This window comes from Capra hircus, chromosome 6, assembly GCF_001704415.2.
Source record: "Capra hircus breed San Clemente chromosome 6, ASM170441v1, whole genome shotgun sequence".
In the NCBI taxonomy this organism is placed as follows: domain Eukaryota; kingdom Metazoa; phylum Chordata; class Mammalia; order Artiodactyla; family Bovidae; genus Capra; species Capra hircus.
This window is the reverse complement of record NC_030813.1, coordinates 36,744,591-36,888,769: the sequence shown is the minus strand read 5'-3', so window position 1 is coordinate 36,888,769 and position 144,179 is coordinate 36,744,591. Positions and strand designations below refer to the sequence as shown.

General features: G+C 40.3%; 4 protein-coding genes and 2 long non-coding RNA genes across 7 annotated transcripts; 2 read left to right on the top strand and 4 right to left on the bottom strand.

Annotated features, from left to right (window-relative positions):
- On the top strand, positions 16,291 to 69,495 carry HERC6 (HECT and RLD domain containing E3 ubiquitin protein ligase family member 6). 2 transcript variants are annotated; one of them, XM_018049316.1, is made up of 23 exons: positions 16,291 to 16,604; positions 19,027 to 19,186; positions 20,956 to 21,032; positions 22,316 to 22,543; positions 24,236 to 24,330; positions 25,422 to 25,549; positions 26,776 to 26,912; positions 27,529 to 27,596; positions 35,597 to 35,718; positions 36,435 to 36,494; positions 39,183 to 39,276; positions 43,683 to 43,872; positions 47,743 to 47,903; positions 50,823 to 50,936; positions 51,262 to 51,369; positions 52,456 to 52,614; positions 54,871 to 55,014; positions 62,449 to 62,615; positions 64,754 to 64,820; positions 65,686 to 65,756; positions 67,038 to 67,221; positions 67,305 to 67,407; positions 68,690 to 69,495. In XM_018049316.1, exons 1-23 carry the CDS (start codon positions 16,406 to 16,408, stop codon positions 68,911 to 68,913), a joined length of 3,060 nt encoding a protein of 1,019 aa, XP_017904805.1. In that variant the 5' UTR covers positions 16,291 to 16,405; the 3' UTR covers positions 68,914 to 69,495. The 2 variants fall into 2 exon arrangements, with proteins under 2 accessions (XP_017904805.1, XP_017904804.1); XM_018049315.1 differs by having other exon boundaries at positions 35,594 to 35,718.
- Positions 51,367 to 54,852, bottom strand: LOC108636216. The gene is made up of 3 exons (XR_001918177.1): positions 54,358 to 54,852; positions 52,991 to 53,048; positions 51,367 to 51,811 (listed from the first exon to the last, which is right to left on the bottom strand). It is a non-coding gene; the product is annotated as an uncharacterized LOC108636216 (long non-coding RNA).
- HERC5 (HECT and RLD domain containing E3 ubiquitin protein ligase 5) lies at positions 76,960 to 124,149 on the top strand. The gene is given in 24 exon segments (XM_018049314.1): positions 76,960 to 77,522; positions 79,425 to 79,545; positions 80,161 to 80,237; positions 82,623 to 82,844; positions 84,020 to 84,049; positions 84,052 to 84,110; positions 84,379 to 84,509; positions 85,939 to 86,084; positions 87,384 to 87,460; positions 89,314 to 89,417; positions 90,941 to 91,000; positions 92,521 to 92,614; positions 95,571 to 95,760; positions 97,044 to 97,198; positions 100,720 to 100,833; positions 101,746 to 101,856; positions 104,128 to 104,298; positions 106,066 to 106,209; positions 108,002 to 108,168; positions 116,310 to 116,376; positions 117,304 to 117,374; positions 119,572 to 119,755; positions 119,833 to 119,935; positions 122,917 to 124,149. Coding segments are annotated over 24 exon segments (3,099 nt in total). The 5' UTR covers positions 76,960 to 77,227; the 3' UTR covers positions 123,123 to 124,149.
- LOC106502196 lies at positions 94,744 to 111,604 on the bottom strand. Its single transcript, XR_001918178.1, has 2 exons — positions 111,555 to 111,604; positions 94,744 to 95,721 (listed from the first exon to the last, which is right to left on the bottom strand). It is a non-coding gene; the product is annotated as an uncharacterized LOC106502196 (long non-coding RNA).
- PYURF (PIGY upstream reading frame) lies at positions 126,793 to 129,664 on the bottom strand. Its single transcript, XM_005681668.3, has 2 exons — positions 129,359 to 129,664; positions 126,793 to 127,817 (listed from the first exon to the last, which is right to left on the bottom strand). The coding sequence occupies exons 1-2, from the start codon at positions 129,559 to 129,561 to the stop codon at positions 127,676 to 127,678; spliced, it is 345 nt and encodes a 114-aa protein (XP_005681725.2). The 5' UTR covers positions 129,562 to 129,664; the 3' UTR covers positions 126,793 to 127,675.
- PIGY (phosphatidylinositol glycan anchor biosynthesis class Y) lies at positions 126,803 to 129,648 on the bottom strand. The gene is made up of 2 exons (XM_018049317.1): positions 129,359 to 129,648; positions 126,803 to 127,817 (listed from the first exon to the last, which is right to left on the bottom strand). The coding sequence occupies exon 2, from the start codon at positions 127,585 to 127,587 to the stop codon at positions 127,372 to 127,374; it is 216 nt and encodes a 71-aa protein (XP_017904806.1). The 5' UTR covers positions 127,588 to 127,817; positions 129,359 to 129,648; the 3' UTR covers positions 126,803 to 127,371.

Sequence of the window (144,179 nt, the reverse complement as noted above, 5' to 3'; positions counted from 1 at the left end):
GCTGAGCGCTGAAGAATTGATGCTTTTGAACTGTGGTGTTGGAGAAGACTCTTGAGAGTCCCTTGGACTGCAAGGAGATCCAACCAATCCATTCTGAAGGAGATCAGCCCTGGGATTTCTTTGGAAGGAATGATGCTAAAGCTGAAACTCCAGTATTTGGCCACCTCATGCGAAGAGTTGACTCACTGGAAAAGACCCTGATAATGGGAGGAATTGGGGGCAGGAGGAGAAGGGGACTGACTTGATGAACACGAGTCTGAGTGAACTCCGGGAGTTGATGATGGACAGCGAGGCTTGGTGTGCTGCGATTCATGGGGTCGCAGAGAGTCGGACACAACTGAGCGACAGAAATGAACTGAACTGAACTGAACTGAGAAATGGAACAGATTTCTGTATATTAATTTTATATCCTTCAACTTTACAAGATTCATTGCTGAGCTCTAGTAGTTTTTTGGTGGTATCATTAGGATTTTCTATTTGTTGAATCATATCACCTGCAAGCAGTGATAGTTTTACTTCTTCCTTTTCATTTTGGATGCCTTTTTCTTCTCTGATTGCTGATCTTTAGAAAATACTTTCAGCTTTTCACTGTTGAATATGTTGTATTGTGTTCAGTCATGTGTGACTTTGCAACTGCATGGACTGTAGCCCACCAGGCTCCTCTGTCCATAGAGTTTTCCAGGTAAGTATACTACAGTGGGTTGCCATTTCCTACTCCAGGGGTCCAGGCTATCTGTGGGCTTATCATATATGGCTCTATTCCCACTTGGTTGAGAGTTTTTATCATAAATGAATGTTGCAACACTTCAAAAGTTTTTTCTCCATCTATGGAGATGATCATATGGTTTTTATTCTTCAGTTTGTTATCACGTTGAGTGATATGCAGATATTGAACCATCCCTGTCAGGTCAGTTCAGTTCGTTTCAGTTCAGTTCAGTTGCTCAGTCGTATCCAACTCTTTGCGACCCCATGAATCGCAGCATGCCAGGCCTCCCTGTCCATCATCAACTCCCGGAGTTCACTCAGACTCATCCATCGAGTCAGTGATGCCATCCAGCCATCTCATCCTCTGTCATCCCCTTCTCCTCCTGCCCCCAATCCCTCCCAGCATCAGAGTCTTTTCCAATGAGTCAGCTCTTCGCATGAGGTGGCCAAAGTACTGGAGTTTCAGCTTTAGCATCAGTCCTTCCACAGAAATCCCAGGGCTGATCTCCTTCAGAATGGACTGGTTGGATCTCCTTGCAGTCCAAGGGACTCTCAGGAGTCTTCTCCAACACCACAGTTCAAAAGCATCAATTCTTTGGCGCTCAGCCTTCTTCACAGTCCAACTCTCACATCTGTACATAACCACAGGAAAAACCATAGCCTTGACTAGATGGACCTTTGTTGGCAAAGTAATGTCTCTGCTTTTGAATATGCTGTCTAGGTTGGTCATAACTTTCCTTCCAAGGAGTAAGCGTCTTTTAATTTCATGGCTGCAATCACCATCTGCAGTGATTTTGGAGCCCCCCAAAATAAAGTCTGACACTGTTTCCACTGTTTCCCCATCTATTTCCCATGAAGTGACAGGACCGGATGCCATGATCTTCATTTTCTGAATGTTGAGCTTTAAGCCAACTTTTTCACTCTCCTCTTTCACTTTCATCAAGAGGCTTTTTAGTTCCTCTTCACTTTCTGCCATAAGGGTGTTGTCATCTGCATATCTGAGGTTATTGAGATTTCTCCCGGTAGCGTTGATTCCAGCTTGTGTTTCTTCCAGCCCAGCGTTTCTCATGATGTACTCTGCATAGAAGTTAAATAAGCAGGGTGACAATATACAGCCTTGACGTACTCCTTTTCCTATTTGGAACCAGTCTGTTGTTCCATGTGATCATGGTTTGTAATTCTTTTATTTTTATTTTATTTTTGGTCACATAAAGAATAATAGTAAACATTGTAACAGTCACATTTTGGTGATTAGTTTCCCTTTTTTTTGCTTGGATGTTTCTTTGGTGACAGTAAGGTGATCTTCCACAATCTTTTTCAATTGTTGCATTTTTTAAAATTTACTAATGTTATTCTAAGTAAATATATATGTGTGTGTGTGTATATATATAGTTGTTATTGTTGTTTAGTTGCTAAGTCATGTCTGACACTTTGCGACCCCCGTGGACTATAGCCTGCCAGGCTCCTCTGTCCATGGGATTCTCCAGGTAAGAATACTGCAGTGGGTCACCATTTCCTGCTCCATATATATAAATTATTACCATAAATTTTGCCATTTGCCTTTACATTGTGCATACCAGTTTTAAATGCAAACACAAGCATTTAATTTGTATGTGAAAATCATCAAAATTATCGACCCAATGGGATTTTGTGCTGATGGGGCATCTTGAACACTATATGTGAATAGGATGTCGAGAAATAGCATACATATTGCATGTGTCTCCCCTGCTCACATGCATACTCCAGTTTTAAATCTGACTTCACGTACAAAACACAAGTTCAAAGATAAAGTTAGTAAGAATTTCAAGACAGAACATTAAACTAAGTGCAGGGCCTTCTGAAAGCAGAACCTCATGCAACTGACTACACTGGTCACACACCCACGAAGCTGCTTTATCTGCTTTATGCGCTTGAACCAAACATCTTAAATTTCTTGCTGGTTGTGGAAAGACTGCTCATTGTGACCTAATAATCTTCTCCTTCCTCCTTGGTATCAGAATGCAAATTTTATTTGGAGATTTAAGATGCTCAGGGCTTTCCAGGTGGCTTAGTGTTAAGGAATCTGCCAGCTAATCCAGAAGATACAAGAGACACAGTCCCATCCCTGGGTAAACAGGATCCCCTGGAATTCAGTTCAGTTCAGTCACTTAGTCCTGTCTCTTTGAGACCCCATGGACTGCAGCATGCCAGGCCTCCCTGTCTATCACCAACTCCCAGAGTTTACTGAAACTCATGTCCATTGAGTCAGAGATGCCATCCAACCATCTCATCCTATGTCATCCCCTTCTCTTCCCACCTTCAATCTTTCCCAGCATCAAGGTCTTTTCCAATGGGTTAGCTCTTCGCACCAGGTGGCCAAAGTATTGGATTTTCAACTTCAACATCAGTCCTTCCAAAGAATATTCCGGACTAATTTCCTTTAGGATGGACTGGTTGGATCTCCTTGCTGTCCAAGGGACTGTCAAGAGTCTTCTCCAACATGACAGTTCAAAAGCATCAGTTCTTCGGCGCTCAGCTTTCTCTAGAGTCCAACTCTCATATCCATACATGACCACTGGAAAAACCATAGCCTTAACTAAATGGACCTTTGTTGGCAAAGTAATGTGTCTGTCTTTTAATATGCTGTCTAGGTTGATCATAACTTTTCTTCCAAGGAGTAAGCGTCTTTTAATTTCATAGCTGCAGTCAAGATCTACAGTGATTTTCGAGTCCTCAAAAATAAAGTCTGCCACTGTTTCCAATGTTTCCCCATCCATTTGCCATGAAGTGATGGGACCAGATGCCATGATCTTCGTTTTCTGAATGTTGAGCTTTAAGCCAACATTTTTACTTTCCTCTTTCAGTTTCATCAAGAGGCTCTTTAGTTCTTCTTCACTTTCTGCATATCAGGTTATTGATATTTCTCCTGGCAATCTTGATTCTAGCTTGTGCTTCCTCCAGTCCAGCGTTTCTCATGATGTACTCTGCATAGAAGTTAAATAAGCAGGGTGACAATATACAGCCTTGATGTACTCCTTTTCCTATTTGGAACCAGTCTGTTGTTCCATGTCCAGTTCTAACTGTTGCTTCCTGACCTGCATACAGATTTCTCAAGAGGCAGGTCAGGTGGTCTGGTACTCCCATCTCTTTCAGAATTTTCCACAGTTTATTGTGATCCACACAGTCAAAGGCTTTGGCATAGTCAAGAAAGCAGAAATAGATGTTTTTCTGGAACTCTCTTGCTTTTTCCATGATCCAGCAGATGTGGGCAATTTGATCTCTGGTTTCTCTGCCTTTTCTAAATCCAGCTTCAACATCTGGAAGTTCACGGTTCATGTACTATTGAAACCTGGCTTGAAGAATTTTGAGCATTACTTTACTAGTGTGTGAGATGAGTGCAATTATGCGGTAGTTTGAGCATTCTTTGGCATTGCCTTTCTTTGGGATTGGAATGCAAACTGACCTTTTCCAGTCCTGTGGCCACTACTGAGTTTTCCAAATTTGCTGACATATTGAGTGTAACACTTTCACAGCATCATCTTTTAGGATTTGAAATAGCTCAACTGGAATTCCATCACCTCCACTAGCTTTGTTCATAGTGATGCTTCCTAAGGCCCACTTGACTTCACATTCCAGGATGTCTGGTTCTAGGTGAGTGATCACACTATTGTGATTATCTGGGTCATGAAGATATTTTCTGTATAGTTCTTCTGTGTTTTCTTGCCACCTCTTCTTAATATCTTCTGCTTCTGTTAGGTCCCTACCATTTCTCTCCTTTATTGTGCCCATCTTTGCGTGAAATATTCCCTTGGTATCTCTAATTTTCTTGAAGAGATCTCTAGTCTTTCCCATTCTATTGCTTTCCTCTACTTATTTGCACTGATCACTGAGGAGGGCTTTCTTATCTCTTCTTGCTATTCTCTGGCACTCTGCATTCAAATGGGTATACTTTTTCTTTTCTCCTTTGCTTTTCCCCTGGAGTAGGAAATGCCAACCCTCTCCAGTATTCTTGCCTGGAAAATTCCAGGGACAGATGAGCCTGGCGGGTTATGGTCCATGGGGTCACCACGAGTCGGACATGACTGAGTGACCAAGCACATATACAAGACGTGCAGCTAAAAACGACATTTTCTAGCATCTTATGCAGCTACTTGTGAATAAGTTTTGGTTAGCCAAATGTATTCAGAAGTATTGCCTTGGACTTAGGGGACAGTAGCATCATACCTTCTTTCCAGCTGCTTGGAGGAGAATGAGAACTGTAAGTCCAGCACCTTGGAACATGAGGTAACCTTGAAGATGGAAGTTAGGTTCTCAAATGAAATACATAGAAGGTACCTTATTCCCTGTAAGACCATGGAGCTGCCGCATGAGCCCTTGGCTGCTCACCACAAGACTTTTAATGTGTAAGAGAAAACTTGTATCTTGTTAATCACTATTATTTGATGCTTTAATTATATGCAGATGATATTAAGCCTAACTTACAGGGACAGATTCACTAGTTCACATAGGTTAACAAACTAATTTAAGCAATGTTTTAAAGACAAACTTCAGGCAATCCTCAATTTGTTATTGGGTAACACATACCCTAGCTTGAGTGGCACCCATTTCTAGGCTCGAGAAAAACTTTTCCTCTTTCTTCCCAGTTCAGGACTCTGTTCTGGAGCTCTGAGATTGCAGGTAGACTCCAGATAAATGCAGTGTTATAAAAGTAATCCATTATGGCAGTGAAGTAGTAATAAAATAATAATGTAAGAGTAGAATTTTGTAATTTTTCTAAGTAATTTAAATATCAATTTTGGTATTTAATAATTTAGGGCTTTCCTGATAGCTCAGTTGGTAAAGAATCTGCCTGCAATGCAAGAGACCCTGGTTTGGTTCCTGGGTCAGGAAGATATGCTGGAGAAAGGATAGGAAACCCATTCCAGTATTCTTGGGCTTCCCTTGTGGCTCAGCTGGTAAAGAATCTGCCTGCAATGCAGGAGACTAGGGTTCGAGCCCTGGATTGGTAAGATCCCCTGGAGAAGGGAATTTAATAATTTGAATACCAATCTTACAATGAGCATATGAAAGTAAATCATAAACATCCTTGTTGACAATTATAAGATTACCTATAGAAAAATGATATCAACCATAAAAAAACAGATCAAGTTGTTGCATCTGTGTGTGCTCAGTCGCCTCCAACTCTGCAACCCCATGGACTGTAGCCCACCAGGCACACCAGGCTCCTCTGTCCATAGAATTTTCCAGGGAAGAATACTGGAGCAATATTTGCTATTTCTTATTCCAAGGGATCTTCCCAGCCCAAGGATTGAACCCACATCACTTGGGTCTCCTGCATGGGCAGGCAGATTCTTTACCACTGCGGCATCTGGGAAGCCCAAGCCCAATCTCAGAGCAAAGAAATCAGGTTGACTAATACTGCCACCTAGAGTTAAAATTCAAAACTACCACTTCTTATCTCTGCATGCTTGGACTGGGGCCTTCTAGGATCCTCTGTCCATGGGATTCTCCAGCCAAGAATACTGAAGTGGGTTGCCACGGCCTCCTCCAGGGGACCTTCCCCACCCAGGGGTCAAACCCGCAACTCTTATGTCTCCTTCACTGGCTTGGGGGTTCTTTACCACTAGCACCACCTGCTTATCTCTAAGGACCCTGAAATGTTGGGGTTTGAGCAGGTGGTTTCTTCTCCCACTGACTAGTTAGTACTAGCTATCCCAATTGTCTTGCCCATTTATGAAGAATCACTAGATGACATTTTCCAGGGAGCATCCTGGAGGTAGCTGGGGTAGCAGCTGGGCTGTGATCATAAATCAAGCTAAATGATACATGGAGTGCTGTACACTTCCCATTATTCCTGTCCAAGGGCTGTCCTGGCTGAGGAGCATGGAGGTGGGCTTTGAACTCAGAAGCATGAGGATTAAGCAGAAGTAGGTCTTGGAGGAGGATGGCAGGGGAAAGCAATGGAAGTGCAAAATCCCTCCCTCTTCTCACATGTCCTTCCAGCTGATCCTCAAGGACTAACCTCAGGCCCGTTTCGCCTCCTTCTGCCTGGTTTATTCTGCTTTCCTCAACCTCAGGTGCTCCATGATGACCTTTTGTAAGCTCTTCTCTCTTATCCCCTTTCTAACCTCCTTCTCATCTCACCTTGGTCAGCGCTGTTTGGTGGAAAGACAGTAGAGAAGAAGGCATGGTTTGAATCTGGTCCCCCATTTATCTTACTATTTATCTCAAGCAAGTCACTTATAATTTCCTGAGACTCCAGTTAATCATATCTGTATGGGGTACAGTGGGATTCACTGGTGGCTCAGATGGTAAAGAGTATGCCCGCAACGCAGGAAAGCCGAGTTCGATCCCTGAGTCCGGAAGATCCCCTGGGGAAAGAAATGGCAATCCACTTCACTATTCTTGCCTGGAAAATCCTATGGATGGAGGAGCCTGGCAGACTCAGCCCATAGGGTCACAGTGAGTTGGACAAGACTGAGCGATGTCACTCACTCACTTACTCACTCAGAGGGTACAGTACATGGACCTTACAGGATGGATACCAAACTAAAACGGGGAAATACATTGTGAGAGAAACTGACATGTGGTCAGTAGTTAAGAAATTTTATTTTCTTTCCCTTTTCTCATTCTCTTGTCCTCCATAAATCACTGTCAGGAAAAATTAGTAAAAAAGAAAAATTGGCTGTTGGTGTAAGGTATTAGGTATAAATTATCTTCAAAGTGTGATTTTAAAGATACAATGACAGTGTCTATTACTTTTCTGTTTTTTTAACCTGTTTGTTCTCTGATAAAGGGAAGTCCATCAGATATGGTCATAAAGTGGAAGGGAAAACCATGGGCTATTCCACTTGCTGATCTGTAATTTGTGACCAATCACTTTGACCTCTCTGAGCCTAAGTTCTTCACCTGTGAAGCAGGGACAATGTTCGCTATCATGCCTGCTTACTCAGTGCTTATGAGGACACAGCAGGGAAAATAGCTGGAGGGATTTTGTAAAGTCTAAAGTAAACACTAATGTAAATAGTAAATGATAATGTAAACAGTAATTATTATATTTTGTTTCCTCTTTGTTATACCCATAGTGGAAATTCAGTAACTATTAGAAAAATATTAACCATGAATTTTACCTAGTAGTCACTGAAAACTTATTAAGTGCCTTTCTTTGGGATTGGAATGAAAACTGACCTTTTCCAGCCCTATGGCCACTGCTGAGTTTTCCAAATTTGCTGGCATATTGAGTGCAGCACTTTCACAGCATCATCTTTTAGAATTTGAAATAGTTCAACTGGAATTCCATCACCTCCGCTAGCTTTGTTCGTAGTGATGCTTCCTAAGGCCCACTTGACTGCTCACCAAAGCCAAATGAAAAATATGGAGACAGAGTTTGGAGGAGATAGAAAGGTGGCTTTAATTCTCAGCTGATGGAGATGGGGACACAGTAGGCTCAGGCCTCAAGAACTCTTCCCCCCCCCCTTCTGCTCCTTGAGGTGTCTAGTGGCTTATGTAAGTTGAGGGCTCGCAGTCAGGAGTCAGTGATGAGGAACAAAAGTGTTAGAATCTTGATTTCTTCCTCTTCCTTTTCTTCAAAGACAGTCATTGGCTGACATCAGTAACCCAGTGATTGAGTCTGGCAGTTCTGTGGTTCTGTGGTCTTTCTCATATGAAACTACAAGGGGAAGGGTAGTGTAAGGGTAAACACCAAACAGGGAATATATTAGGCATAGAGTCAAAGGCGTCACAAAAGTGTGATGTGTAGCTCTTGCAGAGTTAGGGGGCAGGAAAGCAAACTTAGTTACAGATATGCAGAGTTAGGAGCAGTTAAAGTAAAAGAACTAGGGATGTTCAGGCCTGCTCACTGTTCTCTTTACCATTTTTGTTCATCTTTGTTCTCAGAAAAAAGAAAGGAAAAAAGTCATTCCTCTTTTTTTTCCCCTTTTCCCTGCGACAGTATCATGTTGGGGAGTGGGTGTGTACTGAGGTCATCGTCTGTGGTGGGAGCCTAGAAGGGAGTAACTGATGTTGTGGAATCCAAGAAGTACTTTACAGAGACGAGGCATTTAAGACGTACATATTTTCATAAACAGAAATGGAGAAAAGAAAACTCATCTCAGAATGAACAAAGACATGGATTTGGAAAAATCTGGGAGAAAGAGGCAAGTTGTTTGTTGAAACAGCAGACTGAGAAAGTGTGTATGTGTGTGTGTGTGCACACACAAGCGAGAGAGAGAATGAGATACCCCTTTAACTGTTGACAGAATGCAGCTGGAAATGTCTGTTACAAGCAGATCTTCAGTTCAGTTCAGTTCAATTGCTCAGTTGTGTCCGACTCTTTGCGACCCCATGAATCGCAGCACGCCAGGCCTCCCTGTCCATCACCAACTCCCAGGGTTTACTCAGACTCACGTCCATCGAGTCCGTGATGCCATCCAGCCATCTCATCCTCTGTTGTCTCCTTCTCCTCCTGCCCCCAATCCCTCCCAGCATCAGAGTCTTTTCCAATGAGTCAACTCTTCACATGAGGTGGCCAAAGTACTGGAGTTTCAGCTTCAGCATCATTCCCTCCAAAGAAATCCCAGGGCTGATCTCCTTCAAAATGAAGTGGTTGGATCTCCTTGCAGTCCAAGGGACTCTCAAGAGTCTTCTCCAACACCGCAGTTCAAAAGCATCAATTCTTCGGCACTCAGCCTTCTTCGCAGTCCAACTCTCACATCCATACATGACCACAGGAAAAACCATATCCTTGACTAGACGGACCTTTGTTGGCAAAGTAATGTCTCTGCTTTTGAATATGCTGTCTAGGTTGGTCACAACTTTTCTTACAAGGAGTAAGCATCTTTTAATTTCATGGCTGCAGTCACCATCTGCAGTGATTTTGGAGCCCCCCAAAATAAAGTCTGACACTGTTTCCACTGTTTCCTCATCTATTTCCCATGAAGTGATGGGACCAGATGCCATGATCTTCATTTTCTGAATGTTGAGCTTTAAGCCAATTTTTTTACTCTCCTCTTTCACTTTCATCAAGAGGCTTTTTAGTTCCTCTTCACTTTCTGCCATAAGGGTGGTGTCATCTGCATATCTGAGATTATTGAGATTTCTCCCGGCAATCTTGATTCCAGCTTGTGTTTCTTCCAGCCCAGGGTTTCTCATGATGTACTCTGCATAGACGTTAAATAAGCAGGGTGACAATATACAGCCTTGGCATACTCCTTTTCCTATTTGGAACCAGTCTGTTGTTCCATGTCCAGTTCTAACTGTTGCTTCCTGACCTGCATATAGGTTTCTCAAGAGGCAGGTCAGGTGGTCTGGTACTCCCATCTCTTTCAGAATTTTCCACAGTTTATTGTGATCCACACAGTCAAAGGCTTTGGCATAGTCAAGAAAGCAGAAATAGATGTTTTTCTGGAACTCTCTTGCTTTTTCCATGATCCAGCGGATGTTGGCAATTTGATCTCTGGTTCCTCTGCCTTTTCTAAATCCAGCTTCAACATCTGGAAGTTCACGGTTCATGTATTGCTGAAGCCTGGCTTGGAGAATTTTGAGCATTACTCAACTAGCGTGTGAGATGAGTGCAATTGTGCTGTAGTTTGAGCATTGTTTGGCATTACCTTTCTTTGGGATTGGAATGAAAACTGACCTTTTCCAGTCCTGTGGCCACTGCTGAGTTTTCCAAATTTGTTGGCATATTGAGTGCAGCACTTTCACAGCATCATCTTTCAGGATTTGAAATAGCTCAACTGGAATTCCATCACCTCCACTAGCTTTGTTCATAGTGATGCTTCCTAAGGCCCACTTGACTTCACATTCCAAGATGTCTGGCTCTAGGTGAGTGATCACACCATTGTGATTATCTGGGTCGTGAAGATCTTTTTTGTACAGTTCTTCTGTGTATTCTTGCCACCTCTTCTTAATATCTTCTGCTTCTGTTAGGTCCATACTGTTTCTGTCCTTTATCAAGCCCATCTTTGCATGAAATATTCCCTTGGTATCTCTAATTTTCTTGAAGAGATCTCTAGTCTTTCCCATTCTGTTGTTTTCCTCTATTTCTTTGGATTGATCACTTAGGAAGGCTTTCTTTTCTATTCTTGCTATTCTTTGGAACTCTGCATTCAAATAGGTATATCTTTCCTTTCCTCCTTTGCTTTTCACTTCTCTTCTTTTCACAGATATTTGCAAGGCCTCCTCAAACAGCCATTTTGCTTTTTTGCATTTTTTTTCCATGGGGATGGTCTTGATCCCTGTCTCCTGTACAATGTCATGAACCTCCTTGGAGGGCCTTAATTATACACAAAGAATTTTGTGTCACTGGTAGTTCAGATGGTAAAGAATCCACTTGCAGCGAGGGAGACCTGGGTTCAATCCTTGGGTCGGAAAGATCCCCTGGAGGAGGGCATGGCAACCCACTCCAATATTTTTACCTGGAGAATCCCCATGGACAGAGAAGCCTGGTGGGCTACAGTCCATGGGGTCGCAAAGAGTCTGATACGGCTGAGCAACTAAGCACATCTCTGGAGCAATAGGCCACTAACCATTAAAACAGTTAAATGACATGATCAGAACTGTATTTTTTGCATGTAACTCTTAGGAAAACATAATGTGAGATATTATCACAAAATATGCAAAATAACTGAAGTAGAGTAGGATGCTGGAGATACAAAGTGTATAGAAAATGAGATGTTGCTAATATGAGCCTACAACCTTCAGCAACTATTAATTAGGGGAGGAGTGTGCAATGAAGAAAGAATATGCTATGAATTGAAATTGCCTAGATGCAAGGATTGTGAGGATGTGCCATCAGCGCAAAGAGAGCCCAAAGATCAGGAACTCAAAAGTGTAAAAAGTAAATAGAAACCTCAATTAAATGACTTGGGACACCAGAAGGGGGAGCTCTCAGGCCCTGGACCATAGCAGAGCCCAGCAGGAAGAAAAAGGACTCAGCCAATGAAAGCCATGGGCTCTTAGCTTACTATAGTCCTCCCAACTTCCTTTTCTCCTCCATGGAACTGTTCTTCGCTGGCCATGGGGGCATTTGCACATGATGCCCCATGATTGCAGACTCTGAATTGCAATTCTTCACTGATTCCAAACAAACCCACCTTTGCTGGGGAAATATACGGCAGTTGATTTGTTAAAAGCCAACAAGTATGTTGTTATGGGCTTCCCTCGTAGCTAAGTTGGTAAGGAATCTGCCTGCAATGCAGGAGACCCAGGTGCGATCCCTGGGTCGGGAAGATCCCCTGGAGAAGGAAATAGCAACCCACTCTAGTATTCTTGCCTGGGGAATCCCATGGACAGAGGAGCCTGGCAGGCTACAGTCTATGGGGTTGCAAGAGTTGGACATGACTTAGCGTCTAAACCAGCAAACCAGCAAACCGGCAACAAGTATGTTATAGTAGAAATTAAATAGGCTTTCTAGTCAAATTGGCTAGTGTTAAAATCCTGCCATCTATATGCATGTTATCAACAAACAAGTTACCAAAACTCTCTGAGACTTGATTCCTTACCTAAAAAATGGGAATAATAATACTACTTAGTTTACATGATTGATGTAGAGAATCCCTGCATCCATCCTCCACTTCTTCCAGCAACACAGTCAACTTTCATTTTGGAATCCACCTACTCTTCACTCTCAGATTGTGAGCACGCATGAGCTTCCAACAGGCAGATCTCATTGGCTCAGGGATGGATCGCTGCTAAGTCACTTCAGTCGTGTCCGACTCTGTGCGACCCCAGAGACAGCAGCCTGCCAGGCTCCCCCGTCCCTGGGATTCTCCAGGCAAGAACACTGGAGTGGGTTGCCATTTCCTTCTCCAATGCATGAAAGTGAAAAGTGAAAGTGAAGTTGCTCAGTCGTGTCCAACTCTTAGCAACCCTATGGACTGCAGCCTCCCAGGCTCTTCCGTCCATGGGATTTTCCAGGCAATAGTACTGGAGTGGGTTGCCATTGCCTTCTCCACAGGGATGGACACGCGATCCAAATCTGTCCATTGAGAGTATTATGGCTAAACTCCGAGGCTTTTGTTTGTGAGCAGATTCTCCACAGGCTGTGAAGCTGAAAGCTGGATACAAAGTTTCAGTTCAGTTCAGCTCAGTTCAGTTCAGTTCAGTCACTCAGTCCTGTTCAACTCTTTGCGACCCCATAAATTGCAGCATGCCAGGCCTGCCTGTCCGTCACCAACTCCCGGAGTTCACTCAAACTCATGTCCATCGAATCGGTGATGCCAACCAGCCATCTCATCCTCTGTCGTCCCCTTCTCCTCCTACCCCCAATCCCTCCCAGCATCAGAGTCTTTTCCAATGAGTCAACTCTTCACGTGAAGTGGCCAAAGTACTGGAGTCTCAGCTTTAGCATCATTCCTTCCAAAGAACACCCAGGGCTGATCTCCTTTAGAATGGACTGGTTGGATCTCCTTACAGTCCAAGGGACTCTAGAGCTGCTATAACCCTCTTGCCACCTCAGAGGAGATTCTGGAACTGTGCACTACAGTGGTTGGGGCCCAAAGATGAAGCGTTCATAGCAAGAGATACAGAGAAATGTAATCACTTGAACATTGTATGAGCCCTTGTTGACAGTACTTCCCCAAACCAGCTAGGCTGATGGACTTTTCAATTATGTGAACTTCAGAAGAGGCTAAGTTATGTTCTCTGTGCAATAATAAACACCGCCCTCCCAAAAGAAAAAAAAAAATAAAAAGCTTAGGGGCTTACAACAACAAAGATTTGTTTCTCTCTTATGCTCCATAGAACGGCTGCAACTCTGCTAGATTATTTTTGATCTGGGACTCAGGATGATGGAGGAATTTCTATTTGGAAAATCACCAGTTGTTGTAATAGAGGGAAAAGAGAGTAGGGAAAATAAGTACTGACTTTTAAACCATCTGCCTGGCATATGCTTCCTGCTTACATGGCATTGGCCAGAACAAATTCACATACTCAAGCTTGATGCCATAGCGTGCAGAGGGACAGTAAATGTTTTTGAATAACAATACAATTTACCAGTAAATTTCCCTTTTGCTTAAGCACGCTTAAGTCATATTTTCTGTCACTTGCAGCCAGAAGAACCTTAACTAAGATAAGCTGGTGAAAGAGTTAGATATTTTATTTAAAGTAGCCAACACTTGGTAAACATTCAGCAAATAGGCGCTAAATACTATTTTCAAGTGCATGAACACAGACTAATTGAGAAATATATCTTTCTCAAATGTTCTCAATTTCTTTAATTTATTCACTATCTCACTAACATTTATTGAGCTCTTTTTAAGTGACACATACTGTGCTAGGTGGTAGGGACATAAAATGATACATTTACAGTTTAGTTCTCCAGTAGATATCTTTTTTAAAAAAAGAAACAATATGAGGACTTGGTGTCTTATGCCTGAGGAAAGTGACAAACATTTAGGAAATCACTATTCAGAGAAAGGTTATATATGGCATGCAATAAAATGGAACCAAAAGTATGAAACCACCACTCATTAATCCATTTGTCTAATACATACTCATTAGCCTCTAATATGAGCTAGACATCATTGAGGTAGGAAAAAAAATAACATTTATTGTCATCTTTAGAGAACTTAAAATGCAGTAGTAAAGAGAGGTGAGCTGAGAGTATAAAATGGATGTTGTCATAAAAATAAAAGAATGCAGATGATGGCTAATGCTGATGGTCACCAATGACTTCCATTTTGCCAAATCTAAAGATCAACACTTAACCTTGCTCAAAAAGCAACTGACAGAGTTAATCATTCCCTGATTCTTCACTTGCTTGTGCACACTCCCCTTCCTGGTTTTCCTCCCAGGATCAGTCCTCTGTTCCATGCTTTACACACTTTTCTCCGGGCGATCTCATTCAGTCTTCTGGCTTTAACTATCATTTGTACGCTGATGACTCCCAGTTTTGCGACCACCTCTACTTCTCTCCACAAGTGCCTTTCTCGATATCCCCACTGTAGTAAAGCGTACCACCTTTTACCTCAGTTGCTCAGGCCAACCTTCAGGTAATCCTAATCCCTTTACTTCTTTCCTCTCACTTCCAATTCATCAGCCACTCTGTAGACGCTGGCTTTTAAAACATTTTGAATATGATCATGTCTTCTTTTTTCCCCTCTTGGATGTCACCTTAGTCTTGGACTCAGCATCATCCTTCTATCATGCACCCTGACAGTAGCCTCCCCTAGCTGGCTTTTCTATTTCTGTTCTATTATTTTCTACATGGTAGCCAGAATAATTCTTTTGATACTAAAGTTAGGTCATATCCTTTCTCTGTTCAGAAGCCTCCATTCACCCTCCACCCTTAGACGTAAGCATGACTCATTCCCTCACTTCCCACATCCCCTTGACTCTGCTCAGATGTCACTTCATCAGAGAGGTCTTCCCTGATATCTTATTTTAAAAAAATGCTAGTGCCATCTGTCCTCACCTTCTACTCCTGTTTTATTTTTCATGTTGCCACTTGACATTACACAAAATATTTATCTGTTTATAAACAAAAGAATGTAAGCACCATGAGGACTTTGCATTTCCAGTGCCAAAAACAGTTTTGATGAGGACTGACACGAAGATACTTCTATAAGTACTCTAGACATTAACACGCTGTATTATCTGTTACGTTACCCTAACACATTAGATTTGCTGTATTGAGTTGGACTACAAAGAAAGCTGAGCACTGAAGAGTTGATGCTTTTGAACTGTGGTGTTGGAGAAGACTCTTGAGAGTCCCTTGGACTGCAAGGAGATCCAACCAGTCCATCCTAAAGGAGACCAGTCCTGAATGTTCATTGGCAGAACTGATGTTGAAGCTGAAATTCCAATACTTTGGCCACCTGATGCGAAGAGCTGACTCATTTGAAAAGACCGTGATGTTGGGAAAGATTGAGGGCAGGAGGAGAAGGGGACGACAGAGGATGAGACGGTTGGATTGCATCACCGACTCAATGGACATGGGTTTTGGTGGACTCTGGGAGTTGGTGATGGACAGGGAGGCCTGGCGGGCTGTGATTCATGGGGTCGCAAAGAGTAGGACATGACTGAGTGACTGAACTGAATTGAACTGAACTGTCTACATTTCATAGACATGATAGCTGAGACACAGATTAGTTAAGTAACTTGCCCAGAGTCACAGGGCGTTTAAGTGGTTTAAAGTGAAAGTAAAAGTGAAGTCGCTCAGTAGTGTCCGACTCTTTGCGACCCCATGGACCACCAGGGTCCTCCGTCCATGGGATTCTCCAGGTAAGAATACTGGAGTGAGTTGCCATTTCCTTCTCCAATGCATGAAAATGAGAAGTGAAAGTGAAGTCGCTCAGTCGTGTCCTACTCTTAGCGACCCCATGGACTGCAGCCTACCAGGCTCCTCCATCCATGGGATTTTCCAGGCAATAGTACTGGAGTGGGTTGCCATTGCCTTCTCTGAAGGGGTTTAGCTAGGATGAAAATTTAGGCTTCATTCATCTGCTCCTCTGAGCTTGGCGCTCAAGTTTAATTCTTGAAAGCTATTCAGGTCAGTACTGGCGGGAGGAAGGGAAGGCGGGAGGAGGGAGACGATTGGGGAACGGAGGAAGAGGGAGGGACCGCAGGAAGAGGGAGGGACCGCAGGGAGGTACCAGCTAAGGCGCGGCTCACTCAGCCTCCGGTTTTCTGAGTATCAGCGCGCACTCGTCACTAGCCTTTGGGTGCTGGGCTGGCAGAGCTCACAGATTCGGGCAGGCGGCAGGGGCGCGGGAACGCGATGTACTTTTGCTGGCGCGCTGGGCGCCGAAGGCCGCTGCGGGAGCGGCAGGTGGTTGCTGGCGGCAACACGTTACTGCAGGCGGCCAGTGGGGAGCATCACTCGCTACTGCTGCTGAGCGACGGCACGGTCCAGTCGTGCGGGGACAACAGCCGAGGCCAGCTGGGCCGGAAAGGCACGCCGCGCGGGGAGCAGCCAGGTGAGCTCCTGGACTCAGATGCGGGGCAAGGGGTCAGGCGGGTGGCGGTGCTGGAGCCGTGGGTCTGCTGGACCACAGGCGACAGGTGAACAGGGTTCCGCGCTGCCGGAGCGCAGGTCCATCAGTTTCGTTTCCTGCTCGCGCCTCAGGTTTGTTTCGGTTTCCAGTAGTTTTATCTTCAAAAGGAAACAGAGCAGAACTAAACTGGACCTCGTTCCTGTGAACAGAAATGCCTTTTGAGACCAGTCCTTACCTATGCGAACCTATCTGGAACAGAGTGACCTTCCAAACGTGGTTTGTGGTTTGAACACTGTAACTCCTTCCGAAATACCCTTAAAATAATGTATACTAGTACTTTGCTAGTATTGATTATTGTAGAAACACAAGAAAAGAAATCGCTTATTAGTCTAGCACCCAAAGACAACTTACATTTTGATGCATTTCTTTTTTGCCTTTTTTTCTATTACATATTTAATCTTTATAAAATTATGTATTTATAGGGTTTGTATATGCAGATTTGCTGGAGAAGGCAATGGCAACCCACTCCAGTACTATTGCCTGGAAAATCCCATGGATGGAGGAGCCTGGTGGGCTACAGTCCATGGGGTCACTAAGAGTCGGACACGACTGAGCAACTTCACTTTCACTTTTCACTTTCATGCATTGGAGAAGGAAAGGACAACCCACTCTAGTGTTCTTGCCTGGAGAATCCCAGGGACAGGGGAGCCTGGTGGGCTGCCGTCTATGGGGTCGCACAGAGTCGGACACGACTGCAGCGACTTAGCAGCAGCATGCAGATTTATATAACTTTGTAAGTTGTGTTCTTCATCAAGCATAATATCACAAACATTGCCCTTTTATTATATTATAATCTATACTATATTATAGTCTATTTAAAATAGATTTTGAATTGTTGCATAATGTTCTAGGCTTTGACAGTATAACTATTCTCCTTTTGGAGAAATTTGTTTTTTTCCCATCAGGGGCTTTTGTAAATAATACTATGATTGACATTATTGTAAGTAATGTCACATTTCTGGTTATTTACTTAAATGCCAAGAATTATGTCTGGGGGGGGGGAAACTTTTCCTCTACCCTTAGTTCTACCCTTAGTTCTGTCCTGAGGACCTGTGAACTAAATTGACAAAGGCAGGTTAAGGAGGGAAAAAACCTTATAGCTTTATTAATATGTGCACAGGAGTTCACAGAAAAGAAGGGGTTAGACTTAGGAGCTTATGTGCCATTTAACAAAGAGTAGGGGGTTTGGGTTTTGAGGAATGATCAATTGTGGAGAAATGATTTTGAAATATATAGGGGAAACTAATGAAATTTAAGGGTTATTTTACTTAAGGCTGTTTATGCAGTCTTATCTCAGTACCAACTCTGGTGATGAGTCACTTTTCTCTTCCTGTTATGAAAGGGGGAGGCGGGTGTACCTTCACAGGAGAAATTCATGCCACATTTATGTTTTAATATGTTTGATAGGGAAAGGCAGAGAACTCTTCCTGCATCTGTTGATTCTCAGTTGCCTTCAGCTCAAAATCATCCTTATGCCAAAGCGGCATGCTTTGGGGTGGTATATCCTGATCCCCTTAAAGTGGAAGGGACAATGTGATCCTTAAAGCCAAATTCTTCTCCAGCAATGAGGTACCAGGCTCTACTTCTATGACTGTATGCATCTTTGGAAATTTTTTTTCTTGCTGCACAGTTTGAAAAGTAAATCGCTGAAAAGAATAAGATCACAAGACTAAAAAAGAAAACTTAAGCATTAACAAAACTTGACTGGTAATGATGTGCTTAACTCCAAACCTCTAATAATTCAAAGATGAACACTTTAGGAAAACAGTTTAGATTGTCTTGTAGGGAAAAATGCTCAGAGTTTCAATAGTGGGCATATTTGACCCATCCAGAGGCATATTAAGTAACTTGCCCAGAGTTTAATTGTGAGGGCGTCTGGCATCTGCCTCTCATACTCAGGCAGGCTCCCTGCCCATCGCTTCCTGAGCAGAGGATTCACTGTTCTCACTGTTCAGGGCTGGAAAGTCAGAGGAGTGGAGTAGGGGTGAGCCCATCCTTTCTCACACTCCCTTTATCTGGCTGAGCTTTTTACTCCACCATCACAGAGAAGTGTTAGGCCAAGCATCAAGTCCTTACAGGTTCTGCTCCTTCACATGCCCATCCTTTTAAATAGTAGCAATATTCCATAAAGATGTGCCACACAATGAGCCTATTTTCTTCTCTCCTTTGAAGTGGACATTAGGCCTTGATTTAAAAGTCACTGGAAAAAAAATTAAAAAAAAAAAAAAGTCACTGGAAGAGATGAGACATCCCAGTGACTCTTCCTTTTGAAGAAAAGTACTTTCTTAAGCTTGGTATTAAATTAGCAGTCTTGGTGTGGGTTGTTTTGTTTTTGTTCCTAAAGAACGAATTCCGGCATTGGAAACTCTGCACGTGGCTTTGGTGAGCTGTGGAAAGGAGCACTCCCTGGCTGTCTGTCACAAAGGAAGGGTCTTCGCGTGGGGAGCTGCTTCTGAAGGACAGCTGGGAATTGGAGAATTTAAGGAAACAACTTTTATACCTAAGTACGTATTTTAGTTCATTAGTGCTTTGAGTTTCATGTGCCAGGCACCATGCAAGATTGCCAGTGTCCAAAGATAACTATAACAAACATACTACCTAACCTGAAGGGTTACAGTGTTGTGAGGGAAGGAGGCAGGGAAAATAACATAGAACACCAATTATTACTTAATTAGAATATGTGAAAGAGAAGGGCCGCATGATGTGAGAACCTGTGACGCTTTGATCTTAATCTTATGTACGGGAATAACACTTGGACCTCCAGAGTTAGCATAAAGAGTATTTTAAAGTGAAAATATTTGAGCTCCAGAAGATCCACAGAGATATCTCATCTGACTAAAACAGGGCCTCCTGAAAATGCAGCTGCCATTAATCCTCCTTTGAGGGAGTTTCCTATGAATTCAGCCCTCTTGAAAACAAAATGCACAATTAGCATCAAAAAACCCAATAGAACCTTCCATACTCTACCACTGAAGCCCTAAAAAGAAAACACCCTTCTGCTAAGTTAATATATATAAACCTCTACTCAGGTTATTGTACAAATTTTCCATTACTTGGGAGCTTCTATCTGCACATATGAACTTTTTTGTCTTTTTCCCTGTTAATCTATGACAGTTAATTTGCAGGTTCCCCAAGTGGAGAACACAAGTTGAAAGAGGAAAGGTGTCACTCCCAACATAATCTTTTGGCTTGTCATAAGCCCCTGGATCCTAATATTTTACTTAGTAAAATTGGGGGAAAAATCATATCCTCACACACAGCTTCCTAGGCCAAATAATATGATAAGCAGTCTGAACTGTGTGTTCATGAATTACATACACTGAAAATTTTCAAAAACATATGTTTTAATGCTAGGAAGTTACCTCTTGTTACCTTCTCTGGTCATTAAATTGTATAAGAGATGGCTGTGACTTGGGGGAATGAGCATTGAACTTGTAAAGAAAAGCCCAGGGTTTGAATCTGTTCTGTAGCTTGATACCAGTTGACCTCTTTGAGTTCTCCTAGGTTCAACCGTATAAAATTGATAATCAGTTCAGTTGCTCAGTCGTGTCCGACTCTTTGTGACCCCAGGAATCGCAGCACGCCAGGCCTCCCTGTCCATCACCAACTCCTGGATTTCACCCAAACTCATGTGCATCGAGTTGGTGATGCCATCCAGCCATCTCATCCTCTGTCGTCCCCTTCTCTTCCTGCCTCGAATCCCTCCCAGCATCATGGTCTTTTCCAATGAGTCAACTCTTCGCATGAGGTGGCCAAAGTACTAGAGTTTCAGCTTTAGCATCAGTCCTTTCAATGAACACCCAGGACTAGTCTCCTTTAGGACGGACTGGTTGGATCTCCTTGCAGTCCAAGGGACTCACAAGAGTATGTTCTAATCTACAAAAACAGCAATTTAATAAGAATCAACCTAATAGTATCTTTATCTCACAGGGCTTAAGGTAGGTGGTGTATGTGACAGTGCTCCATAAATTCTAAAACCCTACACAGTATGTACATGAAGAAATTTAGTTTTCTTTTAGCTTGGTAAGTATAGTATAAAGGTTAGAACTTTATAAAATGCATTAAAAGCCCAATAAAAATCACTTTTGCATTATATATTGTTTTGGATTCTGCCCTGTATTTTTATACATATTGATGTCATGTCGAAAACAGTTTGAGGGCTTTGGGATAAATGTATTACAGAAATAGAAGAAAGTAATTTAAAATATCTGTAGTCTACTTGGTGACCCAATCTGAAGAAGAATTAATAGATTTTGTATCATTATTATTATAGGAAGATAAAAACTCTGGCTGATATAAAAATTATACAAGTTGCCTGCGGACACTACCACTCCCTGGCATTATCAGAAGGTAAAAAAGTCTTCTTGGATCTTGTAAGTGTCATCAGGAAGTAATTTTTTGAATACAAATAATACCTGTTGAGTTTTAATGCATTGGGGTTCATTTTAATGCATTTAAAGTTAAAAAGAAAACTTAGATATAATAACTTGTAGAAATCTGAAATGTGTGAGCATTTCTCTGGGTACATAATTTAGCATTAGAAGAGCTTGATTTTTTACCTCTTGTAAATGATCTCTCTCTAGTCAAATGTTGTTTACTCCCACCAGTCACTCCACAAGTATTTATTGAGTGCCTACAGTATTTCCAGCAAAGAGGATATAGCAGTGAACAAACCTAAGACTGCTTTCATGAAGCTTGTATTCTGGGGAGATGAAGGGGAAGTGAGCCTTAAACACACAGACGAATAGTTGTGTGGTGTAATAGGGATAAGGATGTGAAGAGAAGTGAGACCGGGAAAGGGGACAGAGAGCGAAGGGGTAGGTGGAAGGAAAGGGTCTTTCTACTTTATGAAGGAGATCAGGGAAGTATCCTCATAAGGTGAGACGTGAACAAAGACCAAAAGGAGAGGAGAGAGACAGATGATGCTAAGGCCATGGACTGATCCAGATGCAAGACCATGCCCAGCAGGGTGCTCAGGAGCACCAGAGGCTCTGGAGAGGGAGAGAAGGGAGCCAGGGGAGATGCAGTCTGAGAAGTAATTGTGGGAATCCTGGTGATGTGGGGCTTATGAACCGTGGTAAGAATTGGCCTTTTATTGAGTGAGAAAGCAAGCTCTTGAAGGGTTTAATCAGACACGGTTTAAAAAATGCACTCTGGCTGCTGTTGAGAGAAGAAACTGCTGGGGGCAAGGATACAATGTGGGAGTGCAGTGAGATGCTGTTGCCATTTTCCAGGAGAGAAATGATGTTGACTTGGCAGGTAAGGGGGTAACAGTGAAGCGGTGAGAAGCAGTTGGATCCTCGATAGATTTTGAAGCAGAGACTTTAGTATTTGCTGGGTTGAGGGCTGTAAAAAAAAGAGAGAGGAGTCAAGGATGACTCCAAGATTTTTAACCGGAGCAGATGAAAGGTCATGGTTATTCTTAACTGGGAGGGATGAGAAGAGTGAATGTTGTTGGAAGAGATTTTTAAATGTGACCTTGGCCACTCACTTTGCCTTTAGTGTAGGTACTTTAACCTCCTTTCCTCCTGTTTTATTCTCTAAAGATTTTTAGAATTAAGGTGGTAGTTTCTCCTTGAATTTGGTATTACAGTATGTTTGCAGTTCTGAATTTCTCCTCTTTGCTTTTGCAGATGGCCAGGTGTTTTCATGGGGGAAGAACAGCCACGGACAGCTGGGCCTGGGGAAGGAGTTCCCCTCCCAAGCCAGCCCACAGAGGGTGAGGTCCCTGGAGGGGATCCCGCTGGCGCAGGTGGCTGCAGGAGGGGCCCACAGCTTTGCCCTGTCACTCTCTGGGACTTCATTTGGCTGGGGAAGCAACAATGCAGGGCAGCTGGCCCTCAGTGGGAATAATGCTCCAGGTAACGGGTTAGGCTTATAGTAAGTCCTTCTTTCTTTGTACTTGAAAGACCAGTTCTCAAAGGGCACTTTCAAAGGTTAAAACAGTGGTTCCCAAACTTTGGGACACATTGGAATCACTTAGGGAGCTCTATTAACTTTTTTTTTATTCCTGCTGTAACAAATCACCACAAATCTAGTGGCTTCAAACAACATAAATGTATTATCTCATGGTTCTGATGCAGGTCTCACTGGGCTAAAATGAAAGTGTCAGCAGGGGCTTCCTGGAGGAAGACAGACCATTTTCTTGCCTTTTCCAGATTCTACAGGCACCTACTCTTGACTTTCTTCTTCAAAGCCAGCAATGGCTGGTGAAGCCTTCTTCAAGTCACGTTACTCTGACATTGACTTTTCTGACCCCCTCCTCCTCAGTTAAAGGACCCTTGTAACTGCATTGGGCAGAGCTAGATAATCCCAGCTAACCTTCCTAAGGTCAACTGATTAGCAAAACCTTAAATTCATGTTCTTCCGTAACTCCTCTTTGCCATGTCCTCTAACATATTCACCTCTGTGTGCTCAGTCATGTCAACTCTTTTTGTGACCCCATGGACTATAGCCCACCAGGCTCCTCTGTTCATGGGATTATCCTAGCATGAATACTGGAGCTGACTGCCGTTTCCTCCTCCACAGGATCTTCCTGACACAGGGATCAAACCTGAGTCTCCTGTATTGCAGATGGATTCTTTACCCCTGAGCTCTGGGAAAAGAACTTGTACATCTTTGGAAGGCCATTATTCCGTTACTCTAAGAATGTTTAAAAATCCCAGTGCCCAGATCGGACCGCAGACCGTTAAATCAGAATGTCCGGGGTGGGGGTGGGGGGAGCCAGGCATCAGTTATTACCAAAGACTGCACAGGTAGTGCTCTTGTACGACAAAGTTTGGGAACCCTTTTTCAGACGATTGCTAGCAGTAGGGGAAACAACCAGTTCCTCTGACAACCTTTCAGCAAAACTCACTGTGATGCCTTCCTGATGAGCCCCTCTGTTCAGCTCTTTACATGCAGCTCATGTGTATTTAGCTCCTGTTGCATACCCATACCAGGGCTTCCCTGGTGGCTCAGCGGTGAAGAATCCATCTGCCGATGCTGGAGAAGCTGGTTCGATCCCTGGGTCAGGAAGATCTCCTAGAGAAGGAAATGGCAACCAGTATTCTTACCAGGGAAATCACATGAACAGAGGAGCCTGACAGGCTACAGTCCATGGGGCAGCAAAGACTTGGACTTGACTTAGCAGCTAGACAACCCCATACCTGTCCCATGCTGATCCCTTACATCTCATTTTATTTAACTTCATCAACGTGGAATGGGTCCTCTTATTTTCTCAATTATTATTGCATATTTGCAGAACATCTATAATGTGACAAAAATGAATGCAGCATAATGGAAATATTATTGGGAAGTGGGGTCTTAAAGCTTAGCTTTCTTGGCCAATAGCCTTAGTCATTCCAGAAAATTAAATATTTTCCAAAAATAAATGCTAAAGTACTGCTTTTCTTTTCTAGCACAGGGCTTTCTTTTTGTTTTATAATACTTCTGATTGTTCACATTTTAAATTATGTTGATGAATTATAATAAGATAAAAATATTAAAATATATAAAAACTCATGATATATGAGGATTTCTTATACTCAAGAGTTTCTGCTTTCTTTCCACAGTTCAGAGGTATAAGCCTGTATTAGTTGGTGCACTGAAGAGTCTCAATGTGGTTTTTATCAGCTGTGGTTACGAGCACACTGCAGTGCTTACCCAGGTAAACCAAAACATCTTGAGATGTAGATATATATATATATATGCCATACCTTGTGGCTTGTGGGATCTTAACTCCTCAATCAGAGATCAAACCTGGGCCCTTGGCAGTGAAAACAGAGTCCCAACCACTGGACCATCAGGGAATTGCCATTTTGCTATTTATTTTTAATCCCAGAGAAATGTTACCATAAGGTACATGTACTAATTATTGTGGAAAACAATATGTGTATTAATATCTGAGGATACCCATTCAGTGTACAGATCTCTAACGAGGAGAAGTGAGCCAAACCATCGGATTTTTAAGATCCTATAACAAAAGCTAATTTCAGCTTCAGGAAATATTTTTAGATATTTTAAGATCTCTTATAGATTGGGAGCCAATCCTTTCAGCAATTATTCTGTCATAATGTAGCTTTACATATGAAAAGTATTGTAGAAGCAACAATTTTTATAGGTTTCAGTGGCCTACATTACAGACTGGAACATTCTGTGTTCCATTTCTTACTTGGCACAATTATGAATCAGCTTCCTGAATGTCTCCCTCCTCTTCTTATACTGGCCATGCAATTCATTCCGACAAGATGGGTTCTCTCCATAGCTGTAATGAACAGACTTGAAGACTATTTGTGTGGTTGAAATGTTTATTTAAAGCAAAATATCTGAAATAATTTATATTTTGTTTGTTTTTAAAATATGCTTGGGTTATATTATCAGTTGGCAAGAGAGAGCTAGAATTGTTTTAATCCAGAATCATCTTTTGAAAAGAGATTTATTTTCAGAGAAGTGCTCAAATAAATAAAGCAACCTTATATTTAAGTGTTAGTGTTACTCTTGAACCAGTTAATTTCTCCATCAATTTTTTCTACAAACACATTGTAAGTACCTAGTTCTGAAGGAAATGCCAGTGATTTTTCAAGTTTAATATGTTAATTCTTTATTCACTAGTAGAAATAATACATATAAGACCCTTCTTCATATAAAGCTTATATTTACCATAATGCTCTCATAAAACTCTCTTATGGGACTTAATCTTTTAATTTTTAATTACACTTTTAGCCTGAAATTAGTCAGATCCTTCCTTTTTTTTAACAGGATGGGAAAGTATTCACATTTGGAGACAATAGCTATGGACAGCTGGGACACGATTCCACTGCTGAGAAGAGGGGTCCACAACTTGTGGAAAGAATTGAAGGCCTCGTTTCACAGATAGATTGTGGAAGGTAATAGGTTTTTTTAAAGTGAGAGTAGAAAGTGGTGTATTTTATTACTTAGAAATAACTTACATGAAATGTTTTGAAACCTTAAAACCCTAAAATATGTGATTACTCTTTTTATAGATCATTTTCCTTTCTGAAAATTTACTCCTTTCAAATATGGTTTAATTTTTCTGTTTTTCTTCTTTATTCTAGGCATTTCTTTTATTTCATAAGAATTTATTGGAAATGTACTGGGCATAGACCACCTTACTAGATTCTAGGGTGAAGGGGGTTAGTATATAACAAAAAATAGTGGTGCTTATCTTCTTGAATTCATTAGACAAAATTAACCTCTTGCAAGTAGAAGATGATGTATATTTGCATGTGCATTCTGAGTTGTGCATAACCTAAGTATGAGAACTTTTAAAAAAATTTTTATTGGAGTATAGTTGATTTAAAATGTGTTAGTTTTTGCTATACAGCAAAGTGAATCGGTTATACATATATCATTCTCTTTTAGATTCTTTTCCCATATAGGTTATTACAGAGTATTGAGTAGAATTTCCTGTGCTATATAGTAAGTCCTTAGCTATCTATTTTATAGTGTGTATGTATCAATCCAAATCTCCTAATTTATCCCTCCCTATGAGGATACTTTTGGAGAAGGCAATGACACCCCACTCCAGTACTCTTGCCTGGAAAATCCCATGAGCAGAGAAGCCTGGTAGGCTGCAGTGCATGGAGTTGCTAGGAGTCAGACACGACTGAGCGACTTCACTTTCACCTTTCACTTTCATGCATTGGAGAAGGAAATGGCAACCCACTCCAGTGTTCTTGCCTGGAGAATCCCAGGGACGGGGGAGCCTGGCAGGCTGCTGTCTCTGGGGTCGCACAGAGTCGGACACGACTGAAGCGACTTAGCAGCAGCAGCAGCATGAGGACACTTTGGCTATTATCCACCCAATTTGTAAAAAGAGCAAAAGACAAAAAGAACTTACATTTAAAATATAAATGATAGAAACCATAGCAAAGACCCATCATTAATATCCTGCCTTTAGGGTTGTTAATAAGTCACTATTTACCCACCATTTGTTTGGCCATATGACTTGGTACTGTCTAACTCTGACATTGTGATAGTGGGGTCTGGGTACTTAGTATAAGATAAGTCTGTTATTTTGTGTTGCGACATCATCTTTCTCAAAAAGCATGACTCATTATAATAAGTCTTCATAATGTTTTGTCTTCTGCAGTTATCACACCCTTGCATATGTCTATACCACTGGTCAGGTGGTGTCTTTTGGTCGTGGACCAGGTTGTACAAGAAGCTCACCACATCCGGAGGCTCTGGCAGAGAGCTCTGACGTTAGCTGCCTGATTTCTGCTAATGGTATGAGTGGTCCCAAGACTTGTGATTTTAATTGATGTCACTGGAGGAAAAATATTATTCAGTTTCCTTTCAAAGAGTGCGTAGAACTGTGGTTCTTTTGGTACTGTTATCTTTGATTTGTAGAATATGCATTTTTTTAATGCAATGCTTCCTGGAATATTAGGTAATTTTTTCTAAAGATTAAAGTAATACAAAATAATCAGTTATTTATGCTTTAGAATAGCACACTTTTATTTTTTATTTTATTTATTTTTTAATTGAAGGATAATTGCTTTACAGAATTTTGTTGTTTTTTGTCAAACCTCAACAGAATAGCACACTTTTTATATATTTAATCAAACCTCTACTAAAGTACACCAGCCTGGTTTCATTATGCAAATGCATGGAAAATTAAATTTTAAGATAAGGGAGTATACAATGTGTAATCTGATCAATATTAATCTTTTATGCTGTTTGTAGTCAAAATCTATTTAGAAGCCAATGAATAAGTAAATTTAGCTTGGTAATACATTAGTTTTTTAAAAAACTTTTTAAAAGCAGTTTTAGGTTTATAACAGAAGATATATACTTTTTACATCGAAAAAACAATAAGCATGGATTTATGACTTTCTTCTAGACCTTGAGGATGTTCAAGTCAAACATATTTTTGCTGGAACATATGCCAACTTTGTGACAACTTACCAGGTATCTATTACAATTTCTGTTTCTTTTAAAAATCATCTTTTCTTCTGGATTTCATGGCGGTATTTGAAACATTGTGTCATTTGTATATATTAAAATTTTTTACTAAACTAGTAAGTTCCACTGTTAGAATTCTTCTTTAAAAATATTATGTAATTCTCACTTCCTCATTTGGATTCCCAACAGGTACAATGACTAGCACTAATTATCACCCGTGAGTTAGCAACCAAAGTACTGTAAATAGATCAACACACTTAATCCTCAAATCAACTCTGGTTGTTATCATCACTCCCATTTTACAGATGAAAAAACTGAGTCTCAGAGACATGGACTTGCCCAAAATTATGCTGCTAAGAACTGACAGAGCTGGATTCAAACCCAAACAATCCAGCCCCACCATTACCCACCATTACCCACCATGCTCTAGCACTCTCCTAATTATTAACAGAGAGGTTTATATTATTATATTTCTGAACGAGTTCTGAAATGTTGTAGAGAGAAAAAGTATACAGAGTTATTCTAATAATTTGTACATTTTTTCTATTATTAGGGATGTTTTAAACAACACATATAGACTCTTACTGTATTCTCTGGGACAGACAACTGTAAGCAAGGCAAAAGTCTGTGCTGCTGGGGACAGTCAGGAGATTGTGCTTGGTTGCTTTGTTATAGCTGTTCGATCAGGCTTCTGTCTCAGGCTCTGCTCTGGATCCTTGGGGTACAGTGAATAATACACACAAGTATATCCTCATTCGTGGCATTTGGATTCTACCGGGAAGAACCGACAAGAAACATATAAATACAATTGTGTTAGAGAGCGACAATTGCTCTGAAAAAAAATAAAATGGGCCATTTGAGACTGATGAGATGAGATGGGCTTCTTTAGAAATGTCAGTCAGGAAAGGCCTCCCAGAGGCTGTAATATTTGAGCAGAGATCTTAGCCATGCTTAAATCCACAGGAGGAGCATTCCAGAGGGACCATTCTCTCTGGAATAGAGAGGCCCTGGGGCAAGAAGAAGTTTAGCATGTGTGATGGACAAAAAGGAAACCAGTCAGACAGACTATAGTAGGAAAGCGTGAAAGAGTTATATGAGCTGGAGTCATATGGAAATGGGCTCAGTTATGGGAGATGAGGTTCATTTGAAATGCCCTTGGAGAGGAGATCTAAAGTCTTAATTGCATGTTCAACTCTGGATCTCAAGGAGGATGCTAGCACTGGAAAATAAACATGATAGTTGTTAAACTACAGATTATTAAGCCAGAGGCTTGGATGAAAGGTCACCTGGAGTGAGAGTAGAAATCAGAAGAACAGGGGACAGAATCCAGCCTTGAGGGACTTCTCCATGAGGAGGTCAGGCCGTGAGGCAGGGCCAGAAGAACTAAGAAGAACCAGTTTTTGAGGTGGAGAGAACCAGAAAAGGGTGGCTCATCAAGACAAGAGAAGAACGTCTTTGCAGAAGGAGGAAGTGGCCAAACCTGACACATACTGCTGAGAGGTCAAGTAAGATGAGCACAGAGTTTGTTTTTGCTTTGTCAAGACTGAGTCATCTCAGGGGACAGAGGATGAAACCTGACTAAGCGGGATGGACAGAGAATAGAGGGGAATAAGTGGAGGGAATAAGTGACTGTGAAAGTTCTGAGAAGTTTTCTTGTGAAAGGGAGTAGAGGACCTTGGGAGGTTTTTATTGTTGTTAGGAGTGGTGATGTTAAGGTATGTCTGTGTGCTAATGAGAATAACCCAGTTCAGGAGGAAAAAGTGATAATTCCTGAGAAAGAGAATAATTGCAGCGCTAATGTCCTAGAATAGGTGTGAGGAAGTGGGGTCCAGGGTCCAATGTAGAATACAGGGCTTTGGGCAGAAATCTTTATTCTGTTCTGATGAGGAACAGTAGAGGTGAGGTAGGAAGGCAAGGTTAGTCTTGCCTGTTTCCGTTTTCTCAGTGATGTACAGTTCAGCTCAGTTCAGTTGCTCAGTCGTGTCCAACACTTTGTGACCCCATGGACTGCAGCACACCAGGCTTCCCTGTCCATCACCAACTCCCAGAGCTTGTTCAAACTCATGTCCATTGTGTCAGTGAAGCCATCCAACCATCTCGTCCTCTGTCATGCTCTTCTCCCACCTTCAATTTTTCCCAGCATAAAGGTCTTTTCAAATGAGTCAGTTCTTCGCATCAGGTGGCCAAAGTATTGGAGCTTCAGCTTCAACATCAGTCCTTCCAATGAATATTCAGGACTAATTTCCTTTAGGATGGACTGGTTGGATCTCCTTGCAGTCCAAGGGACTCTCAAGAGTCTTCTCCAACACCACAATTCAAAAGCATCAATTCTTCGGTGCTCAGCTTTCTTTATAGTCCAATTCTAACATCCATACATGACTACTGGAAAAACCATAGCTTTGACTACATGGACTTTTGTTGGCAAAGTAATATCTCTGCTTTTTAATATGCTGTCTAGGTTGCTCATAGCTTTTCTTCCAAGGAGCAAGGGTCTTTTAATTTTACGGCTGCAATCACCATCTGCAGTGATTTTGGAGCCCTAAAAAGTAGAGTCTGTCACTGTTTCCATTGTTTCCCCATTTGTTTGCCATGAAGTGATGGGACCAGATGCCATGATCTCAGTTTTCTGAATGTTGAGTTTTAAGCCAACTTTTTCACTCTCCTCTTTCACTTTCATCAAGAGACTCTTTAGTTCTTCTTTGCTGTCTGCCATAAGGGTGGTGTCATCTACATATCTGAGGGTATTGTTATTTCTTCTGGCAATCTTGAGTCCAGCTTGTGCTTCCTCCAGCCTGGCATTTCGCATGATGTACTCTGCATGTAAGTTAAATAAACAGAATGACAATACACAGCCTTAATGTACTCCTTTCCCAATTTGGAACCAATCTGTTGTTCCATGTCCAGTTCTAACTGTTACTTCTTGACCTGCATACAGATTTCTCAGGAGGCAGATAACGTGGTCTGGTATTCCCATCTCTTTAAGAATGTTCCACAGTTTGTTGTGATCCACACAGTCAAATGCTTGGGAGTAGTTAATAAAGCAGAAGTACATGTTTTTGTGGAACTCTCGTTGGATCTTGTTCAATGATCCAACGGATGTCGGCAATTTGATCTCCGGTTCTTCTGCCTTTTCTAAATCCAGCTTCAACATCTGGAAGTTCATGGCTTATGTACTGTTAAAGCCTGACTTGAAGACTTTTGAGCATTACTTTGCTAGCATGTGAGATGAGTGCAATTGTGCGGTAGTTTGAACATTCTTTGGCATTGCCTTTCTTTGGGATTGGAATGAAAACTGACCTTTTCCAGTCCTGTGGCCACTGCTGAGTTTTCCAAATTTGCTGGCATATTGAGTGCAGCACTTTCACAGCATCATCTTTTAGGATTTGAAGTAACTCAACTGGAATTCCATCACTTCCATTAGCTTTGTTTGTAGTGATGCTTCCTAAGGCCCACTTGACTTCACATTCCAGGATGTCTGGCTCTAGGTGAGTGATCACACCATCATGGTTATCTGGGTCATGAAGATCTTTTTTGTACAGTTCTTCTGGGTATTCTTGCCACCTCTTCTTAATATCTTCTACTTCTGTTAGGTCCATACCATTTCTGTCCTTTATTGAACCCATCTTTGCATGAAAAGTTCCCTTGGTATCTCTAATTTTCTTAAAGAGATCTCTAAGTCTTTCCCATTCTATTGTTTTCCTCGATTTCTTTGCATTGATCACTTAGGAAGGCTTTCTTATCTCTCCTTGCTATTCTTTGGAACTCTGTATTCAAATGGGTATATCTTTCCTTTTCTTTTTTGCCTTTAGCCTCTGTTCTTTTCTCAGCTATTTGTAAGGCCTCCTCAGACAACCATTTTGCCTTTTTGCATTTCTTTTTCTTGAGGATGGTCTTGATCACTACCTCCTATAAAATGTCATGAACCTCCATCCATAGTTCTTCAGGCACTCTGTCTATCAGATCAAATCCCTTGAATCTATTTGTCGCTTCCACTGTATAATCATAAGAGTTTGATTTAGGTCATAACTGAATGGTCTAGTGGTTTTCCGTACTTTCTTCAATTTCATCTGAATTTGGCAGTAAGAAGTTCATGATCCGAGCCACAGTCACTTCCCGGTCTTGTTTTTGCTGACTATATAGAGCTTCTTCATCGCTGGCTGCAAAGAATATAATCAATCTGATTTCTGTATTGACCATCTGGCGATGTCCATGTGTAACGTCTTCTCTTATGTTGTTGGAAGAGGGTGTTTGCTATGACCAGTGTGTTCTCTTGGCAAAACTCTGTTAGCCTTGACCTGCTTCATTTTTTACTCTAAGGCGAAATTTGCCTGTTATTCCAGGTATCTCTTGACTGCCTACTGTTGCATTCCAGTCCCCTGTAATGAAAAGGATATCTTTTTGGTTGTTAGTGATATACAATCCTTATCTAAAACTTGGAGAAGCAGAGAATGATCGCTACAGGTTTAGGAATAAAAGGAATGTGTGCAATCGTGTCTCAGAGTGAGAAAGTGAACATTGTGGGAGATTACTAGCCAGTATAGAGTGTCCATTTGAAATCTGTGGTTGTAGGCTTATGGTGAAGTCAGTCAGCACTGTTTATTTTTTTCCACTGATGTTAAGCTGCTTGGATTCCTTTGGAGTAATTCAGAGTTGAGATTAACTACAGGTGGACTTTTCCTAGGTGACTCAAGACAGAAGACTTAAAGGTATTTGTAAAGGACTGATTATAGTGCTGACCATAGCATCTAAGCTGGATAAGACATGAGGAGGGTGATGGATAATGAACAAACAATAGAGCTGGCAGATTGGAGTGCCCAATGGCCTCAAAAAATGTTGGAGTGGGTTCCACTGTTAAAATACGTGTCTTAGTCTGTTCTGGCTGCTATTAACAAAACACTGTAGATTGAGTGGCTTATAAGCAAAAATTTATTTCTCACAGTTTTAGAGGCTGGGAAGCCCCAAGATTAAGATAATGGTACTGTTGGGAATTCCCTAGCAGTGCAGTGGCTAGGACTTCATTCTTTTCTTGCTGTGGCTCAGTCTGATCCCCAGAGGGATCCCCAAGTTTGATCCCCAGTCAGGGAACTAAGATTCCATAAGCCATGCAGTATGACTTAAAAAAGATGACAGCATATTTGATGTCTGGCGAGAGCCTGCCTCCAGTTTATGCATGACTTTCTTCTCCGTGTATCCTCACATGGCAAAAGGGGCAAGGGCAAAATAGCTCTCTGGAGTCTTTATAAGGACACTAGTCCCATTCTTGAAGGCTTCCCCGTCATGACCCAATCACCTCCCAAATGCCCTACCTCCTAATACCATCACATTGGGGGTTAGGATTCCAATATATGAACTTAGGGGGGAAACGCTCAGTTTGTGACGTTCTGCCACTGCCCCCAGTCAATTCATGTCCTTTCTACATGCAGAATACGTTCATTTCAACCCAACAGCCCCAAAGTCTTAACTCATTTCCGTATGAAAGAATGTTAGACTGGAGTACCACTGTGAAGTCAGTGAAGTAGGATGGTGTATGATGGTCAGAGAGGAGTATGTTTCCCATAGATACTTAGAAGGTAGAACAATTATTGATATTATAAAGAACAGAATATCACCTGTATCTGGGGCAATCCACTAGGAGTGATTTTGCACCCCTGGAAACATTTGGAAATGTCTATCGTCAATTTAGGTTGTCTAACTGAGGGAGGGCCATGTGTGTTGGGGTGGCTGCTGCTAATGTCTAATGTGTAGAGGCCAGGGATGCTGCTAGACATCCTACAGTGCACAAGACAGCTGCCACAAAAAGGGTTATCTGATGCAAAATGTCGACTGTGTCAGTTTAGAAACCCTGATCCAGGGCCTGGGTAGCTAAGATGGAGCAGAGGAAAAGAGTGCAGATAAGATCAAGAGTTGAGAGGTCATGGAGGAAAATAAATTATGTTCATTAATTCTGAAGTGCCAAGAATGATGGAAAGAATGGTGACAGGCATGGTTGTGCGGAGGAAGATAGTCAACAAGATGCTAAAGTTTTCAGTTATTGAAGGGTAGTGCCTAGGACTTTGGCAGGTGATTATCATAGAAGAAAGAGAGGCAGGTGATATAGTCTAATGTCACGTACTTACGAAGAGCCGAGATTTTGAAGAAGAAAGCAGAAGAAATGGTCTGTGAGTGCCAATATGGAGCACCTCATTGTCCTGAGGTTCCTGGGATGTTGGAGGAAAAAAACTTCTTTATGACTGAATTCCAGGGGACACTCAGGACTCAGATCAAGAAAGTGAAGGGAATTATGGTTATACATCTTTCTCAAGAGGTCTTTAGTTCTTAGTTAGTTCAGTTGCTCAGTTGTGTCTGACTCTTCAAGAGGTCTTTAGTTAAGCATTAAACAGAAGTGATGCAAAATTCTGATTTATTATAAATTTAGCAAAAGCAGAGGTATAATATGGAGTCATAGCACTGATGTCTTCAAATAATATATTAAAGACAGATTTTTTTCCCCCAATTTCTCTGACACCTCTGACTGAACCATTTGTCTTCAGATATTGTAGAGAACCACGGTTCTCAAAGTGTAGCTCCCAAATTGGCAGCATCAGCATCAGCATCCCCTAGGAATTTGCCCTATATAAATTCTTGAGCTCCACTCCTGACCATTGAATCAGAAACTGTGGGGATGGGCCCTGCTTTAACAAGATCACCAGATGATTCTGTTATAAGTTCGAAAGCCCCTGATACAAAAGCAAAACTCTCTGGATGATTAAAGGGCTGAAAGAAGCTAGTCTTTATTCAGTACTTCCTATAATTGAAAGGCTTTGTATACCCAATGTATTTTAGTCTTAACGGGAGCCCAGAGAGGTGGTTATTGTTAACTCATTTTTTAACTGTGGTAAAACATACATAGCATAAAATCTGCTATTTTAACCATTTAAAAATGTAAAATTCAGTGGTATTAATTCTACTCACAATGTTACAGTCATCACCATTGTTTTGCTCAGTCGCTTAGTCATGTCTGTTTGTGACCCCATGGACTCTAACCCACCAGGTTCCCCTGTCCATGGAATTGTCTAGGCAAGAATACTGGAGCGGGTTTCCATTTCCTATTCCAGGGAATCTTCCTGACCCAGGGATTGAACCCGTGTCTCCTGTATCTCCTGCATTGGCAGGCAGATTCTTTACCACTGTGCCACCTGCGAAGCCCAACCATGGCCACTAACCATCTCTAAAACTCTTCATCACCCCAGGCAGAAATTCTTTATTCCCCCTCAAGCAGAAATTCTGAGTTCTCCCCTACCCCTGACCCCAAGTACAGTCTAATATCCTTTCTATCAATTAGCCTGTTTCGTGTAAGTGGAATCATGGTTTTGTATTGGGCTTATTTCATGCAGCATAATGTTTTCACAGTTCATCCATGTTGCAGTATGTGTCAGAACGCCCTTCCTTTTGTGGCTGAGTCATATTCCGTGTGGGCTTCCCAGGCGACACTAGTGGTAAAGAATCTGCTTGCCAGAGCAGGAGATGTAAGGGATACCAGTTCAGTCCTCGAGTTGGGAAGATTCCCTGGAGGAGAAAAATGGCAACCCACTCCAGTATTCTGGCCTGGAGAATTCCATGGACAGAGGAGCCCGGTGGGCTGTAGTCTACGGGCTCAAAAGAGTTGGACACGACTAACCAACTGAGCACACAATATTCCATATCCATCCATTGATGCTGCAGCTGGACATGGGTTGTTTCCATCTTTTTGGCTATTGTAAATAATGCTGCAATGAATATTGTCATACACATATCTGTTTGAGTCTCTGTTTTCAATTCTTTTGTGTTGTTTCATTTTTTAAATGATAAAGCAGGCTCAAACCAATCAAAGTGGCCCAGGCTGGGAAATGGAACAGCCAGCCAGTCTGATGCCAAGGCTCCTCCCACCAAATCCCACTGCCTGAGCAGGTTCGATGTGTCTCCCACCTGTGTCTTGCTACTTGGTGTGTGTGTATTTTCCTGATCGTTCTTTTTTTTCTTCCTAGAAGGATACTAGTTCCACCAGTGTTTCCAGGAAAACCCTGCCAGAAATAAGCCGAATTAACCAGTCTCTGACGGAAAAATGGATGGCAGTGGCAAGAGGAAGCATAGAAGATGAAGTGGCTAAGAGGTGGCTCTATCTGATAAAGTAGAAACCACTTTTACTTGGTTCTGAAGCCTTGGTTCATTTTATCCTAAACATAAGAGAGAGGGTTTGGCTTTGTCATTAAATTATTTGCATTTTAATCTTGATTTAAACCATCTGTAGTTTGAAGAAGTCATTGACTTATTCACTGATTCTTCATTTAACAGGGCTATATTGAAGATGTACACTATGCCAGGTACTTTGATAGGTGAGGGAAATTCAGGAGTGAATCAAAAATGCTTTCTGTCTGTCCCACAAAGCCATCCCCAAGACTGACTCTTTATAGCTTCATAGTTTATTCTCTGGAGAAGGCAATGGCACCCCACTCCAGTGTTCTTGCCTGGAGACCCAGGGACAGGGGAGCCTGGTGGGCTGCCGTCTATGGGGTCGCACAGAGTCAGACACGACTGAAGCGACTTAACAGCAGCAGCAGCAACAGTTTATTCTCTGCAGCTCCACAATTTCTGTTTTCAAAAGAGTAGATTTTATTTAAATCTAGATGACTTGATCAAATCAGCTATGAAGGATTTTTATGAGATCTAGCACACCATGCACAAAGTATAGCAAGAATTTGGAAAATTCTTAACAGAGCAGTTATTATTGTTATTAATGATTCCACATCACCAGTTATATACTGAGTAAGATAAAAGGAATGTGCTAGTAGTATGTTGTGACTTAACCTTATTTTATTATTTTTGCAGTGAAATTAGAGTGATATTTTCATCTCCTGCTTGTCTGACTGCAAGTTTTTTAAAGAAGAGGTAATATTTATATTACCTTTATTTAAAGAGACTTACCTTTATTTAAAACACTGGAGAATATTTTAAATGAAATATTTAGACTCAGTCATTTTAATTTGTGAATTTTGTTATCTATGAACCAAAAATCCAACATAGAAAACTCCGTGGATTGTTACAGAATTCTTCTGTTTTATAAAGGAATTTCCCACTGGACTACTACAAATTGTAATCTCTAATTTACATTGTTCCTCTGCCCTGCCCTCCTGTGTTATCTGATTGGCAAGAATGGTGTTTTCAGGAGTGATCGATTCATTCTAACTTCGCTTTTGCACTTAGAGGCCTGGGCTGTACTTTGAAGGTCTTATGAGCCCAGTAAGGAAAACAGATCCTATTTATTTTAACTATTAACAGTCTTACTACCACAGAGGAGAGTCCAAGTTCTCTGCTACTTGGTTTGACACTTGATCTGAGTAGTTTAAACATTTCCTCTGTTAAATGCTGAACACTTGGTCAACTGTTCCTTCCCCTCCCTGTTTGATCTCCAATAATATACCTGGGAATGACTGAAAGATAAAGTGAGGCAGATTAAAAATTGTAAGAGTTTATTAGAGTGAACATCGATTTGAATCACATGGCACCAGTTTGGAATTGCTTGAGAGCTCCAGCAGCAAGAGCTCAGGAAAAGACATAGAGAAGGCGCAGAAAGAAAGGAAGCATTTGATTAGCTATAGCTTAAAGCCTAGTTGGCTTTTTTTGTTTGTTTTTTGATTGGTTGTCCTTAGGCTTTGATTTCATAACTTTGAGGAATTTATAGGCTTAGATTTTGGTTTGCTTTTATAGGCCACCATGGCCTGAGATCCACTGCAGTGTGATGGTCTCCTTGTATAATTAATTTAGCAATAACAAGGGAGTGGGGTGGGTAGTAGCATAAAGGCACCCCTAGGCTGCCTTCAGGCTTACCTGGTGGCTCAGACAGTAAAAAGTCTGCCTGTAATGTGGGAGACCCGGGTTCGATCCCTGGATTGGGAAGATCCCCTAGAGAAGGAAATGGCAACCCACTCCAGTATTCTTACCTGGAAAATTCCATGGATGGAGGAGCCTGGAGGGCTGTAGTCCATGGGGTCGCAGAGTCGGACATGACTGAGCAACTAACATTAGGCTGCCCTCTGTCTTCTCTGGAGGCTGATGCCTACAGGTCAGCTTGCAGCTGGTGGAAACTCCTGCCAGTCCTCCTTTGCTAGGTCATGTCCTGTCCCTCCCTTGTTGACTTGGCCTCAGGTTGGCTCACAGGTTCAGAAGATACCTGTACACAACCGCCACTAGGCGGTACTCTGTATTCACTTACTCCCTATTGCAGGTATTTCTCAGCTTTGGTTCTTAACCCAGTTGCATTCTCAGCCACTCCTCAGTGAGACTGGAGGAACTGCTGGATCCAGAGGCTTCACCTGGGAACCAGAGAAGCCCAGGGAAGCTGAATGTCATGGCTTCCTTCACCCCCTCTTCTAACCACCACAGGTCATGAGGCAGTTACCATTTGAGAGTCCCACAAGGCATCCCTGTTTGTCTCCACTCATTTAGCCAAAGGCAGGAGATGAGAAATTAAGACGTTGCTTCTCTCTGCTCCCTTTCTCTCGCATTTGCCTTCCTCTTCTTTCCATCCTTCCAGGCAGCAAAGGAGGGGATTCTACCATGCAACTCATTCTCTTTCTTCCCCACTGTAGCCTTAAGCTAGTTCTCACTACGTAGAGGATAATCTTTTCTACACTAAGAATATTAGCTTCCTAAAATTTCCATGCTCCCTTCCCGAAGTGAGAAATCTCAAAGTTTGATCTTAAGATGCCAAAGGTTGCAAAGGAAGATGTATTTTAAAGGGAAATTTACAGTACTTTGTTTCAGTACTTGCATGAATGCTAAAGCCCTAGTATTACAATTGATTGGTTAATCCAATAAACAGGAAATATTTTTAAATAATACATTATAAAGACAAATTGTTATATAGAATGCAGGCTCCTCAAATATTATCAACACAACCCAGGGAAATGCCACACTTAGACAAAGCCTTGGTAGTATTTCTGAGGGGCATGGCCAGGTTTGGATTTTTAAAAATCCAATTTTTAGCAATTTGGAATAAGGCAGGTCTTTTCAATGTGTGAGGGGAGACTTGGGGATTTGATTAGGATTGAGGAAAGGTACCATAATCCAGGACAGATGGAAACATCAAGGCAAGGATTTTGAGACAAGAGGTGCAAAGAATTTTAGAGCATAAACTGTTGATTGTGTTCCATAGAGGAGTTAATGGGTCTTTTCAGGAAGTTCCTCAAGTGAACAGTCAAGCCATTGGCTTGGGCAGGAGTGTCTTGGAATAGTAAAGTCATGCTAATGAAACAGTGGAATCCCAAAGTAATGTAAATATAGATGATAAAATAGGTGGGATTAGGGAGTTTCAATTCCCAGTGTGCAGGCTGAGTGTAAGGGTAAATGATTTCAGTTCTCAGACACAGCATGTAAACTTTTGCTATTAACTGTCCAAACTTGAGATAATAAATTGTTACCTGTTTTCTTTTAGGAAAACATAAACTTAAAAAAAAAAAAAAAACTTTTGGTGCCAAGTAAATCGATGATTTCTAAAGAATGCAAACATAATGATATATGAAGTTAGAAATATTCTTTTAATCTGTTTATTTATTTTTGCATTTCCTGCATCCAAAGAGAACCTGGAGAAATGATTTCCATTGATGTGGACTTAGAAATGGCAAGAGATACCTTCAAGAAGTTAACAGAAAAAGAATGGATTTCTTCGATGGTAATAACCAATATTCACTTCAGAAATAGAGCAACAGAATTTCTTTACAGGAACAGTTAATTCTCTTAGGAGTTGAGTGAGATAGAAGTGCGATAGAGGAGGGGCTAGTGTTTATTATGCAGTTACTATATTGCGTGTGTGTGTTAGTTGCTCAGTTGTATCCGACTCTTTGAGACCCCGTGGACTGTAGCCCACCAGGCTCCTCTGTCCATGGAATTCTCCAGGCACGAATACTGGAATGTGTTGCTATTTCCTTCTCCAGGGGACCTTCGCAATCCAGGGATCAAACCCAGGTCTTCCACATGGCAGGCAGATTCTTTACCATCTGAGCCGCAAGGAGAAATACTACTGATTTAGGTGCTGGCATTTTATTTTCCAGGGCTTCCCGGGTGGCACTAGTGGTAAAGAATCCACCTGGCAATGCAGGAGACACAAGAGATGCAGGTTCAATCCCTAGGGAGATCAGGGAGATCCCCTGGAGGAGGAAATGGCAACCCACTCCAGTCTTCAGTTCAGTCGCTCAGTCATGTCTGACTCTTTGCAACCCCATGGACTGCAGCCTCCCTGTCCATCATACTCCTGGAGCTTACTCAAACTCATGTCCATTGAGTCTGTGATGCCATCTAATTATCTCATCCTCTGTCGTCCCCTTCTCCTCCTGTCTTCAATCTTTCCCAGCATCAGGGTCTTTTCCAATGAGTCAGTTCTTCGCATCAGGTGGCCACAGTATTGGAGCTTCAGCTTCAGCATCAGTCCTTCCAATGAATATTCAGGACTGATCTCTTTTAGGATGGACTGGTTGGATCTCCTTGCAGTCTAAGGGACTCTCAAGAGTCTTTTCCAACACCACAATTCAAAAGCATCAATTCTTTGGTGCTTAGCTTTGTTTATAGTCCAACTCTCACACCCATACATGACTACTGGAAAAACCATAGCTTTGACTAGACACACTTTTGTTACTGAATGCTTAAATGTACAATAGATACAGTATTTTTATTTTCAATATGAGAAAAACAATGTTTAAGAAGTATAACTTATGGAAAGAGCATTATGGAATTCATATGTTTGGGGACCTACCAGTTAACAACAGCTAGGAATAAGGGTTCATACACCAATTTTAGGGAAAGGGGAGAAAGGGCTTCTTTGAGAAAACAAACGAACTTTTCAGGGAAACAGAGGGGCTTTTAGGGGGATACATGGAAGATAGGATAGTTTGCAATAATATTTGTTCATGCATTTTCTCATCCAAGCGCAAGTGCAGGGTCTTGTCCCTGGCAATGTAGCTCACTTGCCTGCCCAGTTAGGGGGAGATTTATGGCTGCTTCATTCTTGAAGCCTCTGCCTTTAGTCAGATGAGGAAAGCTCTGAAAGCTTTCTTCCGTTCATTCTTCTATTAGCTGTATCTCTGACGTCTTCAGTTTAAAATCATCTTTATACTGTTGTGGGTCCATACATTTTGAAGGGAAAGGGGGAGAGAGTTTCTTAATATGCAGTAGAAACTATTTTAATTTTCAAAGTGAAAAAGTAAGAATAGTAAATGTGATCAAGTATTTTTTTAACGAAAATATTTAGGTGATGTGGGAGATTACTTGGTGTGCTCTTCCCAATATAAGTGCTAAGATACATTAGTTTTGCAGAACACTCTATGAAGAGGGGCTCTTAGTGAAGCAACTTTGGGAACACTGCATATTATTATGGTGTCACGACGCACACAAGTAAATCAAAGACTCTGTGATGTTATACGCCAAAAGAAATCTAGCTTTTTTGACCCTATTTTGATGTTATTTGACTTTGTACACCTTTCTCATGTATACCTAATAGCATTCAACAAAAGTCATGTTCTTCTAAACATATGAAAAAACAAATCACAAGAACACTAATGTAATAATAACAATAATATACAGTACTTCACAGTTTATTGTATCATGTATCTTCTTACTTAATCCTTATGTAGAGGCAGACATTCATAGTTAAAGAGTATCTAAGATCTGTTAGAATAAATAAACTATTGGTTCAGAAACTGGCTCTTGTGATCAGAGGACCAGGAAAGACTGAAGAAAGAGGCAGCCACTCCAGATTGGAAGGTGGCAGGTTTAATAAGCCAGGGAACTTACGAGGTTTGTTTTGGGTGACACCAAGATGAGTAGGTCTCTACACCCAACCCCTGGAATCTTCAAGTTCCTACAGAGGCGTTAACGGCTGGGTTCGGTCACATATACCATCCAGATGGTCTCAGAATACCTTACTCTCTGAAGGCAGGGTCCTTGGAACACACCCACTCTGGGAACAGTGGGCAGAGCATGTATTCGAAACACGTGGGAGTGGGTGAGGAGGCTTTGATTGCCCAGGTCCAGTTTAAGGGGCAACATCGTCTTGATTATCTCTTCCAAACATAAGGTCCTCCAAACAACTTCAAAATGTCAATGGCTTATTCACACAGTAACGATTTTTTTCTCACACCAAAGTCCAAAGAGGGTTGAGGTAGGAGGCACTTGTAGGGAAGGAAAAAAATATTATTTTTTCTCTCCTTATCTTTGTTTCATTGGCTGGTGGTGGTGAAGTCACTAGTCGTGTCCGACTCTTTGTGACCCCGTGGACTGTAACCTACTAGGCTTCTCGGTCCATGGGATTCTCCAGGCAAGAATACTGGAGTGGGTGGCCATTTCCTTCTCCAGGGTATCTTCCAGACCCAGGAATTGAACCCAGGTCTCCTGCATTGCAGGCAGACGCTTTAACCTCTGAGCCACCAGGAAAGCCCTCATTGGCTGGGACCTTGCAAATTACACTTAGAAAAGACAGACGAACAAGAGAAAAGCAAGTTTATTAACATGTGCATCCTGCATATACATGGAAATACTCAGTGATGAGTAACTTTAAGGAGTGGTTAGAATTGGGGCTTCTATAGCAACCCTGATAGCTCAGTTGGTAAAGAATTTGCCAGCAATGAGGAGACCCTGGTTCGATTCCTGGGTTGGGAAGATTCACTGGAGAAGGGAAAGGCTACCCACTCCAGTATTCTGGGGCTTGCCTTGTGGCTCAGCTGATAAACAATCCACCTGCAATGTGGGAGATCTGGGTTCGATCCCTGGAGAAGGGAAAGGCTATTCACGCCAGTATTCTTGCCTGGAGAATCCCATGGACTGTACAGTCCATGGTGTCACAAAGAGTCACACAGGGCTTCCCTGGTGGCTCAGAGGTTAAAGTGTCTGCCTGCAGTGTGGGAAACCTGGGTTCGATCCCTGGGTCAGGAAGATCCCCTGGGGAAGGAAATGGCAACCCACTCCAGTATTCTTGCCTGGAGAATCCCATGGACGGAGGAGCTTGGTGGGCTACAGTCCATGGGGTCGCAAAGAGTCGGACCGACTGAGTGACTTAACTTTCACTTTCGCTTCACAATAGCAATTTAGCAAATGAAGAACAATAATTTTGTAGAGAAGTGAAAAGACAAAGGAAAAGGACTTTGAGCTTCTTGGGTGGCAAGTGGTGGGAAAGCAGATATATGAAGAAAGTAATGGTGGATAAGGACTAGGTAGAAAGGTTTACTGTGTGGCGTCTTCGTCAGGGCCAGCTCTGCTAGTGAGACTGTTATGCCCTTCCTGATACAGGAAGTTGTGGACAGGAGGACACCTTGATGAGGGGAATTTATGTTCTGTTTTCAGGAAGATGGGGCAGGCCAGAGAGCTCATTCTGTGTCTACTTTTTCTCACTTGCCTTCAGCTTAAAATAATCGTCATGTCAGAGTGGCATAATTGGGCGTGGCAGATTCTGTTACCCTACCGCCCTCTGCCCAGGCTCATTCAGGGGTAACTCAGGCTCCTTCTCCGTGGCATTCTAGGCCCCAGGGCCATAAAATTCTCCGGTAGATCTTTCATGTTGATTGGCAGATGAGGAAAAAGGGTGTGAAAGGTCATAGAGAGGTTTCAGGGGTCAAGCCTGGAAGTACCATATATCACCTTCCCTCACATTCCATTAGCTGGAACCCGATCACATGGCTCCATCTAACTGCAGGGAAGCCAGGCAATGCCATCTTCCTGTGAGCCCTGAAGGAAGATGAAACAGGATTGGTGAGGTGAACATGTGCCATTTCCTCTGTGACGGTGTATCTTAGGTCAGATAGATTTAGGTATGGATCCCTTCTAATTGAGCAATCTTCACGGTTTGTTCAGTAGGTCCAGGTTCCTTTAATTGACTCCAACATAAAATAGGGAAGATGGTTCTCACATACTACTTTAGGGGTATTTGGGATATCAAGGAGTGATGGAGTTTGAATAGTAGGCTTTAGGAAAACTAAATTACTATTCCATTAGGAACATAGTAGATATGAAACCTCTCTTCTTACATCTTGTTTCTTATGATACTGTATCTAATATGTCCTGGGCCTTTCCCTGATTGTTTTTCAACCACAGATAACCGCATGTCTCAGGGATAATCTGCTTGGGGCTCTTCCATGTCGCTCTCCACACCAAGAAGCTTTATCAGTCTTCCTTCTGCTCCCAGAGTGTCCTGTCATGCTTGATTCCAGGAACTGGATAACTCTGGTGGTTCCATTTGCAGAGGCTGTTCATAAAATGACCGATCAATCTTCGAAAGTCCTGAGTAAGCTTGATTACTTTTATGTCACTTTATCCATATTCTGAATAGAATACTGTCTGAAATAGAATTTGTAACAAATTTTAGATAGATTCGAAAATACTGTACAAATGTTTGAGTATGTGATATGTATATTATTGAAAAGATTAACCTAAAGCTATTGTCAAATTCAAGTTTGTGTGCCCAATGCACACTGAGGCCAAACAAACAGAAGCATTGGAGTTTGGGGCAGAGATAGGTCTATTTCAAGTGCCAAGCAAGGAGAATGGGCAGTTGTGCCCCAAAGACCTAAACCCCCTGATGGGTTTCAGGAGAGAGTTTTTAAAGAAAAATTTTCAGGGAGGGCTGCTGAGTGTGTGACTTTCTTCTGATTGGTTGGTGGTGAGGTAACAGGGTGGTGCTCCAGAAATCTCAGTCTTCAGTCTTCTGGTTGTAAACAGTCTGGGGTTCAAGTGCTTGTGCTCAGCCTGAAGTTACCATCCTCCAGCTGAGTGAGAGTCTTAGTTCCTGCAGAACTCAGAGATATATATGTCAAACTGTCTTATATATCCTTTGAGGAGGAACCAGGACCCTGCCCCATCCCTCCACTATTGTTTCTTGACTGCTTTCTCTTCGTTTCTGCATTCCCTCACTTTCCCAATGAGTAACAGTTTAAATCTGCCCTTTGAAACTCAGGGAAGGTCTAGGAGGCTGAATCCTTTTCCCTGCAAACAAGAAGCAGGGAAGACACAGGAAGGAGACACAAGAAGGCGCTTGTATTAAGGAGGGTCCCACAGGATCCTGCTTGAATTCGAAACTATTATAATGGGCTTCACTGGTGGCTCAGTGAATCCTCCTGCAATACAGGAGACACAGGAGATGAAGGAAACACGAGACGTGGGTTCAGATCCTAAGCCGAGAAGGTCCCCTGGAGAAGGAAATGGCAACCTACTGCAGTACTCTTGCCTGGAAAATCCCACGGACAGAGGAGCCTGGCGGGCTACAGTCCACGGGGTCTCAAAGAGTCACACACGATTGAGTAGATAATCATTACTCTTATTATTACAAAACATGTGTAATTCCTAGACTTGGTCATGGACTTGACCTCAGAATTTCACAACCATAGAGAATCCAGTCAAGATAAAACCATACTTTAAAGTTTTTTGTTTATGGTGTTTTAAAACTTCAGGTATTTTGATCAGACATGAGGGGAACAATGTTTATCTTTGTGTTCTTGTTTTTTATTTTATTCAGTGTTTTGGGATGTCCTTTTATGACTTTGAGCTAACGTTCAAGGTCCAAAGCTTAAAAGATGCAAAGATGATATATACGGTGAAATAGCCACCTAATTCCCCTCCCACAAAGCAGTTACAGAGTAGAGTTTCTTACATAACGTTTGAAAGATACTCTATAAAAACATATAGAAATGTATTCTTTTTTTTCAAATGGTAGCATATATTCGTCAGCAACTTGCTTTTTTCCACAAATCACTATATTGTGGAAATCATTATACTACCTGACTTATATGAATGCTTTATTCCAATTTAATGCCTGAATAGTTTCTATTCATGTACATGAATAGTTGTTTCTAAATTTTTGCTCTTATAACAGTTCTAACATACATTTCTTTGTATATATGTATAGACCCAATAATTTTACTTTCTGGAAACTTCCCTGCTTATAATTATATTATAATTATACATATTTAATATATATTATACAATAATATAATATATATTTATACAAGCAGGGAAATTTTCAGAAAGCAAAATTACTGGATCAGATTGTATGTGCATTTTAAATTGAGAGATTTTGCCAAATGACCCTCCACAGACGTCAGGGCCACCATATTGCCCAACTTAAGTGGTCACCATTCACATTATCACCCTTGGAATTGGGCAACATGGCAGCTCTGACAGAAGATGTACCGTTTATTCTTCATCAAGAAGCATTAAGTATGAAAGCATCAGCCCACAGTGTAAACCAAACTTTGGTCTATACCACTCTGAAAAGAAGAATCTATTTCTTTTTCTTTTTTGGCCCTGCCACATGGCTTGCTTGCTTGCATGCCCCATGCAATGGGAGGGTGAAGTCCTAACTGCTGGACTTCCAGGGAATTTTTAAGAATATCTTAATTTAAATTGTCTCATTATGAGTGAAGTTGTGCTGTTTTTCCTATATTGAGTTATATTTGTATATCATACTCTACAAACCATCAGTTCTCTCCTCTTACCTATTTTTTCATTTGTTGTTAGTATCTTTCTTTTCTATTTGAAGTTTTTTAAACTACTAAGACAGTTCTTTAAAAAATTTTTTTGATTTATTTATTTTTGGCTGCGCTGAGTCTTCGTTGCTGTGTGCAGGCTTTCTCTAGTTGAGGCAAGCGGGGGCTGCTCTTTGTTGCAATGCAACGACTTCTCGTTGTGGTGGCTTCTTGTTGTGGAGTATGGGCTCTAGGCATGAGGATTTCAGTAGCTGTATCTCTCGGGCTCAGTCATTCCGTGGCATTTGGGATCTTCCCGGATCAAAGATCGAATCCATCTCCCCTGCATTGGCAGGTGGATTCTTAACTACTGGGCCACCAGGCAAGTCCCAACAATTCTTTATCCATAAGATGAGTTGCAATTTTTTTTCTTTAGGTTACTGAAATTTTTTTACTTTTTGGTATTTTTGCCATGCGTAATATTTTTAAACACTTTCATGCAGCCTACTGTATTAACATTTTCTTTTATGGTTTCTGATCTTTTCTCAAAAAGTGTACCTTATGATAAAATTTAAAGATTTCCCATGCTCCTATTAGAATATTTATTGTTTCATTCTTTTAATTAACTTTTATTGGAATATAGTTGATTTACAATGTTGTATTAGCTTCTGTTGTATAGCAAAGTGAATCAGTTATAATGTATAAAAATCCACTCTTTTTTAGATTCCTTTCCTATATAAGCCATTACTGAGTATTGAGTAGAGTTCCCTGTGCTATACAGTAGGTTCTTATCAGTTATCTATTTTATATATAGTAATGTGTTTATATCAATCCAATCTCCCAATATATCCATCCCCCCATTGTTTCATTTTTATGTTTAAATCTTCGAACTATATGGAGTTTATCTTGATTGCACTTCATTTTTTGGGGATCAGTTTCCAGTTGTCACACATTTATTAAGTGATCTGTTTCATTCCCTGATAATACACAATGCCTCTTTCATCATATACCAATATCTCATATATATTTGATTCCATTGGTGAAGTCTGCTACATTGTCTTCCTTTCATGCATCTGGGTCACACTATTTTAATTACATTAACTTGAAAATACATTTTAACATCTGATTTGTTTGTTTTCTGAGAATTTTCTTTTAAAGGTACAGAAATTCAGTTTGTAACTCAGTGATACTAAAATATTGTTACTGAGCTAATTTAAAAATATATCCATCTATCTATGTGATAATAAAGTCTGAAAACATAGATCATTTTTTTCAGATTAAAATTGTCCTTGATCACATTTCGTGTCTTGTGTATATATGTGTGTGTGCATATGTATTCTGTGTTTTCACCTGTGTGTATTTTCAGACCTTATAAATACCCTATGGAATTTTCAGTTTGAAAATCATGAAATCAATCAAGTAATCAAGCATAAATATGAACTATCAACACATTTTTTTCAGAAACCTGAATTTGAGCTTTTAATTCCAAAGATCAGGGAGCAAAAATTTTTTCCACATCTGTGAGTAATAAATATTGTCCAGGGTGTTATCCTTCAAAAAGGTTATCCCATGATTTATGGGTTATGCCATCAGAACTGGAAAATATGATCTATTTCTTACATTAAAGAACTTAGAAAACTGAGAGAATTTTTTTGGAGGTGCATATTTATCATGGCTGATTTTACACGTCTCAGAGCAGTGTTGGACATCTTTGCAAGAATCTTCCCTCAACTCACTTGTCCAGATGCTGAAAACTGCCATCATCTCTCAAATGTTTTTCTGGAATAATACTGTTCAGAGTATCCGTAACCGCAATGTTAAAACTCTTCTGGAAGTGATGAAAGACATATATAAGGTAAGGGTTCATCTGAAGGAATGTATACACCATTTTACTAAATCAAGTTCCCTTAGTTCTTAGCCAGTTGAAGTCTTATTTTATTTTCCACAGCAAAATGAAAATATTTGATTCAGACCTTAAATATTTAGAATTTTGTTTGTTTTGCTAACTGGATAGACTCTGGTGGAATATATTACATAGTATATATAATATGTATATAGTGTATATATAATATATTACAGGCACAAATACTCAGATATGACAATGATTCAGCATTTTCATTAGTGTATATAACATAATCCAGAAGTAACCTAAGATTAGGCTACTAATAAACCTAATAATTATTGGAGGACAGGAAGGAACCAGAGCATTTTAAATAGAAGGGCAGAATTAAATTGGTATTGTTCAATTGAAAAATAATTAGCCAAAATAGATGCTTTTATAAATATAAATTGCTCAATTGGTAATCAAAACAAAAAGAAAGCGAAAGTAAAGTCACTCAGTCGTGTCTGAATCTTTGCGACCCCATGGGCTATAGCAGCCTACCAGGTTCCTCTGTCCATGGGATTTTCCAAGCAAGAGTACTGTTTCACCACAAGATATCAGTCTCAATAGGAGAAAGTATTATGTGCAAAAGTTAGTGCTTTTCAGAAGTAATAATGCACTGATATTTCTAAAGTAGTATATTTCCTCCATCTTTATTAAGATATAACTGAAATAGAACATTGTGTAAGTTTAAGGTGTACGGAGTGTTAATTTGATTTGTTGTTGTTCAGTCCCTAAGTCTTATCTGACTCTTTGTGACCTTATGGACTGCAGCACACCAGTCTTCCCTGTCCTTCATTATCTCCTGGAGTTTGCTCAACTTCATATCTGGTGAGTTGGTGATGCCATCCAACCATCTCATCCTCTGTTGCCCACTTCTCATTTTGCCTTCAATATTCACCAGCATCAGTGTCTTTTCACGTGAGTCGGTTCTTAGCATCCGTCCTTCCAGTGAATATTCAGGGTTGATTTCCTTTAGGATTGACTGGTTTGATCTTCTCACTGTTCAAGGGACTCTCAAGTGTCTTCTCCAGCACATTTTGAAAGCAGTAATTCTTTGGCGCTCAGTCTCCTTTATGGTCCAACTCTCACATCTGTATATGATTACTGGAAAAACCATAGTTTTGACTATATGGACCTTTGTCAGCAAAGTGGTATCTCTGTTTTTTAATATGCTCTCTATGTTTGTCATAACTTTCCTTCCAGTGAGCAGGAGTCTTTTAATTTCATGGCTACAGTCACTGTCCTCAGTGTCTTTGGAGCCCAAAGAAATAAAATCTGCTACTACTTCCACTTTTTCCCTTTCTAGACACGTATATATTACAAAACACTTATAGTTACTGTTTATTTAGTGTGGTAAGAACACTTAAGATCTACTGTCTTAGCAACTTTCAACTATATAGTACAATATTGTTAACTATGATCGCAATGCTATGCATTAGATCCGCAGAACTTATTTATCTTATAACTGGAAGTTTGTACCGTTTGACCAACGTCTCTCCTTTTCTCCCACCCCAACTCTATAAACCACCACTCCACTCTGTTTCTGAGTTTAGCTTTCTTTAGATTTCACGTGTAAGTGATATCTTACTGTATTTGCCTTTCTCTGAAGTATTTCGCTTAGCATAATGTCCTCACCATCCATCCATGTTGTTGCAAATGGCAGGATTTCCTTGTTTCTCATGGCTGAATAAAATTCCATTGTGTATATATGTATGTATCAGTGTATATGCATACACATATATATATACCATATCTTCTTTATCCATTCATCTGTCCATGGACGCTTAGGTTGTTTATTTACCTTGGCTATTCTAAATAATGCTAAAATGAACATGGGCCTGTAGATATCTCTTTGAGCAGGTGATTTCATTTCCTTTGGCCCTATACCCCAAAGTGGGATTGCTGGATCACGTGGTGGTTCTATTTTTAATTTTGTGAGGAAGCCTTCATACTGTTTTCCATAGTGTCCACACCAATTGACATTCCCACTAATGGTGCACAAAAGTTCCTCTTTCTCCACATCCTCACCAACACTTCTCTCTTGTGTTTTTGATGATAGCCATTCTAATAGGCATAAGGTAATATTGCACTATGGTTTTGATTTGCATTTCCCTAATGATTAACGATGTTGAGTATATTTTCACGTACTTGTTGGCCATCTGTAAGTCTTCTTTGAAACAAGCCTGTTCAGTTCGTCTGCCAATTTTTTAAAATTAGATAGTTTGATTCCACTGTGGATGGTGACTGTAGGCATGAAATTAAAAGACGCTTGTTCTTTGGAAGAAAAACTATGACACACCTAAGCAGCATATTAAAAAGCAGAGACATTACTTTGCTGACAAAGGTCCATACAGTCAAAGCTGTGGTTTTTCCAGTAGTCATATACAGATGTGAGAGTTGGACCATAAAGAAGGCTGAGTGCCAAAGAAGTGATGCTTTCGAACTGTGGTGTTGGAGAAGACTCTTGAGAGTCCCTTGGACAGCAAGAAGATCAAACCAACAATCCTAAAGGAAATCAATCCTGAATATTCACTGGAGGACTGATGCTAAAGCTGAAGCTCCAATACTTTGGCCACCTGATGCGAAGAGCTGACTCATTTGAAAAGACCCTGATGCTGGGAAAGATTGAAGGCAGGAGGATAAGGGGACGATAGAGGATGAGATGGTTGGATGGCATCATCAAATCAATGGACATGAGTTTGGGTAAACTCTGGGAGTTGGTGATGGGCAGGGAGGCCTGGCGTGCTGCAGTCCATGGGGTCACAAAGAGTCGGAGCAACAGTTGCAAAGACAACTGAGCAACTAACTAAACTGAACAGAGGCATATATAAAAATAGATTAAGTTACTCATTGATAGAAAATAAATATCACAGTTGTATTTTCTTTAAGGTAAACAAAACTAACTGTCGATTACCAGAAGATATGTTCCACATAAATGAATTGTCCTTTTTGCTGAACTTTTATGAAGATAGAAAAAGAGTGATCTATAGGGAAAACAACCTGGTAAGAATATTTTACTTTCTGAATATTTTTTTGTACTTTAAAAGGGAAACACATTAATAGCTATGTAGCTTCTTTGTAAGTTAAGATCTGAAAATGTCCTCATTGTAATGCTGAATTTGCTAAAGTAGATGCTCTTAGATAACTTAAAACATCTTTCAGCCACAAAGCAAATGCATTTTCCTAGAAATTTGTTTCTAGGTAATTTAGATTCTTAAAAATGAATTCTATAAAGTATGGAGGTAAATAATTTAAGGTAGTGAGGTAAAGGAATGAAGGTTTCCTTTTCTTTTGATTATCAAAATTCTTCTGTCTTTTTAATTTTTAGATACCTGCAGAAAACTTCAGTCTGATTATTTTCAGTGATTTTCCATTTGTCTTTAATTTGGTGTCCAAAATTAAATTATTGCAAGCTGATTCCCAAATAAAAATGTTGGTATGTATGTCTTATTTTTTATTATGTAAAATTTTCAAATATATACAAAGTAGAGATAACGGCATATTAAACCCCAGCACAAATTTTCAGCAGTCATCAACATTTTGCCATACTTCATTTATCATTTTTTAAATTTTCAGTTGTTACTATTTTTGCTAAAGTTTCTTTTTTTCGCTGTGGCATGCAGCTTATAGGATCTTAGTTCCCTGACGGGGCTTGATCCCTCACCCTCAGCAGTGAAAGCTCAAAGTCCTAACCTCTGGCCACCAGGGAATTCCCATGTTTTTGTTAAGTATTGTAAAGCAAATTCCAGGCCCAATTTATTTTCACCTCTCCATATTTCAGTGCATTATTTCTGGTGGTTTCACTTTTGTTCATTCTGAGATTCATCAGTGGGTTCAGATGGTGACGACATTCTTCCACTGTAACATTTCCCATCAACCTTTTAAAAAAAAAAAATTAAATCATAGTTGATGTACAATGTATAAATTATAGACATACAATATAGTGACTCACAATTTTTAAAGGTTATACTTCATTTATAGTTATTATAAAATACTGGCTATATCCCCTGTGTTGTACAATGTATACTTGTAGCTTATTTTGCATCTAATGATTCGTACCCCTTCTCCTCTACCCCTATATCTTCCCTCTCCCCACTGGTGAACACTAGTTTGTTCTCTGTATCCGCGAGTCTGCTTCTTTTTTGTTTTATTTGCTAGTTTGTTGTAGTTTTTAGATTCCACATGTAAATGATATCATACAGTATTTGTCTTTTTCCATACATTGTACTTCACTTAGCAAAATGCCCTCCAAGTCCATCCATGTTGCTGCAAAAGGCAAAATTTTGTTAGTTTTTTTATGGCTGTGTAGTATTCCATCATTTTGCACAATTCCTTGGTGCCATAGATTTTATGATCTCTTTGTCTTCCAAACCATACTCACAGTGCTCTTTTACTTAAGTAATTGTGAAATGAGTATATACAGCAATGGTTGGCATAATGTATGCTATATAAAATGTTTATTTGAAATATTAAACAATTTCTTGTATTCCTATGAGGATTCCTAAAATATTTCTTTTTCTAGAAATCTGAAGAGAACAACTACATGAATTTGGGGGGAGTAATTCTGCAAAGGGCTGAATCCCCTTCATTTACACTTAGAGTCAGACGAAGTCACTTAGTTGAAGATGCTCTATGTCAGTTAAGCCAAGCTGAAGACACTGACCTCCAGAAAACATTAGTGGTATGCTAAAACTCCTCATAATATTTTTACTAATGTGTGTGGGGGGAACATTTATATAATGTGGTACAAGGAGAACCTGTATTTGCAACTATAGTTATCAGCCTAATGGTTTCCAGGATTCCTTGCTTACCCTTCAGAGAAAAGCTCCAGGATGTTTAATTGACCATTGGCTCTATGAGTTAACTATTAGTTAGTTACCTTTGGCTACAGAAATGCTTCGTAATGAACCATCCCAAAGCATAGTGACTTAAAATAGTAATTTTACAGATCTGCAGTTCTGCTGAGACTGCTGCTCTAAGTTGAACTCATCTGAGTGGCTTTTCAGATTTTGTCTGTACCTGTTTACATGTTTGAGAATTGGCTAGAGATTGGTTACCTAGGCTTGGCCTGGCTCAGGCAATCTGGTCCTGACTCCTGTGTTTTCCATCTTCTTCCTAGAACCCACAAACATGTTTGCATATCAGTGTCAGAGGTACAAGAGAGCGAGGCCCCTCCACACCCACTTGCCAAGCCACTGCCAAAAAAAAGATAGCAAGCCCAGTTACACAACAAACATTGCTTTAGTCAAAGCAAGTCACATGGCTGAACTCAAGTCAAGGGCTGGCATAATATACTCAGCCTTTTTAATGAGAGGAACTATAAAGCCACATGCGAAAGACCTGGGCCAAGGAGGGGTAAAGAATTGGGGCAATGAATGCATTCAGCAAGTGGCAGGTAGAATGGATACTTTTACTGCATCTTGGCTCTAATTTTAGTCACAGACTTTCCACTGTGTTGGTTCCATTTCCTAGCCATCCTTCACTTTATCCTTGGGGGCATCTGTAGGGTTTTTACTGTGTGGTACTTCAGATCCTTTGCCCACAGAATAAAGATGAACTTTGTAGGTGAGAGCTGCTATCTGTCCAGAAGGGAGTGCATTTTCCTGATATCAGCCAAGAAGGGAAAAGTTAGGTTCTCAGAGAGGAAGTCAGACTCTGAGTTGGGTCTCAGAACTCTGATGGAAAACAAGGAAAGGATTTTATAAGCTAGGCTTTCTAGTTTTTGTCTCCCTCTGTGCCTATTTCCCTTTAAATCTTGATTATGAGGAAATCAGTAGAAAGTGATTCTGCCTACAGGAAATGACAAAGAGGTAAGAAGGTAAACTTCAAGAGAAATCCAATCAAATATAGACTCTCAACGAGGCAAGGTTGTCGAGCTCTTTATGAGCACGTCCTGACCATAAATCAGTGGAAGTAGGAAAATCGGAAGCAAGCTTAATTTATTTTTGGTGTATCTCGATGAAATGTGAGGCAGGCCCTTGGTGATGATGAACAAGGCCAAGGAGGTAAATCTAGGTAAAGAGAAGTGAAAGAGAACTCTCAGTGAAGCTTGGTGATATTTACATTAAAAACATGGAAAGAAGCAAACAGGAAGGGAAGTATAGAAGGAGTAGTTAGAGGGACTTCCTCAGTGGTCCAGTGGATAAGACTCCACACTCCCAATGCAGGGGGCCTGGGTTTGATGCCTGGGCAGGGAACTAGATTATGCACGCCGCAACTATGAGTTCATATGCTGCAACTAAAGATCTTGCAGGTCCCAACTAAAGATGCCGCATGCCACATCTAAGACCTGACACAGCCAAATACATAAATATTTACAGCAAAGAGTAGTTAGAGAGAGGGGAGGAAATCTAAGATAGCACTCGCGCTACAAATCCCAGAGGTAGACCTTAGAAAGGAGGGACCCGTTCTTATCGATGCTTACGTGAGGGCTCTGGGCAGTCAGCTCTGAAATTTCCAACAAAGGTGCCCTGTCCAGGCTGACAAGGAGGGCTGTTTATCTGAAGTCCTAATGAGGGGAGAGGCAGAAGAAACCAAACATTTGTTGACTGTAGACTAAGTTGTAAAGACTGACTGATGAGAGGAAGCTGGACAAGAGAGAAAAATTGAGGAATTTAGTGGGCCTGGGGTTTGAAGCACATCAAAATTTGGTTCAAGATGCTGGTCCACGTAATTGGTGGCTGTTGAGTGTTGCCAGAATCTCGCTTCACTTGGTTCAGGTGGCCATGGGAGGGACCTACGTACTCACTAGGCAGTAATCTGACAGTAAACAGGCTCACGGCCCCCACTATCAGAAGCAAAGTGAGAGAACAAAGTACATTTAGGTAAGGAGAGTGGATTCTGGGAATTCTGGTGATGGCAGGAGGCTTGAAACTTTTCTGTAAAGGTCAAGGCATCATGTTTTAAATCTGGACCTGACAATGTCCTCTTTTCTCAGGTTGAATTCATTAAAGAAATTCGTTCTGTGGGGGATGGGGTGAAGTCTGAGTTTTTTCACTGTATATTTGAATCTATGACCAAGGAAGAATATGGAATGTTCATATATCCTGAAGAGGATTCCTACATGTGGTTTCCTGTCAATGTAAGCCTTTTATCTGTTTTCTTATGGTTTTTCAGAACAGAAAAAGTATACCATATACTGTAAATGAACACAATACCTGCTAATGTAAAATTAGGTCACATAAAGCCTTGCTACTCAAAATGTGGTCCACAGGGCGGAAGTTCCAGCATTACCTGGAACTGTTAGAAAAGCAGAATCTCAGGCCCATATCAGAATATATATTTTTATAAGATCACTAGGTGATTCGTATGAAAACTAAATTTTTAAACAGTGTGAATAAGGTATATTTGAGATATGATAAATGGTACATAAAATGTCCACTTTGATACATTTTGATGTACACCTATGCCCATGAAATTCAAGACAATGAAAACAAAAGACAGTGAACACATCCATCATCCCCTAGAGTTTCCTCAGGTTCCTTTCTGATCCTGCTTCTCCCTGCCTCTATTCCCTGCCTCATGCCCATGCAACCACTGATTCGATTTCTGTCACTATAATTTGATTTCCTAGAATTTTACATAAATGGAATCATAAGCAGTCTTTGTATCTGTCCTTTCATTCAGTATAATGATATTGAGAATCATGTGTGTTGTATCTATCCTAGTTCATTCCCTTCTATTGCTGAGTAGTATTCCATAGTTTAGATGTATTACACTTTGTTAAATATTGGGTAGTTTCCTAAATTTTAAGAGGCAGTAATCAAGAGTTTCAAACTAGGAGAGAAATTGTTAACAGAATCCTAGAGATAATTGCTAATTCTAATAAGATGATTCATTTCTGCAATGATTATATTTTTACAAAGATTCTCTATGTGTAAACATTTTCTTAAAGTAGTAAAACTTCATTTCTCTATTAGTGTATGTGTGTGTTAGTCACTCAGTCGTGTCTGACTCTATGTGACCACGTGGACTGTAGCCTACCAAAGTTCTCTGTCCATGGGGTTCTCCAGGCAAGAATACTGGAGTGGATTGCCATTCCCTCCTCCAGGAGATCTTCCCAATGCAGGGATTGAACCCGGGTCTTCTGAATTGTAAGCAGACTCCTTACCAGCTGAGCCACAGGGGAAGCCTTCTCTATTAGTAACACAGAGCAAATAATTCTAACAAGAATCACATGTTGAATTTCAATTTATTGATCTCCTTTCCCATAAACTTCCAAATACTCTTTCAAATGATATGGTGGAGTTTGGAACCCAGAAAGAAAAGGGTATAGGAAGAGAACATGAATGAGAGTGAAAAAGCACTAAAAGGTGTTTTGTATCTTTTTAGAAGGGCTTCCCAGGTGGCTCAGTGGTACAGAATCTGCCTGCTAATATGGGAGACGTGGATTCGATCCCTGGGTGGGAAAGATACCCTGGAGAAGCCGCACACTCCCATATTTTTGCCTGGGAAAATCCATGGACAGAGAGCCTGGCAGGCTACAGTCCATGGAGTCCTGAAAGAATTGGACACAATTTAGCGATTAGATGTTTAGCCACGAAACATCTTTTTGAGAAAGAATGAATCTCTAAAAGATAGGAGTGGCTAAGGTGTGCCATTGGTACGGTCAACCAGCAAGTTTTTACTGGCTGTTTCTTGAAGTTCCCACATTGTATTAAATGCTATAGAAGATTCAGATTAGTGGATAACACAATCTCTTTCCTTTGAAAACATTTTATATATGTAGATAGAGCAATAAGACTAAAATACCAGGAACTTTAGCAATTTTTTGAAATTTTGTGCTGCTGACTTTGTGTTATAATCAGTTCAGTTCAGTTCAGTTCAGTTGCTCAGTCATTTCTGACTCTTTGCAACCCCATGGACTGCAGCACGCCAGGCTTCCCTGTCCATCACCAACTTCTGGAGCTTGCTCAAACTCATGTCCATCAAGGTGGTGATGCCATCCAACCATCTCATCCTCTGTTGTCCCCTTTTCTTCCTGCCTTCAATCTTTCCCAGCATCAAGGTCTGTTGTAATAGTTGTTGGGAAATAGGTAGGATAGGGAAGGAAGCACTCTTGTGAGATCAGAAGCCCAGAGATCTAGTCTTGAGTGATGGTGGGTGTATAATTTAGCCCCTCTAAGTTGTTAGTTTCCTCAACTGTAAAAATGCCTGCTGCTGCTGCTGCTGCTGCTAAGTCACTTCAGTTGTATCCGACTCTGTCCGACCCCATAGACGGCAGCCTACCAGGCTCCTCCGTCCATGGGATTTCCCAGGCAAGAGTACTGGAGTGGGTTGCCATTGCCTTCTCCAGTAAAAATGCCTAAGTACTAGCAAAATTAATATCTATTCTGCCTGCTTTATAGAGTTATTGTGAGATTAAAACAAGATAAAAGGTATGTCAAAGTGTGAAGGTATAATAAAAGTGTGAAGCTCCCTGAAAACTTTAGGTCACTATACAAATTTAAGGGATTCTTTCTTAGGACCTAAAGAAATCAAGGGGGACTGAAGTGATTGGAAAAAGTGTCATTGGAAAATGGAGCCCTGAGGTTAATGATGAAGGATAGGGACTAAATATACCAAAACAATGCAAGCAGGGAATGGAAAGGAAGAAAATAAACCTCATATCAACTCTATGAGATAGGTGGTTTGCCCCATATTAAAGATAAAGAAACTGAGGCACGGAGAGATTAAATAAACTGTATACAGATATTCGTTACCTCCACCATAGTTTGGCCCCAAGTAAATAACAGAGAGGGAACACAGCTCTACCCATTAACAGAAAATTGGATTAAAGATTTACTCAGAATGGCCTCACCCATCAGAACAAGACCCAATTTCCCCCTCTGTCCGTCTCTCCCCTCAGGAAGCTTCCATAAGCCTCTTATCCTTTTCCATCAGAAGGCAGACAGACTGAAAACCACAATCACAGAAAACTAATCAGTCTGATCACATGGACCACAGCCTTGTCTAACTCAGTGAAACTATGAGCCATGCCTTGTAGGGCCACTTAAGAAGGAGGGTCATGGTGGAGAGTTCTGACAAAACGTGGTCCACTGGAGAAGAGAATGGCAAACCTCTTTAGTATTCTTGCCTTGAGAACCCCGTGAACAGTATGAAAAGGTGAAAAATTAGGACAGTGAAAGATGAATTCCCCAGGTCGGTAGGTACCCAATATGCTATTAGAGATCAGTGGAGAAATAACTCCTGAAAGAATGAAGAGACAGAGCCAAAGCAAAAACAACCATCCACTTGTGCATGTGACTGGTGATAGAAGCCAAGTCCGATGCTATAAAGAGCAAAATTGCATAGGAACTTAGAATGTTAGGTCCATGAATCAAGACAAACTGGAAGTGGTCAAACAGGAGATGGCAAGAGTGAATGTCGATATTTTAGGAATCAGTGAACTAAAATGGACTGGATGGGTGAATTTAAATAAGATGACCATTATATCTACTAATGTAGGCAAGAATCCCTTAAAAGAAATGGAGTAGCTGTCATAGTCAACAAAAGAGTCCGAAATGCAGTACTTGGATGCAATCTCAAAAATGGCAGAACGATCTCTGCTCATTTCCAAGGCAAACCATTCAATATCACATTAATCCCAGTCTATGCTCCGACCAGTAATGCTGAAGAAGCTGAACTTGAACGGTTCTATGAAGACCTACAAGATTTTCTAGGACTAACACCCCCAAAAGATGTCCTTTTCATTATAGGGGACTGGATGCGAAAGTAGGAAGTCAAGAGATACCTGGAGTAACAGGAAGATTTGGCCTTGGAGTACAGAATGAAGCAGGGCAAAGGCTAATAGAATTTTTCCAAGAGAATGCATTGGTCATAGCAAACACCCTCTTCCAACAACACAAGAGAAGACTCTACACATGGACATCACCAGAGGTCAATACTGAATTCAGATTGATTATATTCTTTGCAGCCAAAGATGGAGAAGCTACATACAGTCAACAGAAACAAGACCGGGAGCTGACTGTGGCTCAGATCATGAACTCCTTATTGCCAAATTCAGACTTAAATTGAAGAAAGTAGGGGAAACCACCAGACCATTCAGGTATGACCTAAATCAAATCTCTTACAATTATACAGTGGAAGTGACAAATCGATTCAAGGAATTATATCTGATAGAGTGCCTGAAGAACTATGGATGGAGGTTCATGACATTGTACAGGGAACAGGAATCAAGACCATCCCCAAGAAAAAGAAATGCAAAAAAGCAAAATGGCTGTCTGAGGAGACCTTACAAATAGCTGTGAAAAGAAGAGAAGCAAAAAGCAAAAGAAAAAAGAAAAAATATACCCACTTGAATGCAGAGTTCCAAAGACTAGCAAGGTGAGATAAGAAAGCCTTCCTCAGTGATCAGTGCAAAGAAATAGAGGAAAACAATAGAATGAGAAAGATTAGCAATCTCTTAAGAATATTAGAGATAACAAGGGAACATTTCATGCAAGAATAGGCACAATAAAGGACAGAAGTGGTATGGACCTAACAGAAGCAGAAGATATTAAGAAGAGGTGGCAAGAATACACAGAAGAACTATACAAAAAAGATCTTCACAACCAAGATAATCATGGCGGTGTGATCACTCACCTAGAGCCAGACATCCTGGAATGCGAAGTCAAGTGGGCCTTAGAAAGCATCACTACGAACAAAGCTAGTGGAGGTGATGGAATTCCAGCTGAGCTATTTCAGATCCTAAAAGATGATGCTGTGAAAGTGCTGCACTCAATATGCCAGCAAATTTGAAAAACGCAGCAGTGGCCACAGGATTGTAAAAGGTCAGTTTTCATTCCAATCCCAAAGAAAGGTAATGCCAAAGAATGCTCAAACTACCACACAACTGCACTTATCGCACATGCTAGTAAAGTAATGCTCAAAATTCTCCAAGCCAGGCTTCAACAGTATGTGAACCACCAAATTCCAGATGTTCAAGCTGGTTTTAGAAAAGGCAGAGGAACCAGAGATCAAATTGCCAACATCTGCTGGATCATCGAAAAAGCAAGATTGTTCCAGAAAAACATCTATTTCTGTTTTATTGACTATGCCAAAGCCTTTGACTGTGTGGATCACAACAAACTGTGGAAAATTCTGAAAGAGATGGGAATACTAGACGACCTGACCTGCCTCTTGAGAAACCTGTATACAGGTCAGAAAGCAACAGTTAGAACTGGATATGGAATAACAAGAAAAAAGAAAGTGAAAGTGAAGTCGCTCAGTCCTGTCTGACTCTTTTCGACCCCATGGATACCAGGCTTCTCTGTCCATGGGATTTTCTAGGCAAGACCCTGGAGTGGGTTGCCATTTCCTTCTCCAGGAAACTTCTCAACCCAGGGATTGAACCCAGGTCTCCCACATTGTAGACAGACACTTTACCATGTGAGCCACCAGGGAAGCCAAATATTTCTTTGAGCCCCTTTTTTGGTGGGGGAGGACAAAAATACTGGAGTGGGTTGCCATTCCCTTCTCCAAGAGATCTTCCCAACCCAGGGATTGAACCCTTGTTCTCCCACATTGTAGGCAGACGCTTTACCTTCTGAGCCACCAGGGAAGTCTCTATGGAATAAAAGAATGGTTCCAAATAAGGAAAGGAGTACGTCAAGACTGTATACTGTCACTCTGCTTATTTTACTTATATGCAGAGTGCATCATGAGAAACGCTGGGCTGGGTGAAGCACAAGCTGGAATCAAGATTGCCGGGAGAAATATCAATAACCTCAGATATGCAGATGACACCACCCTTATGGCAGAAAGTGAAGAGGAACTGAAGTGCCTCTTGATGAAAGTGAAAGAGGAGAGTGAAAAAGGTGGCTTAAAGATCAACATTCAGAAAACTAAGATCATGGCATCTGGTCCCATCACTTCATGGCAAATAGATGGGAAAACAGTGGAAACAGTGAGAGACTTTATTTTAGGGGGCTCGAAATTCACTGCAGATGGTGACTGCAGCCATGAAATGAAAAGACACTTGTCCCTTGGAAGGAAAGTTATGACCAACCTAGACAGTATATTAAAAAGCAGACACATTACTTTGCCAACAAAGGTCCGTCTAGTCAAAGGTGTGGTTTTTCCAGTGGTCATGTATGGATGTGAGAGTTGGATATAAACAAGGCTGAGCGCTAAAGAATTGGTGCTTTTAAGCTGCGGTGCTGAAGAAGACTCTTGAGAGTCCCTTGGACTCCAACCATTCCATCCTAAATGAAATCAGTCCTGAATATTCATTGCAAGGACTAATATTTAAACTGAAGCTCTAGTAATTTGGCCACCTGATGAGAAGAACTGTCTCATTTGAAAAGACCCTGATGCTGAGAAAGATTGAAGGCAGGAGGGGAAGGGAACAATAGAGGATGAGATGGTTGGATGGCATCACTGACTCAATGGACATGAGTTTGAATGAACTCTGGTGAACTCTGGGAGTTAGTGATGGACAAGGTGTCTTGACATGCTGCAGTCCATGGGATCGCAAAGAGTCAGACACGACTCAGAGACTGAACTGAACGGATATTCCACTTGCAAGTGACCAGGTGAGGATATAAATTTAAGAGTGATCCCAAAGCCCCTAGTGCTTACCCTTAAGCATTACTGAATACTATACTGCTGGATAGAAAACAAAGAGACAAAATCCACTAGAATCAGGGACACCTTACAAATATAGGAAGTAAGACTGATTAGATTAGAAGAGGTCACCTTTGGAGAGTACTTGTATTGAACTTTTAACTCATTTTCAAAATTCAAATGCATTTTTAACGTTTCTCCTAGGCAATTACACTAGGAAGTAAATAGAGCAAGTAGACTGAAGCACAGCTTACTATATGGCTCCCTAAAGTCAGTGATCAGCTAACAGCAAAGCTGGCACTGGAACTGAAGTCTTGGAATAGTGACCTGTCGGTTGGGCTGCAGTGACGGCCTGGCCAGATGTGGCCAGGGTTTACTTCATCCAGGACCACACAGTGCAGAGAAGAGTGAAGCCAATTTTATCAGGACTCTTTCCTTCTTCCTTCCACAGACCTTCAGAGTCAACAGCATCAGTTGCTTTCCCTGACCCATATGCTTGTCCCTGTAAGCACACCTGGGTTGAGGGCGGCATTGCTGAAGGGACCAGCGCTCCTCTGACACACCCCTGGCATGACTGACACCCGCTGCAGGCATAGATAAAGTACACCCTTCCTTCCTGGTGTCATTTTCTACATGAATTTGAAGACAAAGAGTGTAAAATTCAATAGTGAAAACCTTCATTTTTAAGGTTCACTGAGCATTTTTTCATATTCCAGATATGCTATCAGTAACAAAAATAAAATTCATTTGTTTAATATTCTGAACTGTTAACATTTGTATTTTAACTTACAGAATTTTATATTGTGTTATAACCTATATGAGAACCTCAAAGTTTTATTTTCCTGAAGCTCATTTTGTTTCTAATTTCTGACTATTAGAGAAAGGAACCAAACTTTTTTTTACTAATCTAATTATCTGTCTGGATTATTGATTATATATAATACATAAAGGATTTTTGTTTCTTCTCTAGCCTAAATTTGAGAAGAAGATGTATTTCCTCTTTGGGATGCTGTGTGGACTCTCCCTATATAATTTTAATGTTGTCTACCTCCCTTTCCCACTGGCTCTGTTCAAGAAACTTCTGGACCAGGAGCCATCATTGGAAGATTTAAAAGAACTCAGTCCTTCTTTTGGAAAGTAAGTAAATATAATTTTTTTTTTAGGACTGTGTATCTAGTCAGTCTCAGTCCATCTCCGTTGTTTAGACACAAATAATGTTACACACAGACACATAGATATACGCAGAGACACACAGATAAGGTCTTCAGTTTCAATAAATGTGCATGCTGTTTAGATGAGTTTGAATTTTAGCATGACTTATAATCAAGTAAACCTTCAGAAGTGGAAAAAAGCCAAATGCTCCTCTAATTAGCAATGGCACAATAAACAGAGCTGTGGTCTAGTCTCTTGAATTTATCCAGATGGAAATGGTTGCTTTGGATAGTACATGATATTCGTAATGAGAATCATACATGCTATATTGATTTTAAATAATCCTATTTAATCATATTTCACTTATTTCAATAAATTAGCATGTCACAAACATTGGTTTTTAATTTTTATTTATTTCTTTTTTGGCTGTGCTGAGTCTTCATTGCTGGGCAGGCTTTCTCTAGATGCAGCGCGGGGGCTGTTCTAGTTGCGGTATCCAAGCCTCTCATTGTGGTGGCTTCTCTTGTTGCCAAGTGTGGGCTCTAGGGCCTGCAGCCTTCAGGGGCTGCAGCACGTGGGTCAGTAGCTGCAGCTCCCAGGCTCTAGAGCACAGGCTCAATAGTTGTGGCGCACGGGCATAGTTGCTCTGCAGCATGTGGGATCTTCCCAGATCAGAGATCGAACCTGTGTCTCCTGCATTCGTAGGCAGATTCTTTACCACTGAGCCAGCAGGGAAGCCCATGAACTTTATTTTTTAAGGATTGAAAAGTGCTTGTTCTAAGTTAAACAGCCAACTATGTTCTCTAAAGAAAAAACTGGCAACACATGATAGACAATGGATTAATATCTTTGTATAATATAGATATGACTATATGTGTATATAAACAAAAAATAGGCTCAACCTTTCTAGTAACCAAGAAAATGCAGATGGAAATGAGATATCATTTTTCTGCTTATAGATTGACAAGCGTTAAAAAGTTTTTCTTACAACATAGAGTTGGCAACAGATGGAAGAAAAAGATTCTCTTCCTGTGTACTGTTGGTGAAAGATAACACTGGCTAGATTTATACCATATAGTCTGACAGTATAGAGCAGGGTTTTTCAGCCTTGGCAGTACACACATTTGGGGCTAGATAATTCTTTGTTGTGGAAGACTGACTTGGACATTATAGAGATGCCTAGCAGCATATGGGGCTGCTACCCATTAGATGCCAGTACTACGTGAAAGTCGTTCAATCGTGTCAGACTCTTTGCAACCCCAAGGACTTTACAGTCCATGGAATTCTCCAGGCCAGAATACTGGAATGGGTAGCCTTTCCCTTCTCCGGGGGATCTTCCCAACCCAGGGATCGAACCCAGGTCTCCTGCATTGCAGGCGGATTCTTTTCACCAGCTGAGCCACAAGGGAAACCAAGAATACTGGAGTGGGTAGCCTATCCCTTCTCCAGCGGATCTTCCTGACACAGGAATCTCCCGCATTGCAGGCAGATTCTTTACCAACTGAACTATCAGGGAAGCTTGCTCAAACTCATGTCCATTGAGTTGGTAATGCCATCCAACCAGCTCATCCTCTGTCATCCCCTTCTCTTCCTGCCTTCAATCTTTCCCAGCATCAGGATCTTTTCCAATGAGTCAGTTTTTTGCATCAGATGGCCAAAGTATTGGAGTTTCAGCTTCAGCATCAGTCCTTCCAATGAATATTCAGGACTGATTTCCTTTAGGATTGACTGGTTTGATCTTGCAGTCCAAGGGACCCCCCCCTTAATCATAACACTCCCTTTAATCGTGACAACCAAAGATGTCTCCAGATTTTGCCAAATGTCCCCTGAGAGACAAAAATAAGGCTTGGTTCAGGGGAAGGGCTGGTCTAGGGGAAGGTGCTCCTTTCTTATAATTTCCACCAAGATTCAGCAGTGTCTACATGATAGGCAGTAATCTGACCAATCAAACTTGTAAAGGTTAACTCTAGGAAGAGGGAATGGGAAGGTGGAGAAGGAGAAATTTATATGACTTTTAATACACTTTATACATTTTTATCTTGTTCACATTTTTTCCATTGACCATTTATTTCTTTTGAAGTTGTGTAGGAATAATATATATTTTAAACCAAAATTTTCATTAGGTGTTTGCAAGAAGTTCTAAATGATGATGCTAATGACATTAAAGAAGAACTTGGCATACGTTTTTCTGTGAGTACTAACGAAAATCAGATTATAGTTTAGATTTAATGTTTTTAAAAATATTTTTTATTATAGTATCATATATTGGATGTGTTTTTTGAAGGGTATTATACTTCTGTACTGTAAGACTTTTCCCCCACTTGCTCCTCATTTGATGCCTTATGTCTATACACTCTCAGAGTGAAAAGATAGCAATTATTCAATCAATGTGAACACTGTAAAAAATTAAATGGAATGATATATGCATAAAGCAATATATAGCATATACTATGGTATGTTTTAGATGATTTAGATGATTGAACTATATCAGTTCAGTTCAGTTCAGTTCAGTCGCTCAGTCGTGTCCGGCTCTTTGCGACCCCATGAATCGCAGCACTCCAGACCTCCCTGTCCATCACCATCTCCCGGAGTTCACCCAGACTCACATCCATCGAGTCCGTGATACCATCCAGCCATCTCATCCTCTGTCGTCCCCTTCTCCTCCTGCCCCCAATCCCTCCCAGCATCACAGTCTTTTCCAATGAGTCCACTCTTCGCATGAGGTAGCCAAAGTACTGGAGTTTCAGCTTTCGCATCATTCCTTCCAAAGAAATCCCAGGGTTGATCTCCTTTAGAATGGACTGGTTGGATCTCCTTGCAGTCCAAGGGACTCTCAAGAGTCTTCTCCAATACCACAGTTCAAAAGCATCAATTCTTCAGCACTCAGCCTTCTTCACAGTCCAACTCTTACATCCATACATGAACTATATAAATAATTATTTAACGCCTAGTTATTTAAAGTTTTATAGGGAGGAATGTACTAGCAATAATGGTCTTGTGGTTGATTATTCAGACCTTCTTCAATGTTTGGTACCTGAATATATTTTGGTTACAGATACCCTGGGACCAAAATGATGTTGATTTGATTCCAGATGGGATTTCTGTATTTGTAGACCAAAGCAACAAGTAAGTTTTGAGACCTCGCACATCTGTTTTGAATACACATAAAATATTTATATCACTATGCTTTATAAATATATTTTGTCTTTTGTTGTGCTCAGTCACTCAGCTGTGTCCGACTCTTTGTGACCCCATGGACTGTAGCCCACCAGGCTCCTCTGTCCGGGGGGACTCTCCAGGCAAGAATACTGGAGTGGGTTGCCATACCTTCCTCCAGGGGATCTTCCTAACCCAGGAACTGAACCCAGGTCTCCTGCATTTCAGGCAGTTTCTTTACCGTCTGAGCTTTACAGTCTTTCCAGATGATCATTTTAGCTTCTGATCTTTTTCAAAAGATAAAAGGTTACAGGGAAAAGAAGGGACGAAAGGAGTCAAGATTAAATATTTCCTTTGCAGCACTTTTCACTGTTCATTTAACAATTATTTTTTGAGTCCCTACTCTATACTAGACCCTATTCTAGGTGTCAGAGATATGGCAGTAAAAATAGATGCAAAATCTAGAGCAGAAATTACAGTGGAGCAGAAAGTCAATAAATTATTATGTAATAGAAAGTCAGATAAGGATGAACATTCTGAAGAAAGTGAAAACCAGTTAAGAAACTAGAGGGTGACAGGTAAACCACAGAAATTGGCAAATGCTGGAAATGACGGTTCCATCTTTTTCCCTCTCCTTTTAAGAAAGCTGGTTGTAGAACATTTACCAGCACACCACTGGTTACAGGGGAGGACAGAGGAGGTTGATTCAGACATGACGGTCCTTGAAGGATGCTCAAAGGGTAGATTAGCATGTTTTAAGGTGATACCTGGTGGAAATATCTCCAGTAGCAACCGGCAGTGGGAAGAGGCTGCTGAGTCAGGCAAGGGTCACATCATGGAGCCCATTGTTTTTTACCCCCTTCCTCCTTGGAGACCTTTTTAATCCTGCTAAAGAGGCTTGAAATTTACCTTCAAGGCAATGAGAAGTCTTTTAAAGATTTTAAGCAGGGGAATGACATTATTCAGATTGGTGTTTTTAAAATACTGCCCTGAATGTGGTTGGGGCAATGGGAGCAAAACAAAGCCTTCATGCTTCTGCGTATTCTCCACGCTTTCTTCCAGCTGACTGGATGTTTTCGTAGCCCTGTGTCATTTAGCGTTGTGTGCTCTGCAGATGTAACTTATTTTTCTTTCTTAATAGAAATGATGAAAAGGCAAAGTAGATCGGGGGAGGGAAAAAAAAGGCAGAGTAGAGAATAGTCACTGGTTAAGTATATTATTGGCCTTTTTATTTTTTTTTGCTTTCTTCAGGAAAGACTATGTTTCTAAGTGTGTTGATTATGTTTTCAACACCTCTGTAAAGGCAGTTTATGAGGAATTTCAGAGAGGATTTTATAAACTTTTTGACAAAGAGATACTTAAACATTTCAAGCCTGAAGAACTAATGAGAGCAATAATTGGAAATACCGACTATGACTGGAAACAATTTGAAAAGGTAGGTAATAACTGAAGCACCCCCAAGTCTTCCAAACAAAAATTACCCCTAAAACCCAAATTTCTCCTTTTTTTTTTTTCAAGAATTCTATTTATGAGCAAGGATACCATGAGTCACATCCTACTATACTGATGTTTTGGAAAGCTTTCCATAATTTAACTTTGGATGAAAAGAGAAAATTCCTCTGTAAGTATTGCAGAAATAGATGAATCTATAATTACTTATCTTTTAAAATATCTTGAGATAAAGTCATTAATAGTGTATCACAAATGTTAATGGCAAAGCAAGGGTTAGAATGCAGGTCCCCTACCTTCTAGACCATTATTCTTTTTCTTACTTAAGCCTGTTTTCCATTTTTTTTAAATGTTAGTAATAAAGGAATTGTTATTTTACTACCTTGCCTATACTGACCCAGTTTGTGTCTTCTTTCTTCACTTTAGTTGGCTCCTAACTGAGCCTTTTATCTCACATTCCTACCTTTATTTAATTGTCTAAAGTCCTATGGAATTAGGGCAATGTTAACTGTCTCAAATACTATAAATGATTAATAGTAGCAGTGACCACTGATGATGATGATAAGAAAAACATTTATATTGTGTGCTTACTTTATACCAGGCACTGTCCTGATCACTTTATAACGATTACTTCCCTTTATTCTAATAGCAGCCTATGAAGCAGGTACTTTTATTTTTCCCCACTTCATATATGAGGAAAAAGAGGCTTGCAGCATTTAGTAGCTTGCCTATGTTCTGACAGTTGGTTAGTGTCAGAATGAGAATTTGAACCCAGCAGGCTAATTCAAAGCCCATGTTCAAGACCACTAAGACTTAAGAACCTCTCTTGGTGGAAACCCTGGGTTTCCATAGGACAGACTTAATGCCTTATTCTCTTCTCTCTCATCCCATTTCTTAGTTCTTCTTGAGATGCGTACACATCTTTCTTGCTATTTTTGTTGCTACTAAGGATGTTTGAGGACAACTTTTCCACAAACTTAACTACTTCTTCACAAGCCCAAACTACCTTTCCAGTCTTCTTTCTTAATGGGAAACTTTTGTTTCAGTCCAGGGATTCTGTTGGCTGTGCATTCAGTGAGTTCACATACCTCTTCTCTGGTTTCTTTCTACCTGACGCTTCCCTGTCGCCCTAACCTGGCACCTTTCTCCCTGCCTTGAGGCTCAGTGTCTTTATTACCTCCTCACATCATACTTCCTAGCTGAGCTAAACTAAGCTCCTTGTATCTTGCTGTTATCTTTTCACATACGTAATTTCCCCCCAACTAGATCGTGAACTCACCAAAGACAAAGACCAAATGTCATGATTTTTCTTCACCCCGCATGGTCCCATGTAGTTCTCTTTGCACAAGGGGAACCTGATAAATATTTTTGAATGGAGTGATTAATTTCTTCCTTTCCATTTTAAGTTTTGTTCTTTCTGTGAACTATCTTAACTGAAGTTTATTTCTTTTTAGTTTTTCTTACAGGAAATGATAGACTACATGTAAAAGGCATACAGAAACCTGGAATCTGGTTTCGCTGTCCTGAGACTTTCAGTGAAAGAGATTTCCCAAGATCACTGACATGTCATAATATTCTGGAACTCCCTAAATATTCTACAATGAAAAAAATGAAGGAAGCACTTCAAATAGCCATCAACAGCAACAAAGGATTTATCTCACACACAGTCACAGGATGATAGGGACCTCTGAGAGGCTCAGATCTCGGGTCCTCTCACCCTACGATCCTCCCGTTCTTTAGTGCAGAAGTACAGTTTCTTCTTTAGGTCTGATTAGCACAAAGATTGATGGATTTTAGACAGAATTAGTTTAGCTGGGATAAACAGTGACATGATAAGTCAAGGATAATATTGTTAGTAAACCAGCATTTCCTGTTCCTTAAATTTGCTATGAGAATGATTGCTTCTTACTGAATTATTTCCTGAATAATAATTATCATTTTAAAATATACTGAATATTAAAAGCTAAAAGATACTCTAAAAATATTGTACATCTAATAAGTGAAAGTGAAGTCACTCAGTCGTGTCCAACTCTTTGCGACACCACGGGCTTAGCCTACCAGTCTCCTCCATCCATGGAATTTTCCAGGCAACAGTACTGGAGTGAGTTGCCATTTTCTTCTCCAGAGGATCTTCCTGACCCAGGGATCGAACTCGGGTCTCCCAAATTGCAGGCAGACGCTTTACCATCTGAGCCACCAGGGAAACCCTAATAAACAGTCTACAAATATGAAGTTCAAAAAAATAAAACTGTAAATGAATTCCCCATGTTTTGAGGCATGTATATATATATTTGTTTGTTTGTTTGTTTCCTATTCTGGAATGTCTCCAGGGTTTTGATTATAGCCAAATAATCTTTTTGAAAAATCTAAATGTTAATTTACTGAAAAATGGCTTGTGTTCAGTGCTGTGTTCTAAGAATCATTCTAAATGAAAATAACATTATTTTGGTTAAAGGCTGAGCCCAACCAGGAACTCCTGTCTAATTACAGTTGGAAAAAAGTAAAGAACATGAAATATGTTTCAGCATCATAGCTATAGAATGAATTAAAGGAGACATATAAGCACGTTGGAAATGAATTTTGTGAGCCACTTCTAGCTCATATTAAGTTTAAAACTGTAACCTATTCTATAACTGCCTATGGTCATCCCAAACCATACACAGAAGCCTTGTATCAGTGGTGCTGTGGGAAAACAAACTATGGGGTGACGTCCACACTAGGTGCTGATGCAGAAGGAGGTCTGAAATCTGAGGACAGACAGACCAGACAGATCTCACCAAAGACCCTAGACTGTGAGGTATTTAGTAGAAATGTAAGCCCCCAGCAAATTCTCATAGTTATTTTGGATATATCTGGTTTCTACAATAAATGGAATGAAGGCCCAGATGTATACTATTGGAATTTTAAGGGGAAAAGTAACTTCTACATCTTAGAGATCCTTAGTTCAGTTCAGTCGCTTAGTTGTGTCTGACTCTTTGTGACCCCATGGACTGCAGCACACTAGGCTTCCCTGTCTATCACCAACTCCTGGAGTTTGATCAAACTCATGTCCATCAAGTCGGTGATGCCATCCAACCACCTCATCCTCTGTCACCCCCTTCTCCTCTTGCCTTCAACTTTCCCAGCATCAGGGTCTTTTCTAGTGAGTCAGTTTTTCACATCAGGTAGCTAAAGTATTGGAGTTTCATCTACAGCATCAGTCCTTCCAATGAATATTCAGGACTGATTTCCTTTAAGATTGACTGATTTGATTTCCTTGCAGTCCAGGGGCTCTCAAGAGTTCTCCAACACCACAGTTCAAAAGCATCAATTCTTTGGCGCTCAGCTTTCTTTATGGTCCAACTCTCACATCCATACATGACCACTGGAAAAACCATAGCTTTGACTAGATGGACTTTTGTCAGCAAAGTAATGTCTCTGCTTTTTAATATGCTGTCTAGATAGGTCATACCTTTTCTTCCAAGTAGCAAGCGATTTAATTTCATGGCTGCAGTCACCATCTGCACTGATTTTGAAGCCTCCCAAAACAAAGTCTGTCACTGTTTCCATTGTTTCCCCATCCATTTGCCATGAAGTGATGGGACTGGGTGCTATGATCTTAGTTTTCTGAATGTTGAGCTTTAAGCCACCTTTTTCACTCTCCTCTTTCACTTTCATCAAGAGACTCTTTAGTTCTTTCCTTTCTGCCATAAGGGTGGTGTCATCTGCGTATCTGAGGTTATTGTTATTTCTCCCGGCAATCTTGATTCCAGCTTGTGCTTCATCCAGTCCAGCATTTCACATGATGTACTCTGCATATAAGTTAAATAAGCAGGGTGACAGTATACAGCCTTGATGTAGTATTTCCCAGTTTGGAACCAGTCTGTTGTTCCATGTCTGGTTCTAACTGTTGCTTCTTGACCTGCATACAGATTTCTCAGGAGGCAGGTCAGGTGGTCTGGTATTCCCATCTCTTTAAGAATTTTCCACAGTTTGTTGTGATCCACACAGTCAAAGGCTTTGGCATAGTCAATAAAGCAGATGTCTTTCTGGAACTCTCTTGCTTTTTCATGATCCAATGAATATTGGCAATTTGATTTCCGGTTCCTCTGCCTTTTCTAAATCCAGCTTGAACATCTGGAAATTCTTGGTTCACGTACTGTTGAAGCTCTGCTTGGAGAATTTTGAGCATTACTTTGCTAGCATGTGAGATGAGAGCAATTGTGCTGTAGTTTGAATATTCTTTGGCATTGCCTTTCTTTGGGATTGAAATGAAAACTGACCTTTTCCAGTCCTGTGGCCACTGCTGAATTTTCCACATTTGCTGGCATATTTTGTGCAGCACTTTCACAGCATCATCTTTTAGGATTTGAAATAGCTCAGCTGGAATTGCATCACCTCCACTAGCTTTGTTCGTAGTGATGCTTCCTAAGGCTCACTTGACTTCACAGTCCAGGATGTCTGGGTCTATGTAAGTGATCACACCATCATGGTTATCTGGGTCATTAAGATCTTTTTTGTGTAGTTCTTCTATGTTTTCTTGCCACCTCTTAATAGCTTCTGCTTATGTTAGGTCGATAAAATTTCTGTCCTTTCTTGTACCCATCCTTGCATGAAATGTTCCCCTGGTATCTCTAATTTTCTTGAAGAGTTCTCTAGTCTTTCCCATTCTATTGATTTCCTCTATTTCTTTGCATTGATCACTGTTCAGTTCAGTTCAGTCTCTCAGTCATGTCCGGCTCTTTGCCACCCCAAGAATTGCATCACGCCAGGCCTCCCTGTCCATTACCAGCTCCCAGAGTCCACTCAGACTCACGTCCATCGAATCAGTGATGCCATCCGGCCATCTCATCCTCTGTTGTCCCCTTCTCCTCCTGCCCCCAATCCTTTCCAGCATCAGAGTCTTTTCCAATGAGTCAACTCTTCGCATGAGGTGGCCAAAGTACTGGAGTTTCAGCTTTAGCATCATTCCTTCCAAAGAAATCCCAGGGCTGATCTCCTTCAGAATGGACTGGTTGGATCTCCTTGCAGTCCAAGGGACTCTCAAGAGTCTTCTCCAACACCACAGTTCAAAAGCATCAATTCTTCGGCACTCAGCCTTCTTCACAGTCCAACTCTCACATCCATACATGACCACAGGAAAAACCATAGCCTTGACTAGATGGACCTTAGTCGGCAATGTAATATCTCTGCTTTCGAATATACTATCTATGTTGGTCATAACTTTTCTTCCAAGGAGTAAGTGGAAGACTTTATTATCTCTCCTTGCTATTCTTGGAACTCTGCATTCAAATGTGTATCTTTCCTTTTCTCCTGTGCCTTTTGCTTTTCTTCTTTTCTCAGATATTTGTAAGGCCTCCTCAGACAATCATTCTGCCTTTTTGCATTTCTTTTTCTTGGGAATAATCTTGATCACTGCCTCCTGTACAATGACAAACCACTTCAGTATTCTTGCCTTCAGAACCCCATGAACAGTATGAAAAGGCAAAAAGAAATGACCCTGAAAGTTGAACTCTTCATGTTGGTAGGTACCCAATATGCCACCAGAGAAGAATGGAGAAATAATTTCAGAAAGAATGAAGAGATGGAGTCAAAGTGAAAACAATGCCCTTTGTGGATGTGACTGGTGATGGAAGTAAATTATAATGCTGTAAAAAACAATATTGCAAAGGAACCTGGAATGTTAGGTCCACAAATCAAGGTAAATTGGAAGTGGTCAAACAGGAGATGGCAAGAGTGAACATCAACATTTTAGGAATCAGTGAACTAAAATGGACTGGAATGGATGAATTTAATTCAGATGCCCATTATATCTATTACTGTGGGCAAGAATCCCTTAGAAGAAATGGAGTAGCTGTCACAGTCAACCAAAGAGTCCAAAATGCATTACTTGGATGCAATCTCAAAAATAACAGAATGATCTCTGTTCATTTCCAAGACAAAACATTCAATATCACAGTAATCTAAGTCTATGCCCCGACCACTAATGCTGAAGAAGCTGAATGGTTCTATGAAGACCTATAAGACCTTCTAGAACTAACAGCAAAAAAAGATGTGCTTTTCATCACAGGTGACTGGAATACAAAAGTAGGAAGTCAAGAGATAGCCGGAGTAACAGGCAAATTTGGCCTTGGAGTACAAAATGAAGCAGGGCAAAAGCTAACAGAGTTTTGCTAAGAGATCGCACCGGTCATAGCAAACACCATCTTCCAACAACACAAGAAACAACTTTACACATGGATATCACAATACTGAATTCAGATTGATTATATTCTTTGCAGCCAAAGAGGGAGAAGCTCTATACAGTAAGCAAAAACAAGACTGGGAGCTGACTGTGGCTCAGATCATGAACTCCTTATTGCCAAATTCAAACTTAAAGAAAGTAGGGAAAACCACTAGACCATCCAGGTATGACCTAAATCAAATCCCTTACGATTATACAGTGGAAGTGAGAAATAGATTTAAGGGACTAGATCTGATAGACAGAGTGCCTGAAGAACTATGGACAGAGGTTCGTGACATGGTACAGAAGAGATCCTTAAGCACTTGACTTTTGGATTTTGTTATTCAGGCCTTTCAACTCCAACATCACTTTGTCTATGCAAATGTGTGAGCTGTACTAAACATTTTAAGAACAGATAGTACCAGTTCTTTATATATTCTTTCTGAAAATAAAGGAAGAGGGAACACTTTTCAATTAATTCTCTTCTGCCAACATTATTCTAATACCAAAACCAGATAAAGACATTACAGGAAAAGAAATCTACATGTATCTCTCATATGATCACAGATTAAAAAATCTTTTACAGAGTTTAAACACAAAACATTCAGGAAAATATAATATCTGTGACCAACTTGGACTTAGTTCAGAAATTCATTTGAAAATCCATTATTTTCACCATATTAGACAAAAATCGTGTGATTACCTCAGTAGAGGTAGAAAAAAGTTGACAAAATTCAGTAATCACTCATGCAAGATGAGTTACTCTTGGCAAACTAGGAACTTACTCAACCTGATTACTTCATACTTAGTGGTGAAAGAAATGCTTTCCTGCTAAAACTGAGAAGTTCAAGATGTCTCTCATCACTTCTGTTCAACATTATACTAGATGTACTAGTCCATACATCAGGCCAAACTTAAAAAAGAAAGGCCATAATGATTGGAAAGGAAAGAGTAAAGCTATCTTATTTATCAATTACATAGTTATCTGTAGGATATTCAAAGGCATCCACACAAAAAAATCTACTAGAACTATTTATTAAGTAAATATAGAAAGGTGTTCAAGGCAATATATAAAAGTCAAATACATTTATATATACTCACAGGCTTCCCTTGTGGCTCAGCTAGTAAAGAATCAGCCTCCAACGTGGGAGACCTGGGTTCAATTCCTGGGTTGGGGAGATCCCGTGGAGAAGGGAAAGGCTACCCACTTCAGCATTCTGGCCTGGAGAATTCCATGGACTGCATAGTCCACGGGGTTGCAAAGAGTCAGACACGACTATGCAACTTGTATTTCACATATATACTCACAATCAAACACTGAATTTTTTAAAAGTACAACTTGTAATATCAAAAAAAATAAAAAAAAATTTATAAGGATAAATTTAACAAAATATGTTTGACTGCTCACCAAAAACTTGAAAATATTGCTGCAACAGTTTAAGAAGCTTTAAGTTAATGGCAAGAGATGCTCATGGACAAAAGAATCAATATTATCATAAGGTCAGTTCTTCCTAAACTGATCTAATTTAGAGTAATTGCTAAATATTTGCAGTCTGTTTTGTAGAAATTGGTTAGGTGATTCTAAAATATTTATGGAAATGCAAAGAACTTAAAATAGACAAAACAACTGAAGAAGGACAATGGTCAAACACTTAGGTGAACTGATTTTGAGTCAATTAGCATCTACAGTAATCAACACAGTGTGGTACTGGAGTGAAAAACTGAAATACACAATGGAACACAATAAAAAGTCCAGAGATAAGTCCAATCACATATAGTCAACAGTTTCAACTGACACACTGAGGCAATTCAATGAGGAAAGGCAAACTGGAACAGGTGGAAATGGATAAGAAAAAAAAAATGAACCTCTTCCCTTATTTCACACCATAAAGAATAATTCATTTGAAATATAACAAAGACCTAAAGCTGTAAAACTTCTGGAAGACAATGTATGAGAAAATCTTTGTTATTTTGGGTTAGGCAAAGATTTTTTTTAACACCAAAAAAAAAGCAGGAATAATGTTGGTAAGAGAAAAAGAATGGATAAAGAAAAAATGAATAAATTGCATCAAAATTAAAACTTTAGCTCTTCAGATGACGTTTTTCATGTAATTTTATTAATTTTTTAGTTTTATCATAACTTGCCTCTTTTTATTGAAGTATAGTTGATGTACAGTATTAGTTAAAATGACACTTTTAATAAAATTAAAAGGCAAGCCACAGACTGGTAGAAAATATTTCAAAACATATATCTTGTAAATAAATTTATATGTAACATAGAGGACTCTTATACATTAAAAAAAAAAAAAAACCTTAGATGATAAGCAATGGAATCAGTAAATAGGCAAAAGATGCCAACAGACACTTCACCAAAGAGGAGACAGAGATCAGCACTAATAAGCACTTGAAAAAATTCCCATCATTAATCATTGTTGTTTAGTTGCTCAGTCCTGTCCAGCTCTTTCGTGACCCCATGGACTCTAACCCACCAGGCTCCTCTGTCCATGGGATTTCCCAGGTAAGAATATTGGAGTGGACTGCAGTTTCTTTCTCCAGGGGATTTTCCCAATCAAGGGATCAAGCTGGTGTCTCCTGAAATGGCAGCCGGCTTCTCTACCACTGAGCCACCAGCGAATAATGGAAATTAAAACTGCAGCAAGATGGTATTTTAGACTACCGCAACTGCTAACATTAAGACTGACAGTACTAAATGTTGGGAAGAATGCAGAGGGACTGGACCTCTCAAATTGCTGGACGGAATGCTAAACAGTATAGCATTTTAGAAAAGTATGGTAGTTTCTTCAAATGATATTCATGTACTTGCCATATGACACAGCAATTTCATTTTTAGTTATTCATTCCAAAGAAATGAAAACATTTATCCACATTTATTCAAAGCCTTGTTCACAGTATTCACAGCACTTCTTTTCATCGGAGCCGCAAGCCAGAAAGGACTAAAATGCCTGCCTATAGGTAAACGGATAAAGAAATTGTAGTATATCCATATAATAGACTACCATTCAAAAATAACAAAGAGAGAACCACCGATGAAACACTACAGGCTGAATCTTAAAACTTTATGCTAAGTGAAAAAAACTCCGATACAAAAGACTGCACAAATCTGATTCCATTCGTGAGAAACTCTAGAAAAGGCAAAAATACATTGACAGCACTGGTTGCAGTCACCGTCGTGTGGGCCGTGGCATGGGATAGTTCTGTTCAGCTTTACCATGATGCTGTGGCAAAGCCTGGAGCAGAATGCTTAGCAAACTTCAGCTTTCCTTGTCACAATAGTTTCTGGAAATTCTGCAAGTCCGCCTGTGTCAAGGCTCCTCCTAGTGGAATTTGCAGTATTTCTTCGAAGGCCACCTGGTCCAGTTCAGGTGGCCACTGCCCGCCTGAGGACATCTTCTCAGCCCTGCCTCCCACCTCTTCACAGACCAGCGCCTTGTTTACTCTGGCCACCGTCCAAGCCAGTCTTAAAACCATCGAGTTTCCCTTTCTCTTTTCGATTCCGCTCGCTTAAAAACAACAACAATCAGTTTCGTTTCTCTCAGAAACTGCCGGCTCCGCCCCCAAACAGCACGTCGGGCGCCCAGCGTCGGGGCGGGGTAGAGAGGCTGCGGTTCCTAGACGTCGGTGTGCGTTCCGCTCGCTGCGGCTCCGCACCACGACGCCCGGGGGCGGTGGGCGGCTTCAGGCTTTGGCCGCCTCTTTTCCTCGCCTCAGCTCGGTCTCCTTCGAATGTTCGGACAGCTGAGACACGGCTGAGGAGCTCGGGAAATTGGTGATGGAGGGGAGGCCACGGAGGAGGTCGCGGGGCGGCGCACGCCCGGTGCCCGGGCGGGTCCCCGAGTCCCGACCCTCCGCGTCCCGGCCCTCCGCGACAGCGCCCGTGGAGTCCTGGGGAGCGAAGCTCTGGCTCTTCCCCAGCGCCGCCGGGCTCCGCAGCGCGCTGTCCAAGAGGCCCGAGGCGACACGCCAGATGTGCTGCACGCGCCGGCGCCTGGCGGTGCTGGAGCGCGGCGGGGCGGGCGTCGAGGTCCACCAGCTGCCGGCGGGGAGCGACGGCGCCAGGAAGCCGAGTGAGTGAGGCCGCGCAGCGCCCGCTCGGCCATCCCCTCCGCGCACTGGGGGTGTGAGTGCGGTGGGCGGCCTGGCCGGGGCCCGCACGGACGCTTCTCTAGAGCGGCCCGACTTGTGGGTGTGCGGTCCTTTAACCGCGAGAGACAGTGGGGGGACCCGACGGCGCAGCGGTCCGCGCGGGCCGTAGAAGCGCGCCCGGCCAGGGGTGTTTTCGCGTTTGGCACCCCTGAGTTCTCCAGCCTTGCTCCTCGCGGGCTCGGAGTTTGGGCCGGACGGAGGCGAGAAACACAAGGTCCGCTCCGCCGCCGCCTCATGGAGGGAGTCCCCCGGCAGCATCTTAGCCAGTCTGCCCCTATCTTTGGTTTCTATTCAAAATGTGTTTTTCACTTACGCCTTTTAGAACATACCGGCTCTGACTTTGGGAGTCTTTGGAGAACCTTGTTTGGGTTTTCTTGTTCTCAGTGATAATGTCTTACGTGTGCAAGCAATTTAAAGAGGGCTTTCAGTTGCACTTGGGTAATCTCTGTAGAGATTTATTAGCCCTGGTGACCCTGACTCCGAATTTTAAGGTGGAGGGGGTTGTAAGTGACCACACATTTAATTTTGAAAAGTTTGCCCATGTATTGCGTGAAGAAAATGATATTGTACTTTTCTTCGTTTTGCTTTTAGCTTGAGGGAAGTCGAGAACCTTTTTTCTATAGGTTATTTGAGTTTTTTGGGGGGTTGTGTGAACTGCCAGTTCATTGACATCTTTGCCTCGCTTTTTAAAAAAAGATGAGTTGTTTATCTTTTTCGTGTTTATTTGGAAGAGCTTTTGTATATTGAGTAAGAGTAGCCGTTTGTCGGTCATTTACGCTGTAAAATTCTACCCGACTTGCCTTTTGCTAATGTTATTTTATAGTTTACTACATCAGTCTTTTCATTTAAGGAGACTTACGCATTTTGTGTTATGTTAGAAAGCTATTCTCAATCCAAAATTTTTTTAATGTGCTCATCTTTTTACTGATTTTAAGATTTTGCTTTTAAACCTAACATTTTTAATACACTTAGAAATTATTTTGACTTAAGGAGTGAGGTGGGGGAATATGGATTGATTTATTTTTTTCTCCAAAATGTCCCAGTACCTTTTTTTGAATAAACCCACCTTTTTTGAATTAGCCCTCCTTTTTTCCAGCTGATTTGAAATGCTGAGCCTCTAAAAAAGCTTTAGTCTATTGTGCCATTCTTTATTACCAGACTGGTTTGGTTCTCTTTAGAATTTGTATTATGAAGTGGTTCGTGCTTTGATCTTTTGCATAAATAGATTTTATTTCATTAGAACTGAAAACTGAAACAAGGTCCCAACTCTACCTACTTTTTGTGAACAAATTAAATAAGATAAAAATAAAGGGTTTGGTGGACAGTTTTAAATCTTTAACTTTGAGAAAGCACTAAATATGCACTGACAGTACAATTTCTTTTAATAGCATCCTTTAAAAAAATTGTCCCCCAAACCCAATTCCTCATTTACTGTTAAAATGAAGTATGTTCTCCAAAAATTAAATTATAGTTTCTTACAGACTTTTTCATTTCTAGCACTTCAAATTTAGTTTCTCTCCTTGAACTTATTAAACAAGAATCTAAAAGCAAATAACTATTTTAATTGAAAAGATATATTCAATTTAAAACAGTATAAATCAATGCTTGCCCAAATTAAAAAAAAAAATCTGTTGTCAAGACACTAGGCATTGCTATTTGTCTGCTTGCTGCATTTGAATTTTCTTAAAAGAGACGTTCAGGTTAAGTCGAGTTGTGTAGTTGACATTTTTTTTCCAAGTGTTTTAAGTGCATTATAATTAAGTGAATAATAATAGTGGGTCACAGTGAGAGTGATGTTACTTCCTGTTGGATTTGCTCTGCAGAGTGCATTAAGTTAGGGAAAAAAATGAAGATACATTCCATGGACCAAGGAGAAGAGCACATGCTGGTTCTATCCTCAGATGGAAAACCATTTGAGTACAAGTATAGCATAGAACATGCAAGGTAGGAAAGTTTTTTTTCTTTTCATTAAAAATGATGTAAATTTCACTCAAAAAGCAATCATATTTTTTGAGGGAAAATGTTACTTTATATGATCCTTGCTTTATAAGGTGGTATCTTAAGTAAATGATGAATTCTGAACTGACTAGTGAACTGTAAATCAATTTGTATCTCCCAGGGCATGTACCATGTGTTGATTTGGCACTTAAAGGAAATGATTGGTTAGTCCACGTATCCCCAAATTGGACTTACATACTAATTAACTCATTTAACCCCAGAGTAGTTTTCAACCTCGGAGAAAAGTGAATTATCATGGAATGATTTGTGAGACTTTTTCCTAGTAGATCTTGTGAATTAGAACTTATTTTCATCTTGTATTATTCCTGCATCATAAAATTATTGTTTGTAAAAGAGTCTTAGAATCATCTTACCACAATTTTAGAATGAACATTATTTTCCTTTTAAACCACTAATTAAAGCATATTATTATTATAATAATTTTAGATGTGCTGAATGTGAAGTTAACTTTTTTGAGCTTCAGTCCTAATTAAATAGTTAATAATTCTTAACTGTTGTGACTTATTTGTGATCAACATAAAATATATTTCCTTTCATCAGGTTTCAGTGCATTTTACAAGAAAAAAATATAATTCAGATCACATGTGGAGATTATCATTCTCTTGCACTCTCAAAAGGTACTTTTCTAAATATTGTTTTTTCAAGAGGGGTAAATCTATGTGTATATAGAACTAAGAGAATGTAAGTGCTTCATTTGGTACCAGGACCGAAATATGGTTTTGAATGTGGTACGGTAGAACACTACTAAAAGAGATACAACATCAGAATTCTTGGACCTATAAAATCTTCTGGTTTTCATAATTACTTTTCCTACATTTTATTCTCTCAAATGAAAAAACTAAAGCAATTTAGTAATGAGTTTGATGTTCTTTATTTAAGGGAAAAGAGCCTATTGATTGAAAGCGTATAGGAGCTCATAAGCAATGGAATGCTCTTCCCAAGGGATTTTGAGCAAGGGCAAGTTTTGTAGAGTGTCAGAAGCTTCAGTATGGAAATAGGGCATGATTGACTGTGGTTACATATCTGATCAAGGAAATAAGTATAGAGCCCAGAGTAAACTTGGTGTTTGGGGATTGGCTGACTGGATGTACTGTGTTTCTGGTCAGACTGAGTATTCAGAGTGTGAAGGTTCGGTTTGGTGACAGGGTTCCTGGGTGCCATCTTGGGCCTAGAGATTTATTTCAGCAGTTCTGTTTTCTATTTTTCAAATATGAAACAATGAAAATATTCTAAATAATTAAATAATTATTAATAAAAATATTCTAAAATCTTCCTCTCTGGAAGCAAGATTAGGAATGGTCCACCCTTTTCCAGAACTTTCTTCCCTTTTCTAGGGTTCTTCCAGCTCCCATAATAGGAGCTCAGAATCCCTTGGGCCTGCTTTTATGGCCAGTTTGCTGGCCTCTGACATGTTTTAACATTACCTTTTGAATTCGAGGATTCTCCCCAACCCTGTATTACTTACCGTTTCTTATCAGATGCCATAATGGTAGGGAAGGGAAGTAGTGAATATGAATTATTTCCTGAAGCCACTTGACCTAATTAAGACAGGCAGGTGATAAGGAATAGTGGAATACAGGATCAAGGAAGTTTTTTAAATACATAGGACAAATATAAACTTTTAGAATGAAAACTGAAATTCAAGGGAAGTAAGTGATCATGTATTTGACTTGTACTGAAGGCTCTGTTAAGGTTTAAGTGTTAATTTGTATTGGAAAAAGCTGGTTGTTTGACTTCATCCATTTATGAACTCTTTCATTTTGAGTATCTACATGTTCAGGTTGTGAAGATGAAACAGATACATGTACCTTCAAGAAGCCTAGGATGTATGGATGTGGGGGGGGGAAGGGATTGTTCAGGGTTTACTATTGATAAGTCACAATACAATGTAGGAAGAATGAAAGTTGGGAAAGCAAGAAAGGGAACTACTCATTTTTCTCATTTTGGTATTTCCTGCCAACTGATAGGCACTTGGTAATTAGGTTTGAAGGAAAATCTCTACCTCTCACCTTTTCCTGCATAGTATCTTGCACAGTAGTACTCACTAAAATTTAAGTCTCTGATATATTTTTTCAGCCTCTATTAGGTACTGTCATCTCTGTTAGATAACATCTAAGAACTTTTCTTTAAAAATATGTTCCAATATGTGTATTCACTTTGCTGTACAACTGAAACTGACACAGCATTGTAAATCAACTAAACTCCAATTAAAAATTTTTTAAATAAAGTAAAAATATGTTCCATGTATTAATGGAAGAAGATGCTCACTCTTCATGATACTGTGCTGCAATTTCAAATGTATGCTTACATTATTTATTTAGCATCTTTGGGCACGTGGAAGAGGGAGAGAAAGAAAGGTAGTTTGTGGTTTTATTTTTTCAAAAGTAGAGTGTTTCTGTCTTTCATAGGCCCATCTCATGAGTTTTTAAAAATAAATATTTCTTAAATTTGATTATAATATATTCCAATAGCTTTATTCTTTGTCTGTTTGGGTCGCTATAATAAAAATAGAGTAGGTGATTTAAACAGCAGAAATTTGAAGTCCAGTTCAGGGTTTTAGCAGATTTGGTGTTTAGTGAGGGCCAGTCTTCTTACAAGTGGAAAGGACAGGAGAGCTCTCTGGGGACCCTTTTATAAGGGCATTAATCCCATTCATGAGTGCTCCCCCTGTCATGATCTCATCCAATTTGAGTCACCACCCCAAAGGCCACTTCCTGATACCATCATACTGAAGGTTAGGATTTCAGCATAGGAGTTTTGGGCGAACACAGACATCCAGTTCTTAATACTACCCTTTGAGGTAGAAGATAAGGAACTATATAACTCTTACTGCTGAAGAGGAGTTTCTTCTAGTTTTTCTGACTGAGTCTTGAGATCTGAGCAGTCCTGTCAGTTTGAATGGACGAGATTGTAATGCTAGTATGGATAGAATATAATGTCCTAGGGTGATGTCTGCTGCATTTTAAACTTACTAAGACAGCATTTTCTCTGTTAATGTCAAGGTGGTGAGCTTTTTGCTTGGGGACAGAACTTAGATGGCCAGCTTGGAGTTGGAAGAATATTTGCCTCAACTTCCACACCGGAGATTGTGGAGAACCTCTCAGGAGTCCCCTTGGTTCAGATTTCTGCAGGAGAAGCCCACAGCATGGCCTTATCCATGTCCGGAAATGTTTACTCTTGGGGAAGAAATGATTGTGGACAGCTGGGCCTGGGCCACACCTACAGTATGGAAATATATTTAAAAATTCATATTATAAACAAATATATTTGACATATAAGAGATGAATATAATCTGAATGTAATCTGAACCAAAAATGGTTCAGATTCCCGCTTTCATTAGTACTGATTTGCCTGGTTATCTCTCTGTATTCAGTGTAGAATCTGTCTAAACAACACACACAGTGTGCAGGTCACGGCTGTAATTGAGATGAGTGTCTGAGTCAAGTGGGAAAAAGGGAAAGAGCATTGGACAAGGGATCGGAATATCTGGGCTGTGATTCCCACTTCCGCATTAACTAATTTCGCCTACCCAGGTCACTTCATTTTTCTCTATGTCTCATTTTCTTTTTCTGTAAAGTGATGAGTTTGGATGAAGTGACCTTTAAGGTACCTGTGCACTTTAAATATCTATTAATATAATTGTGGCAAAAGGATTAGAAACACCTATTCTGATCTTATTCTTTAAGGTTTTAATTATATGTGTGTACACACACATAAACATGTAATTCGCATTACTGAGCTACCTCCCCAAAGAAAAAGTCAGTATTTCTGATGACCCCAAACCCCTTGTTAGAGATTTCAAGTGTGGCAAACTCCGATGCTTTATCAGCCATGGTAATATACACATTCCGCCTGGCCTTACTGGTCAGATACTGCATTTCTGCTTCACATGTCCCCGTGCTAGTTACTCAGGAGAGCCCGTAAGTCATTTCACAGGAGGAAAAGGAATAAAGGACCGTTGAACTTACTTTTGCTGAATCTCTCTGGGACAAGGAAGTAATCGTGATAGAGCGAAGAGGTAGTGTAAGGCAATTCTCTCCACTAGAGGATTTGAAAGAAGAATAAGAAGCTTTAGGTTCATTAGAAGGGTAATAATGCTAGACTGGAATTGGAAATAACAGATACGCTGCAGTGAGAGCTAATCAAGTCCGGTTAAAAAGAGAAGAAAGGGCTCTGGGAAGTGAGAGTGACACTTCACAGGTGAGTGCCCTTTGACCACCACCCCTGTTCCGTTTTCAGACCTAAATCCACCAGCACAGAGCCTTTCTTGTCAGTGTGTTGGGAGCTACTGTGATGGGCCTAGAGGAAGTAATCTGGGTGTTTTGTCAGTAGCATGGAACTCCAGTGTGAAATTCAATGTTTCCTTGTGGTTACTTGAACTCTTCTTTTTCTTGTGTAGATAAAGATTCTCCTTCCTGTATTGAAGCACTGGTGATCAGAAAGTTGAATTTCTTGCTTGTGGTGGCTCTCACACTGCCCTGCTCACAAAGGTGAGTGTACCCTTGTCTCTCTGACTGCAGTTCCAGAAGAGCACTTGGTAGTGGAGAGAGCACTAGAACGTGGAGATACGGGCAGCTGGTGTTTCCTGGGGAAGCGAGGTCACTGCCCCCATGCAGGACTGTCCTGATAACTGGGGGGCTTTGCTCTGATGGTGATCTTATTGATTTTTCACTGATGCCTTCACTAACACTTTACAGAAGTGAGTGTTACTTCTCTGTCGTATTTCTCTAATTTCTGATAAGAAATTCCCTTTCTTAGAGTGGACTGGTATTTACTTTTGGTGATGGAAAGTACGGGCAACTCGGTCACAATTCAACACAGAATGAGTTAAGACCCTGTTTGGTAGCTGGGCTTGTTGGAAATAGAGTGACCCAGATAGCATGTGGAAGGTAAGTTGTAAAGTATCAATAAAAATTGCTAAGATAAATATAATAAATTTAGATAGGTAGTTTAATAAAATTTCTCTTCAGCTTCTTTGATTGAGATAAAACTATCAAACATTTCAGACAGTGAAAATGCTTAATTCACATTGTTAGACAATCATAATCTTTAGTATACATATTTATTTTAATTGATTTTTAAAATGTGTAAATATACTTTCTGTTGGTCCTTCAGTGAAATACCTTTGTAAATATTCAAATGCACTTTATCTTTTAAAAAATTATTTATTTGGAAAAAATGAACAAACATGAGTTGAAAGGATTATTCATTGATATCCTCACTCTGTCCGTGTTAACCAAAGAAACTTTGTCACCACTTTGGATTCTTCATAACACACACTCCTCTGAGTAACATGTGTTACAGGAGGAATCCTCACTTTAGACATGTCTTAATGCAAACCAGAGCAGCACCCCTACTAACGTAGGCGAATTTACTGAAAGACACAAGGCTCACTGAAAGCTATTATACTGATGGTCAATTTTAAGAGGAGGATACAAATTATCAATAGAGTTAAAGGAAGAGCTGCATAGCACAGAGTATAAAAGAGGTCCAAATGAGGAGCTTCTGATGTCCACTCCCCTTGGAGGCATGGACAGTGTTACCTCCTCCCAGCCTGATACATGCCTGTGAAGAATATTGTCAGTCAGGGAAGTTCACCCAAGTCCAGACTTTCATTGCTTAGTCATGATTGATTGAATTATTGCCCATGTGACTGAGCTCAGACTCCAGCCTCTGTGTACCCAGAGGTTCAGCTTACCTATAGCTGGAGGGGCCTCTATGAGCCACTTTGATAAACTATTAGGTGTGGTCAAGGGGCCTGCCATGAATAACAGAGACACTCCTATCACTTGGGAAATTCTAAGAGGTTAGACATCACCTCCCTAGAGGTGAGAATAAAGGCCAGAGCTCTGAGCAAGGCCAAATTCTTTCCTTATACATCTGTATAATAGGAGAGGCCATTAATCAGATTGGTAAGAAAATCAGCATAATTAAAGGTCTTTGGGAAGTAGAGTCAGAGCTCAGGATAACCTGATTCCATCTTCTAGGATGGGGAGGAGCTCAGAGGTAGCTTCCAGGAGGTGGTGACTCAAGCCAAGGCCTAAGGAGTAGAATGCTAGAGGTGGTGCTTGTTCTGCCTGAGGGAACATCCTTTGCTAGGATGCAACCTGATGGCTTTCAGTGGACTTTGGGGTTCCAGAATCACCTCAGCTACACATTAGTGATTTCTTTGTTTCCACATGGCTAATTGCATGCACTTGGAGTTTGTTAACTAGTTTCACTCACTGGGTAGTATAATTTCTGCAGTTTTACCAGATTGCTGCATACTCTGATCATTGTGGAGAATTGAGAATTGACTGTATGTGTTTTGTTTAATAGGCAGCACACACTTGCTTATGTTTCTGATATGGGAAAGGTCTTTTCTTTTGGTTCTGGAAAAGAAGGACAACTGGGAAACGGTGGGACATGTAATCAGCTGATGCCACGTCCCATGAAATTGCCGTCAAGTGAAGAACTCAAATCTGGTAAATTCTGTAGGAGCACAGGATTTGGCATAAATGCCTTTGTTGAAAATCTGATTTTCGTAAGTGTGTAATGTAGCAAAAAAATGTATGACTATGAATGGAGCTTTACTGATTTCATGTTTACTTGTAAATAACTTAACATACCCTATCTAATTTATCAAGTCAGAATAGCCATTAGTTCTCTAAGCTCTTCAGGTTAAGATTAATGTGGACTTGGAATGATAGAACATTTAAAAAAAAAAAACCTATATGGGTTCAGAGGCCTTTGCAGTCTCTGATTCCAATCTTCAAGGGACCTATTACTTCCATGATGATTGGTTTTCTTACCTGACTAAACTGACTCCTAATCATAAAAAACCCTCAAAATGATGAGCAGCTGACATACGCCAGGCAGTGTAACTGTACCTAAAACTTGCTTGTGTCATTTCACCTGTCCTTAAACAGCGTCAGGAGATGTGAGCTTTCAGTCCCATTTTACTGGAGGGTACAGATACTTGGAAAGTGAAGGGTTAGCCCGTAAGCAGTTTTGGCTGGACTTGAACTGTGTGTGCACTGTGTAACTTCAGAGGCTTAACTCTGAAAGGTTTCACTATAGAAGTGCCTTGGAGCACTTGGGTCACTTGTTTCTGAAAGCTTAGTGGTGACCTAAAGTACTAAAGTTCTCTCAGTTCTTCTGGGGAAATGAACAATAGGGTTATTTCCTTAAGCAGTTTGTATCTTATATCTAATTTCTTATAACCACGTACATAGGCCTTTGAAGTACTATTAACATTCTTCAGAGCCAGTAGTCATTGATAAAGTCTTGAGTTGTAGAAATGGCTTTTTGTTTGTTTGTGTTTGGCTGCACCGGGTGACTTGTACGATCTTAGCTCCCCAACCAGGGATCGAACCCGTGCTCCCCACATTGGAAACATGGAGTCCTGAATTTCCCTGGGAGTCTTCCCAGTAATGACTGGACTTCCAGGGAAGTTCCTAGAATGTGGTTTTTAGTAATAGATGCTAAATTAAACCAGGGAACAGTTAACTAATCAAGTATTTGACTGTGTTGAATATATAAGCATTTATAGTAACCATGTGTATTAAACTGATTCCATGTTGTCAGCCTTCCAAATTACCTGTTTGCCAACTAGACTTCACCCTGAAGTAGATATGTATTTTTGCTTTGTGGGTGGGAAGTGTACTGAGTCTTTGTCAGAAAGAGAAAAGGACTCTGTTTAAGAAGGATCTAAAGTTACTTGAGTGTGTATGTTTGTATCACAAGAGTTTCTAAGCTCTTTTTTTTTTGTAAATTCCTTTCAGAAAGCAGCACATCAGTAAAGGAGTTAATAATGGTTGCTGGAGGGAATCAAAGCATTTTGATGTGGATGGAAAAAGAGGTAAAAAAAGATCTCCAGAAGTTCTTTTTTTAATTGAAGTCTAGTTGGTTTATAATGTTGTGCCAATCTCTGCTGTACAGCAGAGTGACTTCAGTTTCATATGTATATATATTCTTTTAATATTCTTTTCCATGGTGGGTTATCCCAGGAGATTGGATACAGTTGCCTGTGTTATGCAGTAGGACCTTGTTTTTTGTCCATGTTAATGTGATGGTTGGCGTTTACGAACCCCAGATTCCCAGCCCATCCCTCTTTCTCTCTTGGCCTCCTCCTTAGCAACCACAAGTCTGTTCTCGGTCTGTGAATCTGTTTCTGTTTTGTAGGTAGGTTCATTTTTGCCATATTTTAGATGTCACATACAAGTGGTATCATACAGTGCTTACTCTTCCTGACCTACTTCACTTACTATGAGAATCTCTAGTTGCCTTCCATGTTGCTGCAGACGGCATGATGTTTGTTCTTTTTATGGCTGAGTGATGTTCACTGTATGAATGTGTCAGATCTTTATCCATTCTTCTCTTGGCAGATGTTTAGGTGGTTTCCATGTTTGGCTATTGTGAATTATGCTACTGTGAAATAGGGGTACATGTATCATTTTGAATGGGTGTAGTTTTTTGTGGGTATATACCCAGGAGTGGGATTGCTGTATCATATAGTAATTCTGTTTTTACTTTTCTGAGGGTCCTCCATTCTGTTTTCCATAGTGGCTGCACCAACTTACATTCCTACCAACAGGATAGGACAGTTCCCTTTTCTCCACATCCTCTCCAGCATTTGTTATTTGTAGACTTTTTAATAATGACCATTCTGACCAGTGTGAAGTGGCCCCTCACTGTAGTTCTGATTTGCGTTTCTCTAATATGTGCGATGTTGAGTGTCTTCATGTGCCTACTGGCCATCAGTGTGTCTTCATTAGAGAAATTTCTATTAAGGTCCTCTGCCCATTTTCTCATTTGGCTGTTAGTTTTTTCATTGTTGAGTTGCCGAGCTCTTTGTATGCTTTGGAGGTTAAGCCCATGTCAGTCATGTTGTCTGCTGGTATTTTCTCCCATTCCGTAGGTTGTCTTTTCCATTTTTATGATTCCCTTTGCTGTGCAAAAGCTTGCAAGTTGGATTAGGTCCCGTTTGTTTATTTTTGTTGTTACTTGTATTACCTTGGGAGACTAGAAACTAGACGTTTTATAACTTGGTATCTTCAAAAATTTCCAGAATCTAGATTTGGTGAATTCCAAAATCATCAGGTTCCTAGCCTCATGCTGGAGAATGGCTAGACATTATTGATCCTTCATTGTTGAAACAGCATGCATCTTTACTCAACAAGAATCAGCAGATTTTCCCATACTGTATGTCAAATAAGTGTGATTTCCCTAGATTCTACTTACCTTTCAGGAGGCTCCTTGCAAATGGCATTTTCGCTAGGGTTTTAAGAAGCTAATGGGTTAACGTTTTGAAGTGACTTTTCCAGCCAGTATTAATAAAGACCCGAGGTTCATAGTCTTATGAATAATCAGTCCATAATCTCCACATCCTACTTCACCAAGGCAAATTGAGTTTTTGCTACTTCTGTACCCAGTCCTGTTAGGATCTTCCCAAACTCTGATGTTCAGTTTAATCTGGTCATACCCATATAAAGCGTTCAGTGTTGGGGCATTCAGAGAAATTGACTTTGGATCTAAGCATCCTTGGTCGAGAAACTGGCAGCCAGGCAAATGATTGGTAGAATCTTTATGATTTTCCAGAGCTATATTATCCATACTTAGTATTATGCTCTATCCTTAGAAGGTGCCTAAAAGTTGAAGACCTATTTCATTTGTATCTAAATTACTATATTCTACTATTTTGTTTGTTTACAGAATTCCTATGTGAATCTGAGGAGGAAAATTCCTACCTTGAATGAAGGCACTGTAAAGAGATGGATTGCAGATGTGGGGACTAAACAGTGGCAAAATACAAAAAGGTACAGCCTACGTGTCTGTCTGCTCATATAGCTCTTTAAATCAATGTTTTCCCAATTGATTTTGCACGATACAAGGATGTAAGATTTTGTGGTCCATTAGTAGTCTGTTTGGCTTCTCTAGGAGCTCAGTAGTAAAGAATTTTACGATTTAGGAGATGAGAGTTTGATCCCTGGGTCAGTAAGATCCCTTGGAAAAGGAAATGGCAATTTACTCCAGTGTTGCCTGGGAAATCCCATGGACAGTGGAGCCTGGTGGGCTACAGTCCATGGGGTCACAAGAGTTGGACACGTAGTGACTAAATCATCACCCAGTGGTCTACTACTTGGTGATCTTCAGAGAAACAGAACCAGTAGAGGCTATGTGTGTGGAGAGAGATTTTTTTTTTTTTAGAGATATTTTTAAGGAGTAAAAATTCCAATATTCTTGCCTGGGAGATCGTATGGACCAAGGAGTCTGGCAGGCTATAGCCCAGGAGGTCACAAAGAGTTAGACATGACTGAGTGATGGAGCGCACACACACACAGTTGTAGGGGGTGGCAAGAGCAAAATCTGTGAGGCAAGACTGCAGGCTGGAGACCTAGGGAAGAACTGATATTACAGCTTGAGGCCCAAGGCAGTCTGAAGGCAGAATTTCCTCTTCCTTTATAACTGATTGGATAAGCACACCCCCATTATAGAGGGTAATCTGCTTTACTCAAACCCTGCTGATTTGAATGTTAATGTTGTCTAAAAAAATACCTTCACAGCAGCATCTAGATTGGTGTTTGACCAATTCTCTGGCCAAGTTGATACATACAATTAACCATCACAACTAGCACGTAGGCTCCATGAGGGCAGCTCTCTTTACTGCAGGACTTCTCTGAGCCTTTGATATGTTTGTGTAATTGTGACTCTGAGCAGGAAATATAGTCTATTGTTTTCCAACCCTGCTTGACTTCGGAGCTTCTTGTTTGTTGAACTCTTACTCACAGCTGAACATCTTAGGCAACCTTGTTGTAAATAACAGAACTCCTACCATCATTAAAGATTGTACTCATTTTTACAAGCATTTCCTTTTAGAGACACTTTAGGTATTGCTTTATAATTCTGGAAAGTAGTTAACTCCAGATAGCTGCATCTTGACTTGCAGAGCACAAATGGTCAAGAACTGTTTGTGCAGGTACTTCTAAGGTGGAACTGAGCATACTCCCCCACCCTCTATTTTGTTTCCACTCAGTAGAATAGAAATAAATAGGGCTTGGGAAGCTGGGTGTGTTGGGAGTGTTTTATTTGTCTTAAAATACTGACCCTTGGTCAAGCCTTCTTCTCTTCCCCTGTTGCTTCTCTGAATACGTATCTTTTTCTTTCCTTGTTTGCCTCTGAAATTTTGAGATTTCACAAATGAAATAGACTTTCAGATGCACATGGCAGTATTCAGATAACTCAGAGATAGCAGGAGGAGTTTGAAGGACAATTACTATGCCTCTTGCTATAAGGAGACATATTCTGATTTGTTTTAACCACGATCTTATTCCTTATATAGGGAAATAAGAGAGATATTTTCATCTCCTGCGTGTCTGACTGGAAGTTTTTTAAGGGAAAGGTAATATATATTATAATAAATTTAAATTTTGTTAAAAACATTCTGTAATGATAGCATGGTTACTATGATTAATATTAATAATACTGTATTGTATATTTGAGAGTTGGCTAAGAAAATTGTGGCTCAGCTGGTAAAGAATCCTCCTGAAATGTGGGAGACCTGAGTTCGATCCCTGGGTTGGGAAGAGCCCCTGGAGACGGGACAGGCTACCCATTCCAGTATTCTGGCCTGGAGAATTCCATGGACTGTATAGTCCATGGGGTTGCAAAGAGTCGGACATGACTGAGCGACTTTCCTTCCTTACTTAAGAGAATAGATCTTAAAAGTTCTCATCACAAGGAAAAAATTTGTAACCGTGTAGTGATTGTTTCACAATATATGCTCTATATATATCAGTGCACTATGTTGTACACCCCTGAAACTAGTATAATGTTATGTGTCAATTATGTCTCATTTAAAAAACTGTGAAAGAAATTATAAATAAAATTATAAAATTATATTTTTATTAAATTTTAATTAAAAGTTTATTAAAATTTTCATAAAAATTATAAAGGAAATGGTTCGAGGGTAAAATAATATCTCATTAAAAAAATTAACTTTTCCCCTACAAGAGCACATACATGTTTGCTATAGAAAATGTAAAAAAAAAAGACATGAAACAACAACAAAAATGAAAATCAGCCAAAATTCAGCACTTACACATAATAGCTAGAGTTTGTATAAATATCTTTTTCTATGCAAATGAGTTCTTTTACAAAAAATGGTATTGTTTTATATATTTCTTTATACTTAACATTTTGTCCACTTTCTGTTTTATTCAATTTTTATAATAGTATTTCTCCATACCATCATTTTAATGGTTGCAAGGTATTCCATGGGAAGGACATACCTTAATTTATTTGTTTCTTTATTTCTGGATACTTAGGTTTCTTTGAATTTTTAAGTATATGAAAGAATGACTTTGTACTTCTTTTCCTAAATATTGGCATAATATTTATTTAAAAGAATTTGTTTCTTTTCAGACACTAAATATATTATTTCACAAAGAATGTGTCTGTTTTTAGATAATATATTCAATCCAGTACAATTCTTGGGTTAAGATAGTCATTTCATTAGTAATTTTCTATTGGATTACTACAAATTTACTGCTTGGAGACCCCTTTTTTGGTTCCTGCTTCTGGTTCGTGAAACTGGGAAAAAAGAAAAACTTTTACCTTTTATCTTTGGCTTTTTTTTGTTTTTTGTTTTTTTCTTTATTGTAAAATAAATATTTATTGATTACTCATTTAAGGTAAGGCAGTATCTGATGTAAAGTCTGATAGCATATATATTGTTAATGCAGACTTGATATATTTTGGCATTTTAGAAACAATCATGTTATTGTAAAAGTGAGAAAAAATAATTTTATTAAAATGAAGCAAGCTTTAGAATAAACTTATCTGGATAAATAATACAATACTTAATTTTGAAGCATCTTATTTCATTTACTTATCTTTCTTTCACTTATCTTCCTTCCACAGAATAGATGGAGAAATAATATCTATTCATTTGGACTTGAATGCAGCAAGAAATACCTTTAAGGAGTTAACCCAGAAGGACTGGATTACTAACACGGTGGTATTCTTCAGATTGTTACTTGGAAAAAGAAAATACACTGAAACATTTTTATAAGAACTCAAAATTTCAGAAGAAATATCTTGTTTTCACATATTCTCTGAAGCCTTGTGGCTTATGTAAATTAAGTTAAACTCCGATAGTATTCAGAAGTTTCCCCACATAGGGTGAAATAGATGATATAGTAGGAACATAGGTTACAGATAGTCAAAACAGTTTATCTGTATACACACATGTTTACACGTATATGCACAGACTCCCCTAGAGGGAGTGTTCTCAACTCTGGCTTTAGGAAGATTATTAAAATATTTGCTGAGACGGTTACACCAGAATAAGAGCAGCATATTATTTGCCATTATTTACACTTAAGTATAGAAATGAGAACACCTTTTCTAATGGGACTGTCCCCCTCACAGAGGGCTGTGTGGGTTCTTCTTCTGTGTTTCATTACACTGCTGTTCCTTTTCTGTAGATTCTAGAATGTTCTTATTCTTTCTGGGATTGTTGCTTCTTTGTTTCAGCACTGTTATTACTATCTTTAGGCCTCGCACTTGGAGATGCTTCAAATATACTCCCTTTTTTAATCCAGCCTTTCCTAATGTATAGCTTTTATTAATTTATTTCCCTGTTCTACTGTACTGATTGATCTAGGGGTAGTATTAGCTCCGTTCTTTGCTCAGTCTGTTTCTTCCGAAGTCTCTGGCTCTTTTCTCTCCCCCACTTCCACTTCTCTCTTTGCTTCTCCATCCCTCCCCGATTTGGCCTTTCCCTCTCTTTCCCTCTCCGTATCCACTCATTCTCTCCCTGCTGTCGGCCCCCTCCCCTGCTCTCTGGCTCTGTCCGTCACAGTCCACATCTGTGTCTTAGCTGCAAGTTCTCTCTCACACACTCTTTTCTCTCCAGGGAAGATGGGAAATTTAATTATGTTACCTTGGGCAGAACCACAGCCCAATTAGGAGTCTGAAGTAAAATGGATCCCTAATTAAGCACCTTTATCCAGGACTCTGCAGCACTTGGAACGATCACCAAAAATAGAAAAGCATTTCTGCATTCATGAAGGGAAGTGGTTGGACTAGTTCATCACTAAGGCTTATATACCTTGGTTGTGCCAGAACAGTATCACATACAGTGCAAGCAATATAATCGTGGAGCAGTCTCCCATTGTTTCAGACGAGATAGTTGGATCAAAAGACCTATGATGTTTCTTTCTATTTTGAGATTTCTGTGATATGAACTCACAGACTTGGCCTTCCTTCATTTATTCAGCAAACAGTTGAATACTGCCATGAGTAGGGCACTGTGGTGGGATTCCTGATGCAGATGAGAGAGACATGCTCCCCATCCTTAGAGGCTCTTCATTCATGAAGGGAGACAGATACCTTTGTGCAGATGTCAGTGTGAAGACGGGATGTGTTTCACACTCCACTGGCTTCCCTGGTGGCTCAGAGGGTAAAGCATCTGCCTGTGATGCGGAAGACCCAGGTTCGATCCTTGGGTCGGGAAGATCCCCTGGAGAAGGAAATGGCAACCCCCTCTAGTATTCTTGCCTGGAGAATCCCATGGGCAGAAGAGCCTGGTGGGCTACGGTCCGTAGGGTCGCAAAGAGTTGGACACGACTGAGCGACTACATTTAGTCTTCCCTACTGCCTAGCTTAGAACATAGTGAGTGTGTAATAAACATTTTTGGGTAAATGAATTCAGTCATTACTCAGGGTTGTGAATGGTTGGTTCTATTTAGAGTGGTCAAAACAAGGTGCCCAGTGGGGAGGGGGACTGTACCAGGTTCCTACAGGGGAAAGACATACCAGGCATTCAGGAGGGTGTGCATCAAGGCCTAAGATGTGAAACTCTGTAACTGGCTCCAGAGTTTTGCAGTGGTTCTAAAGGGCTGAGAGGCTTGGGGGTGTGAATGATGAAGAGCACAGAGTAAGAGGGAGGCATGGAAATGGGTTACAGTGCAGGAATCAGGTGTGCATGACTCTGAAGATTGAACCTAGTAGAGGGAGCCCAATATAATGTTTACAATAGATGGTTATAAGAATTTGTACATTTAGAGATACCATTTGTTAGTATCTCCTAATTCAGTGATTGAGCTTTGGAGTCGAAAAGAACCAGGAGAGATTCTTAGCTCTGTGACCCTGAGCAATTTAATTTCTCTGACATGCAGAGTTCTCATTTATAAATTGGGGATAATAATATCTATTATACAGAGAAATGACAAGAATAGATGACCCTATATGTATGAATTAGCACAATATCTGGCAAGTAATAAGAACCCTGGAAACACTAGCTTATCTTCTTAGTGGGCTTTTAGGCAAATTATTACTGTTAGCCCACATAACAACATAAAAATTCACAGTTCCGTTTGAATTTTTCTTCAACTTTTTTCTTCAGATTTTTCTTCAGCTTGCATTTTGAATTGGGGAAATTGTTAAGAATATTGGGAGAGAGAGAAACTAGAGTTTGGTGGAGAGAGTTTGATGAGACAGGTGATTCTGTAAGAAGATAACAGGAAACCATGTTGATTTTCATTGTAGTTCCTTTCGTTTGTTTTTGTTTTTTAATTTTTGTTTTACTTTTGGAGATTCTGGCATATTCTTCCTCTTTAATAAGTGAGGTGTGATAGTGGAGCTGGAGGGAACACTATAGAACTTATTAGGGGGCTGCCTTTTAATTCCGAGTCCATTGTGCATTTAATACAGTCTTGCACATGTGATTTCTTGATCTCCTTCATAAACGCCAACAACTGGATGGGAAAAATACTTGTCAAATACGTACTCCGAGGTACTTGGGAGGGAAGATGGAATTGTAAACATGGGTTTTAGAAAGATGAAGTGATCATTCCAGTTTCATGGTGGAATGAAACTCCAGGTTCCACACTTTATTTTATTACAGTAACTGCACCCAGTTCCTGCTGTGTTTGACTTGTCTTTTCCCGCATCCTTTTTGACCACAGATAACCTCATGTCTCAGGGATAATCTGCTCAAAAATCTTCCATTTAATTCTCCACACCAAGAAGCTTTAGAAGTTTTCTTCCTTCTCCCAGAATGTCCTGTGATGCATGATAGTAACAACTGGGAGAGCCTGGTGGTTCCATTTGCAGAAGCTGTTAATAAAATGAATAACCAGATGTCAAGAGTTCTGGGTAAGGTCAAAAATGGTTTACACTTGAGAATACATGACAATCTTCTCAATGGAAACACATGCCTAGCAAAGTTACAGCAGATCTTAGGTAGATAACTAAACATATTCTTGTTTTTTAGTTTATATTCTTAGCATATAAACATGCTATAATCATTACTGTGGTCATCCAAAATGGATTATTCTAGTCACTTTTTAGTGATCTTGTAATGATACATGTGTGACTTGGTCATAAGGTCTTTTGCTCCCTACTTGTCATTAAGAAAAACTTCATTCCTAGACATTGAAAGACTAGTACAGTAAATCCCAGATACTCTCTGAGAGTCAGTAGCAGTTATTTTGTGTAAGCATCTCCCTCTTGATGTACAGATTTTCATTTTTGTTGAACTATATGAAAGTAAATTGGAGACATTTCCCCATAATATTTGCATGCACATCTCATAAGGATATGGAATTCTGTATTACCACGACTTTGTTATCACACCTAATAAGATTAGACATGATTCCACTGTATTACATAATATTTAGGCCATGTTTAGATTTCTGCACTTGTCTCAAAAAGTATTTTGCAGAATTTTTTTTTTTTTCTAAGAAGAGCCTGGGTCAGTTTTTCTGTAAGTGTTTCACATCTAGTTTTGTCTGTTTACTCTTTTCCCTGTGTTTCTAGTACATGGGAAGTTAGGTCTAGGGCTTGATTAAACTTTGTTGCGGTCTTTGACACAATTAGCATATCAGCTCAGGGAAGCCCTTTCTTACGTTTTCTTAAGTCACTGTGTAAGTGATGAAGCCGTTGTTTAAAGCAGTTTTCTTTTTCATAATGCTGAAAGATGGTTTTTAAGAGTTAAAAACTCATGCTCAGAGTGAAAAAAGAGTCATTATCACAAATAGTTTTTTATCTGGATTTTCATACTGTATGCTATTTCACTGGGGCAAAAAATGTGACTGATTATTTTTGTCTAGCTTTTCTCCCCCCTTTACAAATTAATTAGATCAGGTTTGTGGTGCTGTTATGGTTAAGGCATTCTCTTTTTTTGAGGACATTAAACTTTCATTTCAACTCATTTCTTTGAGGACATCTAAACTTTAAGTTGCAGTTATATTTACTGAAAAGTATATTACAAATGTGTTTTTATATTGATACCTATGATATATATGAAAATACTCTGTTTTAGAAAATATTGACTACTTTTAGAAAATAATTTTTTGACTACTTTAGAAAATATTGACTACCTTTAAGAATCCGAGAAACATTACATGCTAACAGTTATCTACCTTTGTATCCCTCAGAGAAATATTGGGCATCTCTGAAAGAATCTCTTTTCATCAGTCTGGTCCAGATGTTTAAAAGAGCCGTCGTTGCCCAACTGCATTATTGGACTGAAAGTTCTGAGAATAACAATCACATTAAAGCTCTCCTAGAAGTGTTGAAAAAGCTGTATAGGGTAAGTGCTGATTTAGAAACCCATACATCTTTATTTTGCAATAAGAATTTCCTTGATTTCACCTGGCTTGAATCTTAACAGCCTCTTACAAAGCATGAAGTTGATATTGCTTTAAAAAAAATTTTTTTTGTGAAGTCATGCATATAGAGTGTGTATAGTAAAGACAAGTGGTAAAACAGACATCAGTGTAACTACCACCCATGTTAAAAAAGAAAACTTTAGGAATGCCTGTGTGTCTCTCACAGACTGTACTTTCTCATCTCCTGAAGGCCACCAGGATCCTGGATTTTCAGTTACTTGTTCCCTTAACACTTCTTTATTGTGTTATAGCTATATGTAATTTTAGACACTATGCTGTTTAAATTTTGCTGTTTTCAAAATTTAATATGAATAAACTACACTGCTTACATAGTGTTTCATTTTATAGATTCATCCAGATTAATACATCTGTCTGTATTTCACTCATTTTCACTTCTGAGTTTATAGTATGCCTCTACCATAAATACCCATTCCGGTATTTTTTTTAATCCAGACAAAAATTATATGTACTTTATTTTTATTGCTAAATTATGAACTACCATGAATATTTATCTTTTGTGAAACCAAACAGCTTCAAAACAACAGCAGCAGCTTCAAAACATAAAGCTAAAAGTACACAAAGAATACAGCCAATTTAAATTTTAATTACTAGGAAAACTTTAAAATACTTTTCAACTTTTAGTGTAACAAATAGAAAAAAGAGTGTTTTTTCCCATTTGTCAAGCAAAACATACAAACAGAAAAAGATAAAACATTGTAGCTGCTGCTGCTGCTAAGTCACTTCAGTTGTCTCCAACTCTTAGCGACCCCATGGACTGCAGCCCACCAGGCTCCTCCATTCATGGGATTTTCCAAGCAAGAGTACTGGAGTGGGGTGCCATTGCCTTCTCTGAAAACATTGTAGAGAGTATAGTAAATAATTATAAAACAAAATTCCATGTCAAAATTCTGTCAGACTCTAATGTAACTAAGACATGTTGGATTTTATAGTCTAATGATAGAACATATTTTTTGTTGCTTTGGTTTTTTAAATTTTAAATTTATTTATTTTTTAATTGAAGGATAGTTGCTTCACAGAATTGTGTTGGTTTGTGCCAAACATCAACTTGAATCTGCCATAGGTATACATATTCCCCTCCCATTCCAGTATTGATTAATATGTAGTATGTACTGTTTGCAATTCTATTTGTTGGGGGAGGAGAGAGTTTTTCTGTGAGTAAACACACTACTGTCAGCATTTTTGTATATACCTCTTAGTGTTCATCACTAAGAGATATGTATAGTAAAAGATATGTATTGTGTATCAAATGTTAGTTTTTAGTTGCCATCCCTAATTCTGGAATTGATAGAATTGAATTGTGTTGCTCTTTATTAGCAGTGACAGTCTTCCAAAGTGGTTGGACCAGTTTAAATCGTCTCCAGGAGATGATGAGAATTCTGTTGCCCCATGTCTGACTTTAAAATTTGGAAAATATATTTAGTACCACATTGAAATGATGGCAAATTATGATTTTAATTGTTTTTCACTAGTTCTAATGCATTCGAGCATATTTTCATCTTTATAATCATAGTACTTGTTTGCTTTACTGTAAAATGCTTGTCCTTTTCCTCAATTTAAATATGTTCAACTTTTTCCTACTGATTATAGGAGCACTTTTTATTTTGGACACTAGTCCTTTGTTATAAGTGTTGCAAATATCAAGTCCCAGTTTGCAGCTTGTCTTGGTGGTTTTTGATGAATCCACCTTCTTAATTTTAATATAGATGATGCTGTCAGTCCATTCCTTTATAATCTTTACTCCATCTGTTTTGTTTTAAACTTTTCTTTCACTTCAGAGTTTTAAACTCTTCACCTTAATCAGGGATCAGCGGGGCTTCTTTTTGGAAGGGACCAGATGGTAATTATTTTAGGCATTTGTGAGATTTTATAAAGTAAGCAGAGGGCCTGATTTAGCCCTGAGAGCTGCTCCAGATAGTCTTCTAACACAGATGATACCTGGGACCAGTGGGAGAATACACACAGAGGCTCCTGTACCATATGTCTAATGTATAAAAGGTTAGAAAACTAGCTAGCAACCTGTTGAATGAAGTAAAATATAGTCTGTCCTCCCATCTTGACAAATAAATCTTCCTGATGACAGGGGAGGGCTTCCCTGGCGACTCAGATGGTAAAGAATCTGCCGGCAGTGTGGGAGACCTGGTTTTGATCCCTGGGTTGGAAAGATCCCCTGGAGGAGGGCGTGCAACCCACTCCAGTATTCTTGCCTGAGAATCCGCATGTACAGAGCAGCCTGGTGGGTCGCAGTCCATGGGGTTACAAAGAGTCAGACGCGACTGAGGGACTAAGTACAGTGTCAGAGGAGGCCAGATTTGAACTTAGAAATATCAGCTCCTTGCAGAGTTCTGCAGTGAAAGCAGAGGTGCTGATGGACCCTCCCCCTGGCCCATCCCAGGGCCTCTGCTCTGCTTTTCCTACCTTGGCTTTATCCCACACCAGGGGTGTCCCATGGCCATGTGTGCACCTCTCACCTCCTGGCTCTGTTCTGTCCCCACCTTCTGCAGCAGCCCTGGTGCGCTGGAGCTTTGGGATGCGCTCACCTGTGACTTCCACTCCTCAGAGAGCAAGTGGAGGGAGAGGCCTGTGCAGGTCCTGGGGCTCTTGGAGCCATTTGAGCAGGGACTTGAAGATCTTGGGTTCTCGAGCTCAGTGTAGATGAAAATATGTGGGCTGCATAGACACAGCCCTTGACCCAGCACACCCCTTGTGAGAAGGGGATTGGCTGGAGAAGGGCCAGAGCAAAGACCTTTAAATCAGAGACCCAAGGCAGAGGTCAGTCTTGTCCAGGTCTAAAGGGAGTATTGAGGTTTGTTTTGCCTTTTGCAGTTTGCTGTTTAAACCAATTGAAAATTTATTTTCATTATTTTCCATATGCAAACAATTACCTAGCACCACTTAACTGAAATCCTGTCCTTTCTACACTGATAGGTGGTGTGAACTGTCATAAAACAAGTTTCTGTGTGTGAGATTCATTTCCAGGCTCTCTTTTGCACTGTTGGTCATTTTATGTGGCTCTGTATTGTTTACATTTTTCTAAGAGAAATACTCCTACCTTGTTCTTAAAGTGAATCTTGGCTGTTTTTGGCATTTGGCTCTTCCATATAAATTTCATTCATTTATTTATTTTTAAATATTTATTTGGTGGCATTGGATCTTAGTTGCAGCATGTGGTATCTAATTCCCAGACCAGGGATTAAAAGTAAGTAGAAGTTTATCATCATACCATCAATTCCTATGATTAAGTCATAGGTATTCTTTATGCTCCTGAAAGTTTGGGGCTTTGGTGATGGGGTAGTTGGATAGAACTAAATTCTGGTCATTAAAGTATCTTTAACTTGTATTTATTCTGATAATCTAATTTATAGCTATTAAGCAAAATTGTCTTTATATATAAAACTTTCTCACATGTCATATTTTATTTAAGGTAAACCAGACTAAATGTCAACTGCCTGAAAATATCTTTGAAATAAATGAACTCACACAGTGGCTTGATTTTTATGTAGATGCATATAGAAGGTCCTCCTGGAAAGTGGACTCAGTAAGTATGGCATATTTAAAGAGGGTATTATCACTGGTAAGTTAATATAGGCACTTGTGCTATACCTTTGTATGAATTTCCAAAAGTTCTTACACTCTGCAAAATTGCCCAATAGAAATAGCGGGGCTTATGGGAAAAACAAAGCAGGCCCCTCAAAACCTATGCAGTTTTGTAGCCAGAACTATGACAGAAAAATGCCTGCTAGCTGGGGAGATAGCTCGGATCACACGGAGAGTGCCATGAGAAGATAAAAAATGCACAAAAACCTAAGGATAGAAATCTATCCACAGGCTAATTAGAGGACCAGTGGTACTGAGATAACCGATGGGAGTGGAGCTTTTCTCTTAAGGTGGGCATAGGAGGCAGGTGACTCACCAGGGGCCACCAGTACAAGGTTGTAACTTTGGTGAGGGTTCCCTAGGTGTTAGTAGTCCTTTTTACTAAAATAAAGCTAAAGAGCTCTGGCTGCCAGTTCAGCAGCTAATCTGTTTTTTCTCCTTTTCTCTGAAGATTCTCATTCTACTAGCACATCGTTCTTTGCCTGGCAAAAATCAGGTCTGAGCTAACCAGTTTTCTATATTTTATCACTCCCCTATTTACGGAATACATGTGAACTAATTCACATTTCATAAGTAAAGGTAGGAGCAGAATAGACTTTTGGGAAAGTGTCTGGAGTTCATAATTAATGGTGAAATTAAATGAGCACCGAAAATACTAGGTTATGTACCTTTCATTGATACATAAAACATTTTCTTAGAATTTTATATATCCTAGCACCACTGGCCAACATTTTGGATTCCTTTGACTGTAAGTACTGAGACCTGAAACCATCAGGGGTTTAAGGCTAAGAAGTAAGGTGTAAGATTTCTCTGTCCTTTCATTTATCAAAATTGTTATCATTTCCATTTTTAGGACATTTCAGTAGACATCGAGTATCCTGTCATATTCAGTCGTTTTCCATTTATCTTTAATATTCTGTCGAAAATAAAACTACTGTATGCAGACTCACTTTTAAAAGTACAGGTATGCGTGCTTATTTCTTTGTCTTTGTTAGCAAATCAAAGGATGAGTATCTTTTTCATTGCACAGTAGCTGGGTGATTAGGGAGCCAGTGGTGAAACCAATGGTGGTCATAGCATTCATGGAGCTTATACTGTAATAAAGAAGGCAAGAGAGACTGTCATAATTTAGGTTGGGTTGGCCTTAAGGCATATTAGGGCCTCAGTAGTAAAGGGTAGAGCTTGGGCCTAATTATAGAGCTTTTAACTTGAGAATAGTGCCAGTAGCCTTCTGAATGGTGCTCAGAGAGGCATAGCAGATGTGGACTTGATTGGGATAAGCAATATATGTAGGAAGGTCCAGTCTAATGGGAAAACACAGTAGTGGGAATAGAAGTGATGGAGGGGTCTTGAAATTCAGACTCAAGTAAATGACCGTGTGTGCTAAGTCACTTCAGTCATGTCCGACTCTTTGCGACCCTATGGATTGTAATCTGCCAGGCTCCTCTGTCCGTGGGATTCTCCAGGCAAGAATACTGGAGTGGGTTGCCATTTCCTACTCCAGGGGATCTTCCCAACCCAGGGATTGAACCTGCATCTCTGATGTCTTCTGCATTGGCCGGCGGGTTCTTTACCCCTGAGCCACAGTCGGACACAACAAATTAACGGCTAGTACTCTGTGATTGTGCCGTAATAAAGGTTTATAAAAAGTGTTTCCTTTTCACATGTACTTAACTGTCATCAACTTTGACTTGGTTCTGTTTGTCAGCATATCCAGCAAAGTGGTTTTTAACTTAAAATTGAACAATTGAAAAAGCCTCAGAAAATGTACTTCATTGCATTTTTTATAAGGGCTAAATTTGTTAATATAGGTAAAGCATTTAGAACAGTGCCTTGCACAAAGTGCCCAAAAGTGTAGCTTTTACCCTTGTATATGCATCTGTATATGTATATGCGCCTGTATATGTATTTGCATGAATAATATTCAAATATATGTCATAAAACTAGATAACTTTTACATAATACAGTTACTATAATAAAACAGAAAACTGATGTAAGAGTTCCAAGTAAGATCATTGATGAAATATTTAAAAAAGGATATTGGAAGGAAAAAAGATACAAGAACTTTATTTTGCTTCAACTCTAACTCTTCTCTCTTGATTTTAAACAAGTTTCCAGTAATTATTTTACGGAACCAGCATTTGCTTCCTCTCTCTTTTGCGAAGAGACATAGACATTATACCAAATTGTCACTTGGTTCCAAATGGACAGTCTGTATGTCAGTCTGTGAGTCTGTCTGTCTCTCTCATGTTAACTTCCTAGATTATCTGTCCCCTAAAATCAGTCTGAATTTTCCCCCTAGAAAAGGATATCTTCTAAACGTCTGAACTTCTCATCCTGATGAGAGTATTAGGTTTCAGCTTACTGCTTCAGGCTCCTTAGGCAGGCTAAAGACTGGTGGTCTTTAGCTTGGTCACTGAAGTGTTCGTATTTGTGTTTACAGCAGGGGTCCCCAACCCCCGGGCTGTGGACCGATACTGGCCTGTGGTCTGTTAGGAACCCAGCTGCATAGCGCAGCAGGTGAGCAGCCGGCAAGCAAAGGAAGCTTTATCTAGCATTTCCCGTCACTCACATTACTGCCTGAGCCATCACCCCCACCCCAGTCTGTGGAAAAATTGTCTTCCATGAAACTGGTTCATGGTGCCAGAAAGGTTAAAGACCACTGCTTTACATGGTACAGTGGTCCAGAGGAGCCTGTAGTTGGTCACGTTCCTGCTCACCCAAGTTGACCCCACAAGCTTTTCATTCCCTATGGCTCATGTATCTTTTGCTCTCAGGGGTAAATGCTGAATATATAGCCTGTCTTCTGTGGTGTATAGGCTTCCCTGATAGCTCAATTGGTAAAGAATCCACCTGCAATGCAGGAGACCTCATTCAATTCCTGGGTCAGGAAGATCCCCTGGAGAAGGGATAGGCTACCAACTCCAGTATTCTTGGGCTTCCCTTGTGGCTCAGCTGGTAAAGAATCTGCCTGCAATGTGGGAGACCTGGGTTCAATTCCTGAGTTGGGAAGATCCCCTGGAGAAGGGAAAGGCTCCCCATTCCAGTATTCTGGCCTGGAGAATTCCATGGACTGTATAGTCATGTGGTGTATATAGTCAGTGGGAGTATATAGAGCTCTTATCCTAAGTGTTTGTGACATGTGCTTACAATAAACTGAGTTGGTTTATTCCATTTTGAAAATTTCTACTTAGAGTCAATGGTGAAATGAAATGAAACATTTTTCTTTTCCCAGGAGAAGAAATTTCAAGCTTGTATGAGGTTGGCTGGCATTGTGGACCAAGAAGGGTCTGCATTATCTTTACTGCCCACCTTTAATCTGATAGTCAGAAGGAGTCACTTGATTGAGGATGTTTTTAATCAGCTAAATCAGTTTGAAAATGAAGATCTGAGGAGGGAGTTAATGGTAAAGTATAATTCTTACTTAATATTTTTGCTGCTGAGAGAAGGAAAATGTAAAAGAATGTAACAGTGGGCCTTACAGAGAGGGAATTACCTCCCTTTTACACTGGAGTTGTCTGTATTGCAGTTCCCCTAATTTTCCTCAGTTACCTGTGAATTCCAGGTGAGAAGCTGCCATTGTTCTCTGGCTAAGGGGCAGCAGGTGAAATGGTTGTCCTCTCCAGTACTAGCCCTAAGATACTCAGTTCCCTTTTGAGGCCTGACTAAGCCTGGCTGGTCATCACCTTTTAAAGGTTCCAGTGAGATGGGGTTGACACAGTGGAGAACTGAGAGTTTGTTTCTGCTCTCCTGCAGGAACCCAGATCGCTTTGTTGAAGAGAGAACAGTCTCTTCATTGATTATATAGTCTTCTGAGGGTATAACTGTAGGTATCACCATGTCCTGAACATTCATTAATGATCCTTGGTCTAGTTACTGTGTAACTTGTCTTACTAATAGATACTTGACATAGAATAATAATGACTAGAAGATCTAATGAATGTTTTCCTTATGCCAGGAACTATTATAAAAGCTTTACACCTACTTGTGCAACCCTTTCAACCACACTGTGTAGAAGGTTCTGGTTTTTTCTTCCTGTTACAGATGGGAAAACTGAGGTGCAAACTATCAGATAACTTATCCCAGAGGGAAACAACTGATAAGTATCAAAGCCAGGGTTTGAGCCCAACCATCAGATTATAGGGGCTTCCTTGGTAACTCAGACAGTAAAGAATCTGCCTGCAATGCAGGAGACCTGGGTTTGATCCCTGGGTCGGGAAGATCACCTGGAGAAGGGAATGGCTACCCACTCCAGTATTCTTGCCTAGAGAATTCCATGGATGGAGGCTACAGTCCATGGGGTCTCAAAAAGTCAAACAAGACTAACGCACACAAACACACATCAGGCTTTAGACTTTCCACTTAATCAAAACAAGTAAAGACTTTCCTGATAATATTTATTAGAATGGTTTGATGGGAGATGTTAATGTATCACTTGTCCTACTCAGATTAAAGAATGATTGACTTGACCAAAGCTCAAGATATTATTTTAAAAGTGTGGAGTTTGCAGTTAGAGCTGGCATTTCTAAATATTTTTGCACATAGATAATGTTTAAAGACCTAGTAAATTCATTATATGATTCTAACCTTGTCAGCCAGCCAGTCCACTCAATTATTTTAATTTTCATTCACCCATTTTTAAAATTTAGGCAACATTTGATAAGTAGCTGTTTTTCCAGACTCTGTGAAGGATTTTACTTGTATTATACCATTTAATCTTTCTGATGATCTTGTGGGAAAATAGGCTTTGTGAGATTAAGGAGCTTGCCCATATAAAGGGGCAGGGTAAGAGAAAGAATAGAGGTACCAGCATAGAGTGCAGGAATCTTCGGTATTAAAGTAACATGGAAAAGAAGAGAGAAATAAAAACTTAAATAGTGCTTCATAAAAGAAAGCAAGGGGAAAAAAAGTGTGAAGAAAGAGGAGGTGGTTCAGAAGTTTAAAATGAGTTTGGCGAAATCAAGATGAGACAGAAGAAACTCAAGTCCTTAGAATTGGGAATTCATGGGTTCTTAGGCCTCTTGGAGAGAAACACTTAAGTAGAGAAACATTTTTAGAAGTTGCTGTACATTAATCTCCAAATACTTGTGTCTATAAATAATTATTAAATGAGATTTAATACATAGCAATACAGAGCTCTGGAAGTGATGCATTATTTCCTCTGTATTTTTAGGTTTCATTTAGTGGAGAAATTGGATATGATTTTGGAGGAGTCAGGGCAGAGTTTTTCTACTGTCTCTTTCAAGAAATGACCCGGCCAGAATATGGAATGTTCACGTATCCTGAAGAGGCTTCCTACATGTGGTTTCCTGTCAGGGTAAGTCCTCTTTTCTTGGCGTAGGTATTTCTTGAGAGAAAAGGTGTGGGGATATACCATAGAAAATTAGGTTGTCTAGACTGTTTTATTTTAGGAGAAGAATTATTGCTATAATTATGGAGATAAATTTTAATTCTAAAAGATGATATTTTTTTCTTGAAACTGGGGTCCTCTTCCCCCAGATTCTCAAGTCCACACAGGAGAACTTCAGCAATATGTTTTTGACCATTTATAGAATGTACAGGTAAAAATGAGCCCTTCCTTTCTTAGGCATTCATTCTTTGTTTTAGTTCTTTTTCTTCAATGGATTTAAAGACAAAGGCTATGAATATTGGAGTGGGTTGCCATCAGGGGGTATTCCTGACCCAGAGATCCAACTCAGGTCTCCTGCATTGCAGGCAAACTCTTTACCATCTGAGCCACCAGGGAATCCCATTAGCACGTCTATGAGTAGGAAATGACAGCCCACTGCAATATTCTTGCCTTCCATGGACAGAGGAGCTTGGGAGGCTACAGTCCAGGGGTTTGCAAAGAGTCAGACACAGCTGATTGACTGACGGAGCACACGCACGTACAGTTAAGATCTGGGCTTCCCTGGTGGCTCAGTGGTAAAGAATCCACCTGCCAAGCAGAAGACTCGGGTTCAGTCCCTGGGTTGGGAAGATCCCCTGAAGAAGGAAATGGCAAACCACTCCAATATTCTTGCCTAGGAAATGCCATGGACAGAAGAGCCTGGCAGGGATCAGATAAGAGTTGGACATAACTTTGAGATTAAACCACCACCACCACCACCAATTAAGATCCTACTACCTTAGCAAATTTGATGATTATAATGCAGTATTGTTGCAGGTACCTAGTGGCTTAGATGATAAAGAATCTGCCTGCAATGTGGGACACCTGAGTTCAGTCCCTGGGTGGGGAAGATCCCCTGGAGAGGGAAATGACAACCCACTCCAGTATTCTTGCCTGGGAAATCCCATGAACAGAGGAGCCTGGCGGGCTATACAGTCCATGGGGTCACAAAGAATTGGACATGACTTAGTGATTAAACAGCACAGTATTGTTATCCATACTCACTATACTTTGCATTTGACCTCTAGGATTTAGTTGCTACTCACTGCAGTTTCTCCCTGTTGGTTACTACAAGTGAAATGACACAGAACATACAAGACACACAAGAGACAGACAGGACACCACTCTGGCCAGAGGAACAGAACTGGGCAAACTAATTGCCGTTTATTATTATAAAGCCCTCCTTGGGCAGAATTCCAGACTGTAAGAATAAGCCTTTTCAGTACAGTGCAGGTGCATACATGTTATCGTACAGCAAAGGGGAGTGAAATCTCTGTCTACTGCAGAGTCTGCACAAAGCCCTCATCTCCCTCTTATCTCAAGAAGGGAATGCTCCCTCGTTTGCAAGGGACCATTAAACTCAAGGCTGTATCCAGACTCTTTGGCAGAACGCCTCGTATGCAAGGACGCTCAGCCTGAGCAGAGAGACCCGTTTGCAGGCACATCTCTGCTACCCTATTAACCCTTCACTCCCTTTAAACAACATCTCTCCTGTCCCCTCACCCCCATCCTGTTAAAGCTTTTAGTAACCAAAACTGTGGCAGAGATTTAAATTGACTTGGTGATTGAGTATAAAACCTAAATATTCTTATCTCAAGATTTTTTGTTTTAATTTGTGATTTGATTTTGATTTTAAAAGGGGAAAAAAGGTTCACTTAATGTAAATATTCCATTGTACTGGTAAAAATTTATAATACATTAAGTTTTTTTCTCCTTTCAGCCTAAATTTGAAAAGAAGAGTTATTTCTTCTTTGGACTTCTATGTGGACTTTCTCTATTCAATTGTAATGTTGCCGACATCCCTTTTCCGCTGGCTCTGTTTAAGAAACTTTTGGACCAAACGCCATCACTAGAAGACTTGAAAGAACTCAGTCCTGTTTTGGGAGAGTAAGTTAACATAGTTCTTTTTTCAGATATATTTATGTATCTTAAATATATTTATATTATAGTATGATTGGACTGCAAGGAGATCCAACCAGTCCATCCTAAAGGAGATCAGTCCTGGGTGTTCACTGAAAGGACTGATGTTGAAGCTGAAACTCCAGTACTTTGGCCACCTGATGTGAAGAGCTGACTCATTTGAAAAGACCGTGATGCTGGGAAAGATTGAGGGCGGGAGGAGAAGGGGACGAAAGAGGATGAGATGGTTGGATGGCATCACCGAATCAATGGACATGAGTTTGGGTAAACTCTGGGAGTTGGTGATGGACAGGGAGGCCTGGCGTGCTGCGGTTCATGGGGTCTCAAAGAGTCGGACACGCCTGAGCGACTGAACTGAACTGAACTGATGATTGCCATTGTAGAGATAATTAGTACCTCTATCTCATCTAATAATTACATTTAGATAAATATTTAAACATATACACATTTCAGTAGTATTTTTATATTCAGTAGTAGCATTCTAGGTACTTTAAACTGATTTTAACTTAGGCAAGAATTGTTAGGTAATAATTTAACTTTCTAAACAATTAAGAAAAGTTGAATTTTCTATAGTTAGTCCTTGCTGTGCTGTGCTCAGTCGCTCAGTCGTGTCCTACTCTTTGCAGCTCCATGACTGAAGTCTGCCAGGCTCCTCTGTCCACGGGTTTCTCCAGGCAAGAATACTGGAGTGAGGTGCCATTTTCTCCTCCAGGGGCTCTTCTTGACCCAGGGATTGAACCCAAGTCTGTTATGTCTCCTGCGTTGGCAGGTGGATACTTTACTACGAGCGCTACTTGGGAAGTGCCCATAGTTAGCCCTACTGCTTATATTAACCTTTAGACTTTGTACAGAAACGGTCATGACAGAGCACAAGTACACCTTGGTGCACAACCTGCAAGTGATGTTTATTTTAATAGTTGTTTCATGTCATTACCTTTAAAAGGAAAGCTTATTTCTAAGTTAAAAGGTGAGCCACTACCTCACCAAACATATTGGTAACATAAATAGAGTTAATATCCCTGCTGTGTAGTGTTCCTGCATATCCATTAGAAAAGCTGATAGAGTATATTAGAAAGTAATCTACAAAGGAAGCAATAGAAATAGCTCATAAATTAAGATGATTGGTTTCAGACTTCACTGGTGGTGTAATGGTTAAGACTCCATGCTTCCAATGCAGAGGGGTGCTGGTTTGATCCCTAGTCCAGGAACTAAGATCCCATGTGCTGTGTGGCACGTCCAGAATTGTTTTAGAAAGATGATCAGTCTTCCTAGTGACCATAGACTACATATTCAAATGAGAGGCTAATGTGATTTCACATTGGCAGAGTTTGGAAATACTGATGCTATATAGTATTAGCAAGGATTTGGAAAAAGGTTCACCCTGATTTTGGGAATTGTTAGTGGAAGTGTAAAGTGGTAACTCCTTTTCAGAGAATACTGTGGCAGTACAGTAGTCCCCCTTTGTCTGCAGGAGATGCATTCCAGGCCCCCAAATGGATGCTTGCCACCATAGATAGTATACACACATATACGTGTAGATACACACACACACCATGTTTTTTCCTCTACGTACGTGTTTTTCATATACATACCTTTTACTTAGATAAAAAATTTGTAATTTGGCACATTATGATAGCAGCAATAACAAATAATAAAATAGGACAACTGTAACAATATCCCTTCATGAATCACAGCCTTGTGGCAAAGAGGCTTGTATAACTCAGTGAAGCTATGAGCCATGCCATGCAGGGCCACCCAAGATGGATGGGTCATAGTGGAGAGTTCTGACAAAATGTGGTCCACTGGAGGAGGGAATGGCAAGTCACCCCAGTATTCTTGTTGTGAGAGCCCCCATAAACAGTATGAAAAAGCAAAGATACGACACTGGAAGATGAGCCTCCCAGATTGGAAGGTGTCCAATATGCTACTGGAGAAGAAGAGAGGGCAGTTACTAATAGCTGCAGAGAGAATGAAGAGGCTGAGCCAAAGCGGAAGCAGCTCTCAGTTGTGGATGTGTCTGGTGGTGAGATTAAAGTCTAATGCTGTAAGGAACAGTATTGCACAGGAACCTGGAATGTTAAGTCCATGAATGAACGTAAATGGGACATGGTCAAGCAGGAGATGGCAAGAGTGAACCTCAGCATCTTAGGAAATCAGTGAACTAAATGGATGGGAATGGGTGAGTTTATTTTAGATGACCATTATATCTGCCTCTGTGGGGGAGAATCTCTTAGAAGAAATGAAGTGGCCCTCATAGTCAACAAGAGTCTGAAATGTGGTACTTGGGTGCAGTCTTAAAAATGACAGAATGATCTCGATTCTTTTCCAAAGCAAACCATTCACTATCACAGTATTCCAAGTCTATGCTCTAACTGCTTATGCTGAGAAAGTTAAAGTTGACCAGTTCTATAAAGACCTACAAGACCTTCTAGAACTAACACCAAAAAAAGATGTCCTTTTCATCATAGAGGATTGAAATGCAGAGATAGGAAGTCAAGAGAGACCTGGAATAACAGGCAAGTTTGACCTTGGAGTACAAAATGATGCAGGGCAAAGGCTAATATAGTTTTGTTAGAACATCCTGGTCATAGCAAACACTCTTTTCCAACAGCATAAGAGATGACTTTACACATTGATATCACCAGATAGTCAATACTAAAATCAGATTGATTATATTTTTTGCAGCTGAAGATTGAGAAGCTCTTATATGCAGTGAGCAAAAACAAGACCTAGAGCTGACTGTAGTTCAGATCATCAGCTCATGATTACAAAAAAATCAGGCTTAAATTGAAGAAAGTAGGGAAAACCACTAGGCCATTCAGATATGATCTAAATCAAATCCCTTAAGATTATACAGTGGAGGTGATGAATAGATTGACGGGATTAGATCTGGTAGAGTACCTGAAGAACCATGGAAAGAGGTTTGTAACGTTGTATAAGAGGTAGTGACCAAAACCATTCCAAAGAAATAGAATTGCAAAAAGGCAGAATGGTTGTCTGAGGAAGATTTAGAAATAGCTGAGGAAAAAAGAGAAATAAAAAGCAAGGGAGAAAGGGAAAACATACTCAACTGAATGCAGAGTTCCAGAGGATAGTAAGGAGAGATAAGAAGACCTTTTTTTTTAAAAAAAAAAAAAAGAGGAAAACACTAGAATGGGAAAGACTAGAGATCTCTTCAAGAAAATTGGAGATACCAAGGAATGTTTCATGCAAGGATGGGCCCAATAAAGGACAGAAATGGTAAGGAGTTCACAGAAGCAGAAGAGATTAAGAAGAGGTGGCAAGAATACACAAAACAACTGTACAAAAAACGTCTTAACGACCTGGATAACAATGATGGTGTGGTCACTTACCTAGAGCCAAACATTCTGGAGTGTGAAGTCAAGTGGTCCTTGCCGCTAAGTCGCTTCAGTCGTGTCCGACTCTGTGCGACCCCATAGACGGCAGCCCACCCAGCTCTCCCTTCCCTGGGATTCTCCAGGCAAGGATACTGGAGCGGGTTGCCATTTCCTTCTCCAATGCGTGAAAGTGAAGTCGCTCAGTCATGTCCGACTCCTTGCGATCCCGTGGACTGCAGCTTACCAGGGTCCTCCATCCATCGGACCTTCCTGGCAAGAGTACTGGAGTGGGTTGCCATTGCCTTCTCCAAGTGGTCCTTAGGAAGCATTACTATGAGCAAAGCTAGTGGAGGTGATAGAATCCCAGCTGAGCTATTTCAAATCCTAAAAGATTATGCTATTATAGTGCTACGCTCAATATGTCAGTAAATTTTGAACTCAGCAGTGGCCACAAGACTGGAAAAGATCAGTTTTAATTCCAGTCCCAAAGAAGGGCAATACCAAAGAATGTTCAAACTACTGTACAGTTGTACATTTCACATGCTAGTAAAGTTACGCTCAAAATTGTTCAAACTAGGCTTTAGCACTTTGTGAATTGAGAGCTTCCAGATGTACAAGCTGGGTTTAGAGAAAGCAGAGGAACCAGAGATCAAATTGCCAACATTCATTGGATCATAGACAAAGCAAGAGAATTCCAGAGAAATGTCTGTCTCTGTTTCATTGACTGTGCTAAAGCCTTCGACTTTGTGGATCATAGCAAACTGTGGGAAACCCTTTAAAGAGATGGGAATACCAGACCATCTTACCTGTCTCCTGAGAAACCTGTATGCAGGCTAAGAAGCAACAGTTAGAATTGGACATAGAACAACGAACTGGTTCAAAATTAGGAAAGGAATATGACAAGGCTGTATATTGTCAACCTGTTTATTTCACTTATATGCAGAGTGCATCATGCGAAATGCCAGGCTGGATGAATTACAGGCTGGAATCAAGATTGTCAGGATAAATATCAACAACCTCAGATATACATGTGATACCACTTTAATAGCAGAAAGTGAAAAGGAACTAAAGAACCTCTTGATGAGGTAAAAAAGCTGACTTAAAACTCAGCATTCAAAAATGAAAATCATGGTATCTGGTCCCATCACTTCATGGCAAATAAAAGGAGGAAAAGTGGAAGCAGTGACAGATTTCATTTTCTTTGGCTCTCAAATCACTGTAGATGGTGACTGCAGCCATGAAATTAAAAGACACTTGCTCCTTGGAATCCGAAAAGCTATGACATACTTCGACAGCCAATTGAAAAGCAGAGACATCACTTTGCTGACAAAGGTCTGTATAGTCAAAGCTGTGTTTTTTTCAGTAGTCATGTATGAATGTGAGAGTTGGATCATAAAGAAGGCTAAGCACCGAAGAACTGATGCTTTTGAATTGTGGTGCTAGAGGAGACTCTTGAATGTCCCTTGGACTGCAAGATCAAACCAGTCAGTCTTAAAGGAAATCAACCCTGTTTATTCATTGGAAGGACTGATGCTGAAGGTGAAACTCCAATACTTTGGCCACCTGATGCGAAGAACTGACTCACTGGAAAAGACCCTTATGCTGGGAAAGATTGAAGGCGGGAGGAGAAGGGGATGACAGGATGAGATGGTTAGATGGCATCATGAACTCAAAAGACATGAATTTGAGCAAACTCTGGGAGATAGTAAAGGACAAGGAAGCCTGGTGTGCTGCACTCCATAGGGTCGCAGAGTCACACATGACTTAGCAAGTGAACAACAACTGTAATAAAAGTTACCTGAATGTGGAATGCAGTCTTCCTATCTTTCAAAATCTTTTGTGCAAATCTAATGCCTTTTCCATCCTAACTAGCTTTATCATGCACTGTGGCCAGAACGCTGCAGTTTCAGGTGCAACAGCAAAACCAGTATGTTCCTTTGTCCCCCCAGATAGAAGATTCTTCTTACCGTGATTGTAGCAACCTCAGGATATGATTTTTTTCTTTCCTCATTAAATTGAGAACTTTCAACTTTTCACTTAAAAGATATACTTTACAGCTTTTCTTTCACACATCCCAGTTGCTAGCGTCACTACTCTTGCTCTTTGAGGCCATTATTAAGTTAAATAAGAGTTCATGGATGCAAGGGCTGTGATACCATAGTGGTCACGAGGCAGCTACTAAATGACTAACAGGTGGGATATGCTGGACAAAGGTATGATTCACATATCCTGGGATAGCATGAGATTGCATCTTGCTACTCAGAACGTCCTACAATTTAAAACTGATGAATTACTTAATTCTGGAATTTCCCATTTAACATTTTCCAATTGCAGTAAACCAGAGGTAACTGAAACTGTAAAAAGCAAAACCATGGATAAGGTGAGACTACTTTGACCCAGCAATTGTACCTCTACACTTCTCACATTCAGAAATACACAATCATGCAAAGATGAATGCCTGCTAGTGCACATTGTATTAGTTTGTGTAATACGTAGACTACCTAAATGTTCTCCAGTAAAGTGAAAAAAGTGAAAGTGTTTGTTGCTCAGTCGTGTCCAACTCTGTGACCCCATGGACTGTAGTCCACCAGGCTCCACTGTCCATGGGATTCTCCTGGCAAGAACACTGGAGTGGATTGCCATTCGCTTCTGGGAATTAATATTTTTTTGTATATTTATGCAGTGGAATACTATGGAGATTTTTTAAAGAATGAGAACAGTAGTATGATTCTGTTATTATCCCTACTTTGCAAATGAGGAAACTGAGACAGAGAAAAGTTAGGTAATTTGCGTCACACCCCATAGTGACAGAACCATGAGTAGAACGCAGTCTAGCTTGAGAATCCCAACTATTAATCATTGTATTTATATACTAAGAAGGGAAAAAACACTGAAAACACCAGATTTGGTAAAGAGGTAAATTTGTCATTATTTTTTACTGAAAACATTGACAGTGACTTAATCCAGCTTATGTCTAAAAAGACTTCTTAAACTAAATAACTTCATATAGACGAACAAAGTAAAGACCGTTAAATCCATATTAGCATTTCTCAAACTTTTAGGTCTTAAGATTCTCAAAAATTAATAGAGGACCTCAAAGAGCTTTTGCTTATATTAAGTAAACTTGTCAGTGTTTATGATATTAAAAATTAAAAGTAAAGAGTTTTAAATATAGGAATACACAATAGCTACCATATCACCTCTGGAAAACTGTTCTGTGCTCATGACAGAATGTGAGGAGGCAAGTAACATCTTAGTGTTACAATGATATTTGTTTTTACCTTGCAGACCCTACCCCACCCACCCAGTAAAGGCCTCAGGAATTCCCAGAAGTTGTGGTTTACACTTTGAGAATCCCTGATCTCTGTACTCAGTAAAACTGCTATTTTAATCCTAGAAGGCTTAAAAAAAAAAAAAGAAAACCCAGCTTAAAGTTTATATGGATGAGCAAGGGGCCAAGAATAGCCAGAGATCATTTGTAAGGTGAATAAGGATAGGGAACTTGGCCTACCAGATAGCAAGAATCATTAGAAAGCTGTATTAATTAGGGCAGTGTGATTTTGGTGCTGGCTTTCCAATGGGACAGGAGAGTGTGGAACCTGACCCATATACACATGGCTCTTTGTTAGAGGTAGTTTATTAGATCATTGGGAACAGAAGTACTCTTCAAGTAATGCATCTGCGGAAAAAAATGAGAGCAGATACCTTAGGCCATGGACCAAAACCAACTCTGTGTGGATTAAGGACTTAAATATTGAACATAAAAATGAAGGAAATACGGACAGTTATTTCTCACTATTGCAATTTCTCAAGCAAGACATAAAAATACCAACATTATAGGAAAGATTGATACATTTAACTGCAGTAAGATGAAAGAAATTCTTTGTTCATCAAGAGATACCTTAGCAAAGAGAAAAGGTATTCTTCAAACTGTATATATACACGTTCGGGGTGACGTGAGAAAAGAAACGTGAGATAAGAACCATACCCTTTATACGTAGATATAAGATACTGGGGGTGTTTTAGTTCTTGTTTGGGGACGTGTTCTTCATAAACACACTCATAGATAAGCCACCCATGGGCATACAGTGACAAAGCATCATGAGCCAAATCTACGACAAATCCTGTTTTGTCAGCTGAGTTCCCATTAGTCTCTCTCAGCCCCCCAAAACACAATAAAACATGGTCTGTTTTTATCATGATACTGTTTAAAAGATCCAGCATGTTTAGAGAATTCTTTGGCGGTCCAGTAGTTAGGACTTGGTGCTTTTACCACCATGGCCGGTGTTCAATCTCTGGTCGGGGAACTGAAATCCCACAAGCTGCATGGTGTGGCCAAAAAAAAAAAAAAAAAGATCCAGATTTTAGCAAAATTTAGTAATAAAAAATCCAGCAGGGGAAAAATCAGCTGATTCCACCTTCTCCCAGAGGCCTTACCCAATGACAAGCATCCCTTTAGAAAGAGTTAACGAAGCTCTCCCATGTTGTACCTATACCAGTTATGTTGTTTCTAGTGGTACTTATCCGACACCACTGTAGTTAGGGTAGAGGGAGGAGAGCTGGGAATTGGGTGGGGAGCCTGCAGAATTACAAATAAACCTCCAAACCTCACACTTTTGGCTGCTGCCTGGCCCTAGTTAGACTATCGATATACAGAAACAAGTGACATGAACTAAACCTGACCTCCCACCTTGAGAACAGGCATGCCCTTGACATTTTTAGATGATGTATCTAGCCATCATGATTATTGACAATAAGACTGTTCTTTAGGAGTTTGCAGACACTTCTGGATGATGATGGCGATGACTTAGAAGAAGTATTTCACATCCATTTTAATGTAAGTAACAATAAAAATAAAATACAGCTCATACTAATCTGATTTTAGTACTTATATACCTTATAAATGTATATGCTTTATAAATTTGTATACTCTATAAATCTATAGACTTTATAATCAGATTAACTATTTATATACTTTTAATATAAACTATCAAGGTAGTACAAAAGGTATTTTTTCCTCATTTTTCATGAGCTGGGTGTATTATCAGTTAGATTTTACTGAGTAACAGATAACACCTAAACTTGGTGGTGTAAAACAGCAAACACGGTTCTGGGGCTTTCTGGACTGGCCTGACTTGACTGTTCTGGGTGGATCACAGTGGCCTTGCTCCCACACCTATTTGTTAGCAGGCTGGTTGGTTGAGGGGGTGCAACTGGAACAGCTGTGTCTGTCCTAGTTGACTAGCTGAGGCTTCTTCACAGAGTGAAGAGTTACAGAAAGTAGGAGATGGCAAGCCCCAACACGCAGCTTCTTGTCAAGCGTTTACTCCTGTCAGGTTCCACTGGTCAAAATACTTCACATTGCTGCACTCAGATTCACGAGCTGAAGAAATAGACGCCCCCTCTTGATGGGAGCTGTTGCAAAGTTACATGGCGTAAATACCAGGATGGGAGGAATTTTTGGCCAGTTTAGCAAATCTACTGTGCTGGGTCTGTACTGTTGTGAAGTGAATACTGAGATGTGGCAATTTTCCCAGTAGTTTATTCAGTATGATCAGTTAAAATAGATAATTCAGGTTTTTAAAAATTTATTTTTCATTCTCTGTGATAAATGTAAATTTTTTTACCACCTTGCTGGTTTTTATAACAAAAATATGTATTTTCACAAATTCTTGAGGAAAAGAGGTATGCTCAAAAGTGTTTTTGTTGACAGTAGATTGTTGGGGGTTCTCTTGGAGATTACTGAGTTCATTTGTGGTTACAGGTGCATTGGGACAAAAATGATGTAGACTTAATTCCTGACGGAAGTCACGTAATTGTTAACCAGACTAACAAGTAAGTATAAAGAAATAATTGTTTTGTCTGAAAAGAGAAAATGTTACTCGCTTAATTGTGTCCCGATTTTTCGCACAGTGTTTATTTCACTCAGCTCTTAAAATTCCTTGTCATTATAATTTTCCTTTCTTAGCCATTTTCCAGTAAGGCAGAGGATCGGTGCATGTTGTGTGCATGTGTGTGTCTCCAAGTTTGCTGCCGGCTGGGATGGAAATGGCTTTCTTGCACAGGCCTTCTCTTATCTTCCTGTCTAGGGGATAAAGACCTCTCTTTATACCCTTACCTGGCTTTACTTTTTCTTGCCCTGTCACACATTATCTGCCTTTATTTTTACTTGAGTGTTTCCCCCGCCTCTTAGGAGCTGTGTGATGCCAAGAGCATGGTCTGTTTTGCTCACTGTTGTTTGTCCAGTACCTAGTTCACAGTGGTGCCCAGTCCATAGCAGGCACTTAGTTTTGTCAATATTATTAGATGTTACTGTGGTATCTTGACTTCCCATTACCTTATGGGATGCCATTTAAAGCCGTAGAATTTGGGATCATAGAATAGTCCCCTGATAGTTGGTCAGAGTGGCAGAGAAATATCTAGTGAGCATTCTGGCCTAAAGCCCAGTGTTTCTCTTTAATTTTTAAAGTAGTAAAAAATTTGAATTATAACATATAGAAAAGTTCAAAGTTATAAGTATGCAGATCAAGAAATGGAACATTTCTGGTTCTGAAGTATATTTAATCAATATACCTCAATTTTGTCCATAGAATTATTGATTGCCTGGCTCCTTCCTCTGAAAGTGCCCAGAGGCAGCAACTTCAAGTGAAGCGCAGGGCTCACTCCAGGGGGCCTCTGTGCTCTCTTGGTCCTGAGGCCTGTTTGAATATTGGCTTCGATTTGAAAGCCTGGAGCTTTTGTATTTGTTACCTGGCTTTCTCTAGTTTATCCCTGGGAACCTTTGCTACAAGCTGCTTCAGCTAGACAAAGAAATGTCCTTTTTGTATTTAACCACAAATAATTACTCACTCTGACCAATTCAGACAATACACGAATATAAAATAGGAAGTTTCTCCTGGCTCCCAAGCCCATTCCCCAGAGATAGCAGGAACACATTTTTTTCTCTTCTAGTCTATCAGTTCTCTTAACCGTGTGACTGTGAGCAATCTCGTACTTGCACTGTGTCTGTTTCCTTTTTACCAAAATGCATAAGAACCTGCCTCACGGTTTTATGAAGATTAAATTAGATAATCTATATTAAAAAAAAAAAAAGCCACAGCTCTAACGGTTGTACATGGTAAGCACCCAGTTTTAGATATTCTAGCTCTCTTGATACTGGGGAAGATTGAAAGCAAAAGGAGAAAGGGGTGGGGGGCCACAGAGGATGAGATGGTTATATAGCATCACCAACTCAATAGACATAAATTTGAGCAAACTCCAGGAGATAATGAAGGACAGGGAAGCCTGGCATGCTGCAGTCCATAAGGTCACAAAGAAACGCAATTTAGTGACCAAACAGTGACCAACAACTAGCCCTTTATTAGTAGTAGTATTTTGCTTTAAAATATTTTATTAGAATCCTTTTGGTAAGACCAAGTGTGGGCCATCTAGTTAATTTTGGCCTCAAATTTCTAGACAGTCCCCTCCCTCCCACTCCTGGAGGTTGACAGCTGCTCACAAGGTTTAATGCAGGAAAGATGTAAAGTTCCTAGGATCTATTCAGCACCAGATAGAGGACTTCGTTTGTGTCAGCAAAATTCACAGTACCCAGGTAGAAGGCACGATACTCTCTTGCTTCTTATCACGGCCTGTTGAGGTGACAGGAACTATTACCTGGGCGCCCCAACCATCACAGCAGCACTTCTCCAAGAGGAGAGTTCCAAACCAGGCCAGCCCGGAGTCTCTGTGAAGGGGCACTGCCCTGCTGGGCTTCCAAAGCTCTTGTGTTTTATCCAATAATAGTGCACTGGTGGATCTTAAACCTCTCGTGGCACTGTGGACCCTTCTTCGAGAATAAGGGCCCTGCACGCCAGCAGCTGTGTGCGGATGGTGCAGGCGACCTCTTTTCCCTTACTTGGAGAAGGTGCTGCAGCAGCCACCAGGCAGACCCCAAGGCCACCATCTCTTCCTTTATTTATATCATTTTCACCCCCTCCCCCAGTTTTGTTGGGAGTATTGCTATAATCTGAAATCATTCTTTGTTTTATTAAAGGAGAGACTATGTTTCTAAGTATGTCAATTACATCTTCAACATCTCTGTAAAGGCAGTTTATGAGGAGTTTCAAAGAGGATTTTACAGAGTGTGTGACAAGGAGATTATTGAATTTTTCCATCCCGAACAACTTAAGGATGTGATTATCGGAAACACAGATTACGACTGGGAAACATTTGAAAAGGTACATCATAAAGGCCGAGTGGTTTAAATTAAAATTTTATTTGTTTCTTGAATATTTTTTTTTGCATTTTTCTATAGAATGCACATTATGAACATGGATACGACAGTTCACATCCCACCATAGTGATGTTTTGGAAAGCTTTACACAAATTGACCTTGGAGGAAAAGAAAAAATTCCTTGGTGAGTGTTACATCAGGAGGAAGTCTGTACTCTTGTGTCCTTTTTGTGGGATAAGGAAATCTTGTTCTTCCCAGGCATCACTTGCCTGTGAAGTCAGAGTCACTCATAGTCCAGTGGAATGTTCTTTATTTCAGGTTGCCCCAATATATAAAAAAAGTGCTAATATAGATTTTTTTTTTGAAAATATAGATTTTTTTCCAGTCATTTTCAATTCTGCCTGTTGTAAATTTGGCTTCTTTGAGCTAAACATTGAGACTTCTGTAGCTGTATCATCATTCAGTTACCCAGGCCCCATGGGATGAGCCAAGCTGTACACTATCACTTGTCTCCATGGTTTTTACTCAACCTTCAGACTTCGATCTGTTTTATGCCTATGCAGTGTTTCTCAGATCATGAACTCCTTATTACCAAATTCAGACTTAAATTGAAGAAAGTAGGGAAAACACTAGACCATTCGGGTATGACCTAAATCAAATCGTTATGATTATATAGTGGAAGTGACCAAATAGATTCAAGAGATTAGATCTGATAGAGGGCCTGAAGAACTATGGATGGAGGTTCATGACATTGTATAGGAGGCAGTGATCAAGACCATCCCCAAGAAAAAGAAATGCAAAAAGGCAAAATGGTTGTCTGAGGAGATCTTGCAAATAGCTGTGAAGGGACGCAAAAGGCAAAGGATAAAAGGAAAGATATACCCATTTGAATGCAGAGTTCCAAAGAATAGCAAGGAGAGATAAAAAGCCTTCCTAAGTGATCGATGCACAGAAATAGAGGAAAACAATAGAATGGGAAAGACTAGAGATCACTTCAAGAAAATTAAAGATACCAAGGGAACATTTCATGCAAAGATGGGCTCAATAAAGGACAGTAATGGTAGGGACCTAACAGAAGCAGAAGATATTAAGAAGAGGTGGCAAGAATACACAGAAAAACTGTACAAAAAAGATCTTCACAACCCATATAATCACCTAGAGTCAGACAACCTGGAATGTGAAGGCAAGTGGGCCTTAGGAAGCATCACTATGAATAAAGCTAATGGAAGTGATGGAATTCCAGTTGAGCTATTCAAATCCTGAAAGCTGATCCTGTGAAAGTGCTGCACTCAATATGCCAGCAAACATGGAAAACTCAGCAGTGGCCATAGGACTGGAAATGGTCAGTTTTCATTCCAATCCCAAAGGCAATGCCAAAGAACGCTCAAACTACCGCACAGTTGCACTCATCTCACATGCTAGTAAAGTAATGCTCAAAATTCTCCAAGCCAGGCTTCAGCAGTATGTGAACTGTGAACTTCCACATGTTCAAGCTGGTTTTAGAAAAGGCAGAGGAACCAGAGATCAAATTGCCGACATCCAATGGATTGTGGAAAAAGTAAGAGAGTTCCAGAAAAACATCTATTTCTGCTTTATTGTTTATGCCAAAGTCAATGGCATAGTCATTTGCCATTTAATCACTATGTGGATCACAATAAACTGTGGAAAATTCTGAAAGAGATGGGAATACCAAACCACCTGACCTGCCTCTTGAAAAACCTGTATGCAGGTCAGGAAACAACGGGTAGAACTGGACATGGAACAACAGACTGGCTCCAAATAGGAAAAGGAGTATATCAAGGCTGTATCTTGTTACCCTGCTTATTTAACTTATATGCAGAGTACATCATGAGAAACGCTGGGCTGGAAGAAGCACAAGCTGGAATCAAGATTGCCGGGAGAAATATCAATAACCTCAGATATGCAGATGACACCACCCTTATGGCAGAAAGTGAAGAACTAAAGAGCCTCTTGATCAAAGTGAAAAAGAGTGAAAAGGCTGGCTTAAAGCTCAACATTCAGAAAACGAAGATCATGGCATCTGGTCCCATCACCTCATGGGAAATAGATGGGGAAACAGTGGCTGACTTTATATTTCTGGGCTTCAAAATCACTGCAGATGGTGAGTGCAGCCATGAAATTAAAAGACGCTTACTCCTTGGAAGGAAAGTTAAGACCAACCTAGACAGCACATTAAAAAGCAGAGACATTGCTTTGCCAACAAAGGTCCATCTAGTCAAGGCTATGGTTTTTCCAGAAGTCATGTATGGATATGAGTAGGACTATGAAGAGAGCTGAGCTCCAAAGAATTGATGCTTTTGAACTGTGATGTTTGATAAGATTTTTGAGAGTCCCTTTGACTGCAAGGAGATCCAACCAGTCCATCCTAAAGGAAATCAGTCTTGAATATTCACTGGAAGGACTAATACTGCCGCTAAACCTCCAATACATTGGCCACCTGATGGGAAGAACTGATTCAAAGACCCTGATGCTGGGAAAGATTGAAGGTGGGAGGAGAAGGGGATGACAAGATGAGATGCTTGGATGGCACACTGACTCTATGGACATGAGTTTGAGTGAGCTCTGGGAGTTGGTGATGGACAGGGAAGCCTGGTGTACTGCAGTCCATGGGGTCACCGAGTCGGACACGACTGAGTGACTGAACTGAACTGAGTTTTTTTCCTGAGACTTGCTGATGATTGCCTCTCTCATTTTCTTACTGAGTTTCCTTATTCCTTATTTTTGAGGAACATTTATCTTCTTTTCTTTTGGATAACATGGATGTTGAAAGGTATTCAGACTTTTGCAGAAACCCAGCCTACCTTTCCAGTCTTTGAACTGGAAGTCCTCCCGGTTACCCCTAATTCTCTCCCTGCTCTGCCATGGCATTTACGCTCATGAGGGACTAATTCCATGGCATCTCTGGGGCTGTCTTACACCCTTTTTATTTTGCTCTGTCTTTTCCTGCCCAAGAGGTTAATATTCCCAACCAGACTGTAAGTTGCTTAAGGGCAGTGACTGTGTCAGACTTTGTCCTAACAGTGGCCCCCAGTGCAGTCCAAAGCACATGGGCCCTCAATTAATGTTTTTGAATAAACACATTTTCTCTATATAAATTTTGGTTTCTGTGAAGCAGATAGCACTGATTTTTCTTCTTTTTTTAAGTGTTTCTTACAGGAACTGACAGAATTCAAGTCAAAGGTGTAAAGAACATGAAAATAACATTTTGCTGTCCTGAGACTTTGAATGAGAAAGATCCCATAAGAGCACAGACATGTTTTAGTGTCCTCTACCTCCCTAAGTATTCTACAATGGAAAGAGTAGAAGAAGCACTCCAAGTGGCCATCAACAACAGCAGAGGATTTGGCTGACCTACCTCACACTCTCTACCCCTTTTGGGAAATATTTTCAAAAATTAACTTAAAAATTAACATAAAAATCTTGCTGACTGTTCACTGTGTTCACTTGCTTTTTTAGAATTCCTATTTTTGCTTGTAAAATGTATTGGCAATGATATGGATTAGGCTGTTAAAACAAGTGCATTGAGAAACACAATGCATTGAGACAGCAGGGTTTTTTCTCATAAATGTCTGGGTAGTTTGTCCAGGGTTTAAGTGGTTCTTTTCCCTCTCAAACTGCTCTAGTTACCTAGATGACTTTCTTGTTGCAAATTTCAATGGAAACTTGCACATTTCTATCTTAAATATACTTATTGCATTTGAAACTATTGACTCCTTTCTCCTCAACTGCTAGGCTTTCTTTTTCGTGGCTGCTTTCCCATTTCTTTTGCATGCTTCTCTTATAGTTCCTGACCTTAAGTGCTCGTCTAGTCATCGTTTCTCACTCTACACATATTCCTTCTCGTTGCTCTGGCATCAGTTATCATTTCTCACTCTACACTATTCCTTCTCGTTGTTCTGGCATCAGTTATTATTTCCAGGCTGATGATACCCAGATCTCTCTCTGTCCAACAGGAACTGACAATACAGCACGACAGCCGCTTTTCCTACGTAGCCTGTGTCTACCTGCATGCTTCCCAGCTCCTTCATCTCAGCATGTTTAAGAATATGATCATTTTCCCTGCATTCTGCAGCCTGTATTCTGGTACCACTAACACCTCCTTCAACCATCTTCCCTTCTTCCCTCTTATTCACCCCCACATTTGAAAAAATCAGGTTTTGACGATCTTGTTCTTCATCTTCCTCTAAGCCCACTGCCGATGCTTTAGTTCAGGCTCTTATCATCTCCTGTCCCATCACTGCAGTCCTCTCTCAGCTGGTCTCTCTGCATCTAGACCAACACTGTCCAGTAGAACTTTCTGTAAGGCTAGAGACCTAGACGGGCTTCCCAGATGGCGCTAGTGGTAAAGAACCTGCCTGCCAGTGCAGAAGACTGAGACACGGGTTTGATCCCTGGGTCGGGAAGATGCCCTAGAAGAGGGCATGGCAGCCCACTCCACTACTCTTGCCTGGAGAATTCTATGGATGGAGGAGCCTGGCAGGCTACAGTCCATAGGGTCGCAAAGAGACACAGCTGAAGCCACTTGGTATGCACGCAGAAACCTAAGTAGATCTGTACTGTTGAAGAAGATGGACTCCCTGCTGTAGATAAGGTTTAGTTGTTGAATTTTGAAGAGAAAACTTTCATTGGTAGTAATGGAAGAAACAGTGTTGGGCTATGCTGTCCAGTAATTTGTAGCTACTTAACTGAGATTTAAAATTCTAGTCATACTAGCCACATTTCAAGTGTTCAGTGTCTACATGTGACTGGTGGCTACTGTACTAGTGCAAATGTAAGCACTTGCCACAATAGGGGTCCGTAACACACAAAACACCTGCAAATTTGCATGTGTTTTTTCCTTTTTCTAGGAAGTGTTTATCAGCTGCATACAGCAAAACAATTTTAAAATCAAGCAATAATGTTCAGTTTCATTAACACGGTTATTCTAGTTCAAAAATCCAACCTGATGTGCCTGCTGGTCCCCCACCACGGCCTTGCATATACAGTGTACCATGTTCTAGTCACTTGTGACTGGCTCAGTTTCCTCAACAGGCCACAGTCCTATGTTTTCATACATGGTTTTTCTTCTGCTTGGAACCCTTGTCTCATCCCACCCCTACTCCTGCTGCTTCCTCACCTCCTGTCTTCAGTTCTGCCTCCCTCTCTGCATGGGTTATTCCATCATTTGTCAGGATTCACTGCAGCTATCATAGCTGTCCAGTACATGCCATGAAAGTGAACAAAGTTTGTGGGATGTGGCTGTCTAGCTCAATGTCCCAACTAGTCTTTCAGTGTCCTGAGAGCTTACCTGCCAGTGAGTTGGCTGGGAGTGCCACCTAGTGGCTTGTGCAGAAAACAGCGGCCACTTACAAATGGAGAATTTCAGTAAGCTGGCCAAAACTTAGAAAAGGGAACAGGACTTTCCCTCCGTAACTACACATAGTAATGAGAATCTACTGTGTCTTTGGCTGTAACAGGTAATTTTGTATTTCCTGCCTCATTTAAAACTCCTACAAGGCCTGAAAGTTGGTATCATTTCCTTGTCACAGATGGGCAGAATTTGAAGTTCAGAGAGGCTTCCTTAAAAGCCCACTCTGCAGGAATGGAAGAAAATGAAAAGGTAAAGTAGGTCACAAGTCCTTTCTTGCTTCCTCAGGGTGGAAAATTCCCACTTACAAAGTTGGTGGCAAGGAGCTTATTCATAGGTCTTAAAGATGATCCCTGCCAGTGATGTAGTGAGGACAGTAGGGAACACAGTCTTGCTAAGAGGTCTGAGGAGGCAAGAGGTCCCACCATTGTGAGGTCAGCTCATTACTGGGGCTGTGGGTGGGAATGAGTGCGGAAGAGTTCCAATCAGTGAAAGAATCAGGCAGGATTTCCATGATGGGTTAACAGTGCAACAATATACTCAGGAAAACACAAAGGTCATCAGGCTTGACTAAGAGTCCAAGCATTTTGACACCTCATTCTATTTTTCCTGAAAATAGAAAGGATGAGTTTGCTCAAAATAAAGCAGTACTATTACAGTGATTCAGAAGACAGACCAAAACTGCATTCCCGAGTGGTTTCAACTTCAGTTATTGTCCATTACTCTGGGTAAACCATTTAATCTGTGTGCTTTTGTTTCCTTATCTGTAAAATCGTTATATTACCCACCCTACCCCTTAGATTATGAGATTTTGTGTAATATGTTTAGAATTGTACCTATAGTTTGTACTACACAAATGGCTACATAAATACTAGTGAAAGGATGGAGTGCCTACTGTAGTCCCCCAGGGCTTTGCTGCTCAGTTTCCTCTAATACAGTAAAAGGCTTAGCTTGAAAAAGCTAAAACTGACTTTTCAGAATACAGCGCTTGTTTTATCAGAATTGTTTCATTTACACTGAGCACAGTGAAATTTAGAGCAAATTAAAGAGTAAAACCACTTCCAAAAGTGATGGGCCCCTCATTCAGTCTCTGCGTTATCTGTATATTGCCAGAAGAGTAATTTTTAAAAAAAAAAACTGCACTAGAGTATACACATTGAACTTATGCAATAGAAAACACATCTAAACTCATTTTAATTTTCTTTTGAAGGAGAAGAATCACTATCTAAAGTTTCTGTTAAACTGCTTTAAGATTCTATTTAGAATCAAAGTTATATTCAGTTCTTAGGTTTCTTTGGGGTAACTACTGAAACATATTGCACCTCTGAAATAGTTACTAATCAGTCTTGTTGAAAGTTCTGGAAAGTCAGGAACTATTAATATGTCAAATGCTCATGCTCTCAGTACTGCTAAATAGGTCCATGGCAGGAAAAGGAACTGAAATGTGAGGCATAACATTAAACTCGAGGACACAATCAGCCATTTTCAAGTCTTTCAACCCCACCTCTACCCCCAGAAGCACATATTTTCCTGGGAAATTTTTCTACTTTGGGTTAGTTAAGTGTCTCTCTAAACATAGCCTATAGTTTGAAATTCAGAATATTTTACATTTCCCCTTTCTTAGAATCACACTCTTGTGACCAAAGGAGGGGGAGAAAACACAAAATTGCAAATTGCTTTACAGCAAGTGTCAATATGTTTTTACTTATTATTTATTAAAATTAAGCATTTGATGCCAAAGAAATGATGGTGATTTTAAAAACTCAGAATTTTGGCAAGTCCATGAAATTTCCATTTTATTATAGTTTTACATCACATTAGTTCAAATGCATTTCTCTACAACTACTCCAACATAGCTCCTTCGGAATTAGTCATCGTTAACATGTGACATTACCAAAGCCTTTGAATCTAAAATAAACGTAAAATTTCAAAATAGTAACTTTTAATTATGAATGGGATAAGCCATCAAGTGATGGTTGGGGCTGTTAATTTCCAACAAGACACTTTGTTGAAATGTTCCTTCTGATACCCCAGGTATAAATGAGAACCTTAAAAAACAAGGGCAGAACCAAAATACAATAAACATGCCTCTGCAGCTTAAGCCTCTCATAGACCTTAGACCCCTGACAGAAAGCTAGGCAAAGCATCTTTCCTGCAAATTAAGCGGGTTTCCCAGTATTCCCATGTGGACGAGCCTTCAGAGACAGGCATCAAGCATATCTTTAGCATATACCATCTTGGCTCTGGCTGCGTTAATTATGCCTGAAGAGTTTAATACCCATCCAAGTCCAAAGGTGGAAGAACACATAAACAGGTACGGTAATCGGCAAGAGCAGGCTGTAAAAGCACAGACTGGTGGTGCTAGTGCAGCCCTGAGGGAAGTCTTCTTCCACAGAGGCTGAGTAAAACAGTCCTGCCAAAGACACCAGTGGAATCAGAACAGTCAGCGTCGGAAGAGACAGAAACATCCTTCTCCTCCACTTATCACCGGCCACTCTGACTTTTTAAAAGGTAGGTGGTGTTTAGATTGTTGTGTGTGTGGTTTTTAAGTATGATCTAATGCTGCTCCACTTCTTCTTGCTTCTTATTTTGATGTGTCATCCTAGCTGCCTGTGGTATCATATTAGGAATCCCATCAATAATTGGATAGGCTATTCCTAACTCTTCATTAATCAATTCATTTGTCGATGCTTCATATCTGAGGGGGGAAAAAAAACCAAAATGAATCATGGAAAACAAAATGGTTGAAGAGCTTGATGTTCAATAAACAGTAACATTTATCCAATTCTAAACATGGAGTTAATCCAAGAAAAGCAGAATTAGACTGCTTTTCATTTTAAAAGCAGTAATAGCCAATTGAACTATTTCTCTTAGAAAATAAATCTCTTAATTGTTCCCATTTTAGTCAGTTTCTCTCATTTTCTTTTTTCATTTTATCCTCAAGCTATGCCTTAATTTTTTAAAAATACCAGTCAGAAAAGATCTTGCCCTTTTCATCCAAATATTCCTTCATTACTCTTTTCAACCCCAAACAATCCCTGTTATTTTACTATTAGAACAGACACTAGAGGAAATTTCAACTTCTTCCTTTTAGAATACATGCTTAATAGAGCAGCCTTATTGACCCATTAAAAAGGAAACCACTGAAAAATCAAAATACACAAGTCTGAGGAAGAGAGGGCAAAAATGAGGAAACTTCAGAATGTTACCTCTGCGAGTGTGCTATTTACATAATTAGCCAAAAAGCAGATCAAGTAGTAATTTCAAGGTTTAAGAAAACTGAATGAGCAATATGTTCATTATGAAAAATATTCAGAAAGAGAAATGAAAAAGATGAAAAAGATTACGAGCAATCTACCACCCAAAGACTGCTACTGAGAACATTTCGGTGTTTACTAGTGTTGTGAATGTTCAGTTTTAGTAGCCTGAGACAGTAGGGCTGTTTATCCTCAAGACTCTGGGTTAAAGGTTCAGAAGGCCTTAAAAACAAAACGAAACAAAAAAACCCATAACTAGTTGAGAACTAAAAGCCAAAGGGAAGCACACGTAGTTTACATGCTTAAGGTCGTACATGGCATTTTCCCAAGAATCTTGAGGCTACTACATTTTTCATCATCTTGGTTTAAAAATCTGAATGCCTTGGGTTTCCAATAGTTCATAAACTTGGCTCTACGTGAGAAACACTTGCGGTTCCGTTAAGAAAACACACAATTGCTCAGGCCCCGCCTCCAGGCTTTCCGATTCGCCCCGGCCTGGGTGGTGCCTGGAAATCTGCCAGCAACGCAGGAGACGGGACACACGGGTTCGAGCCCTCGGTGGGGAAGAGCCCCTGGAGGAGGAAATGGTAACCCACCCCACTCTTCTCGACTGGAAAATTCCGTAGGCAGAGGAGCGTGGTGGGCTACAGTCCAAAGGGTCGCAGAGTCGGACACGACTGAACAGAGCAGCGGCAACTGGCGATTCTAATGCGCAGCCAGTGACTAACCTATGTGCGCCTCGACCCAAGCCTGCGAGTCGGCGGTTTGGCTTCAGAGGCCTCGGTTCCCCTCTGGTCTCCTGTCTCCCTTCCCCCCGCAGAGGGAAGATTTGAGAGCTGGCGGGCCCAGGTCCAAAAAATGGCAGCGAAGAATACCCCGAATCACCTAAGACTCCTCAGTGGCTGTAAACGGCCATGCGGTCTATCTGTCCACTCCCCTCGACCGAGGCCACGGAGGAAAACCCGCAGCGGGCGAATCTCACCTGAGCGGCTTCTTGGAGAGCGGACACACCAGGAACTCCAGCAAGGCCTGGTCGAAGGCGCGGGGCGGTTTCTCCGTCCTCTCGCTCTTGTCTGCGGACGGCCGCGAGCTGGACGCGTGCAGACACCTCAGGGCGACCGCGGACGGCGGCGCGCGTGTCCCTCGCAGCGCTGACGCGAGCCGGGCGCACACTCCGCTCAGCATGGTCTGGCAGCCGCGACCGGGCCTCTGCGCGCCCTCGGCCACCCGGGCAGCTCTAATCGATTCCAGTGAATCCAGCCCCACCGGCCTGGCCCCGCCCCCCGGTGCTCTGGAAACGCTGTCCCCGACAGGTGGAGACCAGCGCTTTGGTTCCGAGGGCGTTCCGAGGCCGCGACTGCTTTTCCCACGACACCGCTTGGTAGTTGACAGACTCCTGAGTCTTGGAGCTGTGCCTTTGCAAATTAGAAAGAAAAACCAATGCTTCAGTAGGGGTGACTTGAGTTTTCACCGCAGCCTGTCACAGAGTTGCCAAGAAGCAAGTGGCCGGACCTCAAAGTCACACAGTGACTCTTGGACCTATGCGCTTATCACCAAAATGAGGTTTCAAGCACGCTGTCACATTGGGTATGTTAAAAAACATTACTTTGTTTTTATAAAATCTTTACCAAGGTTCCTGTAACTTCGGTGTCTGGTTTCTTTTTTTTTTTTTTCAATTCTTTCATTAAAAAAAAAAATTAAGAATCTGAAAAGATTGGCTTAGTCCTTTTAACCTCTAAGATGTCCAGGGGAACTCACCCTGAACTCAGTGGCATAACAGTAGCACAATTAACCTGCTTCTATAAATGAGCTTGGAAACTAAACTGCGTCTGTTAGTTAAATGAGTGAACAATTCAATGGATTTTTCACCCCATGTTTGCCTCTTAGTCTCCAAGGAAATGAGGCAGATTTGATCAGTTTCTTATAGTGCAGTAGGTAAGTTCTTGGGCTCTGGGGTTCACAGTTTGCTAGTTGTATGACTCCAGCAAATGCCCTAAGTCCTACTTCCTTATTTGTATAATAAGATTAATAATTGTACCTACTTCACTTACCTAATTTAATCCCCATGTGCAAATGCATGCAAAGAGCACTTAGAAAATTAATTTTTGCCTGGGACAAATTCTCAGTGTTATCTACAATTATTTTTATTTTTCTCTATTCTTCCTAGTTCAGTGTACTAGGAGATTCTTTGTTACTCATCATTCTTTTCCCTGTTTTTTGGTAAATAACCTTTTCTCATGTCATTCAGTTCAGTTTAGTAGCTCAGTCGTGTCCGACTCTTTGCGACCCCATGAATCGCAGCACGCCAGGCCTCCCTGTTCATCAGCAACTCCCGAAGTTTACTCAAACTCACGTACATTGAGTTGGTGATGCCATCCAGCCATCTCATCCTCTGTCGCCCCTTCTCCTCCTGCCCCCAATCCCTCCCAGCAGCAGAGTCTTTTCCAGTGAGTCAACTCTTCGCATGAGGTGGCCAGCGTACTGGAGTTTCAGCTTCAGCATCATTCCTTCCAAAAAACACCCAGGACTGACCTCGTTTAGAACAGACTGGTTGGATCTCCTTGCAGTCCAAGGGACTCTCAAGAGTCTTCTCCAACACCACAGTTCAAAAGGGCTTTACCAATTCACACTTGGAGTTCCTCAGAGGTAGAGGTGGAAGTCGGAGAAGGCGATGGCACTCCACTCCAGTACTCTTGCCTGGAAAATCCCATGGACGGAGGAGCCTGGTAGGCTGCAGTCCATGGGGTCGTGAAGTGGAACACGACTGAGAGACTTCACATTCACTTTTCACTTTCATGCATTGGAGAAGGAAATGGCAACCCACTCCAGTGTTCTTGCCTGGAGAATCCCAGGGACAGGGGAGCCTGGTGGGCTGCCGTCTATGGGGTCGCACAGAGTCGAACACGACTGAAGCAACTTAGCGGCAGCAGCAGCAGCAGCAGCAGCAGAGGTGGAAGTGAGGAATATATAGAGACACAAATACAAGATTATATTTTCAAATTTCTCTTCCTCTCAGCAAAAAGTGGAGAAACATTTTGTTTTTTCACTCTATTTTAAAAATTCTTTACATTATTTGATACTCTGTTCACTAATGCTCAAAAGACTTCAGTCTAGGCAGTTGTCAGGTATGTAGCCTTAAGAGGGCCTATTGTAAAGTCCCTATGTTACCTTCCCATTATTTCCTACTAGGGCAGTAGTAGGAATTAATTTTTCAGGTGTAGTTAGTTGATACCTAGGGAAGGAGTGAACTATAGGAAAGATAACTTTCAGCGAGATATGGGGACACAGAGGTTGACTTCTGCCAGCATTGAATGATCTCAGGCCCGGCTGTGCAGGCCAGAACCTTGACCCCTGTGGGATACGGCCAGGCACGTATGCTTACAACAAGCTTCATTAGCTTCAATGCACCTCACATGGCTGATAGATTGCGATCAACTGGGTTTTCTAATGACTCGATGCACATGAGTTTGGGTGAACTCCCGGAGTTGGTGATGGACAGGGAGGCCTGGCCAATGGCAACCCACTCCAGTACTCTTGCCTGGAGAATCCCATGGATGGAGGAGCCTGGTAGGCTACAGTCCATGGGGTCGCTAAGAGTCGGACATGACCAAAGGACTTCACTTTCACTTTTCACTTTCATGCATTGGAGAAGGAAATGGCAATCCACTCCAGTATTCTTGCCTAGAGAATCCCAGGGGCGGGGGATCCTGCTGGGCTGCCGTCTATGGGGTCGCACGGAGTCGGACATGACTGAGGTGACTTAGCAGCAGCAGGGAATCCTGGTGCGCTGCGATTCATGGGGTTGCAGAGTCGGACATGACTGAGGAACTGAACTGAACCAGTTATAAATAAGTTAGTTTCAGTTTTCATCCATATAGAAGGTTTAAAGCGGATCAGTTTAATATATATTAGTATTGGAAAAATGGAGAGTGAAGGCAAAATATTGAAAATGTCTTCAGATTTGGAACACCCCAAATCAACATCCAGTATTTGAGGAACATCTGAGTGTTAAAGCATTAGTCCAAACCATGTAAATATTAAGTTGTAAAATTTCCCTAAACAGCCCTTGATGATTAAGGAATCTAACTCATTTCTGCACGTAGTATACAAAGCTGAAAACAGGTGACAGTATAGAATTGTAAAGTCACTGATGCTTTTTCCTGCTAGCATGGCTATTCCTGTCACAGAGATCTGGACTCAGGTACCATATTAGCTATGTGACCTTGGGAAATTCCCTGCTTCAATCTTATCCTCTGTAAAATAGCATAATAATACTACTTACCTTATTAGAGTTGTTGAGGGGATTAAATAGAGCAGTATCAATACAAGGAAAGCAGTTAGCATAGGGGCTAGCACAGAGTACACATTTTTAAAATATTTGTGTATTCATTTGTGTGTTTTTGGCTGTGCTTTTCTCTAGTTGTGGCGAGCGGGGGCTACTGTCTCGTTGGGGTGTTCAGACTTCTCATCGCGGTGGCTTCTCTTGTGGAGCCCGGGCCCTTGGGCGTGCGGGCTTCGGCAGTTGCAGCACGTGGGCTCAGTGGCTGCAGCTCCCGGGCTCTAGAGCCCAGGCTCAGTAGATGTGGTGCACGGACTTAGTTGCTCCGCAGCATGGGGGATCTTCCTGGGTCAGGGATCAAACCCATGGGCAGATAGATCCTTTACCACTGAGCTACCAGAGACGCCGCAGAGTACACATTTAAAGAATGTTATCAGAGCAGCATAATCCCCTATTGTGAGGAAGCTGGAGAAAGTTCTGATGAAAAAGGAAAGTATCGTGTACCACTGGGAATCCAAATTTATACTTTACAATATGGATAATATTGAAACACAACTCTTGGGTTATCATATACATTAAGGGAGTTAGAAAACACAGGCAGAGGAGAGGCTAGAGTATATATTTTAGTAAAGTCCCATAAATGCCAAATTTGGGGCATTGATATTTGGGAATCTCTGATTCAGAGAGAGAGAGATGTTAAAATCACTTTTCCACTAGATGGCATCAACCAATATTTGAACTAACTTTTGTTCCTGCTTGTACTTATCTTTCTGTGATTACAAATTTGTCTTTATTTTGACAGTTGTTTCCTAAATTTGAAGACATCTGTTTAGGAATAAAGGGTCGGACACAACTGAGCGACTGAACAACAACAAAAATTGTAGGAACAAAAGTCACAAACATTTTATTAGTAAGTTACAATTGTAATGAGTTCATTAAAATCAAGGATGTGACAGATAAATATACAAAAAGTATGAAAAAAATCACAATTGAGAAAAACAGTTGATCAATAAACACATAATTATTCATCCTCAGTAGTAAGTTTCAAACATCAAAGAAGTTTCCATTTCTCACCTATAAAATTATAAATATTTTAGGAATGTAATTAATATTTACCATTCATTTATTAATTTATTGAGTGCTCACTGTGTGACAGATACTGTCAGAGTTCTCCAGAGAAACAGAAATTGATTCTGTGTGTGTATATGTGTGTGTATACAGGGAAGAGTTTATTATGAGGAGTTGGCTTACATGATTATGGAAACTGAGAAACACAGGAAAGCCAGTGTTGAAATCCAATCTGAATCCCTGAAGGCTTGAGGGCCAGAGGAATGGATGGTGTAAATCCTAGTCCAAGGGCAGGAGAAGACAGATGTTCGAGCTCAAGCAGCCAGGTAGGAGGCAAAAGGCAGGAAATCCTTCCTCCTCTTTTTGTTCTATTCAGACCTTCAATGGATTGAATGATACCCATCCACATTGCAGTGAGCTATCTATTTTCCTGAGTCTACTGATTCAAATGCTAATCTCATCTGTACCTCACCGACATACCCAGAAATAATGTCTAACCTGGGCAGCCCTTGACCCAGTCAAGTTGACACAAAAAGTTAACATCACACTGCCCTAGAGGCTGGAGCTATCCTCTGCATACACTGTAATACAGTTTTTGAAAATAAAAACTCATCACAATACCAAAATGATTATTAAGTATAAGTGAAAAAAGGGTACTAATTTTATTCATGAGTACAATTATTTTTTATTGATTTTTTTTTAACACCAGAAACATTATGTATTGGGGTTTAGCTGGTTAACAATGTTGTGATAGTTTCAGGTGAACAGTGAAGGGACTCAGCAATACATAGGCATGTATCCATTCTCCCACAAACCCTGCTCCCATCCAGGCTGGTACATAACATCGAGCAGAGTTTCATGTGTTATGCAGTAGGTTTTGTTGGATATCCATTTTAAATATAGCAGTGTATACATGACCTTCCCAAAGTACCCCCACTCTGGCAAGCATGAATTTGTTTTCTATGAGTCTCTTTCTGTTAGTGCAATTTTTTTTTTAACCAAGAGTTTAGGGATAGAAAAAAAGAATAAAAATCAATTATTGGTTGTCTTTAGGTTATTGGGATATTACTGAATTGTTCTTTCATTGTATTTCTCTTTTAAATTGTTTCTTTAATAAAGTAGTTTTAAACTATAAATATTACCAGTTAATATTTGAGGTTAATCATTGATAGTTGTGTATCTTATTTCAAAACTATTGATTCAGTCAATGAATATTTATTAAGCACTTCCTGTATTCTCAGTATTATAATAGGAGGTAAAAGGAAGAGGCATAAAAATGTGAAAGATATGATCCAAATTATGGACTTAAAAAGTTCATGATCTTAAGGGCAGTATATAGCATAGGATAAAGTTAACTAAAAAACCTGGTTTATACATGATGCATTTTTGTGTATTTATCCAGCATTTGTTGAATTTGTATTGTGCATCAGGTATACAAGGGAGGGAGTGATACCTGTGCCTGATGGAAGGGCTAAGGGAGTATCAGTAAAGTATGGATTTTATAGACTATCAAATTACATACTTAGGTCTCAGGAGACACCCATTTTAGCCCCTTTTATAATCTCTCCTAATCCACGAAAACAAATTTTATTTTATTTTATTTATTTTTTTTCAAATTTTAATTTTGCAGTGAGGATATAGACGGTTGCTGGCAGAGATGAGTATGATCAGCTTCCATGTTTTCTCAGTGGTAAAGAATCCACCTGCCAAAGCAGCTGATGCGAGTTTGATTCCTGGGTTGGAAAGATCCCCTGGAGGAGGGCATGACAACCTATTCTAGTATTCTTGCCTGGGAAATTCCATGGACAGAGGACCCTGGTGGGCTATAGTTCTTGGGGTCTCAAGAGTTGGATACAACTTACAACTGAATAACAACAAAAAACAACAACAACCATCAAGACAATACAGCAACTCAGGTAAGAATGAATAATACAGATTCGGGTGGATATTGAAGAAAGTGAAGTCGCTCGGTCAGGTCCGACTCTTTGAGACCCCATGGACTGTAGCCTGCCAGGCTCCTCCATCCATGGAGTTTTCCAGGCAAGGATTTTGGAGTGGGTTGCCATTTCCTTCTCCAGGGGATTTTCCCCTGCCAGGGATTAAACCCTGATCTCCTGCACTGCAGGCAGACTCTTTACTGTCTGAGCCACCAGGAATATTGAAGGGCTACATGTTAAAATACATTTTTAACAGCTATATATAAGTACCAGATTTCAAAACTGATTACAAAAATGTCCAGATTTGATCTTCAGCTTAAAAGTTCAGCGTAAGTAGGGAATGCGAACATATGAAAAGCAGAATAGTGTTTCTTAAAGACTCATCAGCACTATTTTATTCTTTAAAATATTCTTTTACATGTTTGGGAACGCATGTAAGAATTAAAGATTTAAAAAATAAAAATAAAATAAAATATTCTTTTTATACATGTTTTGAAATATTTAAAAAATAAGAGGTCATTAAAACAAGTGTATCAAAGAGAAAGTGACCAGATAAGCAATTCCTTGTAATAATTTATCTACCTAGAATAAAGGAAGTCAAGGAAAGATGGCAGGAAGTTCTTTCCAACTTGGCTTTAAATAAGACTAGTGGTAGTGCCCATCTGTGCTAGGTACTTAAGCCCTCCCTACTTCCATTTCATCCTCCTTCTAGTTGGAGAGGTTGGAAAGCTAAAGGTACATTTTCCAAAAAAATAAAAGTACACTTTCCAGACTTGCAGCTAGGCTTGTGGATGTGCACACACATGAGATTTGAAACAGAGGCAGAAGCAAGCTGCCTGCAGAAGGGAGGGCTGACAAGTGGGTTGCATGGGCTTTGCATGGGCTGACTCCATGTTTCTCTCTGAACAGATCTCAAATATGAGACAGCTGTGGCAGCAATAGCAGTGGTGGCAGCGGAGTTTTCAGCCCTCCGGATCACAGCTAGGAGGGTGTGGCCTTCATGCCAAACCTCAGAGCAATCCCCCTATTTCTGCTCTTCAAATGAATTTATAAGCATGTACTTCATTCCTTTATATCGGAAATACCTAGAATAATTTATTTTTCCCATCCTGAATCCTGAGTGATAAACTATGGCAGAGTGTTGCTATAAGAATATAACCTAGTAATAAATGTAAATCACTTAGAATAGTACCTGACACTTTGTACTCAATATATGGTAGTTATTCAAATTTTTATCAGGGAATGAGTTAAAAATGCAAAGAACAATGTAGGTCAGAGGTTGAAAACTATGGCTTGAGGGCCAAATTGAGCCCACAACTATTTTCATAAATAAAGAAGTTTTATTAGAACACAGCTACTATCATTGTTTACATGTTGTCTGTGGCTGCTTTCATTCTTCAAAGTCACAGTTCCAACAGAAACAGAATCAGCCACAAAGCCTAAAGTATTGACTCTCTGGCCCTTTAAGGAAAATATTTGCTTACCCCTGATGAGAGCTATGAAAAAGAATGAGGAGTATGAAGACTAGGAAGCATTCGTGAAAACTGTCATCCTCTTGACAAGAGTTGTCATAGTTAGGAAAAATCGTTTGGGAAGTTTTCTTTCTGCAAAGATTCAAAGTAGAGCATTAAGGGGTGGGGAGGATATAGTACATGCAAAATTCTGATTTTATAGATAAAAATTGGAGGGATCAAAGGAGCAAAACTGATGTCACCTGAGGCCTCAGCAAATAATTTGGTAGCATTCATAGTATGGACCCTAGCCATTTCCTAAGGTTTGCTCCCGGAACATGCCACCCAACCAAAAGTCTGTGTTACTTCTTTCATACCCAACTGGTCCCTAGTTCTTACAGTTTGTTTCTTCATAAATTCTCTGGCATTCACTCACTTTGGTCTTCATAGTCACTGTTCGAATCCATGCCTCAGATATTTTAAAAGTGTGGTTAACTGAATATAGTCCTAAATTTCTTGTTTTTAAATTTTTCTCCTTTAAAATTCAAGTTTAGAAACGTTCTCCATTTCTTTCTCATTGGCAGCTGTGTTAAAATGTTCACAGAAAGAAAGATTATTTATGCTTGATTTATTACTTTTCAAAAGATTCATTAACACATCATTCTCACCCACAGTCCATAGTTTACCTTAGGACTCACTCTTGGTGGTGTACGGTCTGTGGCTCTGGGCAGACGTATGGTGGCATGTGCGCTTCCCAGGCAGCTCAGTGGTAAAGAATCCGCCTGCCAATGCAGGAAATGTAGGAGACGTGGGTTTGATCCCTGGATTGGGAAGATCCCCTGGAGAAGGAAATGGCAGCCCGCTCCAGTATTCTTGCCTAAAAAATCCTGTGGACGGAGGAGCCTGGCGGAATACAGTCCGTGGGGTCACGGAGAGTTGAATAACGCTGAGCAGCCGAGCACACAGACACACATGGTGGCAGGTTCACTCCACTGGGGTATCGTACAGAGTTTTCCCACTGCCCTAAAATTCCTCTTTGTTCCACCTACTTTTATGTTTGATTTTAACGTTCTATAGTGTTTTCAATTTTAACTACGTCTCTTAGCTTTTCTATCTTTTCTTTACTCCTTTTCTCCCTCTTTCTGTATACCTCCTCCCACTCCTTTCTTCCCCATTTTCTTCCTGCTGCTGGATAAATACGATCCATATCATCTGACAAAGCTTTTCAAACTTGAATGTGCATATGAGTCACCTGGGTATCTTGTTAAAATGCAAATCCTGATTCAGTGTGACTGGGCTAGTGAGATCATACTGAATAGGAGCTTTGAAATCCTCATGTCTTAAAAGCTTCCAGATGATGCTACTGACTTTCAGATCACACTTTCAGTAGCAAAAATTTAGAACGTTGATTCTTAAACTGGGATGATTTTGGCCTCCAGAGGACACTTGGCAATGTTGTGGAGACATCTTTGTTACAGCTGAGGTGGTGCTACTGGGTAGAGGCCAGGAATGCTGCTAAACATCTTACATCTTATGCACAAGATAGTCCCTCACAATAAAGAATTATCTCAACCTAAAGGTCAATAGTGCTAAGGCCAAGAACCCTGCTCTAGAATGATCTTAAACACTGTAAATACCCGATGTGTATCTTCTATGACTCTAACAGGTTTTCTTGAGAGTTTTTTTTTTTTTTTTGGAGGTGGTGGTGGGGTTAGTTGGTAGGAAAAAGCTTTCCAGGTTGCTCCCAGTGAGGCCTTATAGGTTCCCTCTTCTAAGGGCTTCCCTGGTGGCTCAGAGGTTAAAGTGTCTGCCTGCAATGCGGGAGACCTGGGTTTGATCCCTGGGTTGGGAAGATCCCCTGGAGAAGGAAATGGCAACCCACTCCAGTATTCTTGCCTGGAGAATCCCATGGATGGAGGAGCCTGGAGGGCTACAGTACAGGGGGTCGCAAAGAGTCAGACACGATTGAGCGACGCGACTTTCACTTTCTTCTAAGTCAGCTCCTGAAAGTGTTTTTTACATAATATCAAGAATAATTTTTTTCTTTCAGAAGTCTCCTAGCCCTCAGGTAATGTTGTTCAGTCCCTAAGTCGTGTCAGACTCTTTGCAACCCCATGAACGCCGGGCATCCCTGTCCTTAACTATCTCTTGGAGTTGGCTCAAACTTATGTCCATTGAGTCAGTGATGCCATTCAGCCATCTCATCCGCTGTAACCCCCTGCTCCTCCTGCCCACAGTCTTTCCTGGCATCAGAGTCTTTTCCAATGAGGCGACTCTTCACATCAGGTGGCCAAAGTATTGGGGCTTCAGCATCAGTCCTTCCAGTGAATATTCAGGGTTGATGTCCTTCAGGACTGAGTTGTTTGAGCTCCTTGCCGTCCAAGTGACTCTCAAAAATCTTCTCCAGCACTGCAATTCAAAAGTGTCAATTCTTTGGTGCTCAGCCTTCTTTATGGTCCAACTCTCAGTTCTGTACATGACTATTGGAAAAGCCATAGCTCTAACTATATGGACCTTTGTCAGCAAAGTAATGTCTCTGCTTTTTAATATGCTGTCTAGGTTTGTCATAGCTTTTCTTCCAAGGAGCAAATATCTTTCAATTTTGTGGCTACAGCACTGTTCTCAGTGATTTTGGAGCCAAAGAAAATAACATCTGTCACTGTTTCCACTTTTTACCCATCTATTTAACATAAAGTGATGGGACTGTATGCCATCATCTTAGTTTTTTGAATGTTGAGTTTTAAGCCAGCTTTTTCACTCTCCCCTTTCACCCTCATCAAGCGGTTCTTTAGTTCCTCTTTGCTTTTTGCTATTAGGGTGGTATCATCAGCATATGTTACCACCCTAATAACAAAAAGCAAAGATGCATTGGAGAAGGAAATGGCAACCCACTCTGGTGTTCTTGTCTGGAGAATCCCAGGGATGGGGGAGCCTTGTGGCCTGCCGTTTATGGGGTCACACAGAGTCAGACACGACTGAAGTGACTTAGCAGCAGCAGCAGCCTATCTGAGGTTATTGATATTTCTCCCGGCAATCTTAATTCCAGCTTGTGGTTCATCCAGCCTGGCATTTCGCATGATGTACTCTGCATAGAAGTTAAATAAATAGGATGACAATATATAGCGTTGACATATTCCTTTCCCAATTTTGAACCAGTTCGTTGTTCCATGTAAGGTTCTAACTGTTGCTTCTTGACCTGCATTTAGGTTTCTCAGGAGACAGGTAAGGTGGTCTGGTATTCCCATCTCTTTAAGAATTTGCCCGTTTGTTGTGATTCATGCAGTCAAAGACTTTAGGGTAGTCAATGAAACAGAAATGGATGTTTTTCTGGAATTCCCTTGCTTTCTCTGTGATCCAAAGGATGTTGGCAGTGTGATCTCTGTTTCCTCTGCCTTTTCTAAATCCAGCTTGAACATCTAGAAGTTCTCGGTTTATATATTGCTGGAGCCTATCTTGAAGGATTTTGAGCATTACCTTGCTAGTATGTGCTGCTGCTGCTGCTGCTAAGTCACTTCAGTCGTGTCCGACTCTGTGCAAACCCAGAGACGGCAGCCCACCAGGCTCCCTCGTCCCTGGGATTCTCTAGGCAAGAACACTGGAGTGTGTTGCCATTTCCTTCTCCAATGCGTGAAAGTGAAAAGTGAAAGTGAAGTCTCTCAGTCGTGTCTGACTCCTAGCGACCCCATGGACTGCAGCCTACCAGGCTCCTCCATCCATGGGATTTTCCAGGCAAGAGTACTGGAGTGGGTTGCCATTGCCTTCTCCGTGCTAGCATGTGAAGTTAGCAGAATTGTATAGAAGCCTGAGTATTCTTTGGCATTGCCTTTCTTTGGGACTGGAATGAAAACTGTCCTTTTCCAGTCCTGTGGCCACTGCTGAGTTTTCCAAATTTGCTGGTATATTGAGGGCAGCACTTTAACAGCATCATCTTTGCTCTTCCAATTTATTAAGTGAAAATTATGAATAGAGTTTTTCACGGTATTAACATGATTTTTAAAGCCCTGTAATCCTAGAAAAGGATGAAGAAAAATTAAGGCAGCAAGTTTATAAGCTTGAAATGTTTGACCTTATATGGCTTTTGTGTTATCCATATTTATTGGTCTTTTTGGGTCTTAGAAAACAGCTGAAGTGATTCTTAAAATGATAATCAATAGATGTTTTACGCTGTGTGTGTTTCCTGAGAATTTTCAGATTGCATCAATCAAATAGTCAATGATGTAAATAGAAACGAACCTTAAAAGAAGCCTTTTCCTGTATTTAGATGAGCAAGATGGGAACTGGCTCTAAGAATCTTCACTCTGACTGTAGGAAGCCATGTTTTCCATGGTTGAAGAGATTTGGGGATTATTTGACTCTCCAGCAACACAGCCCACAGAAGAGACTTATTGCCTGTGAAAAATACGATGATTTTACTAGAATCATGATTAAATGAAAGTAAAAATAAAAGTATTTTTATGTAAACTATGGTCACAATTCCAAGTTTTTGAAAGCCTGCTTTTCCTGGTTTTCTCGCCTGTCAGGCATCTCTGAATTACTCATAGCCCAGCATTGAACTTCCCACCAGACACTTACCATGTGGCCTGCCAGCACCTGGGGCACACACAGCCTTGGGATTCATTCTGCTCTGGTTTCTTCTTGCTTTCTTTCCACATTTTAAAATAATACCACATTTAAAAAAAGTGTTTAGACTTGTCTCTGAGGATATTTTCTTTTAATGTAACAGACTCGTCGAAACATAATTTACTCACCAACTTATATTAATAGAATTCATAAACTGAAAAATGTTATATAAGGTGATTAAATCAGACAGAATGATCCTCTTAAAGTTAATATCTCGCTCCCCCCACAACTCTCCCTCCTCTTTGCTAAACTTGGTAAATGATACCAACATCCCCTGCATCACCTGGGCCCCAGAACTGAAGTCATCCTGTACCTCTCCCTTCCTTACCCCCCACATGCAATCAGTCACCAGTTCCTATCATTTGCATCCCTTAATCTAGGTCCTCATGACTTCTGTCCTATTTCGCAACAGGTCCTGCCTCCAGTCTTTTCTTTTTTCAATTCAGTGTTGCCAAACTATTATTTTAATGTAAAAATTAATTGCAAAACTTAAGTAAATGCTTAAAATGTAACTTCCAAACTCCTGAATGTATTTGCTTTAGGGGAAATTTTGGCTTTAATCCTCCTGGTGGTCTCTGAATTTATATATATATAATATATAACATATATATAACATTTATATAACATGTTATGTGACATGTTATATATAACATTTTTATGTATACAACATATATATATATTATATAGTTAGTATATATATTTAATTAATAGATGAATTTTTAAGAATAATTTTAAGTTCATAGCAAAATTGAGTGATAAGTACAGAGAATTCCTATATGTCCCCTCCCCAAAAAACATACACAGCCTCCTCCACTATCACCATCCCCTACCATAGTAGCACATTTATTGGAATCAATGAACCTACATTGACACATTATTATCACCCCAAATCCATAGTTTTTAAAAGGATTCACTGTTGGTGTTGTACATTTCATGTTTGTGTGTTTAGTTGCTGAGTTGTGACCAACTCATTTGGACAAATGTGTAATGACAAGTATCTACCATTATATTAATAGTATCACACAAAGTATTTTCACTGCCCTAAAAATCACCTGTGCTTCACTTGCTAATCCTTTCCCAAAGCCCCTGGCAACCACTGATTTTTTTTTTTAATGTCTTTATAGTTTTGCCTTTTCCTGATGAAAGTGAAAGTGGAGAGTGAAAAAGTTGGCTTAAAGCTCAACATTCAGAAAACGAAGATCATGGCATCCGGTCCCATCACTTCATGGGAAATAGATGGGGAAACAGTGGAAACAGTGTCAGACTTTATTTTTGGGGGGCTCCAAAATCACTGCAGATGGTGACTGCAGCCATGAAATTAAAAGACGCTTACTCCTTGGAAGGAAAGTTATGACCAACCTAGACAGCATATTCAAAAGCAGAGACATTACTTTGCCAACTAAGGTCCGTCTAGTCAAGGCTATGGTTTTTCCTGTGGTCATGTATGGATGTGAGAGTTGGACTGTGAAGAAAGCTGAGTGCTGAAGAATTGATGCTTTTGAACTGTGGTGTTGGAGAAGACTCTTGAGAGTCCCTTGGACTGCAAGGAGATCCAACCAGTCCATTCTGAAGGAGATCAGCCCTGGGATTTCTTTGGAGGGAATGATGCTAAAGCTGAAACTCCAGTACTTTGGCCACCTCATGCGAAGAGCTGACTCACTGGAAAAGACTGATGCTGGGAGGGATTGGGGGCAGGAGGAGAAGGGGACGACAGAGGATGAGATGGCTGGATGGCATCACTGACTCAATGGACATGAGTCTGAGTGAACTCCGGGAGTTGGTGATGGACAGGGAGGCCTGGCGTGCTGCAATTCATGTGGTCGCAAAGAGTCGGACACGACTGAGCGACTGAACTGAACTGAACTGAATGCCATATAGTTGGAATCATATAGTATGTAGCCTTTTCAAATTGACTTCTTTCACTTAGTATACATTTAAGGTTTTATTTTTATGCACTGATAGCTCATTTCTTTTTACAATATTTTTCAATAAAATATTGAAAAATATTTTATTTTCTGGATGTACCATGGTTTGTTTATCCATTCACTTACTGAAGGTCATCTTGGTAGCTTCCAAGTTTTGGCAATTATGAATAGAGCTTCTGTAAACATTCTTGTGCAAGTTTTTTTGTGGACATAAGTTTTTAACTCATTTGGGTAAATACCGAGGAATGTGATTGCTGGATCATATGGTAAGAATATATTTAGTTTTGTAAGAGATTGCCAAACTGTTTTCTAAAGTGGCTGTGTCATTTTGCATTCCCACCAGCAGTGAATGAGAGTTCTCATTACTTTACATCCTCGTTAGTATCTGGTGTTGTCAATGTTTTTGATTTTTGGTATTCTAAGAGGTAGGTAGTAGTATCTCATTACTTTAATTTGCAATTCCCTGATGATATATGAAGTTGAGCATCTTTTCATGTTTTTTGCCATCTATATATCACCTTTG

Bases quoted from the DNA above. Each gene is read 5' to 3' on its own strand.
- PYURF (XM_005681668.3), bottom strand. From the start codon at position 129,561: ATGCTGAGCGGAGTGTGCGCCCGGCTCGCGTCAGCGCTGCGAGGGACA. The intron at 127,818-129,358 runs GTGAGATTCGCC...TTCCCCCCTCAG, and splicing joins CTCTCCAAGAAGCCGCTCAG to ATATGAAGCATCGACAAATG.
- PIGY (XM_018049317.1), bottom strand. From the start codon at position 127,587: ATGTTTCTGTCTCTTCCGACGCTGACTGTTCTGATTCCACTGGTGTCT.
- HERC6 (XM_018049315.1), top strand. From the start codon at position 16,406: ATGTACTTTTGCTGGCGCGCTGGGCGCCGAAGGCCGCTGCGGGAGCGG. The intron at 16,605-19,026 runs GTGAGCTCCTGG...TTGTTCCTAAAG, and splicing joins GCCGCGCGGGGAGCAGCCAG to AACGAATTCCGGCATTGGAA. The intron at 21,033-22,315 runs GTAAAAAAGTCT...TTGCTTTTGCAG, and splicing joins CTCCCTGGCATTATCAGAAG to ATGGCCAGGTGTTTTCATGG.